A 144179-nucleotide genomic window follows, 5' to 3' on the forward strand; every position below is an offset into this window, starting at 1 on the left:
AAGATGCGGCTCTAGTTTACTTGGGGATATCTTTGTTTAGTCTTTTTGATTATATGACCTTCAAAAGTAAATTACTTAAAACAGTATTCTTTTACTTTTGTCATAATTTAGAATGTAAGACTGTCAACAATCCATTTACCTCTCAGATAACTGCTGACAATTACTTTGGACTATCCATGCTAAATTCTACACATATGTTAATAGTTACTTCCAAACTGATATTATTAACCCAGAAGAGTCTAAGATGGGGGGGGGGGGGTACAATTAAGCTATATGGAATTGTTTTAAGAAGGTCATACCAACGATCATTTTGCTATTTGAGTTAGAATTTTAAGACCCCTTGAAGTACAACAAAAATATATGCAAAAATGATTTGCTAACATTTTATTTGGCCTATTAGCCCATACGAACGCATTGAATAACATTAACTATATGGAACAACAGATAGTCCCCAAAAAAGTATCTAAACAAGTGTAGTGTCTATCATATCTGAGAGATATGTGACTCGTTTCAGGAAACTAGGCGTATGTCGCGGGTCACTACTTCACAGGAGAGCCATTTGAACGTAAACCTTTTTTAAATCAAAATGCGTTTTTTAGCAGAAATGCCTTCTGAAACATGTGAACTTTCATGTGCCTTAACAACAAACTTGTATGCCATCTGTAAATACAATTGTTAAATTATGAGCCTAGTTGGTTAAGCCACAGAAAAAAACAGCAATCTTCCTGCTAGCCATGATTGGCTGAGATAATGAGTGGGCTGGACATGCTGAGAGAGGAGTTCAGATTGGTCTGCCATATAGAGGGCTTCTGTCTATTCGAGCTGGTCAGTCTGTGTTGGTAATCCTGTCGAACTCAGCTTTTTAAAAAACTGTATTGTGTAGTGGAGCTGCATAAGTGTTCATCTCCACTTTCTGGAGGATTGAGTTTTGAAATCAGTGGAATTAGAGTATGATAGCTAAAGAGATGGAGAAAACACCTGTCTCCGGATTACATCTTCAAAATAAGGGCAACCGTGGAATGGCATCCGTGACAGGGAGATGTGTCCATCATGCCTGATGATGTATATGGGTAAGATAGTCTAGCGAGCTATATTTTCAGATATTACACATTTCAAATTTTGACAGAAAGTGGTTTAATTTCAAGCTAAAATGTACTGTTAGCTAGCTGGCTGGCTCCCTAGCTAATGTTACGTGTATGATGTTATTATTCGTATCCCAGAGCTGTTTGCATGGCTAGTTAGAGCCTAATGTTAGCTAGCCTACATTGAACCTGGTTGGTTAGTTACCACTACCAGCAGAGTCATGTAAGGGGTAGTAACCTCATGAGCTGGCACTATGTTCACTGTTGTTTAACTAGCTAACGTTAGCTGGCTGGCTCACTAGCTAACGTCACGTGACGTGTATGATCTTACACGTTGTTTACCTAGCTAGGTTCATTGTTTACCTAGCTAGCTAACTACATGTCTTAAGCTAAAGTGTACTGTTAGCTAGCTAGCTAACTTTAGCTGGCTGGCTCCCTAGCTAACGTTACATGTACGATATTATTCGTATCCCAGAGTTTGCTTGGCTAGTTAGAGCCTAATGTTAGCTAGCTAACATTGAACCTGGTTGGTTAGGTCCCAGCTGATTCATGCAGGGTAGTCACGACATGATTTGGCACTATGTTCATTGTTGTTTAACTAGCAAACGTTAGATGGATGGCTTGCTAGCTAACGTTCTGTGACGTGTATGGTCTTACACGTTGTTTATCTAGGTTCATTGTTTACCAACTAGCTAGCTACATGTCTTAACAAAAGTATAAATTTCAGGTGTGTTCGTAAATTCAGTCTGAGTACGCCAGAGCGCTGAGTAAGTGAATTTACAAACGCACAACACCAGTTGATTATGGCCGGTGTCAGTAAACGTCAGCAAAAACGCGTAATGAAATTATTGCCAGCAGGGCTGGTTAGGCTGTTTTCATGTTATCCAGAGGTAAACAAATCATCGGCCAGAGCGTCAAGTGTGCGCTCTGAACGCTCCGAGAGTGAAACGAGATGGGTGGGGCTAAAGCTTAAGAGGGTGTGAATGATGCTGAATGGGTGTAGACAAAGAATAGCTCTTCACTAGGTACCAAAACATTCAAAAGGCCATTTTCTCAAAAGTGAGTTTACAAGTTTATCAACTTTCAAAGCATAATTACTTTCCCATTGTTCCTCAAAAATGCAGTGCATTATATACCATGTTGTAGTCTTTACTCTTCTCCAATGTAAAATGTCAAATTTTGCTACTTAAGACTGATTTGAGCCAGTTGGTCACATATAAGAAAGATCAGGAAACTTTAAAAAACATTTTTTTTTTTACATGTATTTAACCCCTTATTTTTGTCACTAAACAGTCTCCATATATACTTCCATTCATTTTTTCAACTGGTTCTGGAGGACCTTTCAGACGAGTCTTGTGAGGCCTGTGGGCGTCCTAGAGCAAAACAACCAACATGTTCGTGCGAGTCTCACCATTACACAGAGGGGTCCTATTAGTGTGTAGCCCAAACTGTGCGGACGCTACAGACAGAAGTTGGCAGATCAGCTGTACCGACTTCAGACAAGTCCTAATCCGCTTGTGGGGGCCGTAGAGCAAAACGGAGAACACCATCATGTTCGTGAGAGTCTCTTCTTTCCATAGAGTGGTCATAATAGTTTGGACGCTAGAGACGATTTTGTGAGAAGACTGATTTTCTGGATGTCTCGTGGTCTGACAAACACTGCTCTAGCTCTGTCACCTTTCACCACAAATGCGGAAGTGTTACATAGATATCTCTAGCTCAAACTGACAGATTTCTATGGGGATTTTTTAAATGCTAATTAGATTTCCGGAGGGGCGCAGACATCGACCTTAGGGCGTTAAAGGGCTACAGCCAGCAGAACAGGATTTAAACCAGCAGCCCTTGCAGTTATGCAAGCACATCACCTGTGGCATTAAGGCTGATCTTTTGGCAGAGGCCAAATTAAAGGTTACAATAGCACTGCCAATATTTTAAGTTGAATGTGGTACAAATCACCTTATAGTGGGAGCACCAATTCTAAGACTATGAATTACAGTAGGCTGTTTGAGAATGTTTGAATCCTAAGCAACCTGCATACACATTGTTTGAAGTACCAACATAGCTACTGTAGTAGGTCAAAGCTGTTTGCTGAAAAACCTTGGTAGAGCATGGGTAGAGTAGGCATTGTGGTGCTCATGTGAATTTCCTTTCTCTTTCGGCGTCAGACCAATGTCCTACTTCTCACTTAAAACATTGTTTAAAATTAACAATTATTTTAATTTTGTATTTATGTCTTTAATCCAATCAATTCAATCTGTATTGTAAAATATAAACATGTAGATAGATAAACCTTTGATTCTAACATTTGGCAAGTCTTAAAGACTTTGTGTGTATGCTGTATGTCTGGTTGAGAAGATGTCATACAACCAGATAAAGCCATTTTGTTTCATTCCAATACATTTTTGTTATCTGGTCAGATTACACTTCTCTGGTTGTTAAAAAGACGTTAGCAAAACTCCCTCAGACTAGGGCGTCATAAAAGACAGCATAATGATGTAATTGCAAACAGTTTTTCCCACTGGATTGACATCTACAAAGAAACTACATTTTCCCTTTTAAACCAAAAAGAAAATAAACCATTTTGGAAAAACACTAAAAACTTCAATGTTACATTTGTGAGGGTGACATTTTTTCCCACTTTTGTTCATATTTCTTCAAGTGATTCACATCACAGTGATTTATTTGCCAATCTGCTCTCAGTAATAAAATAAGACATTACACAATTTTTTCACTTATCGTTAAAGTTGACCTACATCATGCTACACTTGTCATTACATTCTGTGAAAATGTCATGATATTGTCACGGTTTTCTCATTTTACATACTATGTAGATTATATATTTATGGCATAGACGTATATGTCATATTATGGTATTATTCTAGCTGTTTTAAGATATTGTACTATTTATATAGTGTTTTGTCATAAGTCTAAGTACATACAATATTATGTATTTTTTAAATTATGGAATCAGAATTTATGATGCAATCTTGCTAGATAACCGTTTATTCTAATCTAGACGTGGCATGTGCAAATTCACTTTAAGCCTATCTGCCAAATGATCTGTAACTTATCATGCAAGAATTGGTTCTTACCATGCCTCATCACAGAACTTACTTGAGTTGTCCTGAATGTGTCATTACAAGTTTTTTTAAGATGCAAAAACCTCTGTATGCCAAATAAATCTGTGGTGTGTCAAAGAGGAAGAGTTGTCTCTCATTTAAGGATAATAGTGAATTAATGACTATGATTTTATGTTTGAATGTATTTCTGATAGGAACTAAAACAACCTTTCAATAACCGCACAGCACGAAAGAAGAAGGGGCATCCCTATATTGTCTATTGACAAAAAGGAAGCAGAAGTTGTCTTTTCTCTCTGGCTTGTCATTCTTTTCCCAACTCACACATACATTAGTAAGCAACACGTGTACTGTACTAAAGAATGAGACAGGAGACTTTTGTTAAAAATATCCAGGTCAACCGTCAGTAAATGGTGCATCATCATGCAAACCATGCAAAAGAAAAATCAATGCATTTATATAAAAAAATAAGTATTACAAAAAATGGCAGTATTTATAAGTACCATTCAAAATTGTTTTCTTTTTCCTGAAACCTGAACATTGCAGGGTCTACGACATAAAACTGCATGCGGTACATGCAGTGCGGTTTGCTTTGCAGCGATAAAGGTTTGGGCGTATATATATAAATGCTATATTTTTTTTTCTTCATCTTAGCGTTATGTATGTTGTGATGAGTGCGCTGTACTGTACAAAGTCTGTTAACTATTTTGAACGGTGCCTTTTCTTTTCGTGTGTGTACGCAGTCTTGAGACCTTGGCTTTCTCTGGGCCATCGGGTCACACAATGAGTGTAGGGTGTAAACCAAATTGAGTCAGGTTTCAGAGTCAATTAAATCCGGATCGAATTGGGGTCTATGGGGATGAAGTCTATCCAAACTGACTTGGGTGTAGAGACATGGATTTCACCCAAAATAATTGACGTGTGCCGATTGAACTCGCACATGGCGTTGAGTTCAGTGATGTCCGTTTAAGCCAAAGACAACTGGCTTTTAGAGGCATGGGTTTAGGGGCTTAAGGTTGTCAATTTGACTCAAACTAAATAAGGTTGGTGAGGAGGTGTAAGATAAAGGAATAAAAATGAGGTGCGACTCAGGGTGGTGTGTTCCATACAGAATCAGGGAAGCCCTCTCCTGTGGATGACATGGGGAGTTGCCCCCCACCCCCGCTGGGCGTGAAGGGTTCCGTGTCTGTGTCCGTCTCCCCCTCCGCCAGGTAACGGCTGTCCCGCAACCTTCCCGACCCCCCTGCTGTCCCCAGCGTGGGGTCGTCCCGATCCTCGCGCTCCCCCGATATACTGAATCCGCTGGGTGAGCGATCCAGCTCCTCGTGGTTCACAGAGAGCATGGATAGCGGCGAAGTGTCCGTCACCGCTCTCTGCCCCATGGTCCTGCCCAGCCCCAGCGTGAGGTGCTCCGTGTAGGGACTTTGTGGCCCATGCCCTCCATCCCGTCCAGCCACCTGGGTGTCCAGGAGTGAGCTGATGGGGAGTACGTTGGGCCGCTCTGTGTAGGTAGGGATCGGGGCTAGGTGGTGGCCAGGTGGGGCTTGATGGTCAGAGGGGATGTAGCCACCCCCAGGCAGCCCCAGTCCCCCAACTCCTTCCGCTCCTCCAGCTGCAGCACTGGGCTCCCTGCGGTAGCTGTAGTAAGGTGTCACTTTGCTCACAGGCACCTGGTAGGACATTTTGGGGCATGTCTCGGTGTAGTTGAAGAAGACCCGGCGGATCTCAGTGTAGCCACAGCCCTCCTTGTCGTCAGAGCCTGTGTTGCCTGTCACATGGTCAAGGGGCTCCGTGGTCATGTGGGCGGCGCCGGCCGAGTCCACCTGAAGGTGCTCAGTGTGCTGGATGTGCATGTCCACCAGAAAGTCCAGCTTCTTCTCCATGTCCTCCACCTGAGACCACACAACAGTTACTCACCTACATACTGGAACTACTACAATCCTACACTCTAAAGAAAAAAGGGTTCCAAAAGGGTTCTACTGAGGGATAGGGTTCTACAAAGGTCCATTTTCATCTGAAGACCCCTTTCTTGGAAACGAGGGTTCCTTGTAAGGCAAAGGGTTCTACCTCGAATCTTTTTCATTCTAAGAACTATTTTTGGAAGAAGGGGTTCTTTGATGATTCTTAGGAAGGATAGAAGGGTTCTACATATACATCTTTTTTTTCTCTTTTAAATAGTGCCTGAGCATCAGGAGGTTGAGTAATCTGATATGTTTACAAAGATAGGTGTGAGAATGTTTTAAAAACTATACCTATATGGGACTTTTTGTGCATGCTTCTAGTGTTCCCTTAATCATTTTACCTATACAGTACTGACATAGTTGATATCTTTGCCATGATTTATGTCTTTCAAATTAGTATTTTATTGTGCAGAGAGTAGAGGAATTGAAGGGAGTATGAGTCAACCAGCAGTGTATTGTATGGTACACAGCAAATTGGCCAATTTGACATTGTGCTGATTTTTCCATCTAACATTTCTAGTGTTGATTCAGAAGTTAAAATAATTTAACACAGTGGTGTAAAATATTCCCAGTGTTGGTGTTAGAGATTCTCTGGTACTTTTGTATACTCTTTAGCCAGTAGTTTTGAAAGTAGCGCTCACGAGCCAAAAGTGGCCCCCAAAAATTGCATACATCACATATGTGCCATTGCCTTCTCTTTCGCTCTGCTGTCTGTGCATCTTGCTAGCTGTCACTCAAATGGCAAGTGGCTGAACCTCATTGGCTGGAACTCTAATTGCTATGAGGCTGGCCCACGTGGGGGGGGGGGGGGGGGGATTTAAGGGAAAATGGTGCTGTACAGCTTCTAGTAAACAGTCACTTTTAAACTAGTTCCTCTTTGCAGAGTAAAACTCTCAAACAATCACCCATCACTATCGTATTGCTCTATTGTAGGTTGATTTTCAGAATTGTTTGTTTCAAAATCTGTGTTTTTGCATGTACATTGAGTGGTTGATTAATCTTATGCTACAATAAATAAATAAATACTCTAAACTAATCGAATCTCTTAATAGTTGGACTTACTGCACCCCGCTACTGAGATGGTTGTTCCAGTTTAGATGAGTTAGGTAGTCTCATTACTCAAGCCTCTCTACCCCGGCAGTTATTCTGAATGCAGGTTGCGGGTGATTAAAAGTTCCAATTGTTGGATATCCTCACTCAGGCTGGATTCTAATAGGAATAACATATCACTTCGCAAGCCAGCATAATGTGACTTGCAGGTCTGATATGGCCTGTAAACCAGGAGTTTCCTCACACAACTGTGTTAGGGTACAACAAGGCCATCAAAGAAAGGCCTTATGATATGTTATAGATTGTCATAATGAGTTGAATTTTAAAGGCTAATAAGGCTGTTGGAACCCTACATGGAGGGTTCAAGGAAGAACCCTTCAAAGATGAAAGGGTTCTCGGGAAGGACCCTTCATAGGGTTCGAGGAAAAACCTCTAGATGATAAAAGGGTTATTGGTAGAACCCTCTGCAAAGGGTTCTAAATAGCACCAAAAAGGGTGTGGATGTGGAAAACCAAAATGATGTGGAACACCAAAATGATGTGGAACACCAAAATGATGTGGAACACCAAAATGGAACACCAAAATGATGTGGAACACCAAAATGGAACACCAAAATGATGTGGAACACCAAAATGATGTGGAACACCAAAATGGAACACCAAAATGATGTGGAACACCAAAATGATGTGGAACACCAAAATGATGTGGAACACCAAAATGGAACACCAAAATGATGTGGAACACCGAAATGGAACACCAAAATGTTCCATATGCACAAAAAGCTTATTTCTCTCATTGTGTGCACAAATTTGTTTACATCCCTGTTAATTAGCATTTATCTTTTGTCAAGATAATCCATCCACCTAACAGGTGTGGCATATCAAGAACCTTGTGCTGGGGACAAAAGGCCACTAAAATGTGCAGTTTTGTCACATGCCACAGATGTCTCAAGTTTTGAGAAAGCGTACATTTGGCACGCCGACTGCAGGAATGTCCACCAGAGCTGTTGCCAGAGAATTTAATATTATTTTCTCTATTTCTCTACCATCAGTTTCATCAGCTGTCCGGATGGCTAAGATCAGCCACCCGGACAGCTGATGAAACTGAGGAGTATTTCGGTCTGCAATAAAGCCCTTTTGTGGGGTAAAACTCATTTTGATTGGCTGGGCCTGGCTCCCCAGTGGATGGGCCTACTCCCTCCCAGGTCCACCCATGGCTGCGCCCCTGCCAATCATGTAAAATACATAGATTAGGGCCTAATGAATTTATTTCAATTGTTATTTTATTGTATTCATTTTTTTATCTTTACATGTTTTATTTAATTTCAAAACATTTGTATTATATTTATTTCATTTTAAATATATTTTTTTACTTTAGTTATTTCAGTAAATCTTTTCTTAACACTGCATTGTTTTTGTAAGTAAACATTTCACGGTAAGGTTGTATTCGGTGCATGTGACAAATAACATTTGATTTGATTTCCTTATATGAACTATAACTATAATTTTTGCATGTTGTGTTTAGATTTTTGTTCCGTATAAATGGATTATTGTCTACCTGCCTCTCAATTTCCCTACCTATCTGCAATCCAATGTCCCCAAAATCTACATTTCCTAACCTTCTCCTTCCATTAATTTGGAATTGTGTTACATGAGACCACTTTTGAAGTCTGAAAACATCTGACAAACTTTGATTTGAGTGTATTGTCCCCTTACATGTTGTTTTAAAATTCTTGCAAGAATGTTTCAGATGAATCTCCAATTGAAAGTGTTCCCGCATATAAATAATTAGGCATTTGGATTGATATGGATTTGACGTTTAGAAGACATATAGATGAGCTGGTTAAGAAGCTAAGATTTAAAGTTGGCTTTTTCTACAGAAACAGATCCTTTCTCTCAGCAGTAGGAAGCAGATTATTCAGTCAACTTTTTTATCTGTTCCTGATTACGATGATATTATTTATCAAAGTGCAGCTGCTACTACTCTTAAACCCTTGGATGCCATCTCCCATAATGCCCTTTGTTTTGTTACAGGCGACAGTTTTGATACTCATCACTGCATCCTGTATCAAAAGGTTGGCTGGACTTCTCTAAAGACCCGGAGATTTCTACATTACCCCCTTTTGTATTTACAAGGTCCTACTTCATAAACTTCCGTCTTACCTAACTGTGCTGTTGAAGTACAGACACCAGAGTAGGCCGAACCTGTTCACAGGATTGGTTAACTCTTGAGGTTCCTAGGGTCTCCACCGAGCTAGGTAAATCTGCTTTTAGTTTAAAGCCCCCTATTGCTAGAACAATATTCTAAATACATTTAATCAACGTTCTGGTGCCGTTCGGGCAGTTTAGAGTATTAATCGGGGACTTATTTGTGGAGGAATGTAACTGTTTTTGCAGGTGATTTATGATGTTTTACTTGTGTTTCCCATGACAGTGTTTAAAAAATAAATAAAAATGCGTATGCATATTTTGGGTATAATATGTATATGTGTATAGGGCACTGAAAGAGAGACATGGGTCTCAGGAGCACAACTGGAGAAAAAGGATTGAACATGGACTGATAAGGCATTTCCTGTACCTGTCTCTCCACTCTGACAAATCTACCCATCATGCTTTGGTCTTGGTCAGCATCTGGAATGGATGCTTTGGCTAGATAGGACTCGTGCCTGCAACACATTTAGGGATTAACACAGTTTGATCAGAGCAATGCAGTACAAGACGCCAGCGCCACACATTAGTATAAGTAATGCAAGATTGTATGACGGTGGGGCAATGTTTTGACAGGAAATGACTTTTGCAGTCAGACCTTGGTGACTGTTGAGTTGGAAAGGCAAATGGGTTCTGTTTGTTCTGGCTCTTCTTGTGTTTCGGGGTCAAAGGGGCACCAGGGGCGAGGATCATGTCTATTCTGAAAAGGGAAAAAAACAAGAAAAGATAACAGTAGTATGAACAGATATTGTGATATGGTTTCAACACAAAGAATCATGGGCTCAAATGTTCTCCGCATAAATAGCACAAATGCTAAGTGCAACGAAAGGATTAGTTAAACTTCCACACAGAAGTTCATGGCGGAAAGTCAGTTTAGATGTATATGCTTGAGGTTGAGAGGCCTCGCCTTTGGGATACAGGTCAGAGAATTAATTGAAATGCAGTTCTTGAATTAGAAATAATGTCTATTCATTTTGGTGAGGAATTGTGAATTGATTTTGTCAGGATTAAAATGAAATTGAAGAAAAACATACCACAGCATCTCACAATTACACAGCATTCACTGAATTGGTGCCCAACATGTACATGTTTACTTAAAACATGTACATTTTCACCACCTTGGAACTCATGAACATCATAAACATCAAATTGTATTTGTCAAATGCGCCGTACACAACGGGTGTAGACCTTACTGTGAAATGCTTAGTTACAAGCCCTTAACCAACAACGCAGTTCAAGAAATAGAGTTATGGAAATAGTTACTAAATAAACTAAAGTTTAAAAAAATAACAACAACAATAACGAGGCTATGTACAGGGGGTACCGGTACCGAGTCAATGTGCGGGGGTACAGGTTAGTCGAGGTAATTTGTACATGCAGGTAGGGGTAAAGTGACTATGCAAAGATATTAAACAGCAAGTACCAGGAAACTGCAGTAGCAGGAAAAAACAAAGGGGGGGCCATCAATGTAAATAGTCCGGGTGGCCATTTGATTAATTGTTCAGCAGTCTTTTGGTCGAAGACGTGGCGATCCGGTACCGCTTGCCGTGAGGTAGCAGAGAGAACAGTCTATGACTTGGGTGACTGGAGTCTTTGACAATTTTTGGGGGCTTCCTGTAATGTAGACGCTGGGAGTCGAGAAGCAGATGCAGGGGGTAAGTTTAATATAACAAGTAACAAACTGCCCTTTTTCAGGACCCTGTCTTTCAAAGATAATTCGTAAAAATCCAAAATAACATCACAGATCTTCATTGTAAAGGGTTTAAACTCTGTTTCCCATGCTTGTTCAATGAACTATAAACAATTAATGAACATGCCCCTGTGGAACGGTCGTTAAGACACTAACAGCTTACAGACGGTAGGCAATTCACAGTTATGAAAACTTAAGACACTAAAGAGGCCTTTCTACTGACTCTGAAAAACACCAAAAGAAAGATGCCCAGGGTCCCTGCTTATCTGCGTGAACGTGCCTTAGGCATGCTGCAAGGAGGCATGAGGACTGCAGATGTGGCCAGTGCACTAAATTGCAATGTCCGTACTGTGAGAGGCCTAAGACAGCACTACAGGAAGACAGGACAGACAGCTGTTCGTCCTCGCAGTGGCAGACCACATGTAACAAGACCTGCACAGGATCGGTACATCTGAACATCACACCTGCGGGACAGGTACAGGATGGCAACAACAACTGCCCGAGTTACACCAGGAATGCACAATCCCTCCATCAGTACTCAGACTGTCCGCAATAGGCTGAGAGAGGCTGGACTGAGGCCTTGTAGGCCTGTTGTAAGGCAGGTCCTCACCAGACATCACCGGCAACAACGTCGCCTATGGGCACAAACCCACCGTCGCTGGACCAGACAGGACTGGTAAAAATTGCTCTTCACTGACGAGTCACGATTTTGTCTCACCAGGGGTGATGGTCGGATTTGCATTTATCGTTGAAGGAATGAGCGTTACACCAAGGCCTGTACTCTGGATCGGGATCGATTTGGAGGTGAAGGGTCCTTCATGGTCTGTGGCGGTGTGTCACAGCATCATCGGACTGAGCTTGTTGTCATTGCAGGCAATGTCAACGCTGTGCGTTACAGGGAACATCCTCCTCCCTCATGTGGTACCCTTCATGCAGGCTCATCCTGACATGACCCTCCAGCATGACAATGCCACCAGCCATACTGCTCGTTCTGTGCGTGATTTCCTGCAAGACAGGAATGTCAGTGTTCTGCCATGGCCAGCGAAGAGCCCGGATCTCAATCCCATTGAGCACGTCTGGGACCTGTTGGATCGGAGGGTGAGGGCTAGGTCCATTCCCCCAAAAAATGTCCGGGAACTTGCAGGTGCCTTGGTGGAAGAGTGGGGTAACATCTCACAGCAAGAACTGGCAAATCTGGTGCAGTCCATGAGGAGGAGATGCACTGCAGTACTTAATGCAGCTGGTGGCCACACCAGATACTGACTGTTACTTTTGATTTTGACCCCCCCTTTGTTCAGGGACACATAGTCACATGTCTGTGGAACATGTTCAGTTTATGTCTCAGTTGTTGAATCGTGTTATGTTCATACATTTACACATGTTAAGTTTGCTGAAAATAAATACAGTTGACAGTGAGAGGACGTTTCTTTTTTTGCTGAGTTTAGAACGATACAAAGTAGACGTAGCGTCTAGTCATCAACAACAGAAACAATACTGCTTGGGGAAAGAACATAAGGGAGTTCCAAATAAATGGGAGGTAATGAGTGAGGTAATGGACTCCAGGTGTGCCAAATGATGAAGCGCAGGTGCGAGTAATGATGAATGCCAGGTGCATGTAATGATGGTTCCCAAGACCGGTTGTTAGTAAACCGGTGACGTCGAACACCAGAGGGGAGGAGCGGGAGTAGACGTGACAGTACCCCCCCCCCCCCCCCCCCAATGCGCACCTCCAGCCGCAGGACGACGCCGGCCAGAGGGACAGCCCGAAGACGAGGAGCGGGCCGGTCCGGGCAGCGAAGATGGAAATCACGGATAATTTTGGGATCCAGAATGTCCTCAGCCAGAACCCCACAACGCTCCTCTGGACCATACCCCTACCAGTCCACCAGGTACTGTCACGTCTACAATTTTTTAAGGATCTGGGGACCCATGCCAAATCTTTTCAGTTTCCTGAGGGGGAAAAGGTGTTGTCGTGCCCTCTTCACGACTGTCTTGGTGTGTTTGGACCATGATCGTTTGTTGGTGATGTGGACACCAAGGAACTTAACTCTCGACCCGCTCCACTACAGCCCGTCAATGTTAAATGGGGGCCTGTTTGGCCCGCCTTTTCCAATAATCCACGATCAGCTTCTTTGTCTTGCTCACATTGCGGGAGAGGTTGTTGTCCTTGCACCACACTGCCAAGTCTCTGACCTCCTCCCTACATGCTGTTTCATCGTTGTCTGTGATCAGGCCACTGTTGTGTCGTCAGAAAACTTAATGACGGTGTTGGAGTCGTGTTTGGCAATGCAGTCGTGGGTTAACAGGGAGTACAGGAGGGGTCTAGGGTTTTCGGGATGATGGTGTTGATGTGAGTGATGACCAGCCTTCAAAGCACTTCATGGCTACCGACGTGAGTGGTAACCATTTAGGCAATTTACCTTCGCTTTCTTGGGCACCACAGGGACTATGGTGGTCTGCTTGAAACATGTAGGTATTACAGACTCGATCAGGGAGAGTTTGAAAATATCAATGAAGACACTAGCCAGTTGGTCCGCGCATGCTTTGAGTACACGCCCTGGTAATCCGACCGGATTAGTTTTTTATGTTTTATTTATTTGTATTTTTTTTACCCCCTTTTTCTCCCCATTTTGTGGTATCCAATTGGTAGTTACAGTCTTGTCTCATCGCTGCAGCTCCTGTAAGGACTCGGGAGAGGCGAAGGTCGAGAGCCATGTGTCCTCCGAAACACGACCCAACCAAGCCGCACTGCTTCTTGACACAATGCCCACGTAACCCGGAAGCCAGCCGCACCAATGTGTCGGAGGAAACACCGCACACCTGGCGACCGTGTCAGCGTGCACTGCGCCTGGCCCGCCACAGGAGTCGCTAGTGCGCGATGTGACAAGGACATCCTTGCCGGCCAAACCCTCTCCTAACCCGGACGACGCTGGGCCAATTGTGCACCGCCCCATGGGTCTCCCGGTCGCGGCCGGCTGCGACAGAGTCTGGACTCGAACCCAGAATCTCTAGTGGTGTCCCCAAGGCTTTTTGAAAGTTCAGTGGTGTAAAGTAAAAATACTTTAAAGTACTACTTAAGTAGGTAATTTGTCTGTATTTTACTTTACTATTTATATTTTTGTGTGCCCCTAGCGATCCCTCAAAAAATATGAAATGGTTTATACTTTTCCTTTTGATACGTAAGTACATTTTAGCAATTCCATTTACTTTTAATACTTAAGTATATTTCAAACTGATTACAAGTAGGATTTTACTTGGTGACTTTCACTTTTACTTGAGTCATTTTATTTTAAGGTATCTTTACTTTTACTCAAGTATGACAATTGAGTACTTTTTCAACCACTGTGAATGTTGACCTGTTAAAAGGTCTTGCTCACATCGGCTACGGAGAGTGTGATCACACAGTCATCCGGAACAGCTGGTGCTCTCAAGCATGCTTCAGTGTTGCTTGCCTCAAAGCGAGCATAAAAGGTGTTTAGCTTGTCTGGTAGGCTCGCGTCACTGGGCAGCTCGCGGCTGGGTTTCCCTTTGTAGTCTGTAATAGTTTGCAAGCCCTGCCACACCCGACGAGAAACAGAGTAGGTGTAGTAGGTGTCGTGCCTGGACTATCATTAAATGTGAATACTTGTTTATATCAAATCAGTTCTCTAGGTTTAATTATTACGTGATTAAACAAATAATGTAAACAATAATTAACTAGGAAGTCGGGGCACCACGGAAAATGTTGAGATTTAAAAAGTTAGAATTTTCAAAATATAACTTCAGATATTTTGATATCTGATCAATTAGTCTTCTATTAATGAATTATTACCTCATCAGTTCTCATTCCATGCGTTGTAAAATTCTTGGTTATCTGCACGAACCGTAGTTTCCATAATGAATCAGCAATATACAAATTGGCTTAATTATTTATTTACTAACTAACTAAATAATCACAGAAATACATTAACAAACAAACAGTAGATATTGGTTACTAACAATGATAGAAAAGTCCCTAGCCGGTATGACGGCTTGGTAGACAAAGGAAAGGGGTGGGGACTGAGAAAGCGGGAATGACTAAATGGATTCACTACACACAGTGGATAATTATAACCATTGAAATGCTAATCCTTTGCACATGAACGGCCACTCATTCGAGAATAATTGCAATGTATATATATATGAATATATTTACACCCGTATGTCGTTGTCTTCTCTGTGGAATCCTCGATCGTCCTGTAGAGTTCATCAGAGTCTCTGGTTAACTTTCCCAGAAATCACAATGTATTTCGTGGTTGTGTTAGGAAGGATACTTTCGGCGGTTGTCGGTATACTCGTTCTAGACTTACGTAACTTCTAGCTGCAGACTAGTAATTATACTTCTAAGATTTGCTCTTATTCTGTAGTCATTAATAGTCTCAAAGTTTAACATCACATCTTTTCACAAATTTAATCACATACGTTTCACAAAATTTAGATGTAAACCTGACAGCTGGGAAATGTACACTAAGAGATACAGTTCTGTTGTTCTCCTGTGCTTCCCTGATGTCACAGAATAAAACAACTTTGACAGGATTGTTCTTTAATTAACAACGGACTATTCCCACATTCTCAAAAGTAGAAATATTGTTTAGTTCTCCCATTTCGGGGATTAGGAGTTTTGAACTAAGAGAAGCTCTTTGTTCTGGTAGACTCTCCCTCAATACTGCATGGCAGTTTCTACCAGGTATTTATGACCTGTCGTAAAGTCATAAAACTGTGGAGAGAGAGAGAGGGGGGGCTATGTTCCTCACCCCATGGCACGTCATGACATAGGATTCAATCTTAGTGCTGTATTGACCCATTGCCTGTTTGATGGTTCGCCTGAGGGCGTAGCAGGATTTCTTATAAGCGTCCGGATTAGTGTCCCGCTCCTTGAAAGCGGCAGCTCTAGCCTTTAGCTTGGTGAGTATGTTGCCTGTAATCCCTGGCTTCTGGTTGGGGTATGTACGGTCACTGTGGGGATGTCAATGCACTTATTGATGAAGCCGGTGACTGAGGTCGTATACTCCACAATGCCATTGAATCAATCCAGGAACATATTCCAGTCTGTGCAAACAAAACAGTCCTTTAGCGTAGCATCCACGCCATCTGACCACTTCCGTATTGAGCGAGTCACTGGTACTTCCTGCTTTAGTTTTTGCTTGTAAGCAAGAATCAGGGGGATAGAATTACGGTCAGATTTGCCAAAATGAGGGCGAGGGAGAGCTTTGTATGCATCTCTGTGTGTGGAGTAAAGGTGGTCTAGAGTATTTTCCCCTCTGGTTACACGTGACATGCTGGTAGAAATGAGGTGAAATGGATTTAAGTTTGCCTACATTAAAGTCCCCGGCCACTAGGAGCACCACTTCTGGATGAGCATTTTCTTGTTTGCTTATGGCCTTTATAGAGTTGGTTGAGTCCGGTCTTAGTGCCAGCATCTGTCTGCGGTGGTAAATAGACGGCTACGAACAATATAGACCAACTCTTTTGGTAGATAGTGCAGTCTACAGCTTATCATAAGGTACTCTACCTCAGGCGAGCAAATACCTCGAGACTTCTTTAATATTAGACATTGCGCACTAGCTGTTATTGACAAATAGACACACACCCCGCCCCTCGTCTTACCAGACGTAGCTGCTCTGTCCTGCCGATGCACGGAAAACCCAGCCAGCTCTATATTATCCATGTCGTCATTCAGCCATGACATGGTGAAACGTAAGATATATAATGTCCCGTTGGTAAGATAGTCTTAATCGTAGATTGTCCAGTTGATTTCCCAACGACTGCATTAGTACGGACGGTAGTAGAGGTTTATTCTCTCGCCGACTAAATTTTACAAGGCACCCTGACCTCCGACCCCTTTTTCTCCGTCTTTTCTTCACGCGAATGGCGAGAATTTGGGTCTGGTCTGAAGAAAGTAGTATATCCTTCGCGTCGAACTCGATAAAGAAAAATCTTCGTCCAGTTCAAGGTGAGTAATCGTTCTATTGATATCCACAGCAGCTCTTTTCGGTCATAAGAGACGGTAGTAGCAGCATTATGATCACAACAAAATGGCGCCGACAGAGAGGGCTGCCGTGCTTCTAGCTCTACTATGCAGTATGTTGTTTTTTCATGTATTATTTCTTACATTATTAGCCCAGAACTTTTTGGGTGTTATTACGTACAACCGGGAAAAACTATTGGATATCAGAGTGGCGGTAACTCACCAGCACTACGACCAGGAATACAACTTTCCCGAAGCGGATCATTTGTTCTCACCCCCCCAGGGAGCTTTAACTGATTCCAGAGGCCGACCCAAAACACTGTCAGCGGAGGAGAGGAACTCGGAGTGGACTACTAGTCCGACTTAGGAGGAGTGCACACCACCCACCGCTTCCAAGTATATTACTCGCTAATGTTCAGTCTCTGGATAATAAAGTTGATGAGCTCAGGGTGAGGGTTTCTTTCCATAGAGACATCAGGGATTGAAACATACTCTGTTTCACGGAAACATGGCTCTCTTGGGATATACTGTCTGAGTCGGTCCAGCCAGTTGGGTTCTCAGTTCATCGCACAGACAGGACTAAATATCTCTCCGGGAAGAAGGGCAGGGGCGTATGTTTTATGATTAACGACTCATGGTGTAATTGTGATAATATACAGGAACTCAAGTCCTTTAGTTCAAACGACCTAGAATACCTCAATCAAATACCGACCGTATTATCGCCCAAGAGACTTCTCTTCGGTTATAGTCACAGCCGTGTATATCTCCCCTCAAGCCGATACCACGACAGCCCTCAAAGAACTTCACTGTACTTTATGCAAACTGGAAACCACATATCCTGAGGCCGCAAATTTGAGAAAAAGGCTGTCGAAGTTCTATCAACACACCGACTGTAGTCGCATTTGATTGTAGTACTCGCGCTGCTAAAATACTAGACCACTACTACTTCAACTTCCGGGATGCCTACAAGGCCCTCCCCAGACCTCCTTTTGCCAAATCTGACTAAAACTCAATTTCCTATAGGCAGAAACTCAAAAAGAACCCGTGCTAAGGACTATTCAATGCTGGTCTGACAAATTGGAGTCCACGCTTCAAGATTGTTTTGATCACGCAGATTGGGAAATGTTCTGGGTAGCTTCCAAGAATAATTTTGACTAATATACTGTTACAGTGACTGAGTTTATCAGGAAATGTATAGGAGATGTTGTACCCACTGTGACTATTAAAACCTACCCTAGAAACCGTGGATAGATGGCAGTATTCTCGCAAAACGCGAATCACCACATTTCACTATGGCAAGGTGACTGGGGATATGGCAGAATACTAACAGTGTATTCCCTCTGCAAGGCAATCAAACAGGCAAAACGTCAGTATAGAGACAAAGTGGAGTCGCAATTCAAAGGCTCAGAAACGAGACGTATGTGGCAGGGTCTACAGACAATCACGGACTACAAAAGGAACACCAGCCACGTCGCGGACACCGACTTCTTGCTTCCAGGCAAGCTAAGCACCTTCTTTGCCCGCTTTGAGGATAACACAGTGCCGCCGACGCGGCCAAGGACTGTGGGCTCTCCTTCTCTGTGGCCGACGTGAGTAAGACATTTAAGTGTGTTAACCCTAGCCGCGTTCTCAGAGCATGCGCAGACCAGCTGGCTGGTGTGTTTACGGCGATGTTCAATCTCTCCCTATCCCAGTCTGCTGTACCAACATGCTTCAAGATGGCCACGATTGTTCCTGTACCCAAGAAAGCAAAGGTAACTGAACTAAATGACTATCTGTCACTACTGTCATCATGAAGTGCTTTGAGAGACTAGTCAAGGATCATATCACCTCTACCTTAGCGGTCACCCTAGACCCACTTCAATTTGCTTACCACCCCAATAGATCCACAGACGATGCAATCGCCATCGCACTGCAGACTGCCCTATCCCATCTGGACAAGAGAAATACCTATGTTCATTGACTATAGCTCAGCATTCAGCACCATAGTAGCCTCCAAGCTCATCATTAAGCTTGAGGCTCTGGGTCTGAATCCCGCCCTGTGCAACTGGATTTTGGACTTCCTGATGGGCCGCCACCAGGTGGTGAAGGTAGGAAACAACGCGTCCACTTCGCTGATCCTCAACACTGGGGCCCCTCAAGGGTGCGTGTTCTGCCCCCTCCTGTACTCCCCGTTCACCCATGACTGCGTGGCCAAGCATCCCTCCAACTAAATCATCAAGTTTGCAGATGACACAACAGTATTAGGCTTGATTACGGACAATAACGAGACAGGGTACAGGGAGGATGTGAGGGCTCTGGGAGTGTGGTGCCAGGAAAATAACCTCTCACTCAATGTCAACAAAACAAAGGAGATGATTGTGGACTTCAGGAAACAGCAGAGGAAGCACCCCCCTATCCACATCGATGGGACCGCAGTGGAGAAGCGAGAAAGCTTCAAGTTCCTCGGTGTACACATCACTGACAAACTGAAATGGTCCACCCACACAGACAGTGTAGTGAAGAAGTTGCAACAGCACCTCTTCAACCTCAGGAGGCTGAAGAAATTTGGCTTGGCACCCAAAACCCCCACAAACCTTTACAGATGCACAATTGAGAGCATCCTGTCGGGCTGTATCCCCGCCTGGTACGGAACCTGCACCGCCCGCAATCGCAGGGCTCTCCAGAGTTTGCCCAACGCATTACCGGGGGCAAACTACCTGCCCTGCAGGACACCTACAGCACCCGATGTCACAGGAAGGCCAAAAAGATTATCAAGGACAACAACCACCCGAGCCACTGCCTGTTCACCCCGCTATCATCCAGAATGCGAGGTCAGTACAGGTCCATCAAAGCTGGGAAACAAGAGACTGAAAAACAGCTTCTATCTCAAGGTCATCAGACTGTTAAACAGCCATCACCAGCACATTAGAGGCTGCTGCCTATATACATAGACTTGAAATCACTGGCCACTTGAATAAATGAAACACTAGTCTCTTTGATAATGTTTACATATTTTGCATTACTCATTTCATACGTATATACTGTATTCTATTCTATTGTATCTTAGTCTATGCTGCTCTGACATTGCTCCTCCATATATTTATATATTCTTAATTCCATTACTTTACTTAGATTTGTGTGTATGTTGTGAAACTTTTAGATATTACTTGTTAGATATTACTGCACTGTCAGAGCTAGAAACACAAGCATTTCGCTACACCCGCGATAACATCTACTAAACACGTGCATGTGACCAATAACATTTGATATGTACAAAATAAGTTACAAACCATACGAAAAAACAAAGAAAATAGCACAGTTGGTTAGGAGCCCGTAAAACGGCAGCCATCCCCTGCGGCGTCATTATATCACTTTGAATAAGATTCTAACTTTGAACAACTCTCATATACCCATTGTTTTTGTCAAAATTGCTCCAGCTCAGTACATTTGGTTGGGAGTCATTGATGGACAGCAATATTCAAACCTTGTTTCTCATTTTAAAGCAGATTTAAGTCAGGACTGAGACTGGACCATTCAGGAACACTCAACACCTTTTGGAAAGCCATTCTGGTGTGTCTTTGGGATTAACATTTGATGACATCAAATGTAATCGCTCTTTAGATTTCAATTTAAAACAGCACACTGTGAAGAATGTGCAAGGGGTGTGTAGACATTCACTAGGCACGGTAAATCAAATGCTTTGGGTAATACAATTTACGGTGCTGTTCAATGTCGACCCGGTTCATTTCAGTCAACTCAAAATGTAACCCCAACTCTGCTTACCTTGTCTGGAGGTATTTGATTCTACAGAGCATGTCTAGGTGGCCGGCAGAGTACTGCTCGATCACATCCTTGACATCATAAGGTCTCAAAGTCTCCTTAAACTTCTTCTTGTTCAAGAGGAACTTCATAATCCTGTAGAATAGAGTATAACTGAATTACTTAATTTTTCCAGAGGGAACTTCATTCATCCTGTGAGACAGCGTCCAAATTGGGTTAGGTGCAGCTTGCCTTTTGACAAATCAGAACAAGTAAAAAAGTACCATAAATACCATACAAATTGGTGGAAGTGAATTACCTCCTCAAATGTTTTAAGGCAATTAGAACCAGAAATTGTGAGGAAAGCAAATCATTAATAATTAACTAAGTCCAATCAGAACATGTGAAATGGTTAACAATATTTTATAAGGACACCTGTAAATCAAAATCAAAGGCAGGCCTCAAAAACCACAATACAGAACAAAAAAACTAATTCTAACCTGCTTTGTAATAGAGAGCCGGGACAAAAATAACATGGGGTGAAAGTAACGGCCATTTTCTCAGATAAAACAGAAGCTAAAATGACATAGTGAAGTCAGCACGTTCCTAACGTGGAGGACGACCTCCTTGCAAAAAGACAGCCCAATCAGACCATGTTTTGCTGAGTTATCAACAAAAAGTGATTGAGAGATTTTTCATTTTTTTAAATGAACCCGGAAGTGTTTTTCGGTTGTAGAGTTGTGTTTAGTTGTTTAAGATTCCTAACATGTCAACTAGTGACTAAATGACAGCATAGGTTTCAAGTATCATGCTATTTGGATGTTAGCCTAGGAGAAGTTACAGGAGAGATGGGTGGGACGAAAGTAACACACGATAACCTGGAATAAAATAAAATAAACGTTTACGCACAGGTCATTGTCTCCTCTAGTTCATATTCCTTTTATAAATGTTAGCAAAAATATCAACAAGTGACTGAATGTTTGAAAATTATATATGACATTCGAATTATGCCTTAATCAATTGACTTGATGGATCACCTTCTCACAAGCTTTTATCGAGAGGTTAGTGGCTAGAAATATGATTCTGGGGGTCAATTACCTTATGCTAAGACATGGAAATGTGATAAGCATGATGAGTTTTCTGTTCGTGAAGAGAATTAAGATGTTTATTCTTTCAAGACACGAGCAGCGCGCATGACAAGGACAGCTGGAGCACAGCTGATTGGTTGGGCTAAGCATTAATAGTCACTGAAAATGGTGCACTTCTCACCTGCTGTTATTTCAGTCCCAAGGCTGTGTTAATCCCGCCCCACCGGCGGGTACAAAAGTATTGCTGCGGTAGTTATGTTCTCGTTCAATTTAATTTAAACTCAATGACCCTAGAAATTAAATTACAGTTGCTAATGTTAGTGGACACACAGTTGAAGTCGGAAGTTTACATACACTTAGGTTGGAGTCATTAAAACTCGTTTTTCAACCACTCCACAAATGTCTTGTTAACAAACTATAGTTTTTGCAAGTCGGTTAGGACATCTACTTTGTGCATGACACAAGTAATTTTTCCAACAATTGTTTACAGACAGATTATTTCACTTATAATTCACTGTATCACAATTCCAGTGGGTCAGAAGAATACATATACTAAGTTGACTGCGCCTTTAATCAGCTTGGAAAATTCCTGAAAATGAAGTCATGGCTTTAGAAGCTTCTGATAGGCTAATTGACATAATTTGAGTCAATTGGAGTTGTACCTGTGGATGTATTTCAAGGGCTACAGTCATGGCCAAAAGTTTTGAGAATGACACAAATATTAATTTTCCACATAGTTTGCTGCCTCAGTTTGTATGATGGCAATTTGCATATACTCCAGAATGTTATGAAGAGTGATCAGATGAATTGCAATTAATTGCACAAGCCCTCTTTGCCATGCAAATGAACTGAATCCCCAAAAAACATTTCCACTGCATTTCAGCCCTGCCACAAAAGGACCAGCTGACATCATGTCAGTGATTCTCTCATTAACACAGTTGTGAGTGTTGACGAGGACAAGGCTGGAGATCACTCTGTCATGCTGACTGAGTTCGAATAACAGACTGGAAGCTTCAAAAGGAGGGTGATGCTTTGAATCATTGTTCTTCCTCTGTCAACATGGTTACCTGCAAGGAACCACGTGCAGTCATCATTTCTTTGCACACAAAGGGCTTCACAGGCAAGAATATTGCTGCCAATAAGATTGCATCTAAATCAACCATTTATCGGATCATCAAGAACTTCAAGGAGAGCGGTTCAAATGTTGTGAAGAAGGCTTCAGGGCGCCCAAGAAAGTCCAGCAAGCGCCAGGACCGTCTCCTAAAGTTGATTCAGCTGCGGGATCGGGGCACCACCAGTACAGAGCTTGCTCAGGAATGGCAGCAGGCAGGTGTGAGTGCATCTGCACGCACAGTGAGGCGAAGACTTTTGGAGGATGGCCTGGTGTCAAGAAGGGCAGCAAAGAAGTGACTTCTCTCCAGGAAAAACATCAGGGACAGACTAATATTCTGCAAAAGGTACAGGGATTAGACTGCTGAGGACTGGGGTAAAGTCATTTTCTCTGATGAATCCCCTTTCCGATTGTTTGGGGCATCCGGAAAAAAGCTTGTCCGGAGAAGACAAGGTGAGCGCTATCATCAGTCCTGTGTCATGCCAACTGTAAAGCATCCTGAGACCATTCATGTGTGGGGTTGCTTCTCAGCCAAGGGAGTGGGTTCACTCACAATTAGACCTAAGAACACAGCCATGAATAAAGAATGGTGCCAACACATCCTCCGAGAGCAACTTCTCCCAACCATCCAGGAACAGTTTGGTGACGAGCAATGCCTTTTCCAGCATGATGGAGCACCTTGCCATAAGGCTAACGTGATAACTAAGTGGCTCGAGGAACAAAACATCGATATTTTGGGTCCATGGCCAGGAAACTCCCCAGACAGTAATCCTATTGAGAACTTGTGGTCAATCCTCAAGAGGCGGGTGGACAAACAAAACCCCACAAATTCTGACAAACTCCAAGCATTGATTATGCAAGAATGGGCTGCCATCAGTCAGGATGTGGCCCAGAAGTTAATTGACAGCAGGCCAGGGCGGATTGCAGAGGTCTTGAAAAAGAAAGGTCAACACTGCAAATATTGACTCTTTGCATCAACTTCATGTAATTGCCAATAAAAGCCTTTGACACTCATGAAGTGCTTGTAATTATACTTCAGTATTCCATCGTAACACCTGCCAAAAATATCTAAAGACACTGAAGCAGCAAACTTTGTGAAAATATATATTTGTGTCATTCTCAAAATGTTTGGCCATGACTGTACCTTCAAACTCCGTGCCTCTTTGCTTGACATCATGGGAAAATCAAAAGAAATCAGCCAAGACCTCAGAAAAACATTGTAGACCTCCACAAGTCTGGTTCTACATTGGGAGCAATTTCCAAATGGCTGAAGGTACCACGTTCATCTGTACAAACAATAGTATGCAAGTATAAACACCATGGGACCACACAGCCATCATACCACTCAGGAAGGAGACGCGTTCTGTCTCCTAGAGATGAACGTACTTTGGTGTGAAAAGTGCAAATCAATCCCAGAACAACTGCAAAGGACCTTGTGAAGATGCTGGAGGAAACAGGTACAAAAGTTTCTATATCCACAGTAAAACAAGTCCTATATCGAAATAACCTGAAACGCCGCTCAGCAAGGACGAAGCCACTGCTCCAAAACCATTATAAAAAAGCCAGACTACGGTTTGCAACTGCACATGGGGACAAAGATTGTACTTTTTTTGAGAAATGTCCTCTGGTCTGATGAAACAAAAATACGACTGTTTGGCCATAATGACCATCGTTATGTTTAGAGGAAAAAGGAGGAGGCTTGCAAGCCGAAGAACACCATCCCAACCGTGAAGCACGGGGGTGGCAGCATCATGTTGTGGGGGTGCTTTGCTGCAGGAGGGCCTGATGCACTTCACAAAATAGATCGCTTCATGAGGATGGACAATTATGTGGATATATTGAAGCAACATCTCAAGACATCAGTCAGGAAGTTTAAGCTTGGTTGCAAATGGCTCTTCCAAATGGACAATGACCTCAAGCATATTCAAAAGTGGTGGCAAAATGGCTTAAGGACAACAAAGTCAAGGTATTGGAGTGGCCATCACAAAGCCATGACCTCAATCCCATAGAAAATTTGTGGGCAGAACTGAAAAAGCATGTGCGAGCAAGGAGGCCTCCAAACCTGACTCAGTTACACCAGCTCTGTCAGGAGGAATGGGCCAAAATTCACCCAACTTATTGTGGGAAGCTTGTGGAAGGCTGCCCGAAATGTTTGACCCAAGTTAAACAATTTAAAGGCAATGCTACCAAATATTAATTGAGTGTATGTAAACTTCTGACCCACTGTGAATGTGATGAAAGAAATAAAAGCTGAAATAAATCATTCTATCTACTATTATTCTGACATTTCACATTCTTAAAATAAAGTGGTGATCCTAACTGACCTAAGACGGGGATTTTTTACTCTGATTAAATGTCAAGAATTGTGAAAAACTGAGTTTAAATGTATTTGGCTAAATTGTATGTAAACTTCCAACTTCAACTGTATATACGTTGTTGGTCATAAAATATGGTCTCTCTAGCTCTATCGATCTCCGAGTAATTTGGAAAGCAATCCAGTTTCTGGAGCAATTCAGTTTCTAGTGACTTGAATTCAACACCTTTCCCATAGTTTTATGGTGCACACGCTCACTTTAAAAAAAAATGAAACCCAACAGAACTTGCCATCCCATTAAAAACCCTATTCACCCACAGATAATGGTGTGGAAGGAAACAGACCAGTGGTGGCATGTCCATTAGGACATCCGGGGCACTTAAGCTCTTGTGATTGGTATTTTTTTTTTTAATAAAGTGAATAATTTGACACTTTACTATACAAGCACATGTCACTGTCATGTTTGTTATGGGGAAGGGATGTAACATTAAAACTAAAGAGAAACAGGTTATGATGCACTTTCCAGCACGGATGCAGAGTTATTACAGACACAATACAGTCACTGTTACCAGGTAACAAACATATGCTGGCTGGGGTGTCAGGAAAGGATTGGGGAAGAAACAACATGGTAACTACTAATGGTAATAACTAACTAATTACCTAGTGAATACATAGTTATTACCATCTGATTACCCGGTTATTACCGAGCTGGAATGTAGAGGCAAAACGATAAGGCCAGGATTAAAACAAACTCATGATGATCTCATGAATTCAGTCCTTGTATCCATAGCTCTGTCTATGAATATAATAGAGGTTACACTTCTCAGGTCCCATCCCTCAGTTCATAGAGAGCCAAGTGGTTGGATCTAAAGTATGTAATATGTACATGGAGGTTCTATCTCTTCCATAGATTTTTAGCTAGCTGTGGCTAAATTTAGCTCAAGTTGTAGTGGCTGTTAATCATCATGGATTACAGTTTCTCCTGGCCATAGATTACTTTCAGGGTGTCGAACCATCTAACATTAAATTGTTGAATACGGAACTTCCCCTTTAAACTTCTATTACCTGACTGCCCTGATGACCAGCTTTAGCGTGGGGATCATCTCCTCCAGGAGGATGTCTGCAGGAAAGCCCCTCTCCTCAGGGTCCTGCAGGGCTCCAGCATCTGTGGGAACAACGACTGTCCCTACTTACAAACTACATGTTATAAAGGCTTTATATAGAATATATCAAGTCTTCATGAGACCTACATAGATGTTTCACTAATCTTCTATAAGCCTATGTTACACCGTACCCAGTTCCTTGGGTAAAACAAAATAGGTCATAACTCCCAGATTACCATATACGGCAACGACAGATTATTTTACTGAATTATTTCAGATGGTCACAGTTGTGTTGATAGACAGCAGGGTTGGTGTCATTTTAATGTCAATTCAGGAAGTAAACTTAAATTACAGTTGAGGAAATGTGGATTGGAATTGGCTGAATTTGACAGTGTTGTTATACCATCAGAGCTCTGACGCATGGTGTAGGCCTTCATCCGGAAGGCTGTGCGAAACCGTTCCCGGTTACTGAAGCCGCCGGGTTTGGGGTCCTTGGAAGGACTCTCTTCAATGTCCGGGTTCCCCGGCATCAGCACCCTGCCCCTCACTACTGTCGACTGTCGCGCATTAGGCATGCGACAACGCTCCAGCAAACTCAGCTTTTGACTGAGACGAGAGAGAGGGGAGAGGAAAGTATTTTTCCTATGAGTGACTTGAATTTATTCAATTACACAGATGATAATAACAGTAATGACAATATGGTAATAAATACTTAAACAAGGCAGACAATCGGCTCCTGTGAATCAATTTCTCCAAAATAGAGGTCAATTCAGGATCTTCTCTGTGGACACGCATGATGATACCACTGCCTCGACAGAAAACCCGATAATTTGGTTTCTATTTTGTTTGGGCTGTCTGCCTTGGACTGGGGACGGATTCAACGTAACAGTGCTTCAGTACTGAGGTATAAACGAAGACTCAAAGACCGCAGTAGGAGAAACACATTGAATGGGCCAGTAAGAAACAAGAGATCACCTCTCCTTTTTGCTTATTGACCGTTAGTTGTGGATCAGGGCACTTTTGTTTCTCATATGACCGAAAACTGATTTGATATCCACCTGATCTTTTAAATTACATGGAAACACTATCTTTCCTCCATCTCACTCTTCCCCTCACTCTCTTGTCTGTCTCTCTCCCCCTCCCTGTCTCAGACTTGGCAGAGGTGCCTGGGCTGGCCTTTGGGGTGGCTGCCAGGGAGCATTTAGGGGCAGTAATTCAATCCTGAGTGGTGAACATGGATTAGCAGCGCGGGGGGCGGCAAGCCAGGAGCAGAACGCATCCTCTTCTAGTCTTGTAATGAGTGCCTATCGAGACAAAAAAAATAATCTAAAAGCATTGGATTGGTGGAGGCCTGGGATACAGTGAATTTCTACCATATAATTTCCTTTTGAAGTGAACAAGTGCACAATTTGGGAGGAAGCAGAGGTAATTGGGATATAGCCAATGTTTAGAAAAGTGGTTGTTGTCAAAATAACATCCCATTAAATGTAGGGTAATGAATATCCATGAATGAAAAGGACTACTGAAAGGTGGTAGTACAGCAGGAACATAAGAGGGCCTTGGGCCTTCTTGTCTTTCCAAGGACAGTGTATTTCAAATCTCCTCCTCAAGTAGCCCCACACAGCACAAGTAAACCGGATTCAACTTCTCAACTAATCATCAAGGCCTTGATTGATGATTATGTGGGGCTAAAACACTCAAGGAGTTGAGAAACACTGGCATAGGACATGCAACAGTGAACGTCAACCTGGGACCGATTATACCTGGTTCTAACACGCACCTTTGAACTGATCTTGACCACATTCTGATTGTGTTCACATTTTTAAGCCCTGTTTATAACTGGTGCTAACATGCACCCTTTGTCCTGATCTTGTCTACATTCAGAACATTTTTACAAGTTAGACAATTCTTATTTTTTTTATTCTTCTTATTTTTTTAAACCCTTATTTAACTAGGCAAGTCAGTTAAGAACAAATTCTTATTTACAATGACGGCCTACCCCGGCCAAACCCGGACTACGCTGGGCCAATTGTGCGCCGCCCTACGGGACTCCCAATCACGGCCGATCTCCCGGACCACCTCCAAAGGTAGGCATTGTGTCTGGATATGAATCAAGTTTAAACAGATCTGGATGGTCAAACCACTTAAATAATCCTTATAACAGCTTCTAAAATCATTGACAGGTAGCACCATTGACTTATGCCATCATTCATTGTCTTAAAATAAATACATCATATTATTTTGAAAGAAAATCAGTCTAATGATTTTCACATTTTAATACAATGTGTCGACCCGAAAACCTTTAAAAGACACATTGTAATCAGATCTTCCTGACCACCTCCGTAGGTATTCAGGCACGCATTGTCTTGATATCTTACAGGTGTAGACGGATCTGTACAGTGCAACCATTTAAATCATAATTATCTTGTCCTCCAAAATCATTGACAGGGGACACTACTGACTTATGGCTAGGGCTGTTGCGGTGACCATATTACCGCCACACCGGCGGTCACGAGTCATGAAGGCAGTCAAATTCCATGTGAGTAATGACGGTTTAGTCACGGTAATCAGGCTTCTCTAAGCTCTGATGCTGCTGATGGTTTTAGTAGCATTCCAAACTTGCTAACTGCCTGGTACTCAGCACTTTTGTCCCTCTAATCACTCTGACGTCAATGCAAATGTAATCGAAAATCTAATCAAACACTTCATGAGAGACCATGAGCTCATGTTGCACAACATTTCTATAGGCTATGCAATTCCGCGAGAAAACAGTGATGGCCTCTATTAAAAAGAAGAGGTTCCCATCAGCTTTCTATAGGCTTGGCCTACCTGATTTATTCTTATATATATATCATATATATAGATATATCATTCTTAAGTGATAAGCTAATATTGTCACCCATCAGACTATTCTTGATTTAATCTTGTCTTTACATATACTAAATAATATATGTGTGAAATTTGTTTTGATTTAGAATGGACCATTATCATGCATCGGTCTTGAAACAGGGGCAGGGGGAAAAATACATGTCATGTATGCACTTAAATAGTGAATGGAGGATGCTTTTCCCATGGTACATTTTCATGCCAGCCAGGTAGGCTATACTCCTGTTGTAAAGAGAAGCAATGTACTTAACTTCTCTAGGGTAGGGGGCAGCATTCTGAATTTTGGATGAAATGCATGCCCAAATTAAACTGCCTGCTTCTCGGGCCCAGAATATATGATATGCATATAACTGGTAGATTTGGATAGAAAACACTCTAAAGTTTCCAAAACTGTTAAAATAGTGTCTGTGAGTATAACAGAACTGATTTGGCAGGCGAAAACCTGAGAAAATCCATTCAGGAAGTCATTTTTTTTGGTAGGTTTTGTAAACAAGGCAGGCACTCTCTCGGTCTTGCGCATGAAAAAGCTATGTGACACTTTAGGGTCCACTCATTCAGACTGCTCTTACTTCCTCATTTTTCAGAATACAAGCCTGAAACAATTTCTAAAGACTGTTGACATCTAGTGGAAGGCATAGGAACTGCAATTTGAGTCCTAAGTCAATGGATACTGTAATGGCATTGAATAGAAAACTACAAAACCAAAAGGTTTTCGCCTGCCAAATCAGTTCTGTTATACTCACAGACACTATTGTAACAGTTTTGGAAACTTTAGAGTGTTTTCTATCCAAATCTACCAGTTCTATGCATATCATATCTTCTGGGCCCGAGATACAGGCAGTTTAATTTGGGCATGCTTTTTATCCAAAATTCCAAATGCTGCCCCCTACCCTAGAGAAGTTAAAGAAGAAGACGTGTGTGAAAGAAAGTCATAGAACACATATTTATAATGGCCATTAGCCACTACTCTAGTTGGCAGATTCATATGAGTTGTGAATTAATTGAGGAAGTTATTTGAAGAAGGGGTATTCTGGGACCCTCGTTAGTCTTATGAGCTAATGAAAATGCCATGAGAGATTGTTATACTAGTGACTTTCCATGTTCGTGACTATACATGATCTATCAGTAGAAGAGATCAGTCATTGGTGACCTACCTTGCTATGCCCTCCAAATTATCCTTCCTTTGGACACAGAAAGAAAATACAGTAAATGAACGCAGTTTTAAGAACTTAAAATGCATGCCACCACTCAATATAACATGACATGGACACAACCTTCAACATCTCAATCTCTATCTTCGTCCCGTACCAGAGAATACCAGTGAAAAACAGGACTAGGCCTATAGATCAATAAGTAAAACTGTATGAAAAAATTTTGACACTATGTTTACATTTCAGATCATGTAGGATCACGTTACAAGAGGAAGCTAAGGTAGAGTCTTAGCAATAAAACTATATTAATAATGCTGTTAGGCTCTATGAGGCAGTAAACACGAGATTAGGTGCTTATTCAGTCATCAACTAGCTATTATGACAACTGTTATTTCTAATGACAATATTATTTAAGTCCTATAACACATTTCACTTCATGTATATTTTGACCAAGAAAACAAAATCAGTGAGGAAACAGACAGACAGACAGACAGTTAAAAAAGGACCAAATGACATCTGTGTTACCTCACAGATTGTTATCCTGTTTGGTTGCAGGAATCCAGTTTTCCATGGAAACCAATGTCTCCAACTCAGGGTAATGTAAATCATGCAAACTAAAAAACAAAACAAATAAAGTTGAACAAATCATATGGTGAGGATACAAATGCACAAATTAATTGATAAATCATTAAGAAACTCACACTGTACATGTTGGATTGACAACATGAATGCAACACTTGATCAAACAAAAACACATTGTAGCCTGCCATAGAAAAAATGGTTGAGAGTTTCACATACATATGTAGGATCTTAATTTGATCACCCTGTTACAGGAGAACTTTCCTGTATGCAGGAAATGTAAAACTTGTCGTGTATTTGAGGTTTAAAAAGGTTTGTTTGTAATTTCCACTTTGAAATGCCAGACTTGATTTTCTAAATATATCAACCCCTACAAAAATTCACATAAAAATGCAAATGTCCTGTTGCTGCAGGATTATTTTCCTGCTCTAGCAAACTGGCTCAATTTAAGACCCTACATATGTATCAGAAATGTACGCAAGTACTTGCCTGAAACAGGGTAAAGAGATGACCGTTTCGTAGAATCTCCATGTGGAAATAAGGTCCTCTCTGATTGGATTGGTGGCATAGTATCGCCAGGCAGACTGCACACGAAAGAAAACAATACACATTTTGTAAGGAAAGTCACCTTACAGTTTTTACAGTTTGTGTGTGTACCAGTTGCCAATTAAACCCCCATGCAGTTTTTTTATTGTATTTATAAATCATCACTGTATGTCTAATATACAGTACCAGTCAAAAGTTGACACACACCTACACATTCCAGAGTTTTTCTGTATTTTTATTATTTTCTACATTGTAGTACTCGCATATGGAATCATGTAGGAACCAAAAAAGTGTAAAACAAAGAAAAATATATTTAAAATGTTAGATTCTTCAAAGTAGCCACCCTTTGCCTTGTTAAGAAAAACCCTCGAATGAGTAGGTGTCCAAACTTTTGACTCTACTGTATATATATATATATCTTTTTAAATTTAACCCAACTAGGGCCTCCCGGGTGGCGCAGTGGTCTAGGGCACTGCATCGCAGTGCTAACTGCGCCACCAGAGTCTCTGGGTTCGCGCCCAGGCTCTGTCGCAGCCGGCCGCGACCGGGAGGTCCGTGGGGCGACGCACAATTGGGCTAGCGTCGTCCGGGTCAGGGTGGGTTTGGCCGGTAGGGATATCCTTGTCTCATCGCGCTCCAGCGACTCCTGTGGCGGGCCGGGCGCAGTGCGTGCTAACCAAGGGGGCCAGGTGCACGGTGTTTCCTCCGACACATTGGTGCGGCTGGCTTCCGGGTTGGAGGCGCGCTGTGTTAAAGAAGCAGTGCGGCTTGGTTGGGTTGTGCTTCGGAGGACGCATGGCTTTCGACCTTCGTCTCTCCCGAGCCCGTACGGGAGTTGTAGCGATGAGACAAGATAGTAATTACTAGCGATTGGATACCACGAAAATTGGGGAGAAAAGGGGATAAAAAAAAAATAAAAAAAAATAAATAATAATAATAATAATAATTTTTAACCCAACTAGGAAAGTCAGTTAAATACTAATTCTTATTTACAATGACAGCCTACTGTGGACAAACTCTCCCCTAACCCGGACGACACTGGGCCAATTGTGCGCCGCCCTATGGGACTCCCGATCACGGCCGGTTGTGATACAGTCCAGGATCGAACCCGGGATCTGTAGTGATGCTTCTAGCACTGCAATGAAGTGCCTTAGAATGCTGTGCCACTCGGTTCACTATTTGTGTTTATTTCTTGAATATAACTCCAAATATATTTTTATAATTTATTTCCCTGAGCCTCCTTCTGCCATTGAAATGCTCAAGCTGATTGTGTGGGCGTGTTAATAAAATACTTACATAGACAGCCCTGATTGTGTAAATGAGTGGTCACCAACCTTTTCTGAGTCAAGATCCCTTTCTGAGTCAAAATGTAAGCCGAGATCTACCGCTCAGATGTTTTTTTAAACATGACATATAAAACGTAAGCCTATGCAACATTAACCAATTAAAAACAGTTCTGGAGCAATGAGGTTTGTGCAGTAGGCTATAGGCCTAATACATTATCACTGCATATTGTCTATGCTTGAATTGCCATGCCAATGTTATTCGTCTCAGACCATTCTGAAATTATTTTAAACAATTTTAGGTATATGACCACACTGGTCATAGATAATTTGTTGTATTACTTGTGGGGCACAGCTAAGTGACCATAATAATTTGCTTATTTATTTTACTGGACTGACGGTCTGCATCTGATGGTCAGTCTGAGTGGAGCGAGGGAGCAGCGGTGAGGCTGCCTCTCACCCGACTCACCGTCCCTCCGCTCTCCCTCCCTTCGCTGAGAAGAAGGGACAGTTTTCCATCTGATGGCGAAACTCAAGTCGCACTGCATTATTTCTGCCTCATGCACAAATTCATGTTGCTCCTCCGATGACCAGAGGAAGTGAACTATTCCTCGATATTAATAAAGGCACGCGCCACAAATAATAACGCAAGCTGATCGAAACACTTACTCATTCATTGCAGCTGCAGTGCTGGTTGTAGCGTGAGTGGAAGTAGGTAGAATGCGCATTTTATGGCTTATAAAACTGTTGAACAAAGTGTTGACAGTGCTGAACAACAACTTAAACATGAACTTACTCGTAATGAAGGCGCCGAATAACATGGCTGACGTTCTAAATTCTCCCAACCAATTGTGCTATTTAGTTGTTTTTTTGCGTGACTTTTTATTTTTTTTAACTTATTGTGTACAAAATGTTGCTGCTACCGTCTCTTATGACCAAAAATAACTTCTGGACATCAGAAAAGTGATTACTCACTGCGGACTGGAAGAAACTGGTAAGACTATCTTTTACCAAGGGGACATTAAATATCTTATGTTTCACCGTGTTGTGGCTGACCGACGACACGGATAATATAGAGCTGGCTGGGTTTTCCGTGCATTGGCAGGACAGAGCAGCTACGTCTGAGAAGACGAGGGGCGGGGGTGTGTGTCTATTTGTCAATAACAGCTGGTGCGCGATGTCTAATATTAAAGACGTCTCGAGGTATTGCTCGCCTGAGGTAGTGCGGTCTACAGCTTATCATGAGGTACTCTATCTACCAAGAGAGTTCGCATCTGTATTATTCGTAGCCGTCTATTTATCACCACAAAACGAAGATGGCACTAAGACCGCTCAAACAACTCTATAAGGCCAAAAGCAAAGAAGAAAATGCTCACCCAGAAGCGGTGCTCCTAGTGGCCGGGGACTTTAATGCAGGCAAACTTAAATCCGTTTCACCTCATTTCTACCAGCATGTCACGTGTAACCAGAGGGATAAAAAATTCTAGACCAACTTTACTCCACACACAGAGACGCATACAAAGCTCTCCATTTGGCAAATCTGACAATAATTCTATCCTCCTGATTCCTGCTTACAAGCAAAAACTAAAGACTAAACCAGAGACTAAACCAGTGACTTGCTCAATACGGAAGTGGTCAGATGACGCGGATGCTACACTACAGGACTGTTTTGCTAGCACAGACTGGAATATGTTCTGGGACTCATCAAATGGCATTGAGGAATACACTACCTCAGTCATCGGCTTCATCAATAAGTGCATTGATGACGTCGTCCCCACAGTGACAGTACGTACATATCCCAACCAGAAGCCATGGATTACAGGCAACATCCACACCGAGCTAAAGGCTAGAGCTGTCGCTTTCAAGGAGCGGGAGACTAATCCGGACGCTTATAAGAAATCCCGCTATGCCCTCAGACGAACCATCAAACAGGCAAAGCGTCATTACAGGATTAAGATTGAATCCTACTACACCGGCCCTGACACTCGTCGGATGTGGCAGGGCTTGAAAACTATTTCTAAACTATTACTACAAAGGGAAAACCAGACGTGAGATGCCCAGTGACGCGAGCCTACCAGATGAGCTAAATGCCTTGCTTGCCTCGAAGCGAGCATACAACAATTAAGCATGCACTAGAGCACCAGCTATTCTGGATGACTGTGTGATAACGCTCTTGGTAGCCGATGTGAACAAAACCTTTAAACAGGTCCATATTCACAAAGCCGCTGGGCCAGACTGATTACCAGGACGTGTACTCAAAGCATGCGCGGACCAAATGTCAAGTGTCTTCACTGACATTTTCAACCTCTCCCTGACCGAGTCTGTAATACCTACATGTTTCAAGCAGAGCACCATAGTCCCTTGTGCCCAAGGAAGTGAAGGTAACCTGCCTAAATGATTACCGCCCCGTGGCACTCACGTCGGTAGTCCTGAAGTGCTTTGAAAGGCTGGTCATGGCTCGCATCAACAGCATCCTCCCGGACACCGTAGACCCACTCCAATTCGCATACCATCCCAACAGATCCACAGATGACGCAATCTCAATCGCACTCCACACTGCCCTTTCCCACCTGGACAAAAGGAACACCGAAGTGAGAATGCTGTTCATTGACTACAGCTCAGCGTTCAACACCATAGTGCCCACGAAGCTCATCACTAAGCTAAGGACCCTGGGACTAAACACCTCCCTCTGCAACTGGATCCTGGACTTCCTGACGGGCCGCCCCCAGATGGTAAGAGTGGGCAACAAACACGTCTGCCACGCTGATCCTTAACACTGGGGCCTCTCAAGGGTGTGTGCTTAGTCCCCATCCCGTATTCTCTGTTCACACACGACTGCGTGGCCAAACACGACTCCAACACCATCATTACGTTTTCTGACGACACAACAGGGGTAGGCCTGATCACCGACAACGATGCGACGGCCTATAGGGAGGTGGTCAGAGAACTGGCAGTGTGGTGCCAGGACAACAACCTCTCCCTCAATGTGAGCAAGACAAAGGAGCTGATCGTGGACTACAGGAACAGGCAGGCCGAACAGGCCCGCATTAACATTGACGGGGCTGTAGTGGAGCGGGTCGAGAGTTTTAAGTTCCTTGGGGTCCAAACAAACTATCATGGTCCAAACATACCAAGACAGTGGTGAAGAGGGCACAACAAAACCTTTTCCCGCTCAGGAGACTGAAAAGATTTGGCATGGATCCCCAGATCCTCAAAAGGTTCTACAGCTGCACCATCGAGAGCATCCTGACCGGTTGCATCACCGCCTGGTATGGCAACTGTGCGGGCATCTGACCGTAAGCCGCTACAGAGTGTAGTGCGAACCAAGCTTCCTGCCATCCAGGACCTATATAATAGTATCAGAGGAAAGCCCATAAAATTGTCAGAGACTCCATTCACCCAAGTTATAGACTGTTTTCTCTGCTACCAAACAGCAAGAGGTACCGGAGCGCCAAGTCTAGGACCAAAAGGATCCTCAACAGCTTCTATCCCCAAACCATAAGACTGCTTAACAATTCATAAAATCGCCACCGGACAATTTACATTGACACCACCCCCCTCCCTTTTGTACACTCGCTGTTTGTTTGTTAGCTATGCATAGTCACTTCGACCCCACCTACATGTACAGATTACCTCAACTAGCTTGTACCCCTGCACACTGACTCGGTACCGGTGGCCCCTGTATACAGCCTCATTATTGTTATTCTTATTGTGTTACTTTTATTATAACTTTTTATTTTAGTCTACTTGGTCAATACTTTCTTCTACTTGAACTGCACTGTTGGGTAAGGGCTTGTAAGTAAGCATTTCACTGTAACGTCTACTCTTGTTGTATTCGGCACGTGACAAATAACATTTGATTTGAAAAACAGCAGCTCTTTGCTGTATTCATTGAGTCTCTCTAGTCATGTATTTTTTATTGTACTTCTACTTGATACACTGCTCGCTTATCCCAGAAGCCAGCCGCAACAATGTGTCAGAGGAAACTGCCAAAAGGAGTCGCTAGAACGCGATGGGACAAGAAAATCTCGGCCAGCCAAACCCTCCCCTAACGCGGACGATGCTGGGCCAATTGTGTGCCGCCTCATGGGTCTCCCGGTGACACAGCCTGGGATCAAACCCGGGCTGCAGTGACGCCTCAAGCACTGCGATGCAATGCCTTAGACCATTGCGCCTCTCAGGAGGCCATCTATGATTTTAAAAGTTTCGAAATCTCACAGTATCAACTTTGCTGTGTGTTCGAGGCTTCTTTTAACAGTCTATGGCTCGAGGAAACTGTGCCGACAAGGTGATCTGAGCTATCTGATTGGCGAGCCGTAGGCCTATGGATGCACTTGATTTGCTCTCTGGGCCTGCCGGGTAGGCGGAGTTCTACCTTTAGACACATTCAATGGTTCAAAATGGGAACACTTTGCCTTCCCGGCGCTAGGGCTGCTGAATCAAGCGCACCTACTATCAAAAGCACAAAACTATTATTATTAATTTTTTTTTTAAATAGGGACGCAAGGCTTTACCATTGTTTTTTTTTACAGAAATGTTTGATGATCGACTAGGAATGCCTTGGAGATCGACCAGTAAATCACGATCGACCGGTTGGTGACCACTGGTCTAGACTCTCGAGCTTACCCCGCTTAAGGCTTCAGCATGTTTCGGTTCGGCTGGTCAACCGAACGAGTGTGCTTGCATACTCCCTTAAAAGACTTTGGCTTGAAAAACTTGAAAAAGCAGCAATAGTAGTGTTTGTCCATCTTGAGACGCTGTAGCCAGTATTCACTACTTCAAAGTAGTCTGAATTAATCTAAGATAACTCAAGAAATCTGTCATTCAATTTGCCCGAGGAGATGTTAGTTGTGCAATTTTACATCTAACCAAGATGTGTGGTGCAGTATTTCTCAAGTAAAATTTTTTTCATGAAAACTAGTCATTTTATTGAAGAATCCCTATAGTTGACCAATGACTGACGAAGGGGCGTAGACTTTGGCTCCGAACTTCGGCTTGCCTCAAGAACTTTTTTGGTTTGCACGAACAGCCGAAAAAAACTTGCAGAAGACCAAAACGAACAAAAAAGTCACAAAATGTTGTCATGATATATGCACAAACTGTTCTGTACTGTTTTAGATGGGAAGCATGTGGACGCCTTTATGCATCCTCCTTTTTGAAGGGGTATTCAAATAAAAGATGACTGGCCATTGGTCAGGATAATCAGATAAGATTTTTTTTTAAATTACAAACAGCTTTTACACAAAAAGAGCGTTATCATTTTCACAATTTCAGAGTTTTCTTTTGACCTCGTAGTGTGGAAATATAATTAAAATCACATTTTTGACTGCATCTTTAAGGAGATCACTAGTCAGTACTTTTGTCTATATAATACCACCACTATGCCTATGCAGTGGGAATAAATGTCAGAGGCCCCACAGGGTTCAGTCCTTGATCCGCTGTCATTTTCCTTCAATGCGATATGCCAGATCTATCCTGTTTTCTCAAGTCTTCCAAGCAAGCACCTTTTGGTACCTTAGAATTTGTGGAAACAGGTGTTTTTGGTTTCAGATTGGTTCTGTGAACAAAACCCTCAGGAAAACTGAAAGCTTTTGTTCTTAGAATGTATTTTAAAAAAAACATTCCACAGTTTTGTGAACATTTGTTTTTAGGTTGAAGGTGGGTTCTGTGAACATTTAATTAACGAATGTATAGGTCTGAGAATGGAAATTATAGGTGATTAAATAACATTCTGAGAACATTCTTTAAATGTTGTGAAAGTTGTATTATTGTTATTATTAAACGTTTTCTTAGCACTCCGAGAACGAAATTTAAAGGTCATTTGGAGATTTTTTGAATAACAATTTGTTTGAACTTTCGCTGAATGTTGCATTAAGGTTTTTAATAACACTGCTGGCTTATTTTGGATAATTGCTTTTAACTCCAAGCACAGATTGACATAGACATACAGAGTAGGGCCGGTAGGTGGCAGGATTTGTAACTACACAGGCAGGATAATAATGTATGTGCCTAGGGAGGCAACCACAAGTGCACACTCAGAATGTGCCCCAGTTTGACCTATACTGTCATCCAGTGGTTTTAGGGGTGGTAATCTCTTTACTTAATCAAAGTTATAGGGATTTAGGTTGTGCCAGTAAAATATACCCCTTGATAATAAAACATTTCCCTTTTCTCTCATGGAGTTTCATTCAGATATTGTATGCCATTACCATTAAGGGATTTTTGTATGTGAGAGGCATTCCACCCTTACTATTACTGCAGTCTCACCTGAATAAGCCCAGCGGCTGGATGCCTACGCTTCTCAAAGTGCTTCTGTCTGTGCTGCTCCTGGACCTTCAAAGCCAAGCCTGAGCCCAAGATGCCCTAGGGGGGAGACAGGCAGCATTCATCAATTATCGTTCCCATTGTGGAAAAGACATCAAAAGGTCCAATGCAACCGTTTTTATCTCAATATATCATATCATTTCTGGGTAACAATTAAGTACCTTACTGTGAATGTCTTCAACAAAAATTGCTTCTTAGTAAAGAGCAATTTCTCAAGCAAGAATTGAAACTGAAATAACTAGCTGTTATTGGCAGAGAGGTTTATAACTCATTTTCTTATTGGTCTGTTAACTAATTAGCCGCCTGGTGATGTCACCAAGCAAGCCAAAATTCCATTCCTCCACACCAGGCAAAAATGTAATGCAGTCTTTTCAAACTGCTATTACACAAAAAGGTATTATCATCATTTTCACAATTTCACAGTATTATTCCAATTTCAGCGTGAAAATATATATCATACACGGGAAATCATATTTTTGACTGCACTGGGCCTTTAATCAACTAGTGATCGCCTTTGCGAAGCCACTGAGTTTACCAAGTTTACACATCGCCTAAGGAACATACACTTTATATCAAATACTGTATGTATCCATTAAGGAAACAGACCTTATTCATCAATAAAATATTACTTCTTAATGTTGATGATTCAGTCACCTAATCCTTGACGAATAAGTGGTCTTACTATACAGTACATAACTAATAATTAATTTAACATTTGAGCAAATTGACACTAGCGTGGTATAGAATTTGCATCTTCATGTACAATTGCAAAACAAATGCATGTGTAAAGTATGTGATAATTCATACATTTCACAATAATGCAATCATGGACTAAACCCTATCCAAGAGTTTTTACTTACTGCAGGCAAAGCGAAGAAGGACACTCCAATGAGAGCAAAAGTGCCAGCTAACAGCCTCCCAGCCCACGTCTTTGGGGTTTTGTCTCCATAACCAATGGTGGTCAATGTGATCTACGTACAGGGGAGAGAGACGTGATCTTCATACACGGCGCCATGGAAACTGAAGAAATGTACAACATGGTTGGTAATGTGAATGTTGCCGTATTTGTAAAGATGCAGGTAGGATCTGACATTGCCAGCTGGTATTATAGCTATCCATATGTACTGCAGATGCTTCCAGCTCTCAGACATTAAAGATAAATGGGGCAATAGTGTACAAAAACATTACATAAACATTGCTACGGCATGATTGATTGAGTTTGGCTCAACTTATGTCTCTACATCCCACCTTGCACATAACCTTCTAAGAGCTTGTGAGAGAGTGGTTGTCCTATGGTGATTTTGCATACAACCTTCCGACAACTTTATGGGAATGTTGAAGGATAGTTGCTTGGCTTTGCAACTTTCTCAGCATCTTTAATGAACTTTCTTCGTATTTTATTACTGAAATGTAACGTTTCCTCAAAATGGTGTGGCATTGGGAATGTTCTGAAACTGTTCAGAGATCATTCCCAATATCACGTTTTAGAACACTCCCAGAATATAATCAAAAATGTTTTTAAACAGAACCTTGTGGGAACCTCCAGGAAGCGTTATGTTGAAGTACTGAAATTCTCCCAAAATAATGTTTTTTCCCGAAAGTTCTCTCAACTATTTGAGAACATTCCTAACACCGCACCATTTTTGAGAATGTTCCCAGAATAACGCCCCAAAAATGACATTAACTAGAACCATTAGGGAACCTGGAGGAAACGTTATGCTGAAGTAATGAAATTCTCCCAAAATGGAGGCTGTTTCCTAAAGTTCTCTGAACTATTTGAGAACATTCCCAATATCACACCATTTTGAGATTGTTCTTAGAATATTACCTACAATTAAATGAAATGTAACCACGTGGGAACTTATAGGAAGCATTCTGTTAAAGTAATGAAATGTAACAAGAAAATCATGTTTTTTTTTTCAAGTTCCTTAAATGTGCTGAGAATGTTCCAAAGCCAAGCAACTATCCTGCAACATTGTATGAAAATAATAACCGTAGTAGTGGTGCGTGGGTCAGCTGTTCGTTCACAAGCACCCGCCCACAATTGCTAATAACCCATCCGCAACCGCCCGACTATATGTGTGGGATAAAGCGAAAATCTGAGGCCTGCACCAGACCCTAACTCGCTAACATAGAAAATGCGCTGTAGGCTACAGTCAGAGACAGCAGAATAATTTTTTGACAGGGTTGCAGGATTTTTTTTTGCCTGGCTTATATGTTTCTGCTTATAATTTCCAACTATTTGTTAGTCAACTTCTCTACAATTAAATACATGCAACTTCTCTTCTGTCATTATACACTGAGTGTACAAAACATTAGGAACACCTGGTATTCCATGATATAAACTGGCCAGGTAAATCCAGGTGATAACTATGATTGATGTCACCTGGTAAATCCACTTGAATCAGTGTAGATGAAGGGGACGAGACAGGTTAAAGAAGGATTTTAAGCCTTGAGACAATTGAGACATGGATTGTGTATGTGTGCCATTCAGAGAGTGAATGGGAAAGACAAAGTATTTAATTGCCTTTGAACAGGGTATGGTAGTAGGTGACAGGCGCACCGGTTTGAGTTTATCAAGAACTGCAACGCTGCTGGGTTTTTCACGCTCAACAGTTTCCTCTGTGTATCAAGAATGGTCCACCACCCAAAGGACATCCAGCCAACTTGACAACTGTGGGAAGCATTGGAGTCAACATGGGCTAGCGTCCATGTGTAAGGCTGTTCTGAGGTCAAAAGGGGGTGCGACTCAACATAAGGAAGGTGTTCCTAATGTTTTGTACACTCAGTTTCCCAAACTTGGTCCTGCCCCCCACATTCTCTCAAGATGCTGAAAGAAATACATCATATTTCTCCACTCCTGTGCCCATGTCAAAATGTACATTTGGTGTATCATTTTACTGTAAGAAATGCTTCATTCTGCAGGAGTTAATATTAAGGCTATGTGAGCTGTTATAGACCTACAGTCAGTGTCCAGATTCTATTTAACCCATCTGAACAGCAGGCTACAGCTCCCTTGATGTGCCATAAGCCTTTTTGAAGTCCCCGTCTTGTGACTGTGGAATTTGTATAGCACCTCACAATCATCACACATAATATAGCCGGCACTGCTATCGTCCTCTTTTACCATTTCACCAAATCTTTCCCAAAATTTATTTTCTGACCCTCTCTTTCCTTTATTTTCACCTCTCCATTTCACAGCTTTTCTCTAATTTAATTAAATTCTGACATTGTCCTTTTCGCCTCTGTGAATAACGTTCACTTTTTAATGCCGTTCCCAAAAGCATTTGGCGATTGGCGTGTAGGCCTTTTTGGAAGGGTGTACGGTTAGGCCCTAAAACTTAGGCTTACGCACTAATGCCAGGTAGTCTAAAATAATGAAAGAAAAACGTAAATGTAGACTATACTGTAGATATAAATTGCACAAGAATGAAACGTTTATAGATTTTTTTAAGGTATTGTTTTCTCTTTATCCCACCTGCCCTTCATCCACACAATATTTCATGATCCTAAACCCGCCCGGCCCGCAGTTATCCGCGGGGACTGCGGGTTATGAGTCAACCCGCGCATCACTAAACATAGGGCAACCGCGCTCTCTAGGAAACATATAGTTCTTAGAACTTTTTGTGCAAACTGGGAATATACCAGTTGGCTGAGATTCTCTTTTAAAACATAGACCTGGGAAGGTACCAACTACAGGTTTTTCTATAAATACATACCAGGCCCCACCACAGTCTCTTTTAAAACAAAGACCTGGGCAGGTACCAACTACGGGTCTTTCTACAAATACATACCAGGCCCCACCACAGAGCGTCGGCATACGTGTCAAAGTCCTGGGGTTCGGGCTTAATGGTGGGGCTATCAGTATCCGACACCTCCATGGTGACATCATCTTTCTCCACCAGGTACACCAGGAAGGAGGCCAGAATGAGAGACAGGAAGCCAATGTACCAAGCGGTGATCAGCTCCTAAAAGCCAGTCACACAGAAACATACAGTAAGGGTTCTGATGTGTATTTAGGGACGTGAAACACTCTGAACCTTGCAGATTGAAATACAGTACCAGTCAAAAGTTTGGACGAACCTACTCATTCAAGGGTTTTTCTTTATTTGTACTATTTTCTAAATTGTAGAATAATAGTGAAGACATCAAAACTATGAAATAACACATATGGAATTATGTAGTAACCCCCCAAAATAATCCTTAGCAATCTACACACAATACCCCATGAAGACAAAGCAAAAACAGGTTGACATTTTTGCAAATGTATTAAAAATAAAAAAACGAAAACCGAATATACTTAGATAAGTATTCTTTGCTATGAGACTCAGAAATTTTTGCTCAGGTGCATCCTGTTTCCATTGAGATGTTTCTACAACTTGATTGGAGTCCACCTGTGGTAAATTCAATTGATTGGACATGATTTGGAAAAGCACACACCGGTCTATATAAAATGTCCCACAGTTGACAGTGCATGTCAGAGCAAAAACCAAGCCATGAGGTTGAAGGAATTGTCCGTAGAGCTCCGAGACAGGATTGAGTCGAGGCACAGATCTGGGGAAGGGTACCAAAATATTTCTGCAGCATTGAAGGTCCCTAAGAACACAGTGGCCTACATCATTCTTAAATGAGCAATCAGGGGAGAAGGGCCTTGGTCAGGGAGGTGACCAAGAAACCGATGGTCATTCGGACAGAGCTCTAGAGTTACTTTGTGGAGATGGGAGAACCTTCCAGAAGGACAACCATCTCTGCAGCAGTCCAACAATCAGACCTTTGTGGTAGTGTGGCCAGACGGAAGCCTCTGCTCAGTAAAAGGCACTTGACAGCCCGCTTAGCATTTGCCAAAAGTCACCTAAAGATTCTCAGACTATAAGAAACACGATTCTCTGGTCTGATGAAACCAAGATTGAACTCCTTGGCCTGAATGCCAGCATCACGTCTGGAGGAAACCTGGCACCATCCCTACGGTGAAGCATGGTGGTGGCAGCATCATGCTGTGGGGATGTTTTTCAGCAGCAGGGACTGGGAGACTAGTCAGGGTCGAGGGAAAGATGAACGGAGCAAAGTACAGAGATATCCTTGATGAAAACCTGCTCCAGAGCGCTCAGGACCTCAGACCGAGGCGAAGGTTCACCTTCCAACAGGACAACGACACTAAGCACATAGCCAAGACAACGCAGGAGTGGCTTCGGGACAAGTCTCAATGTCCTTGAGTGGCAAGGCCAGAGCCCGGACTTAAACCTGATCAAACATCTCTGGAGAAACCTGAAAATAGCTGTGCAGCAACGCTCCCCATCCAACCTGACAGAGCATGAGAGGATCTGCAGAGAAGAATGTGAGAAACTCCCCAAATACAGGTGTTCCAAGCTTGTAGCGTCATACCCAAGAAGACAAAGGCTGTGATCACTGCCAAAGGTGCTTCAACAAAGTCCTAAGTAAAGGGTCTGAATACTTTTGTAAATGTAATATTTCAGTTTTTTTATTAGTAATAAATTAGCAAACATAAAAATAAAAATAAACTATTTTGCTTTGTCATTATGGGGTATTGTGTGTAGATTGATGAGGGGAAAAAACTATTGAGGCAATTTTAGAATAAGGCTGTAACCTAACAAATAGTGGAAAAAGTCAAGAGGTCTGAATACTTTCTGAAAGCACTGTAGATGGAGTTGGATCAGGGCACTTTGTGTGATGGAATTATGAGGACTCTGTACATTACATCTCCAACTCCGGTACTGGAGAGCTACTGGGTGTGCAGGCTTTTGTTCAGCTTTTTTCTGCTTTTAAGTAATGAGAACTCCATCTGACATAAGTTCAAATACTATTTCAAATGATTAAAAATACTTGATCTGCACTTCATTGAGCTTGCCTGTTGCAATGGAACCAATACAAAAGTCCCAAAAGTGGAAACCCCACCCCATCTGACCGTCAAAGCAAGCTAGGGCCAACACTCAATAAAGTATTTGAAAGATTTCAAACAGTATTTGAACCCAGGTGTGAACTTTATACATCAGTAGCTGGAGTAAGGGTATATAAGGACACTGTACCTTACTGTGTGTGTAGATGGATTATTTTGAAAACATAATTGTTTGAAACCTGAACATTTTAATACATATTATGAGGCATGTCTTACCTTGCTTGAAAGTAACCTATTCGATCTCCTCTCTTTCTAAATTCCTAAAGGATATTTTCATCTCCGTCACATGAAACCGCACGCATTTGCAATGCACTTTTGACAATGGTGTTTTCCCACTAATTGCATTATGGGACATACGTAGCCTACTGCCTTGTGCACATGCTGCGCTCATAATGTGACGAAATAATAGTTTAGAAACATTTTAAGCTCAACGTTCTGATCGTTTGCATCAGACTCAATGCTTTAAAAAAGGATGTTGCCTCGGCCTACCAGTTCTATTCATTTGGGATCGTCCCACAACTGTCCCAGAGTCTGTTTGGAATAGGCCATTTATTTCTTCACAAGCTGACCAATAGAATAGGTAGCCTAAACTTTTCTACTATAGTAGATTGACATAGTTTAGTGATTTCGCTGTTCGTTACTCGTCTTGTTGGCTGAGGAAAAGTACACGTGGACAGTTATTCTAACATGTTCAAAGTGCACGTCAGCATTCCATAAAAGGACCGCACATTTTTGCATCCTGGACTTGCACGTTCTGTTATTATCAATTACCATATTCTAAATGTGATTTCCATCATTCTGAGCACCGTGGGTGGATGCCCTAACCAGGTTACACACCCAATGCATATGGGTCTGGTATATTTAAAAGCTGCCTGTCAAATATCCGGCGCCACATTTTCCTAAAGGAAACCCTGCTCTGTGGGAGTAGATGGAGTAAGTGTTTATGGACACCATACCTTACTGTGGGAGTAGATGGAGTAAGTGTTGATGGACACCATACCTTACAGTGGGAGTAGATGGAGTAAGTGTTTATGGACACCATACCTTACTGTGGGAGTAATGGAGTAAGTGTTTATGGACACCATACCTTACTGTGTGCGTAGATGGAGTAAGTGTTTATGGACACCATACCTTACTGTGTGCGTAGATGGCGGAGCCCAGTAGTTTCCAGGTGCCTCCACGGCGGTCCATGCGGAGCATGCGCAGAATCTGCAGGAAGCGCAGACTGCGCAGGGACGTGGCAAGCACGTTGCCTTGGTTACGCACAGCAACCACCGGCACCGAGGCAATCAGCACAAAAATATCTACCAGAGAGAAAATGAAAAGACAAAACATCCAAAATTAGATTAAATTCATAAACCAATTGTCAATTTGTATAACACAGGGACGGTTTCCCAGACACAGATTAAGCCTAGTGGAGAATCTCTATTGAACATGCTTTTTAGTCTAGAACGCTTAATCTGTGTCCGGGAAACCAGCCCATAGTTGTATAGTTAACTGATAAGTCTACAATATCAACCAGATATAAAGAATTCTGTGTGAGAGGATGATTGTGTTCTGAAAGGTTCTGGGTCGTATTCATTAGGGTTCATTAGGGAAACCAGCCCGTAGATGTATATTTAGCTGATAAGTCTACAATATCACATAGATATAAAGAATGCTGTGTGAGTGGATGATTGTGTTTGGAAAAGCCATGGGTCATGTTCAATAGGGCACGCAACAGCAGAAAATGTTGTAAAACCTTTGCATTTGAGCATTGGTTATTGGACAAGTCCAGGTAGTCCCAGCCAGGTAGTCCCTGTTGCAGTCCATTTTTCTTCCCTTTGGTGCCTAATGAACACAACTCTGGATGTAGTGCCGACAGGTTGCTCTGGGTTAGTCCTTACTTGACAGGGAATATATGTATTTACTATTTGAAGACGTGGCTGTGTAGTAGTATATTTTAGTAATTAGCTAAAGGGCTTACTGCACTATACGTTGGGTTCAGTCTTGTACGATTATGACCAAATAGAAATCTTGATATCAAACCTGGCCAGATTGTACAATTTGCTAGTCAACTTCAGCAGTGTATTTGATCTGCGTATGTGCCTCCCTCTAATCTTACAGTATATGCGAGTAAAGTGAGTTTGTCAAAACTGAAAGCATGCATCTTAGAAACCGTTTTTAAATCCAAACTTTATACGTCCGAACTTGGCTTATTCGCTGTGGTAGAATGTTTATTGATTGGCGATTTTGTGCACGTATCTAAATCCCATCAGGTAGCCTGATTTCAGATGTGTCATGTAAATGAGATTATTAGGGAAATTGTTATTTTTGCAAGGCATGTAAACGTTGAAATCAAACTATAATATTCATCTGACTGTGCATACTCAGTGCCGGCCGTGTTCCTACTAGTCAGTCACAGGGATCGGTTCGTAACACCAGCCACACTACATGATAATGGCTCAATATTTCTGACACTGTCAGAACTTTGTCGGAGCCTACAACTGCACGTAGTGGTGCTTAATTGGCAGACCCAAACCCTGTCACACTGAACGAGCCAAGATATCCGACAATCGTTCACGACCTAAGAATTTGCCCACGAGGAAATGTTTTTGTCTGTGACGGCAAAATCGTAGCATAAGACGGCTAAAATTGTACAGTCCATGAAGGCCTTAAGGGATTTTGTAACAGTATTTGAAATTCGATTGAGTGTATATGCATTTTGTACTGTACTTTTGTACTACATTTTCAGATATGGCCCTGACTAATAATGAATAATAAATAATAGTAGTAAATAGTCATTATAATTACGTGCACTGCAAATAATCAAAGACTAAAAATGAAACATGCTAAATCTGTTTCTTTGGCTGAAGAGACTTCTGCGCTCTTAATATGACTGTGTACTGGTGAAACCAAAAGTATTCTGTACTTCCTCCATCTTACCTAAAATACATAATGGCTTGCGGGCGAATTTGAGCCGCCCCCTCCATCCTTTGTATCTGGAGCAACAGCCTGCCGACCATATTCTCAACCCAAACTCTGTTCCGAAGACAAATATGGTGGATGTTTCCTGAGAAAGTCAAACAAGACAAATAGAATACCTTCAGTAAAGATTTCACATCAAATGTTGCTATTATTATGCATTAAATTCATTAGTACATATTGTTGCAATTGGACCCAATATTAATATGTGATGTATTTATGATGTATGCATTTCAATATTGAACTTTTGTGCATTTATTTACAAGATAAATCTTCAAACTTACCAATATAACAAGCCAATGGCCGGAGGCCTTTTCGTGTTCTTTGAAAGTTGTTAGTATGGCCAATATCAAACATCCCAGCACAATCAAAAATCTGCAAAGACAGAAAACTAGAACAGTTCACAATAGATTCAGGAGATTGTATGGCCAGCAATTTGACACAAAAGGTAGCCCATATGCTGTAATAACAAAGTATGCTTCATTAGTGAATGGAATTGTATTTTTGTTTAACAATAATTGTCTACAGTGAACTCAATTTGAGACTGTATTTCGTCCGACCTTTTTGCCATTTTGTAATCACAAAGCCATGCCACTAGGGGGACTTAAGTACTTTCTAATGTGTGGGTTTATAGAAATCTCTGCTTTATATATCCCCTAAATAAACAAAATTCATAGAGTGGAGAGGTTCCTGGAACCTCAAAAACACCACATTTGACAACAAAATGTTTTAAACAATTGTAAACAGACTTAGCATCTCATTAACTGGTCTTTAGAGAACTGGAGCACATGTTCAAATTATATACACAACTGAGGTTCACACAGAAGATACTCATCAACATTCCCTTACAAACATTTGTAGATATTAATTAGTCGGTCCTGTAGGTATGCTGACATGAAACCGGATTGGTCCATTTCACTTCTCTCTCTTTTTTTGTTGAAATCGTAAAGTGAAACAATACAATTCAGTTTGGATCTAACCTCTCACTGATGGCTCAGTGAGGGGTTAGAAGTTGTCACTCCCGGATGCCTGCTAACAGGATACGGTCTATAGAATACAGGACATGTGCCAAACAGAGCCATCAATCAGGCAAGTGTCTGAGCCCCTAATGGCACCCTATTGCCTATGTAGTGCACTACTTTTGGCCAGGGCTCCACAAGCAAATAGGGTGCCATTTGGGACGCAGACACTGTGTGCAGTTCTAGCTACCTACAGTCAGGAAGTGTTGCTACGGTAGCCCCCAGTGTTTCTCTATCAATTACCATGGGAACCAATTTAGGAGGTGCACATTCAAGCCCAGCACTAAAACACTTGTTTCAACTGATCAACTGGTTCTAGCCCAGTTCTAACAAGCCCAGTAAGAACACACCTGTTACAACTGATCAACTGGTTCTAGCCCAGTACTAACAAGCCCAGTACGAACACACCTGTTACAACTGATCAACTGGTTCTAGCCCAGAACTAACAAGCCCAGTACGAACACACCTGTTACAACTGATCAACTAGTTCTAGCCCAGTACTAACAAACCCAGTACAAACAAGCCCAGTACAAACACACCTGTTTCAACTAGTTCTAGCCCAGTACTAACAAGCCCAGTACAAACACACCTGATCAACTAGTTCTAGCCCAGTACTAACAAGCCCAGTACAAACACACCTGTTACAACTGATCAACTAGTTCTAGCCCAGTAGTAACAAGCCAAGTACTAACACACCTGTTTCAACTGATCAACTAGTTCTAGCCCAGTACTAACAAGCCAAGTACTAACACACCTGTTTCAACTGATCAACTAGTTCTAGCCCAGTACTAACACACCTGTTTCAACTGATCAACTAGTTCTAGCCCAGTACTAACAAGCCAAGTACTAACACACCTGTTTCAACTGATCAACTAGTTCTAGCCCAGTACTAACACACCTGTTTCAACTGATCAACTAGTTCTAGCCCAGTACTAACACACCTGTTTCAACTGATCAACTAGTTCTAGCCCAGTACTAACACACCTGTTTCAACTGATCGTGTTCTAGCCCAGTACTAACACACCTGTTTCAACTGATCAACTAGTTCTAACAAGCCCAGTACTAACACACCTGTTACAACTGATCGAGTTCTAGCCCAGTACTTACACACCTCGATTCAACTAAATTAATAATCACCAAACCCAAGGTTAGTTAAATCAGTTGTGAGATAGTGCTGGGGAGGGGCCAGCTGAGTATAAGCCTGTATCATCTGCATATAAATGGATGAGAGAGCTTCCTACTGCCTGAGCTATGTTGTTGATGTAAATTGAGACGAGCGCGTGGCCTAGGATCGAGCCTTGGGGTACACCCTTGGTGACAGGCAGTGGCTAAGACAGCCAATGTTCTGACTTTATACACTGCACTCTACGAGAAAAGTAGTTAGCAAACCAGGCCAAAGACCTCTCAGAGACACCAATACTCCTTAGCCGGCCCACAAGACTGCCCTATCCCATCTGGACAAGAGGAATACCTATGTAAGAATACTGTTCATTGACTATAGCTCAGCATTCAACACCATAGTTACCTCCAAGCTCATCATTAAGCTAGAGGCCCTGGGTCTCAACCCCACCCTGTGCAATTGGGTCCTGGACTTCCTGGCGGGCCTCCCCCAGGTGATGAAGGTAGGAAACAAAATCTCCACTTCGCTGATCCTCAACACTGGGGCCCCACAAGGGTGCATGCTAAGTCCCCACCTGTACTCCCATGACTGCGTGGCCATGTACACCTCTAACTCATCATCAAGTTTGCAGACGACAACAGTAGTAGGCTTGATTACCAACAACGACGAGACAGCCTACAGGGAGGAGTTGAGGGCACTCGGAGTGTGGTGTCAGGTTGGCAAAACAAAGGAGATGATCATGGACTGCAGGAAACAGCAGAGGGAGCACTCCCCTATCCACATCGACTGGACAGCAGTGGAGAAGGATGAAAGTTTTAAAGTTCCTCGGCGTACACATCACGGACAAACTGAAATGGTCCACCCACACAGACAGTGTGGTGAAGGCGGCGCAACAGCGCCTCTTCAACCTCAAGAGGCTGAAGAAATTTGGCTTGTCACCTAAAACCCTCAAACTTTTACAGATGCACAATGCATCACCGGGGGCAAATTACCCGCCCTCCGGGACACCTACAGCACCCGATGTCACAGGAAGGCCAAAAAGATCATCAAGGACAACAACCACCCAAGCCACTGCCTGTTCACCCGCTACCATCCAAAAGGCGAGGTCAGTACAGGTGCGTAAAAGCTGGGACCGAGAGACTGAAAAACAGCTTCTATCTCAAGGCCATCAGACTGTTAAACATCCATCATTAACATTCCATTCCTTTACTTAGACTTGTGTGTATTAGGTAGTTGTTGTGGAATTGTTAGATATTGCTGCACTGTCGGAACTAGAAGCACAAGCATTTCGCTACATTCGCAATAACATCTGCTAACCATGTGTATGTGACCAATACAATTTCATTTGATTTGACAAGCCAGGGCAGACAGTGAACAGATTGCCAGGTGGAATCCAAGCAGCAGTGCAGCAGGCAACGGGAGTAGGTGTCACACCCTAAATGACCTAACGTAAAGTCCACTTGAGTGACAGAAGACTTAGCCAATCACTGCGCAACGCTCCATATTTTCTGCTGGCTTTCCCCACCACCACAGAAAGCACTGAGCTAGACTTAAACACCTGGATTTTGGAGCTGCCTTACACAAGAAACCAAAAAAAGAGACCATGTTTGTATGCGGCTTTATTAATTCAATGATATATATTAATTTGACATTGTTTGCAAACTGATATGTGACACATATTAATTGCAAAATAACATGCAAGCCCACCTGCCCTAAATGACAGGTCGCCATTGTGCAGAACATTGTCCCAAAACAGCCCTTGCAGGTCTGAAAGGACTGGATAGATATGAGCAATATAACAATAGCTCATCCAAGACTATTTTAGGTTGTTTATTTATATGTAGTGTACTGTACCGGCAAGAACCAGCATGACGGCTCCCTTCCTGGCATTAGACAGAAGTAAAAACATTTTTTTTCACTTATTCTTATTATATTCCGCCGTCTGCACTAGAATTTCCTAGACGGCTCTGAGTCATGCGTGACCTTAGTTCACCAGACTATACTCATTTTGATTTAATTCACTGTGCAGTTAACAAGCTGTAAAATGGCTGTGATATCATCCTTGTTTCAGCTATTGCTTTACTGCAAAGCATATTTTCTCTTTCAATTAACTCAGTCATTTAATTTAAGATAACAATGCAACAAAATGGTACATGTAAATGGGAGTTGGGAGAGTAAGACTTGATAATGTACAGCGTCAAAAGTTTGGACACACCTAATGATTCAAGTGTTTTTCATTATTTTTACTGTTTTCTACATTGTAGAATAATATTGAAGACATCAATATTAAGAAATAACACATATGGAATCATGTAGTAACCAAAAAAGTGTTAAACAAATCAAAATATATTTTTGATTATTCAAAGTAGCCATCCCTTGAAGACACCTTTGCACACTCTTGGCATTCTCTCAACCAGCTTCACCTGGAATGCTTTTCCAACAGTCTTGAGTTCCCGCATATGCTGAGCACTTGTTGGCTGATTTTCCTTCAACTCATCCCAAACCATCTCAATTGGGTTTAGGTTGGGTGATTGTGGGGGCCAGGTCATATGATGCAGCAATCCGTCACTCTCCTTATTGGTCAAATTGACCATACACTACCTGGAGGTGTGTTGGGTCATTGTCCCGTTGAAAAACAAATGATAGTCTCACTAAGCACAAACCAGATGGGATGGCGTATCGCTGTGGTAGCCATGCTGGTTAAGTGTGTCTTGAATTCTAAATAAATCAATCACCAGCAAATAACGCCCACACCATCACACCTCCTCCTCCATGCTTCAGGGTGGGAAACACACATGCAGAGATTCCCGTTCACCTATTCTGCATCTCACAAAGAATCAGTGGTTGAAGTCCATTGCTCGTGTTTCTTGGCCCAAGCAAGTCTCTTCTTATTATTGGTGTCCTTTAGTAGTGGTTTCTTTGCAGGAATTCAATCATGAAGGCCTGAATCACAAAGTCTCCTCTGAACAAATCAAATCAAACTTTGTCACATGCGCCAAGAACAACTAGTGCAGACCTTACCGTGAAATGCTTACTGACAAGCCCTTAATAACCAGTTGAAGCTAGGGGTCAGATTTATTTTTTTAAATAACGTTCCCAAGGTAAACGGACTATTTCTCAGGTCCAGATCGTAGAATATGCATATAATTTACAGATTAGGATAGAAAACACTCCAAAGTTTCCAAAACTGTCAAAATATTGTCTGTGAGTATAACAAAACTGATTATGCAGGCGAAAACCTGAGAAAATCTAACCCGGAAGTGTTTAAAAAAATAATATATATTTTATTTTTTTATTTTTTTATCTGTGTTTCCTGGCCCGTCTTTCTTCCATTTAAAGGGGTATCAACCAGATTCCTTTTCCAATGGCTTTCTCAGGCTGTGACCAGGCTTTAGACATAGTTTCAGGCTTTTATTTTGAAAAATTAGCGAGATTCTTCAAAACTAGTCAGGTGTCCTCTGATTAGTTCCTGCGCGCGAGAGGGGTAGCTCTCCATTTTCTTTTTCTCTCTTATTGAATAGGTTACGGTCGAAAATATTATCGATTATGTTTGTTAAAAACAACCTGAGGATTGATTATAAAAAACATTTGACATGTTTCTACGAACATTACGGATACTTTTTGGAATTTTCGGCGAACGGAACGAGGCTTTGGTTTTCTGAACATAACGCGCAACCCAAATGGCATTTTTTTGTTATAAAAGTAATATTTATCGAACAAAAAGAACATTTGTTGTGTAACTGGGAGTCTCGTGAGTGCAAATATCCGAAGATTATCAAAGGTAAGCGATTAATTTTATTGCTTTTCTGACTTTCGTGATCATGCTAATTTGGGGCTAGCTGTTGTAGCATTGATTGATACACTCACAAAAGCTTGGATTGCTTTCGCTGCAAAGCATATTTTCAAAATCTGACACGATAGGTGGATTAACAACAAGCTAAACTGTGTTTTGGTATATTTCACTTGTGATTGCATGATTATAAATACTTTTAGTAATATTTTAGTTTAGGAAAATGATCCCGCTAAAGGGATTCGTAGGGCAGAGAAGTTAACCAACAGTGCAGTTAATGAACAATTAAGAAAATATTTACCAAATAAACTACAGTAAAAAACAATAAAAAGTAACAATAAAATAACAATAACGAGGTTTTATGCAGGGGGTACCGGTACCGAGTCAGTGTGTGGAGGTACAGGTTAGTTGAGGTAATTCAGTCTTATGGCTTGGGGGTAGAAGCTGTTGAGGAGCCTTTTGGTCCTAGACTTGGCGCTCCGGTACTGGTTGCCGTGCGGTAGCAGACAAAAACTGTCTATGACTTGGGTGACTGGAGTCTCTGATGATTTTATGGGCTTTCAGCTGACACCGCCTATTATATATGTCCTAGATGGCAGGAAGCTTGGCCCCAGTACGCACTACCCTCTGTAGTGCCTTACGGTCAGATGCCGAACAGTTTCCATACCAGGCGGTAATGCAACCGGTCAGGATGATCTCGATGGTGCAGCTGTAGAACTTTTTGAGGATCTGGGGACCCATGCCAAATCCTTTCAGTCTCCCGAGGGAGAAAAGGTTTTGTTGTGCCCTCTTTACGACTGTCTTGGTGTGTTTGGACCATGATAGTTCCTTGGTGATGTGGACACCAACGAACTTGAAACTCTCGACCTGCTCCACAACAGCCCTGTCGATGTTAAGGGGGGCCTGTTTGGCCCGCCTTTTCCTGTAGTCCACGATCAGCTCATCTCCCTCAGCACCACACTGCCAGTTCTCTGACCTCCTCCCTATAGGCTGTCTCATCGTTGTCGGTGAGCAGGCCTACCACTGTTGTGTCGTCAGCAAACGTAATGATGGTGTTGGAGTCGTGTTTGCCCAACCAGTCGTGGGTGAACAGGGAGTACAGGAGGGGACTAAGTTCACACCCCTGAGGGGCACCAGTGCTAAGGATCAAGATGGCAGGTGTGTTGTTGCCTACTCTTACCACCTGGGGGCGGCCCGTCAGGAAGTCCAAGATCCATTTGCAGAAGGAGGTGTTTAGTCCCAGGGTCCTTAGCATCGCGGGCACTACGGTGTTCAACGCTGAGCTGTAGTCAATGAATAGCATTCTCACATAGGTGTTCCTTTTGTTCAGGTGAGAAAAGGGCAGTGTGGAGTGCGATTGAGATTACGTCATCTGTGGATCTGTTGGGGCGGTATGCGAATTGGAGTGGGTCTAGGGTATCCGGGAGGATGCTTATGATGTGAGCCATGACCAGCCTTTCAAAGCACTTCATGGCTACCAATGTGAGTGCTACGGGGCGGTAATCATTTAGGCAGGTTACCTTTGCTTTCTTGGGCACAGGAACTACGGTGGTCTGCTTGAAACATGTAGGTATTACAGACTCGGTCAGGGAGAGATTGAAAATGTCAGTGAAGACACTTGCCAGTTGGTCCGCGCATGCTTTGCGTACATGTCCTGTACTGGCCCAGCGGATTTGTGAATGTTGACCTGTTTAAAGGTCTTGCTCACATCGGCTACCGAGAGCGTTATCACCCAGTCACCCAGAACAGCTGGTGCTCTTATGCATGCGTCAGTGTTGCTTGCCTCGAGCATAAAAGACATTTAGCTCATCTGGTAGGCTCGCATTAAATGAGCAGCTCGCCTCTGGGTTTCCCTTTGTAGTCTGTAATATTTTTCAAGCCCTGCCACATCCGACGTGCGTCAGAGCCGGTGTAGTAGGATTCAATCTTAATCCTGTATTGACGCTTTGCTTGTTTGATGGTTCGTCTGAGGGCACAGCGCGATTTCTTATGAGCGTCCGGATTAGTGTCCCGCTCCTTGAAAGCGGCAGCTCTAGCCTTTAGCTCGATGTAGATTTTGCCTGTAATCCATGGCTTCTGGTAGGGATATGTACGTACAATCACTGTGGGGACAACGTAGTCAATGCACTTATTAATGAAGCCGATGACTGAGATGGTATACTCATCAATGGCATCCTATGAAACACATTCCAGTCTCTGCTAGCAAAACAGTCCTGAAGCGTAGCATCCGCGTCATCTAAACACTTCCGTATTGCACGAGTCACTGGTACTTCCTGCTTTAGTTTTTACTTGTAAGCAGGAATCATGAGGATAGAATTATGGTCAGATTTGCCAAATGGAGGGCGGGGGAGAGCTTTGTATGCATCTCTGTGTGTGGAGTAAAGGTAGTCTAGAGTATTTTTTCCTCTGGTTGCACATGTGACATGCTGGTAGAAATTAGGTAAAACTGATTTAAGTTTGCCTACATTAAAAGTCCCCGGCCAGTAGGATCACCGCTTCTGGATGAGCATTTTCTTGTTTGCTTATGGCCTAATACAGCTCGTTGAGTGAGGTCTTTGCCAGCATCAGTTTGTGGTGGTAAATAGACGGCTATGAATAATATAGATGAGAACTCTCTTGATAGATAGTGCGGTCTACAGCTTATCATAAGGTGCTCTACCTCAAGACTTCTTCTAGACATCGCGCAACAGGTGTTGTTGACAAAAAGACACACACCCCCACCCCTTGTCTTACCAGACATAGCTTCTTCTCTGTTCTGCCGGTGCATGGGAAATCCCACCAGCTCTAAATTATCCGTGTCATCCTTCAGCCACTACTCATGAAACACAAGATATTACAGTTTTTAATGTCCCGTTGGTAGGGTTATCGTAGGTCATAAATGTTATTTTCCAATGAATGCATGTTAGCCAGTAGAACGGGTGGCAGTGGGAGTTTAATCGATCACCTACGAATTCTCAGAAGGCAGCCCAACCTGGGCCCCAATTTTCCTGTTCCCGGGAAAGCAGTATATCCTTCTCGGCGGACTCGTTAAAGGTAAAAGCTTCTTCCAGTTCGTGGTAAGTAATCGCTGTTCTGATGTCCAGAAGATATTTTCGGTCAAAAGAGACAGTATCAGCAACATTATGTACAAAATAAGTATAAATATAAGTTACAAACAACGCAAAAAAACTAACAAAATAGCACAGTTGGTTAGGAGCATGTAAAATGTCAGCCATCCTCTTCGGCGCCATCTTAACAGTTGATGTTGAGATGTGTCGTTACTTGAACTCTGTGAAGCATTTATTTGGGCTGCAATTTCTGAGGCTGGTAACTAATGAACTTATCCTCTGCAGCAGAGTAAACTCTGGGTTTTCCTTTTCTGTGGCGGTCCTCATGAGAGCCAGTTTCGTCATAGCGCTTGGTGGTTTTTGCGACTGCACTTGAAGAAACGTTCAAAGTTCTTGACATTTTCCAGTGACTGACCTTCATGTCTTAAAGTAATGATGGATTGTCGTTTCTTTTTGCTTGTTTGAGCTGTTCTTGCCATAATATGGACTTGGTCTTTTACCAGATAGGGCTATCTTCTGTATACCACCCCTACCTTGTCACAACACAACTGATTGGCTCAAACGCATTAAGAAGGAAAGAAATTCCACAAATGAACTTTTAACACGGCACACCTGTTAATTTAAATGCATTCCAGGTGACTACCTCATGAAGCTGGTTGAGAGAATGCCAAGAGTGTGCAAAGTTGTCTTCAAAGTAGCAAAGGGTGGCTACTTTGAAGAATCTCACATATAAAATCTATTTTGATTTGCTTAACAGTTTTTTGGTTACTACATGTTTCCATATGTGTTATTTCATAGTTTTTGATGTCTTCACTACTTTTCTACAATGTAGAACATTTTTTAAATAAAGAAAAACCCTTCAATGAGTAGGTGTTTCCAAACTTTTGACTGGTACTGTATATTCATATGTATAAATGCAATTATTTTAAAACACAATCTCAATGTTTAATCAACGGTTTGTTCATTTATAATAAGTAGGTTTATCTTAGGCTTAAAATTAATAACGTGATATGACCAGTGATACTGTTCTATTATATGACCAGTGCATCTATATTTCTATCCACACAATACAGTGTTTCCCCTAAATTCTTAATTGTTTTGTAAATTTCTGCCTAGACACGGTTTTAAGATCAGAGTGACAAGTTACAACAAGTTACATATCTTCCTCAGATTCTCATCAGATCATCCGAGAAACCGCCAAGGTAACTAGCTTGCTGGCTTGTAAATCCTGGAAGTGTAGTCAACCCTATTCATATATACAGTGCATTCGGGAAAGTATTCAGACCCCTTGACTTTTTCCACATTTTGTTACATTACAGCCTTCTTCTACAATGGATTAAATAGTTTTCCCCCCTCATCAATCTACACACAATACCCCATAATGACAAAGCAAAAACAGGTTTTTATAAGTGTTTGCACAAATATTACATTTACATAAGTATTCAGACCCTTTGCTATGAGACTCGAAATTGTGCTCAGGTGCATCCTGTTTCCATTGATCACTCTTGAGATGTAGATTGAAGAGAAAAAAATAAATATTGAATACATTTTAGAATAAGGCTGTAACGTAACAAAATGTGGAAAAAGGGAAAGGGTCTGAATACTTTCCGAATGCACAGTATATGTAATAATTGTTAGCCAAGATACAGTAACGGTATGCTATCTAAATCATTTGTTGGGTTAATATAGAATTGGCTGGTGATGTCACTGAGATCAAGAGATCAAATTAAACTGTCCTCGATTTTCAGATGAGTTTCAAAGGAATAACATTTTCATGCATTTTGGAGTAGAATGTCCTTTAAAAAAAGTCACCAGAAGTGACCTTTTCACAATTGTTCAACAAAAAACTAAAAATTCCATGAGGGGCATGCCCCTGGACCCGCCCAGGAAGACCCCACCTCTGACTCCACTGCTCAAAGAAATCCTAGGGGAAACACTGCTCAATGCAATACCCTGAATCTAAAAAAGAACAATCATGGTCCAAATAAGCATTGAATCACCAACTGCATGAGCATACCGACTGTCAATTAACATTTACCTAATGCCACTGTCCAATATTATCGAGTAGTGTTTTTGCAAAGTTATTTTATGGACCATATTCCCTGGGCGTACCCCATTCATCCCAATAGAGCCTGGAGAGTGCACATGCAATGCAGATTCAATATGACTTTAAGAGGGTCCTGAAATAAGACAGCATGTACAGGCTCATCGGAAGCATGGTCCCATATTGGCAATTAGCTCAGGGTAGGGCAGAGTTTATGAAGGGTGAAATGGTGGAAGGTTTACAGGAAACTCAGAGTAAAGTGCTAACCTAACTATGAGGGCTGTGAAGGGGAAGAGAGCAGGGGCTGTGTATTTATCAAGTGTCTCAGAGTAGAGGAGTGCCGATTCAGGATCGGTTGAGCTTTTTAGACAACAATGACAGGGCTGTGAGTTTTGCTTTGTGAACTTCATTGCCCCTTGGCACAACCCCTGTTATAAAGCAAATATCCTGTAATTCTACATATTATGACATGGCTTAGGCATATGACCAAGGTGGAAAACTTAAAAAATTCAGGATGCTTTGCACATTAAATGAACAATTCGACGACTTTGTTACTTTGAGATTATTTGGGGATTACATTTAAAAGTAAATTTTTTATATTAATGCTCGATGGCAGTGGGTAACCAAATAATAGATTGTGGTCTCCTTGTCCATAGACTGTTTCAAGGTAAGGACACAAACAGTTTGTAATTTGGTTGAACTCTCTCTTTAAAATAGGGCTGGAAGAAACTCCTGCTTGCTCTCCAGGAGGGTTGGCCTCTCCTGCAGTGCTGGGTGTTGGAAAATGCTCCTGTTACAACAATTAATTTCTCAAAATCACATAACCTTCAAGAAAAACCGAATGAATATCAATATTTAGGTGGTTTATGCCTACTGGTTGAAGATCCTTGCCATCATCTTAGTCTACATAGACCAAATAGCTCTACTCTGCGAAGTGCAAGAGGTGTGAATGCACTGACTTCAGCAGAGGCTGTATCACTGGAAACGCTGTAGCGCCAATGCAGACATCAGATTGACCATGCAGCTACAGTCATACTTCTTGCGCTTCACGGAGCAGCGTAGAGCTTTTGTGACGGAAGTGAGTTTGGGTTTATAAAAGGCCTCCCGCCCTCACCTACCGTCAAACAATCACGTCAATGGGGACCTATACGGAGCCCTCCGTACTGTTACAGAATGTGAGAGATGCACGGCGATGCAGTTCAGAGCTCAATTTGGCCTCTGGAGGCTCTGCAATTGCTTCATAATCATCCATACAGCGCCTCTGACCACAATTTCAGATCAAGCATAATTTGTCTCTTATGCTAAGCTAACTGTTAAGCGCTGCAGGGCTGGGAAGTGTAAGTGTAGCCTTATATGCTAAGCTATGTATGGGGCAAACTCAATCAAAGCCACAGTGTCTGTCTGTGCACTACAAAAGAGAATGGTTTAATTTAACTTGAAAGTAGTTGTTTTTCTCACCCACTTAGCATAATCCACTTATTTGGTTTTTGAGACTTGATGGAATGGTTAAAACTAGGGATGTGACAAATGGACAATTTCGCTTAACGTTTAAAAAAGCCATTTTGTATATGTCAATTACAGTTTACAATGCAGAATAATGGTCCTATTTCTTCTGCTTGACCGCTAGGGCTGGGCAATGAAGTTATATGTACCGCAACCCTTTACAGACAGGACGCAGCTACAGTAACATGTCAACAATTGATAACTTTTCAGACAATTAAAGTGCCGCATCAGGTCTGTACCTGTAAAATGTTCTGTATTTTTTCCCTGACAACAATAAATGTAGCTGATTGATGTGCTTCTGTGTTGTGTTTTATGGTATGCTAGATGTGTTATATTTCTACTAAATGTCTTGGTAAGTCATGGTATTGAACACACTTTAAAGTACTTTTAAAAAAACACTTTAAAGTAAAGCCCCCTCGGCCAAACCCTCCCCTACCCGGACGACGCTGGGCCAATTGCCCCCCCCCCCCCCCCCCCCCTATAGAACTCCCGATCACAGCCGGCTGTAATACAGACTGGGATCGAAACCGGGTCTGTAGTGACGCCTCTAGCACTGCAATGCAGTGCCTTAGATTACTGCGCCACTCGGGAGGCCCCTTAAAGTACTTTTTTTAGGAGAGAGTGGTCTGTGCGCAGGCAAGCAGGCTACACGCATCACAAAAGCTAACTTTGAGGGTTGTGAAACAGGACATGAAAACAGATGCTAAGCTAACAAGGAGAGCGACTTACAGTAGGATACACACTGAGCCTGCTAAATAATACATTTTGCCTTCACAAGACTTTGTAGAAGTAATAAATCTGCAAAAGTAAAAAATAAAAAAAACGTCTGTTAACTGCGATGTGGGAACTTCAGTCTGCAGTTTTCAGTATATTGTTGACATGCCTTTTATGATACTTGAGCAGTGCACTTTAGACAGCTCTGATCCAAAATGGAGTCCTCACAAAGGGATGCCTTTGAGAGTTTCCTCCTGCCTAATTCTCTAATGCTCAGCACTTTCCCCCAGTTTCCAGAAACTAAATCATTCATGGGCCTGTTGTGTTGCCATTAGGCTGCGTCGACACCTCTGATAAGTTCTGAAGCACAAAACCATAACAGCATTTCAATGGCAGCCCAAACAGAGCGTGAGTAATTTGCTTGACTGACTCAGAGTGGTTATGTGTTCGGAGTCATACACAATGCAAACTTTTTGCACCCAGAACCAAAATCTTGATTGCAGCTACTTGATTGGATTCTGAAGGCTGAGGTGTTCAAATCTGAACTGGGGGAAGTGGACGGAAACAGCAAAACATCCTCCAATCACCAACTTCCCCTTCTGAAAAGTCCACCTGTGTTTACAATCTTTTGCAGTGAAAATCCCCACCTCCACTTCAAAACACCACCCCCACAAATGAATAATTTGTCAAAAGAATCAGAAATGCTATACCAGAACATGCAGTGTGCAGATTCCCCTTTTCACCTTTTATGTATCCCCAAACCAAGCTAACGGGAACCTGTAAGGACAAGTCAGGCAAAGGACAGTGTTTATTCATTGCAGACCTGGTTATGTCAATGTTAGGTCAATAGAGTACAGTAAATACGGATCTATCAAGTAAAGATGAATGGGGTTTAACCACAAGCAGGGTTTTAGACTTGATGTGGTCGCACCAATTTTTGCACACATCATTTAAATGTTATCTTTAATTTGCGGTCTGAGCAAGTAGCCAATAGCCTATAATGACCTACCCTCCGTATACAAAAAATAAAATGTCAACTTGACAATATCATATTTGCATTGATTGATTGTTTGGAGAGAAAAAAATCAATCCAATGCTCAATCGCAAAAAGGGTGTTATTGTTAGCGATTTTGAACTGTCGCTTTACAGTTGTAGGTCCCTATAAAATGTGTTTTATCTTTAGGTAAATTCCGGTATTTTCCTGGTTTTATTTTTCCTTTTTTTTCTTTCAGGTTTTCACTCTCAAAATCACACTTTGTTATAGAGAAATTACAAAAGTTGGATGTTCTAAGTCCACAACAATGCTTAAACCACATCAGAACACTAAATAAAAAGATTGCCCTTAGCTAGTGACTGTTGTGTTTGGCTAGTGGTGTTTTTGCAATGTATAATGTACAGTGTAGGAAACGTGTTCTGGCAGAGTTTGCAAAACAAATGGCCCGTGATTGACACAAATCATTGTGATATCATTCTGCCAGGTAGGCCTACTTTGCAGCCAACATTTAATTGGGAAGGTTTTTTGGGAAAGCCATTAGAAATGTTTATTCAAACAGCACGTGACGACTGAATTGCAAAGACCAGCAACAACAAAACAATTCACTGGCACCCCAGCAACCGATAAAAATTGGTGCCACACTGCAGTTAAGCCCTCTATTAGTATTTTTTTGCTTCAAACAGTTTGTTCAATAAGGCACAACCAGCAGTGTCAATGTCTTATGGGATTGCCTCATAAATATAGAGTGAAATCAAAGAGTTGACCACTAAAACGATATAAAATGGCACCCTCATCAAATGCAGTATACTTTGGATTCACAGATGTTCAGTTCAATGCGCTTGTCATTGAACTGAACATGTAAAAAGGGTTTCACTTTAACCTTGTCATTTTCGCATCATGTATGCAAATAGCATGATATGCCACACTGGGCTCAACTGTTGATTGGACTCAAATGTCAAAGAAGGAAGACTGTAGTTGTACTTCCAAATTTGACATAATACCTTGGTCTTGACTTAACTCGAGTTTTGACACAAACCCCTCAATTCACAATTTACACAAGACCCTGAGCAACGCTCGCAAGGGAAGAAGCACAAAGGCACTAGACCTAAAATGAACTCTGTTTTTCACATGTTCTGCTATGGGTGGGATTATTGCCTGACTGGAAGTCGAGTTAGACACATACTTCACAGTGGATGCCTCCATTGGAATGCTCCATTACCACCATGTTAGCTAAATAAATGAGGTGTGATGCCTAGTACCATTGTAACTAACATGAACTTTTCTAATATCAACTCAACCCGATGAAGTTGACATGACATACATACACTATATAAACAAAAGTATGTGGACACCCCTTCAAATTAGTGGATTCGGCTATTTCAGCCACACCTGTTCCTGACAGGTATATACAATCGAGCACACCGCCATGCAATCTCCATAGACAAACATTGACAGTAGAATGGCCTTACTGAAGAGCTCCGTGACTTTCAACGTGGCACCTTCATAGGATGCCAGTTCGTCAAATTTCCGCCCTGCTAGAGCTGCCCCGGGAAACTGTAAGTGCTGTTATTGTGAAGTGGAAACTTCTATGAGCAACAACGGCTCAGATGCAATGTCGTCGGCCACACAAGCTCACCGAATGGGACCGGCGAGTGCTGAAGCGTGTAGCACGTAATAATAGTCTGTCCTCGGTTGCAACACTTACTACCAAGTTGCAAACTGCTTCTGGAAGCAACATCAGCACATTAACTGTTCGTCGGGAGCTTCATGAAATGGGTTTCCATGGCCCGAACAGCCACACGCAAACCTAAGATTACCATGTTCAATGTCAAGCGTTGGCTGGAGTGGTGTAAAGCTCGCCACCATTGGACTCTGGAGCAGTGGAAACGTGTTCTCTGGAGTGATGAATCACACTTCACCATCTGGCAGTCCAACTGACAAATATGAGTTTAGCGGATGCCAGGAGAACTTTACCTGCCCCAATGCATAGTGCCAACTGTAAAGTCTGGTGGAGGACGAATAATGGTCAGGGGCTGTTTTTATGGTTTGGGCTAGACCCCTTAGATCCAGTGAAGGGAAATCTTAATGCTACAGCATACAATGACATTCTAGATGATTCTGTGTTTCCAACTTTGTGGCAACATTTTTGGGAAGTTCCTTTCCTGTTTCAGCATGACAATGCCCCTGTACACAATGCGAGGTCCATACAGAAATGGTCTGTCGAGATCGGTGTGGAAGAACTTGACTGGCCTGCACAGAGCCCTGACCTCAACCCATCAAACACCTTTGGGATGAATTGGAACGCCGACTGTGAGCCAGGCGTAATCGCCAAACATCAGTGCCCGACCTCACTAATGCTCGTGGCTGAATGGAAGCAAGTCCCCGCAGCAATGTTCCAACATCTAGTGGAAAGCCTTCCCAGAAAAGTGGAGGCTGTTATAGCAGTAAAGGAGGGGACCAACTCCATATTATTGCCCATGATTTTGGAATGAGGGGGTGGGCTGGGTACAATAGAGATAAGACAGCATTCCTGAGTGGAGATCCTTGTATGCAGTGTCATCAGAGTTCAATCTGTACAGATACAAGTAACCATATGTATGGCATCAGAGTTATCCTCAGTGAACAAATTTCAAATAGAATAATACTATAGCATGTTTGGTATCTATCACACATTCACTCGGGCTCCCGAGCATAGTGATCGTTACAAACTGTGGACTTCAACACAAAAGCAATAGCTTTTTAAATATCCATTATGTGGAGGAAAAAAAGGGCAAATGATATCATTATTGATTAGAGAAATGTGGCTATAAGACTGATTATCATGTGATAAGCTGTTGATGACCTACAGTAGCACTCATACTCACAGTGTAAGGTTGCTATAACACACACACAACACACAGTTAATTACACACAGTTTCTAAACTGATCAACTCAGGTTAACTGACTATCAATGTACATTTCTGGAGGATGACAGCAGAGTTAGCTACGTCAACTTTGCATCCTGTGCTAATCTGTTGCTCTCACTTTGGTGAGGCATTTACATATCACTGCAATGTGGAAGCACCTTTTTCTGCCAGTCTCCCTTGCGGTGATCATGCCTCTGGGTATTCTTAACCAATTTACGGGGAAGAATCAATAAAAGGCTGCCGAATATGCAGTCCTGACAGTTCATTTGCTCTGTATTACCCACATAAAAAATACTATAGTACTGTATACTATGGTATAAATACTACATTATTTCAATGTATAGTTTTTGCGGCCTTTACTGTAGTATTCACTGTAATGTTTTAGCTTAGTCCGCTAAAACATAAGTGAATACTTTAGTATTTACTGTAGTATAATGTAGTATTTACAGCATAAATACTGTAGTAAAATAAAACTGTAGTATATACTATAGTAATTAATGTAGTGTTTTTGCTGATACTGAAGTATTTCCTGTAGTTTTTTTTGTAGAATGTACTATACTGTAGTATTTCCTGTAGTGTTTTTGCAGACTGTACAATACTGTAGTATTTACTATAGTGTTTTTGTTTTATTATCATTGACATAGAAGTGGAGGCTTTCTAAATACACTAAATACAAAAAATACTAAATTTTCCATAACCTGTAGGTAGGTCGCTAGGTAGGACTGGGGTCTGAACACATAGTTCAGAGCTTCTATTCTTTTCTATAACTTGTAGGTAACACAATATACTGTATGGTCTATACATTTAGGTTTCTCATCTATGGGGGAGGGGAATAGGCAGGGTATATGCACATTAAATGTTTTACTGTAGTGAACTGTTTTTGCGGACATTCAACAGTATATTACAACATTCATTAGTAAGTACTACACATGATCGATGGATACTACAGTGTGTATTATAGCATTCTACAGTTTACTACAGTTTACTATAGAATTCTATAATAAGTACTGCAGTATTCTATAGTAAACTATAGTATGCAAACATCAAGAGGACACCGCGGTTGCTGTAGTCAATTCTTGAATAGCTTTTCTTACTTTGAGATGAAAAGGAGTAGTCTTGTGTAGTTGGGAATAGTAATCTCCAGGTGTCTAGTAAATTATTTGTAGAGATGAAACTATCTTCTGGTGACCTATTGAAAACAGTACAACAACGTAACCGAAAAAAGTGTTAAGCAAATCAAAATATGGTCTTGTGGTCTTGTCTTCTATCGTGTGGTTTCCTGATGGTCCCGTCTTCTATCGTGTGGTTTCCTGACGGTCCCGTCTTCTATCGTGTGGTTTCCTGACGGTCCCGTCTTCTATCGTGTGGTTTCCTGACGGTCCCGTCTTCTATTGTGTGGTTTCCTGATGGTCCCGTCTTCTATCGTGTGGTTTCCTGATGGTCCCGTCTTCTATCGTGTGGTTTCCTGATGGTCCCGTCTTCTATCGTGTGGTTTCCTGATGGTCCCGTCTTCTATCGTGTGGTTTCCTGATGGTCCCGTCTTCTATCGTGTGGTTTCCTGATGGTCCCGTCTTCTATCGTGTGGTTTCCTGATGGTCCCGTCTTCTATCGTGTGGTTTCCTGATGGTCCCGTCTTCTATCGTGTGGTTTCCTGATGGTCCCGTTTTCTATCGTGTGGTTTCCTGATGGTCCCGTTTTCTATTGTGTGGTTTCCTGATGGTCCCGTTTTCTATTGTGTGGTTTCCTGATGGTGCCGTTTTCTATTGTGTGGTTTCCTGATGTTCCTGTTTTCTATTGTGTGGTTTCCTGATGGTCCTGTTTTCTAGTGTGTGGTTTCCTGATGGTCCTGTTTTCTAGTGTGTGGTTTCCTGATGGTCCTGTTTTCTAGTGTGTGGTTTCCTGATGGTCCTGTTTTCTAGTGTGTGGTTTCCTGATGGTCCTGTTTTCTAGTGTGTGGTTTCCTGATGGTCCTGTTTTCTATTGTGTGGTTTCCTGATGTTCCTGTTTTCTATTGTGTGGTTTCCTGATGGTGCCGTTTTCTATTGTGTGGTTTCCTGATGTTCCTGTTTTCTAGTGTGTGGTTTCCTGATGGTCCCGTCTTCTATTGTGTGGTTTCCTGATGGTGCCGTTTTCTATTGTGTGGTTTCCTGATGGTGCCGTTTTCTATTGTGTAGTTTCCTGATGGTCCCGTTTTCTATTGTGTGGTTTCCTGATGGTGCCGTTTTCTATTGTGTGGTTTCCTGATGGTGCCGTTTTCTATTGTGTAGTTTCCTGATGGTCCCGTTTTCTAGTGTGTGGTTTCCTGATGGTCCTGTTTTCTATTGTGTGGTTTCCTGATGGTCCTGTTTTCTAGTGTGTGGTTTCCTGATGGTCCTGTTTTCTAGTGTGTGGTTTCCTGATGGTCCTGTTTTCTAGTGTGTGGTTTCCTGATGGTCCTGTTTTCTATTGTGTGGTTTCCTGATGGTCCTGTTTTCTAGTGTGTGGTTTCCTGATGGTCCTGTTTTCTAGTGTGTGGTTTCCTGATGGTCCTGTTTTCTAGTGTGTGGTTTCCTGATGGTCCCGTTTTCTATTGTGTGGTTTCCTGATGGTCCTGTTTTCTATTGTGTAGTTTCCTGATGGTCCCGTTTTCTAGTGCGTGGTTTCCTGATGGTCCCGTCTTCTATTGTGTGGTTTCCTGATGGTCCCGTCTTCTATTGTGTGGTTTCCTGATGGTCCCGTCTTCTATTGTGTGGTTTCCTGATGGTCTTGTCTTCTATTGTGTGGTTTCCTGATGGTCCTGTCTTCTATTGTGTGGTTTCCTGATGGTCCCGTTTTCTATTGTGTGGTTTCCTGATGGTCCCGTCTTCTATTGTGTGGTTTCCTTATGGTCCCGTCTTCTATTGTGTGGTTTCCTGATGGTCCCGTTTTCTATTGTGTGGTTTCCTGATGGTCCCGTCTTCTATTGTGTGGTTTCCTGATGGTCCCGTTTTCTATTGTGTGGTTTCCTGATGGTCCCGTCTTCTATTGTGTGGTTTCCTGATGGTCCCGTTTTCTATTGTGTGGTTTCCTGATGGTCCTGTTTTCTATTGTGTAGTTTCCTGATGGTCCCGTTTTCTAGTGCGTGGTTTCCTGATGGTCCCGTCTTCTATTGTGTGGTTTCCTGATGGTTCCGTCTTCTATTGTGTGGTTTCCTGATGGTCCCGTCTTCTATTGTGTGGTTTCCTGATGGTCCCGTTTTCTTGCGACAACAATTTCAAGCAGTGTTTATTCTACTCTCCTTTTGATCTAATTTGCTTCTCTAATTAGCTATTTTAAGTTGTCATTTCTCCAGTAGAGAACAGTAGACTACATAACCACCTCAGTAAAATGTTTCATCAACAATTAATTTTCTTTAAATACAGTCTTGAAACAAATCCATTATAGCATACTCTGGAGATGATGGGCATCTGCAAGTAATTAAGTTCTGAATTAATTACATTTCCAATGCTACTTTTATGAACTTATTCATGCTTCTTAGAAAAAGGATAATATCAAAGTGGTGAAACTTTCATATTCACTCCTTGTTAGTACAGGTGATAAGACTGCCATGATGCAGCATGATGATGAGAGCAAATATATGCTGGGATTCAATGAAAGACATGCACACAAACACACTGCACTTTTAAAGGCAATTCCCCTGGCGTTCCCGAGATCTCATTAATGGTACATGTGGCAGATGTAGGCTCAACGCAGTCAAATGAATGGCTAACTCTTGAAATTATTTCTGTCACTACAGATTTAGGTAAAACAGCTTTTAGTTTCTTCGCACCTTACTTATGGAACAATCTTCAGAAGATCCTACAGTTGGATGCATTAGTCCATTTCGGGCAATTCAGATTGTTAGTCGAGGACCTCTTCAATGAGGAATGTGGTTGTGTTTTATTATTGTGTTTTTTGTATTCTTCTTTGTGTGTTTCCTATGCTCCTGCCTTGATTGTGTAATTGCTATGTCTTGCCATGCAGGGCTCCCTTGGAAAAGAGACCTTGGTCTCAATGGGCCAAGAAATGGCTAGGATAAGTAAAGTGATACGATTAAAAGGTAGACTCTGCGAAATGACGTTGCCACGAGCAGCACCACAGATATTGAGATGAGCGAGATGCAAGTCTTCGCTCTCATACAGTATCAGCGCATGGGTTCGCTTCCCGCTGTTCACAGCGTGGTAGTCAGGGCACCAAAACAGCTGAGAAGTTAAGTCTCGTGCTTCAGCGCTCTTAGTTGTTGCGGAAATTGACCCACTATGCTGTATACTTTCTGCATATAATCGCTGTCTACCGAAATTAAATAAATACAGCTAATCTTCAAACATAAAATCGTAATTTTAGATGCCAATTAACCTGTGTGACATAACAATCTGAAGTAATAAAGTTATGACTGACAAAAGCAGAGGTATGTGGAAAGTGAACTTTAAAAGCACTTGTGGTATAGGAACTTCTAATCAACCAAAAGAATTAACCCCAATCTCTCAAACTCAGAGACACAAATACATTTGACGAGAGGAAAACACTCCTGGCATATATAATACATTTAAAAGAGATGAAGCTAGGAAATGGAGATCTGCCCTACGGACAACAACATGAATTCTGTCTACCCTGCAGACTGGAGTTTTACAAATGGGGAGATAAACTTCAGCATTTTCAGTGTTTCAAGACCACTAAAACATAAACCAAAACTGTAAGGGATGCCAATGTAACAGCATAGCGTCTGTCTCTTTCTGCCCTAAGGTGGGAGAAAATCAGGGACCCTCTGCAACCTCTCACCACCCAAAAAAGTCCATGCAGTATCACTGACCCAGAAACGCCTTGGCGACAGGCAATGCCCTCACTTGGCCTCTACTAGCGCTAAGTAGCTAGTGATTTACTAAGGAAAATAAGATAAGGAGTCAACAACAAGACATTGTTTATTATAATCACAAAAGTAAAACTACGCTATGTAGTTCCCGAAATGTAACTTTTCTATTCAGTCAATGACAAGAGGATTAACTGATCATGTTGTTTTAAATCATGGAATTTAAATTAGCCTACATTGGTTCCCAAAGTGCATCAAAGAACTGTCAATCATATCAATGGATGGAATCAGTGAATTAATAGTTGCAGCAACCATTACATTGTCTGACAAGCTGCATAACAAATGAGTCCTAATTAGACAAAATAACAATTCTGGTTCGAACGACTTAGTATCTTGTTTAAATGACTTACTAAGTTGTTCAAACTCGATACTAAGTCGTTCAAACTTGATACTAAGTCATTCAGATGAGATAATTCAAATCATCAAATGTCCTATAATTTTTTGAGCCTTCAGGGCTTCCGTATTAACAAAAATATATTTTTTAAATAGGCATTTTTGCTTGGACTGGAACGAGCTGCAACAAACACTCAAACTGGACAGTTCTATCTCTCTCTCTCTCTCTGATGTTCATAAATACCTAAAACTCTTTACCCCACTCGGCCAAAATCAAGGTTGAGAATCTCTGTTACCACAGAGAAAGACTTTGCAGTACGGTAACATCAAAAGGTGGAATAACTGAACAGTATTTCTGTATTCCAAGCAGTCGGAGTGGTCCACGGACACTTAAGGAACAGTCATGTCGAGTTTGTTTCATTTGGTGACCTCATGAAGGACAGGAGACACACATTACCGTTTCTTCGTTCGTATACATTTCTCAATTATTGGGTTTTGCCTCTGAATGTTGTATAAAATAAATGATTGAGAATAGGAACACTTCTGAAAAGAAGAAACGTGACGTTAGCCTTCTAAATGAGAGTATGGGTTTTCATATAAAGTTTGAAACTAGTCAGTGGCCACACCCCCGTGAGCACAGACATTATAGCCAAACGTGATGGAACCGCCCTCCTAGGCGAGTGCTTATTAACGACTCCCGACAAAATGCATATTAGAGCAGAAAACATGGAGCCGTCGCTACATGTTGGAATGGTTGGCAACTCTACCAAAGGACAAGACCAGAGAACGTGGAGATCATTCCTATGTTGAAATGGTGAAGAAATCGACAACTAAGGACCAATTATTCAGGCTGCAGCTGTTTAAATACTTTAGTCTGTCAAACGCATCCATCCGAAGAACATTTCCTTATGGTACTCTGAAGTATCCATTATAACAAGCTACAACATGCCTTGGTCTCTGGTGGACAAACCAGAGGCTTTCTGTCGACTGACTATCCAGCAGACGGACAAGCGATCACAGAGAGGGACAGCAAAGGCATACACTCGTAAATATGTACATTTAAATTTATTTTCGAATGAGCGGTTGTTCATGTTGAAAGTATTAGCAATTTCTATGAGCATAGTTATCAGCTCTGAGCTTCCCGCTCTTGAGCTGTCCCCCACCCCTTTCCTTTGTCTACCAAGCCGTCATATCGGTTTCATCCACTAGGGACTTATTTGTATCATGTTAGTAACCAATGTATGACCTATTGTGTGTGTGTTTGTCATTATGTGATTGATTGAGATAGTTAGTAAATAAATAAATAAATAAGCCTATTTGTATATCGCTGATTCATGATCTATGCTAGGGTTCGTGCAGATATCCAAGGGTTTGCTACATTCAGAATATGACTGATGAGGTAATAATATATTAATAAGTGACTAATCGATAAGATATGAAATATCTCAGGAGTTAATTTGGGAAATAGACTCTATAAACATTTTCCCGTGGTGCTCTGACTTCCTAGTTAACTAAAGTTACATGACTAGTTGAATCACGTAAGGAATAATTACACAGAGAATTGATTTGATAAATATAAGTCTTCACATTTAATGATAGTCAGCAGTGTTGCTGCCTTGCTATGTTGTTGTCTTAGGTCTCTCTTTATGTAGTGTTGTGTTGACTCTCTTGTCGTGATGTGTGTTTTGTCCTATTTATCCCAGCCCCCATAGGAGGCCTTTTGCCTTTTGGTAGGCCGCCATTGTAAATAAGAATTTGTTTTTAACTGACTTACCTAGTTAAATAAAAGTTCAATAAATAAATAAAATAAAAGATTTATCAACTTATTCATTGAATACCATCTCAGTAGTCTATTACACTTCTTAATAAAGCATTGTGACTCAAGATTATGACTCAAATGTATTCTATTGTATATCGCTGCACTTTCTTTGGGGGGGGTGTCACCGAATCATGAGCTGGTGCCGCCAACTGGAAAAGTTAGTGGCATCAGTGCCACCAGTGGAAAATATTAGTCTGGAGCCCTGTTTTGTAAACAAACAACAGTGATATACTCTGTGCAGTTAACACAATTCTGGTTGTTGCTCAGTGCAGTCGCACCTTGGGGTGTTGTTGCTCAGTGCAGTCGCACCTTGGGGTGTTGTTCATTTTGTATCTCTGTGGGCTTTCCCCGAGAGCCAGACCACTAATTTCAAAACAGTAAAACTTCATGGGCACAAAAAACAAGGAATACTAAGGACTGGATCGCAAGGATTGCAATAATTAATCAATTATTACATTTGTTCTGTTAATCGAATATTCTTATTCTGGATGTTGCTAATTTACATGTATTCTCTAAGAAACAAATCTATGAGTAACTCTGATGAGACGCAGAAAATACAACAACTAAAAAGTCCTTTACTTAGACTATTTAGCAGCTAATGGAAACACGATTTCCTTAGCAATGCAAATGCTAACCTGATGTTTATTTCAGTACCGCAGGTTACAACTTCCTGAGAGATGCTAATGCTAAAGTTTGTTTATTTCAGTAGCGCCGGGTCTTGGCTTGACTTCAGAGTGGTACAGCAGGCGAGTACTTGTGAGATGACAGTCAGATCTGACACAACATCTGTTTCATAGACAAGTTCCCCTTGCCTGCCCCTCAACACTTGTTCACTGTTTACATAAGCGGATCAAGTTGCAAGCTTCTGTATCTAAAAACAGACCAACAAGGTCTGTATAATGCAGAGAAGCTAAGTGAACTATATACAAAGCTATATTATTGTGGTAGGAACAGATCAAGCAACTGTATGTACCCAAGCTTATGATTGGCTCAATGATCACTCACACATTTTAGACATGTTATGCTGATTATGGCATGTGTCTTTATTCATAGTCTAAACTAACAACCAAGGTACTTTTTGAGGGGACCAGGAATGGAAAAGGCTTCATGTGTTTCTCTCCACCTACTGTATGTGTTTCTGCAACACACATCCTCGAGATGGTAAGTTATTTGTTTGGGGTGTTGATACTGAATTTAGGAGCGGCATGACTTTCATGGCAGAGACGTAACACTCTCATGAAACAATCACATGTCAACATTCACAAGGCCGCAGGGCCAGACGGACTACCAGGACGTGTACTGCGAGCACGCGCTTACTAACTGGCAAGTGTCTTCACAGACATTTTCAACCTCTCCCTGTCCGAGTCTGTAATACCAACATGTTTCAAGCAGACCACCATAGTCCCTGTGCCCAAGAACACTAAGGTAACCTGCCGAAACGTAGTACTCACGTCTGTAGTCATGAAGAGCCTTGAAAGGCTGGTCATGGCTCACATCAACACCATCATCCCAGAAACCCTAGACCCACCTCAATTTGCATACCGCCCCAACAGATCCACAGATGATGCAATCTCCATTGCACTCCACACTGCCCTTTCCCACCTGGACAAAAGGAACACCGATGTGAGAATGCTATTCATTGACTACAGCTCAGCGTTCAACACCATAATGCCCTCAAAGCTCATCAATAAGCTAAGGACTCCGGGACTAAACACCTCCCTTTGCGACTGGATCCTGGACTTCCTGACGGGCCGTCCCCAGGTGGTAAGGGTAGGTAACAACACATCCCCCACAATGATCCTCAACACAGGGACCCGTCAGGCGTTCTCAGTCCCCTCCTGTACTCACTATTCACTCATGACTGCACGGCCAGGCATGACTCCAACACCATCATTAAGTTTGCCGATGACACAACAGTGGTAGGCCTGATCACCAACAACGACGAGACAGCCTATATATAGGGAGAAGGTCAGAGACCTGGCTGTGTGGTGCCAGTACAACAACCTCTCCCTCAACGTGATCAAGACAAAAGGACATGATTGTGGACTACAGGAAAAAGAGGACTGAGCATGCCCCCATTCTCATCGAAGGGGCTGCAGTGGAGCAGGTTGAGAGATTCAAGTTCTTTGGTGTCCATATCACCAACAAACTAACATGGTCCAAGCACACCAAGACAGTCGTGTCTGACACCGCCTGGTATGGCAACTGCTCGGCCTCCGACCGCAAGGCACTACAGAGGGTAGTGCGAATGGCCCAGTACATCACTGGGGCCAAGATTCCTGCCATCCAGGATCTCTATACCAGGCGGTGTCAGAGGAAAGGCTTAAAAATTGTGAAAGACTCCAGTCCCCCTAGACATAGATTGTTCTCTCTGCTTCCGCATGGCAAGCAGTACCGGAGCGCCAAGTCTAGGTCCAAGAGGCTTCTAAACAGCTTCTACAACAAGTCATAAGACTCCTGAACATCTAGTCAAATGGATACCCAGACTATTTGCAGTGCCCCCCCACACACACACCACTGCAACTCTCTGTTGTCATCTATGCATAGTCACGTTAATAACTCTACCTCAAATAACCGGTGCCCCCGCACATTGTACCGGTACACCCCTGTATATAGTCTCGCTATTGTTATTTTACTGCTGCTCTTTAATTACTTGTTACTTTTATCTCTTATTCTTACCTGTTTGTTTTTTTTAAACTGCGTTGTTGGTTAGGGGCTCGTAAGTAAGCATTTCACTGTAAGGTGTATTCGGCACGTGACTAATAACATGTGATTTGATAAATCAGATTCGATACGTAATTATATGGCTTCCACACTCCGTGGATCTCCAAGACCAAGACTGTCACAACATGGCGGTGGGACCTGAGCAGTGCTACTCCAGTGCCCCTGAACTAAGTGGCGTATCTCCTGACTCACTTCTAACTGAAATGCTGTGACGCATCTGTAGCTCAGAGACGCCCACACATGCTGCTGTCACATATCTCTTCATTGAGAACAATGCGTTACACGTAAACACAGGGGTGGGCTGTTGTTTTTTTGACTGATGTGCAGCATTCTTTGGGAACAAGGCACCACCACGCTTGGCATTTCAGTTTCTATGGAAACGGGAACACTGCAGGCTAAAATAGCTTTAGCCCATTATCGCTTTCCCAGCACTGTAAAATTGAAGCGCGAACCTGCTTGGTAAGCGGGTAGTAACATAATAATTCTTAACATTCCGGAACATGGAGCCTGATCTGGGTTACATGTTATTGTATGGTCCGTTATTTACTTGGTGTTTACTTAGAAATAAGGTTTAAAGGGTACCACAGTACATTATAATGCCACTATTGGTGTGATTTGGTACAAGGTAGTCTTTTTTCCCCACTTAAAAAACAACAACATTTTAGTCATTTAGCAAACACTCCTATACAGAGCAACTTACAGGAGCAATTACTGTTAAGTGCCCTGCTCAAGGGCACAGGCAGATTTTTCACCTAGTCGGCTCAAGGATTCGAACCAGTGACCCTTTGGTTACTGGCCCAGAGCGAGTGTGTCGGAGATAGTGTACATGTGTGTGTGAAGAGGTGGGGCTTTAGGAGGGACTGAAGGATGATGGTGATGGACTCAAGAGTCACAAATAGCTGGAGGGAGGGAGTTCCGGAGCCTTGGAACAACCCTGGAGAAGTCCCTGTTGCCAACGCTGTCGACCTTGGACTTGGGAACGGCAAGGTGGCCTGCTGTGAATGAAAGGGGTGAGCGTGTGGGTTGGAAGGGTAGAAGAATGTTTTGAGATAGTACTATGTTCAGGGCTCTAAATACATTTTTTACATTGGTAGCACTGGTCGTCCCAACTTAAAAAAGTTAGGAACACGACCTTAAATTTAGGAGCACCAAAAATTACGTTATTTATTTTTTCTTGATTGAGATACAGCCTATATTGCGCCTATATGAATTCTAGCTACAAACACGCAACACTGTAAAGACATATATTTATTATAAAACCTACATAAAATGTTGATATGAATACCTGTCATTGAAATAACATTGTGTAAAAGCCCTATTTTCATATTAAGATCAGTTACATTGAAAATTGTACACTGTCTCTTTAAAAATGTCAGGTTTGTGATGACAACATGCAACATATCTGTCATTCGTTCACTGCTAAGATCATTGATCTCCTGAAGAAGCTATCCCTTTTCCTTTCTTTATGTACTCCCAAATGTTTAGATCTACTGGTTGAGTTAACAGGTTGTTCGCTAGCTAGCCAATAAGGTAACATGACTGAACAAAATGTAAACAAATGGTTAACAAAGCAGGAGTCGCTTTAGAACGTCCCACAACATAGTTTATGAATATAAGATTCGTCCCAGCGTTCCGAGTTTGGGAAACCCTGTTTGGGAAACCCTGAGATATAGGAAGATAAGTGTTGTGCCGGTAATATGAGGCACATCTTTTGACATGGTTGGGCAAGACGTTTTCGTTGCGGTAATGGTGCTATCGAATCTGCACTCACTTTTTTCTGCAGGGCACTTGGAAAGAAACGGAACAGCGCAGCCTTTTCATGACAACCATTATTATCTGGGAGATAATCAAATCAAATTGTATTGGTTCACATTCACATATTTAGCAGATGTTCTTGCGGGTGTAGCGAAATGCTTATGTTCCTAGTTCCAAAAGTGCAGTAGTATCTAACAATTCACAACAATACACACACATCTAAAAGTAAAACAATGGAATTAATACATATACACTGCTCAAAAAAATAAAGGGAACACTTAAACAACACAATGTAACTCCAAGTCAATCACACTTCTGTGAAATCAAACTGTCCACTTAGGAAGCAACACTGATTGACAATAAATTGCACATGCTGTTGTGCAAATGGAATAGACAACAGGTAGAAATTATAGGCAATTAGCAAGACACCCCCAATAAAGGAGTGGTTCTGCAGGTGGTGACCACAGACCACTTCTCAGTTCCTATGCTTCCTGGCTGATGTTTTGGTCACTTTTGAATGCTGGCGGTGCTTTCACTCTAGTGGTAGCATGAGACGGAGTCTACAACCCACACAAGTGGCTCAGGTAGTGCAGCTCATCCAGGATGGCACATCAATGCGAGCTGTGGCAAGAAGGTTTGCTGTGTCTGTCAGCGTAGTGTCCAGAGCATGGAGGCGCTACCAGGAGACAGGCCAGTACATCAGGAGACGTGGAGGAGGCCGTAGGAGGGCAACAACCCAGCAGCAGGACCGCTACCTCTGCCTTTGTGCAAGGAGGAGCAGGAGGACCACTGCCAGAGCCCTGCAAAATGACCTCCAGCAGGCCACAAATGTGCATGTGTCTGCTCAAACGGTCAGAAACAGACTCCATGAGGGTGGTATGAGGGCCCGACGTCCACAGGTGGGGGTTGTGCTTACAGCCCAACACCGTGCAGGACGTTTGGCATTTGCCAGAGAACACCAAGATTGGCAAATTCGCCACTGGCGCCCTGTGCTCTTCACAGATGAAAGCAGGTTCACACTGAGCACATGAGCACGTGACAGACGTGACAAAGTCTGGAGACGCCGTGGAGAACATTCTGCTGCCTGCAACATCCTCCAGCATGACCGGTTTGGCGGTGGGTCAGTCATGGTGTGGGGTGGCATTTCTTTGGGGGGCCGCACAGCCCTCCATGTGCTCGCCAGAGGTAGACTGACTGCCATTAGGTACCGAGATGAGATCCTCAGACCCCTTGTGAGACCATATGCTGGTGCGGTTGGCCCTGGGTTCCTCCTAATGCAAGACAATGCTAGACCTCATGTGGCTGGAGTGTGTCAGCAGTTCCTGCAAGAGGAAGGCATTGATGCTATGGACTGGCCCGCCCGTTCCCCAGACCTAAATCCAATTGAGCACATATGGGACATCATGTCTCGCTCCATCCACCAACGCCACGTTGCACCACAGACTGTCCAGGAGTTGGCGGATGCTTTAGTCCAGGCCTGGGAGGAGATCCCTCAGGAGACCATCCGGCACCTCATCAGGAGCATGCCCAGGCGTTGTAGGGAGGTCATACAGGCACGTGGAGGCCACACACACTACTGAGCCTCATTTTGACTTGTTTTAAGGACATTACATCAAAGTTGGATCAGCCTGTAGTGTGGTTTTCCACTTTAATTTTGAGTGTGACTCCAAATCCAGACCTCCATGGGTTGATAAATTTGATTTACATTGATCATTTTGGTGTGATTTTGTTGTCAGCACATTCAACTATGTAAAGAAAAAAGTATTTAATAAGAATATTTCATTCATTCAGATCTAGGATGTGTTATTTTAGTGTTCCCTTTATTTTTTTGAGCAGTGTATAAATGTTAGGACGAGCAATGTCGGAGTCCGGAGTGTGTGTGTATATACAGCGCCTTCGGGAAGTATTCAGACCCCTTGAATTTTTCCACATTTTGTTACGTTACAGCCGTATTCTAAAACTGATTAAAGAAAACAATGTCCTCATCAATCTACACACAATACCCCATAATGACAAATCAAAAACAGGTTTTTAGAAATGTTTGCCTTTTTCTTTTAATATACTGAAATACCTTATTCACATAAGTATTCAGACCATTTGCTATGAGACTCGAATTTGAGCTCAGGTGCATCCTGTTTCCATTGATCATCCTTGAGATGTTTCTACAATTTGACCAGAGTCCACCTGTGGTAAATTCAATTGATTGGACATGATTTGGAAAGGCACACACCGGTCTATATAAGGTCCCACAGTTGACAGTGGATGTCAGAGCAAAAACCAAGCCATGAGGTCGAAGGAACTGTCCATAGAGCTCCGAGACAGGTAAGTGTCGAGGCACATATCTGGGGAAGGGTACCAAAAAATGTCTGCAGCATTGAAGGTCCCTAAGAACACAGTGGCCTCCATCATTCTAAAGTGGGATTAGTTTGTAACCACCAAGACTCTTCCTAGAGCTGGACGCCCAGCCAAACTGAGCAATCGGGGGAGAAGGGACAAGAACCCAATGGTCACTCTGACAGAGCTCCAGAGTTCCTCTGTGGAGATGGGAGAACCTTCCAGAAGGACAACCATCTCTGCAGCACTCCACCAATCAGGCCTTTACGGTAGAGAGGCCAGACGGAAGACACTCCTCAGTAAAAAGCACTTAAACAGCCAGCTTGGAGTTTGCCAAGAGGCACCTAAAGTACTCTGACCATGAGAAACAAGATTGTCTGGTCTGATGAAACCAAGATTGAACTCTTTGGCCTGAATGCCAAGCGTCACGCCTGGAGGAAACCTGGCGCCATCCCTACAGTGAAGCACTGTGGTGGCAGCATCATGCTGTGGGGATGTTATTCAGCGACAGGGACTAGGAGACTAGTCAGGATCGAGGGAAAGATTAACAGAGCAAAGTACAGAGAGATCCGTGATGAAAACCTGCTCCAGAGCACTCAGGACCTCAGACTGATGCGAATGTTCACCTTCCAAACAGACAACGACCCTAAGCACACAGCCAAGACAACACAGGGGTCGTTTCGGGACAAGTCTCTGAATGTCCTTAAGTGACCCAGCCAGAGCCCGGACTTAAACCTGATCGAACATTTCTGGAGAGACTGTGTAGCGACGCTCCCCATCCAACCTGACAGAGCATGAGAGGATCTGCAGAGAAGAAGGGGAGAAACTCCCCAAATACAGGTGTGCCAAGCTTGTAGCGTTATACCCAAGAAGACTCAAGGCTGTAATCGCTGCCAAAGGTGCTTGAACAAAGTACTGAGTAAAGGGTGTGAATACTTATGTAAACGTGATATTTGCGGGGGGGTTTTTCCTAATCAATTTGCACTGTTTTTGCTTTGTCATTATGGGATAGTGTGTAGATTGATGAGGGGCAAAAAATAAAAATAATTGAATCAATTTTAGAATAAGGCTGTAACGTAACAAAATGTGGATGAAGTCAAGAGGTCTGAAAACTTTCCGAATGCACTGTACATCTTGTCTGAGCCGTTGAATTCTGACTCCACCTTGTCTCTGTACTGACATTTTGCCTGTTTGATTGCCTTACGGAAGGCATAACTGCAATGTTTGTATTCAACCATAGTCCCAGTCACCTTTACCCATTCACTGTCTTCTTGGTAAGCAACTCCACTGTAGATTTGGCCTTGTGTTTTCGGTTATTGTCCTGCTGAAAGGTGAATTCCATTAAACACCAACTGGTGAAATCCCTAACCTACCTCTCCAGCAACTGAGTTAGAAAGGACGCCTGTATCTTTGTAGTGACTGGGTGTATTGATACACCATCCAAAGGGTAATTAATAACTTCACCATGCTCAAAGGGTTTTACCCAAACCTCCCAGGTCTTTGTGGTTGAATCTGTGTTTGAAATTCACTGCTCGACTGATGCTTAGATATAATTGTACGTGTGGGGTACAGAGATGAGGTAGTCATTCAAAAATCATGTTAAACACTATCATTGCACACAGAGTGAGTACATGCAACTTATGTGACTTGTTAAGGCATAACAACTCACATAACAAAGGTGTTGAAAACTCGAGACATTTCAGCTTTTCAATTTTCCTTAACTCCACTTTGAAAAAAAATACAAATGGGAAAAATGTGTGCCTATAGCTATGGAAATAAATTCCTCTATAAAAAGAGAAAAAAATATGCTCTATTTGGGTGTGATGCCTGGCCTTTGCCTATACTATTCAGGCTAACTATAATTATGTGGTGCTAACATTCCAGAAGAAAACAAATGTGTTATGATTGATTTTGAGCCAGACTTGGTTTCATACTCTGTCACATCCACAATGGAGAGTAAAAATGGAAATGACAAGCTTTTCAAAATGATACTTTTTGTGTTCAGCCTTTCCTTTGAAATGACTATTCGTGTTTTAATTTAATATCCAGAAGCTCTTTTCGGGTCATAAGAGACGGTGGCAAAAACATGATGTACAAAGTAAGTTTACAAATAACGCGCGAAAAATGCGGCTACAGAGCCAGTACTCTTCTTTCTTCAGACAAGCACAGGGCAGATAGCATGTAGGGTGTTGTGTGGGTAAGCGGTTTCCTGATGTCAACATTGTGAACAGAGTGCCCCATAGTGGAGGTGGGGTTATAGTATGGGCAGGCATAAGCTACGGACAACAAACACAATTGCATTTTATCAATGGCAATTTAAATGCACAGAGATACCGTGACGAGATCCTGAGGCCCATTGTCGTGCCATTCATCCGCCGCCATCACCTCATGTTTCAGCACGATAAAGCACGGCCCCACGTCGGAAGGATCTGTACACAATTCATGGAAGCTGAAAATGTCCCAGTTCTTCCATGGCCTGCTTACTCAGACATGTCACCCATTGAGCATGTTTGGGATGCTCTAGATCAACGTGTACGACAGAGTGCTCCAGTTCCTGTCAATATCCAGCAACTTCTCACAGCCATTGAGGAGGAGTGGGACAACATTCCATAGGCCACAATCAACAGCCTGATCAACTCTATGCGAAGGAGATTTGTAGCTCCGCATGAGTCAAATGATCACACCAGATAGGGGAGTAAATCAGAAAACCAGTCACTACCTTTAAGGTATCTGTGACCAACAGATGTATATCTGTTTTCCAAGTCATGTGAAATCCATAGATGAGGGCCTAATGAATTGATTTCAATTGACTTATTTCCTTATATAAACTGTAACTCACAAACATCATTGGAATTGTTTCATGTTGTGTTTATATTTTTGTTCGCTGTATATACAGTGCCTTCCAAAAGTAGTCATACCCCTTGACTTATTCCACATTGTGTTGCGTTAGACAAATTAAAAAATGTATTACATTTTTTTTCTTAATCTACACACAATGCCCCATAATGAAAAGGTGAATACAAGTTTTTTGACATTTTTGCAAATATATTGAAATGTATATACATGTTCACATACCTGAATCAATACTTTTTAGAAGCACCTTTGGCAGCGATTACAGCTGTGAGTCTTTCTGGGTAAGTTTCTAAGAGCTTTGCACCCCTGGATTGTGCAACAATTGCTAATTAGTATTTTCAGAATTCTTCAAGCTCTGTCAAATTGTTTGTTGATCATTGCTAGACAACCATTTTCAGGTCTTGCCATATATTTTCAAGTAGATTGAGGTCAAAACTAACTCCCCCACTCAGGAACATTCACTGTCTTCCTGGTAAGCAACTCCAGTGTAAATTTGGCCTTGTGTTTTAGGTTAATGTCCTGCTGAAAGGTGAATTCATATCCCAGTGCTTAGTGGAAAGCAGACTGAACAAGGTTCTCCTCCTAGATTTTGCCTGTGCTAAGCTCCATTCCGCAGTTTTTTTGTTTGTTTTTTTATTCTGAAAAACACTCCAGTCCTTAACAATTACAAGCATTCCCATAAAATGATGCAGCCACCACTATGCTTGGAAATATGGATAGTGGTACTCATGTATGTGTTATATTGGATTTGCCCCAAACATTGTACACTTTGTATTCAGGACCAAAAGTTAATAGCTTTGCCACATTTTTTGTAGTATTACTTTAATACCTTGCTGCAAACAAGATGCATGTTTTTGAAAATGTTTATTCTGTATTGTGGAGTAACTACTGTACAATGTTGCTGATTCTGCCTTAGTTTTATCCTATCACAGCCATTAAACACTAACTGTTTTAAAGTCCCCTTTGGCCTCATGGTGAAACTCCTGAGCGGTTTCCTTTCTCTCAGAGTTAGGAAGGACACCTGTATTTTTGTATTGACTGGGAGTATTGATACACCATCCAAATATTAATTCATAACTTCACCATGCTCAAAGGGATATTCAATATCTGCTTTTTTTGCCATCTACCAATACATGCCCTTTTTGTGAGGCAGTTGAAAACCTCCCAGGTCTTTGTGGTTCAATCTGTGTTTTAAATTCACTGCTCAACTGAGGGACTTAACAGATAATTGTATGTGTGGGGTAGAGAGATGAGGTAGTCATTAAAAAATCATGTTAAACACTTATTGGAAACAGAGCGAGTCCATACAACTCATTATGTGACCTGGGATCGGTGTCCCTCCATCGGGACAGTTGAGCTAACGTGCACTAATATGATTAGCATGAGGTTGTAAGTAACAAGAAAATGTCCCAGGACACAGAAATGTCTTATATGGGCAGAAAGCTTAAATTCTTGTTAATCTAATTTAAATGCTATTACATTGAATAAATACCATGCTATTGTTTGAGGAGAGTGCACAACAACAAACATATTTTATTCATGGCAACTAGTTTGATACATTCACCTCGAGGTAAATAATGTACTTACATTCAGCAAATCTTGCTCTGATTTGTCATCCAGAGGGTCCCAGAGATAAAATGTGGCATCGTTTTGTTTGATTATAAAGTTCTAAATATTTAACCCCTGCTGTTTCTGGGTATGACATTTTTGGCGAAAATTGAAAAGAAGGGTCCGATCCTGAAGAGGTTTTAAGCACATTTTTTACTCCCGATCTTATTTCAGCTTGCCATAACAAAGGGGTTGAATACTTGACTCAAGACATTTCAGATATTCATTTTTTATTAATTTGTAAAACTTTCTAAAAACATAATTCCACTTTGACATTATTGGGTATTGTGTGTACCCAACCCTACTTTATACTTTTATCTCTCTCTCTCTCAGTCCCGCAACCTCTTCATCCTCTAATCTAAACCTTCTCTCTAAATGGCTCTCTTTACCCTCTCTTCCACTTTTTTTTCCACCCTGTGCTTCTGTCTCTGACCTTGCCACTCTGTTCTGGTTCCTACCTAGCTCTCCTTTATTCCATAACTTCTAACCCAGTGCCTCTGTGTTCATCTCTACTCCCAATGGCTCTGCCCCTGCCAACTCTGCAGTCAGAATGTGCCTACCGGTTCACTCTTTGCGCTCCCCTTCCTGTATCAAGGTACTGCTCTCGCATTTTCCCCAAGTATTGTCCCTGTAAAGAGCTTTCCGTCCTTGAGGTTGCATACAAATGGGTTGTATATTTGTTCATCCAACTTTGTCTTGTGCTACTATTTGCCAAATTGACAATACAGTATTCATGTCTGTGTGTGTGCGCATGTGTGGGGGGTCAGAGACATGGGTCTTAAAAGTATTGATTTTCCTTGAAAAACATAGATGCATGTGTGTGGATACAAAACTACCACCCTAACAATACGACATTCGATGACTCTTCACCGGCAACAGATCACCAAAAAGTATATGTGCAACCTAATCAATATTCGCTTCATGGAAATTGGATAGGAAAAAACCTACAACAAAAAAACCTGAACGTCCCACATCAAAATTCTACCAAAAACTTTTTGAACCAAAAGGCACCCTCTTCTGGGGCCAAATCAGCATATTGGAACATCAGAGACCACTGCTGTTCTGAGATCTGTAATTACCCCAAGGTCATCCAACTCAGTCTCATTATCCACTTGGCACAAACTGCAGTGTGAGGGCGATTGGAATGCTTCCGGGAGAGCCTTGAACTGCTGCCATTGAGGTCGTTGGTGAGGCTACAAACTCACACACCCATATAAAGTGTACACATGACGGCAGGAGGTTAGAGAGGAGGGCCAGTAATCGGAAAGTTGCAGGTTCAAAACCCAGGGGTGGCTGCTGGCCTGCCTGCTGCGGACCCCTGACCTGATTCTCTCTCTCTGACCTGCTGTTTCGACCTCAAATCTCAGAATGCCTGGTTATGAAAAGCCAACTGACATTGACTCCTGAGGTGTTGAACCCTCAATAGCCAGCACGAATATTCTTTTTTGACCCTGGTCCTCGATGAACGTTTGAACGTCTGGAATTACGATCTGGCCTCAATGCCATATGTATTCCTAACCCTTTAACTGACACACCAAGAAATAAATATCCCAACAAATAGTTTTTACAACTCTATGTGCATTTAGCCATAAATGAATCCTTTTCATTTATATGACTTAAAATTTGATAGATAACATCTCAACCAGCCGGTTAAACTCATTTTCTGTTGGAATTTGCACAGACTTTAAAGTTCAAAAATATGATTCATTAATTAACATTGTCTAGTTTTTTTTTTTTTTTTTTTTTCACCTTTATTTAACCAGGTAGGCCAGTTGAGAACAAGTTCTCATTTGCAACTGCGACCTGGCCAAGATAAAGCAAAGCAATTCGACACAATACAACAACAGAGTTACACATTAAATAAACAAACATACAGTCAATAATACAGTAGAACCAGGAAAACAAAAAGTCTATATACAGTGAGTGCAAATGAGGTAAGATAAGGGAGTTATGGCAATAAATAGGCCATGGTGGCGAAGTAATTACAATATTCCAATTAAACACTGGAATGGTAGATGTGCAGAAGATGAATGTGCAAGTAGAGATACTGGGGTACAAAGGAGCAAGATAAATAAATAAATACAGTATGGGGATGAGGTAGGTAGATAGATGGGCTGTTTACAGATGGGCTATGTACAGGTGCAGTGATCTGTGAGCTGCTCTGATAGCTTTAGCTTAAAGCTAGTGAGGGAGATATGAGTCTCCAGCTTCAGAGATTTTTGAAATTCGTTCCAGTCATTGGCAGCAGAGAACTGGAAGGAAAGATGACGAAAGGAAGAATTGGCTTTGGGGGTGACCAGTGAGATATACCTGCTGGAGCGCGTGCTATGAGTGGGTGCTGCTATGGTGACCAGTGAGCTGAGATAAGTCAGGGCTTTACCTAGCAGAGACTTGTAGATAACCTGTAAGCAACGAGTATGAAGCGAGGGCCAACCAACGAGAGCGTACAGGTCGCAATGGTGGGTAGTATATGGGGCTTTAGTGACAAAACAGATGGCACTGTGATAGACTTCATCCAATTTATTGAGTAGAGTGTTTGAGGCTATTTTGTAAATGACGTCGCCGAAGTCAAAGATCGGTAGGATGGTCAGTTTTACGAGGGTATGTTTGGCAGCATGAGTGAAGGATGCTTTGTTGCGATATAGGAAGCCGATTCTAGATTTAGTTTTGGATTGGAGATGCTTAATGTGAGTCTGGAAGGAGAGTTTACATTCTAGTCAGACACCTAGGTATTTGTAGTTGCCCACGTATTCTAAGTCAGAGCCGTCCAGAGTAGTGATGCTTGACGGGCGAGCAGGTGCGGGCAGTGATCGGTTGAAGAGCATGCATTTAGTTTTACTTGCGTTTAAGAGCAGTTGGAGGCCACGGAAGGAGAGTTGTATGGCATTGAAGCTCGTCTGGAGGTTAGTTAACACAGTGTCCAAAGAGGGGCCAGAAGTATACAGAATGGTGTCGTCTGCGTAGAAGTGGATCAGAGAATCACCAGCAGCAAGAGCGACATCATTGATGTATACAGAGAAGAGAGTCGGCCCGAGGATTGAACACGGTGGCACCCCCATAGAGACTGCCAGAGGTCCAGACAACAGGCCCGCCGATTTGACACACTGAACTCTATTAGAGAAGTAGTTGGTAAACCAGGCGAGGCAATCATTTGAGAAACCAAGGCTGTCGAGTCTGCCAATAAGAATATGGTGATTGACAGAGTTCAAAGCCTTGGCCAGGTCGATGAATACGGCTGCACAGTAATGTCTCTTATCGATGGCGGTTATGATGTCGTTTAGGACCTTGAGCATGGCTGAGGTGCACCCATGACCAGCTCTGAAACCAGATTGCATAGTGGAGAAGGTACGGTGGGATTCGAAATGGTCGGTAATCTGTTTGTTAACTTGGCTTTCGAAGACCTTAGAAAGACAGGGTAGGATAGATATAGGTCTGTAGCAGTTTGGGTCTAGAGTGTCACCCCCTTTGAAGAGGGGGATGACCGCGGTAGCTTTCCAATCTTTGGGAATCTCAGACGATACGAAAGAGAGGTTGAACAGGCTAGTAATAGTGTTGCAACAATTTCAGCTGACAATTTTTGAAAGAGAGGGTCCAGCTGATTTGTAGGGGTCCAGATTTTGCAGCTCTTTCAGAAATCAGCTATCTGGATTTGGGTGAAGGAGAAATGGTGGGGGCTTTGGCGGGTTGCTGTGGAGGGTGCTGGGCAGTTGACCGGGGTAGGGGTAGCCAGGTGGAAAGCATGGCCAGCCGTAGAGAAATGCTTATTGAAATTCTTGATTATAGTAGATTTATCGGTAGTGACAGTGTTTCCTAGCCTCAGAGCAGTGGGCAGCTGGGAGGAGGTGCTCTTATTCTCCATGGACTTTACAGTGTCCCAGAACTTTTTTGAGTTAGTACTACAGGATGCAAATTTCTGTTTGAAAAAACTAGCCTTAGCTTTCCTAACTGCCTGTGTATATTTGTTCCTAACTTCCCTGAAAAGTTGCATATCACGGGGGCTATTCGATGCTAATGCAGAATGCCACAGGATGCTTTTGTGCTGGTCATGGGCAGACAGGTCTGGAGTGAACCAAGGACTATATCTATTCCTAGTTCTACATTTTTTGAATGGGGCATGCTTATTTAAGATGGTGAGGAAGGCATTTTTAAAGAATAGCCAGGCATCATCTACTGACGGGATGAGGTCAATGTCATTCCAGGATACCCCGGCCAGGTCGATTAGAAAGGCTAAGTTTAATGAGGGCTGATATCATATGAATAATATATGATACATTTCTGTGTCAAATATATGTAAATTCATGTGTTAACTGTTTATCTGCTCATAATATAGTTTAACATATTGAAGATAACCTGTAGACAGGAAATAATGATATGAACATGAAAATATGTTTCTATTTGCACAGACAAAAAAATCCCTGTTTTTTCACCAATAACTAGTTTAAAAGGGTAGGGCATCACTAAATTGATCACTAACATTTTGGAGATGAACCATTTGCTCATGTTCTACTGCACAGTACAGTCATATCTGACTCAGATAATAACATGGTGTCAGAAGTGCTTAAACCTCGTCAAATATAAAAGACAGGAGAGATTTCCAAAAAAGTATGATGTTCCTTGAGTTTTGTCAGAGTTTAGAGTAACCAAAAGTTGCTAACAGCTAACTGCTCTCTCATGTCTCTTCAATCGTAGAGCAGAGCCAGATAGTTTTTTTGATCTGGGAAACTCCATTGGAATCGTATTAACGCCAATTGTGTAGGTTGCTCATGCTATGTCAAAATGGGTCACACAGTGCATTCTGGGCGATTCTGGGACAAGGAGAGCTCTCCTATAAGGAGTGAATGGGAGTCAATTTGGCGCTAGCTCAAAAACCCAATATTAGCATGAATGTTGTGAACAACAAGTACAACATTACAAATCTTTTCAGAGATGTGAGCTAATTAATTTTTCCATCTGTAATAATTGGAATTGTGACATTACATACTTGAGGAAAATAGGCACGTTTCGACTCATACCCTGACTTTAAGAAGGGATTTAGTGACGATTATCTTAGCAACCGCGTGAAGCAGCATGAGAACGTGAACGCGATTGGTCGACAGTCTGCTGGGTGGGGCATTATACGCTCCTCTATTCATTGCCCAATAGGATTCCTATCTCCTCTTTTCGCTAATATCTCTGGCAGAGCAGCCAAAACCGGGCCATTGCTATGGATACACAGACTCAGAGCTGCCATGAGCAGAGTGCATGCAGAGCACACTAGCGCAGGGAGCGATCAAGTGACAGAGAGCTAATGGATTTACTAACGGAGGAAGTTGTTTCTGATTTTAGGCCATAAATTTGGCAGAAGCAATCGGGCCTGGGTAGTGTAGGGCCTGAACGTTATGGGCATGGATAGAGCTCGGGCTTAAAATTAAGGCCCGCATGGGGCTCTACTTTGACTAAATAGCATTCCTTTAAAATGGGCAACTCAACGGCCTGGTAGAGCATATTTTATAAGAATTCCTAAAATTATAAAACATTTTTATAATTATTTCATAATTCCAAAATAACGTTTCAAAGGTCAACAACATTTTACAGTCTTGCAATTTCCAATTTTATAATTAGTACTGAAAATGTGTGATTAATGAGTTTTTGTTTTGCTAACGTTCACTTCCCGGTTTTCAACCATCTTTGAATGTGTGTTTAAAAAAAAATACACGAGTCCGATAATGAAAACCACATGATCATTTTACTAAATAGCATTGGTTAAGATGATCAAATATGCCAAACAACGTTAATGTTTAATTTAATTTAAAATTGGTTGTCAAAATTACCTCAACCGCCTTTCCTTCTAACGGGTTAAATATCCACCCGGCATAGCCAGAAGAGAATCTGGCCACCCCTCTAAGCCTGGTTCCACTCCATTTCTTCCTATGTTCCTGCCATTGTACTTCTGCATCTGCATTGCTTGCTCTCTGGGGTTTTAGGCTGTAAAGGATTTGTGACAACTGCTGATGTAAAAAGGCCAATGTGAAATACATTTGATTCATTGGCTGACGGCTGGCGTCAGAAGCTCAGGTGACACCTGCTGCCATTGTGCACTTGAGCAAGGCACTGAATCCCTAACCTGCTCCAGTGATGCTGCTCTGCAGGTGGTCCTGTGCTGCTTCCAACCTTTTGGAGTGCAAGTAAAACAGCGTGACACACGCACTCAAATTAATTCGGAGGTGTGATATTCAGAGCTCCGGCCTATTTGGAATGTTATGGTTAGTTTGCCTACAGCGCGTGTGTCATTGTGGGAGGAAAATGTCACTCATATTCTTCAAAATAAAATGGGTATATCTAATTATCTAAAATGACTGAACATTTGTCCTAATGGCAATTCCTCGATAGGAAACCTCAAACGGGCTTGTATAGTGTCAAGTCAATTGCAGTGGTGGCTTATCTGTGTGTTTGAGTTGTCGTCTAGGTGTTATTACTCTACCAGCAGAGGCTGGATGCTTTGTGCTTTCACTCTATTTTGGTTATTGAGCGTTTTTAGGTGCGGTTGCCTAGCAACTGAGATTTTCTGTTGCACATGGCTGTGTCATGGTACTGTAACAAACAATCACACACACTGTACACACTCAGTCTAGCTCATAATGCGGACATACACAGATATTTTTTCTAAATATAGGTGCTCGACAGTGCTCTTTTATGGAGTCTTGGTCCTAGAGGAAACATCATTTTATAGTAATGCCACTATGCGTATAGTGTCCACTCTAAAGACATCGGCCCCAGTATATTTTTACTATCCTATTCTACAATATGAGCCTATCCCTCTTACACAAATACAGATAAATATATATTGATTTAGTTCTGGCATGACCCAGCAAGCACATAACATTCCGAGAACCATATGTTTCTTAGAGCTTGGTGAGGGCGTGGTTGTCCTATGGTTATTTTGCATACAACCTTCCCACAATGTTCTGGGAATGGTGCAGGATAGTTGCTTGGCTTCTGAACATTCTCAGTACATTTAACAAGTGCTTGTTTCCTTTGAAATGGGGTCTGTTTGAATAGACTAAAATGAACAACTTAGAATGAGTAAAAACTATTTCCATGGATAGAGAACAGATGCCATGCCACAATACATGTGTTTTCATGATTAATGCCTAAGAAAATGGATTTCCATGTGTCCTAGCTGTGCTTGGAGTTGAAAACAGTGAACCCAAACTAAGCTAGCAGTGTTATTAAGTCTTATTGAAACATTTAGTGAAAGTTAAGGAAGTTATTCAAAAACCTCAAAATAACCTTTACATTCCTTTCAAAACATTCACAACATTTAGAGAATGTTCTCAGAACGTTATTTAATTACCTTCAAATAACCTATCATTTCCGTTCTCAGAACGTTAATAAAACCTCAGAGGAAAACGTTCAGGGAACCACAGTAAAAATGTTCTCAGGACCTCCCTGCAACCTAAAAATGTACGTTCCCTGAATTATGGAAATTTTCACTTCCATTCTCAGAATGTTACATTTTTTTCCGTTTTATCGGTCAGGATCGGTTTTGTTCCCAGAACCAATAGGAAACCAAAAAATGTACGTTCCCACAACTTCCAAAGAACCGAATGTGCTAGCTGGGGAATACTGTACTGGCAATTTGCAGCCGAATACAAAGTAGGCCGCATACACACACAGAGCATTTGGGTTCAACACACCTAGTGCATATAAAAGAAAATACACTTCAAACACAGAGAGAGCACACCAAGTGTTACTCCCAGCACCCCCATGTGTGGGAGAGAGGGGAAGCAAGAGAAGCGGGACTCTCTGCATGGAGGCGTTACCATGGCAACACACCACGGTCCAGATGCCGGTGGGAGCTCAGGGGAGGCGTGCTTTCAAGCGGTGAAAGGGGTTAAAGGGTAAACTACAGTGCGAGTGGAACTTGAGAGGTATCGGAGACAAATACTTTTTCCTACACTCTCACTGTCTCCTTTGTAGGCAACTGTCTCTACTTTGTTAATTTTCCATAAGAAGATTCAATGTGTCTGGTCTATTTGTTGTGATATTTTATTCAAAGAGACCGACTGCTAACCAAAAGAGAAGAAGACCGCCTGCTAACCAACTTACACTCTCACTGTCTCTACTTTGACAGTGTATTTTCCATTTCCATCTTAATTTTCCATTTACAGATACACTGTCACAGCTTCAGTCTCTAGACCATCTTTGGTCCCGCTTTAAATGACGTGCCGCGCTTATAAAGGCTTCATAAAGCCTTCATAAACACTACATACATGTTACAAATCATCTATAACTGTATGTCATGCTTTATAAAGGGTTCATAAATGTGGCATAACTGTGACATAACCCACTATGTCAAATATGACAAACCTGTGCTTCATAAAAGGGTGGCATAAGCACTGCTTAATAAAAAGCATTAAAATCATATCAAATTGAGGCTTTACAAAGCATTTATATCCAATGTTCCCTCTAAGCTGCGCATCAATATCAGCCCGCACAGAGAAGCACAAGATTTAACTTCACTCAACTTTCTAGAGTTTTCCGTGATAGTTAACACTATCAATGTTTCCCTTTACCGTTGGAATTGTGATCGAATCAATGCAATATTAGCCGCTTTCAATGCAACATACCGAAACAAAACGAAGTATGCAAGAGATTTTGTTCTAGGCAGAACGCATCGGAGAATTGACAGGCACGACTCGGGCCCATACTCTACACAGAGCGGTGCGTTATAACCAATCAGAGCTCCGGTGGCCTATATGCAAATCGACCATTGCCATAAATGGATCTGTTCTATTCAATTTGAACTGGACTGTGTTTACAGCATGAGCAGTCATGAGTAGATGCGCTTGTTTTGAGATCAAAGCGAGAGCTACATGTAGCAACGTGTGCACATTTGTTCATATTCTTTTCTAGTTAGTGAGTTACTAGCCCAGTTCTAGATCATTTGTAGTCAGCAATGGGGGAGTGATTGCTTCCTACAAGAGCACAAAAGGTGTGCATTTCTAGCCATCTTTGAAAAGTGAGACAGGTAAAGAGCTTTTTTTTTAATCTTAAAGGGCCAGTGTTTGAATAAGCTAAGTAGACAATAGGCAGAGGGTAGCATGATTAGTCTGATTCTCTGTAACAATGCTATGGGAATAATTATACATTTCATGTTGTGAAGTGGTATCTTGCATCAAACAACAACATTCTCCGTCACCTCCTTGTCTGAAGGACAAGTGGATTAACAAGTTAATGTCAAGGAGTGCATGTTTTCTTCAAAAGTCTCATGGAATGTAGGTCTACATCGATCACCACACATTGGCTGCTGCTGTAGGCTGAATGATAGAACAATTGAACTATTGTTTTTGATGGTAGGCCACCCTGGTAGGCCTACATTATGATCAAAAAGCCACAGTAGCCTACTTGACCACTGTTAAAACTGTAACTTAAAGTGGATTTTCAGAGTAAATGTGCACTGGAAGTTGCACAGAATTTTCACGTTTTCAGACCAGAAATTTGCTCAGTGCCCAATTTCTTTTGAGGGAACATTGTGTATAACCCTGTCATGCATCTTGGTAGAGCATTGCAACACCAGGATAGTGGGTTCCATTCCCGGGACCACCCATACGTAAAAATGTACTCACACATGACTAAGTCGCTTTCGATAAAAGTGTTTGCTAAATTTGATATATTATATTACTCTAAAACATTTCTAGAACCATACTCTAAAACATTCCCTCTTGGGTGTATTGTCAATATTGGACCTGACCTCAACTTTCCACAAAATACTGTTCTGCAGGATGACACACTCTAAAGTGCATTCATGCACTGTAAAAATCACTGGTGAGGCCTTTAAAAAAAATGAATTTTTTACCTACTTTCGTTTTTCCCCCTAAATTCCATTTTCTCAGTTTTGTTTTTCCAGGTTTCGGATTTCTTTAATGTTTCCACACTTTCTTAATAGAAAAACATTTGATTTTCTGTGTTCACAACCATGCATAAACCACATCAGGGGATGACTTTTGAAGTCTGTGAAAAATCGAAGAAACTTCTATTGATTTTGTGTATTTGTTCTTTAATTCAGTGCTCATGCCCTGCACAGTTGTTTGGTTAGAGGGTTTTCTGTAGCGCAGTTATCGCACATGTGATGATTATGTATTCCATATACAGTGGGAACCACACATGCGGAGATCATCCGTTCACCTACTCTGCGTCTCAGAGCCACGGCAGTTGGAACCAAAAATCTCACATTTGTACTCATCAGACCAAAGGACAGATATCCACTGGTCTAATGTCCAATGCGCGTGTTTCTTGGCCCAAGCAAGTCTCTTCTTCTGATTGGTGTCCTTTAGTAGTGGATTCATTGCTGGTATCAAAAGTTGCGTTCTCAGGACCTAACCACGAGATAATTATTCCCATAGGGCAGCGTCAGTGAAACCAACGTTTTTGGCTTCCGATGAAGAGTCGTTGAAAACGCAAATGGATTGGTTGATGCGAGTACCTAAGATTTCCTACGTTATGCACTGACTCTTTGAAGATATGGGGAAAATTAGAAATTGTATGTGCGTATAATCGATTACTAGAGATTTGATAAAGTAATACTGGGAATATTTATATGCAACTTAAACAACCCATACGTAGACGTACGTTGGTTCAGAGTGGATTTTGTATTCTTTATGGATCATTAGCATTATATGACTGTCTAAACGCTTATGTGATTTTTCCGTCAGGGTAATACATATAGAGAAAACTGCCCCCAACGCTTGAAAATGTATTTCTCGCAGTAAGAGATGCTATATTTATTGAATACATCCTTTTTCCATGAAGCTACTAAAAGAAGCGCACGAGCATTCTACCAATTCGGCTCATAATTGAAAAAAATCCAAATCATGGATAACATTCGGCAGAATTTCCCTGCTGCCAGGAAAATTCCAATCTAATAGAGAATTCAGGGTTGCAATTATGACTTGGCACAATGATATAAAAGAAGAATCATTAGCTCAATACACCAGCATATTAATGTTAGCGTTCTATCAGTGTAATCGCACTAACCGTACTATTTGTGAAGTAACTTGAGTATGTAGTATGCTTATTGGTCTTAAGATGCAAATTCCTTGTTTTAACTAATTAAGACAAATGTGTTGGTTGCACTATCCTTATGAACCGCGTAGCATATCATTTTATCGAAATTGCTAGTATATTAACTACTCACGTCTTTCTTAGCTTACACCATACCCAAACCAGCCACGCGTGTGCGCCATCGTGCGCAAATTGAGTTTGTCCCCCCGACACTAAACGCGATCAAGACACGCAGGTTAAAATATCAAAACAAACTCTGAACCAATTATAAATGTATTAATTTGGGGACAGGTCGATTAGCATTAAACATTTATGGCAATTTAGCTAGCTAGCTTGCAGTTGCTAGCTAATTTGTCCTATTTAGCTAGCTTGCTGTTGATAGCTAATTTGTTCTGGGATATTGGGTTGTTATTTTACCTGAAATGCACGGTCGTCTAAGGTCGTCTACTCCTTTAACTTCTCTAGGATAGGGGGCAGCATTTTCACGTTTGGATGAAAAGCATATCCAAATTAAACTGCCAGCTACTCATTCCCAGAAGATAAGCTATGCATATTATTAGTAGATTTGGATAGAAAACACTCTGAAGTTTCTAAAACTGTTTGAATCATGTCTGTGAGTATAACATAACTTATTTAGCAGGCGAAACCCCGAGGACAAACAGTTCAGATTATTTATTTTTTGAGGTCACTCTTTTCAATGAGTTTTTATTGGGAATCCAGAATTCTAAGGGACCTTCTTGCAGTTCCTTCCGCTTCCACTGGATGTCAACAGTCTTTAGAAATTGGTTGAGGGTTTTTCCTTTGTGTAATGAAGAAGTAGCCCTGTTCAGAACGAGAGTCGAGTGAAGTGTACTGTTTGTTTGAGGCGCGTAACCAGAAAGCATGCTACAGTTTGTTTTAATCCTGTATTGAACACAGATCATCCGGTCTTCAATTTTATCGATTATTTACGTTAAGAAATACCTAAGGTTGTATTACAAAAGTAGTTTGAAATGTTTTGGCAAAGTTTACAGGTAACCTTTGAGATATTTTGTAGCCACGTTGAGCAAGTTGGAACCGGTGTTTTTCTGGATCAAACGCGCCAAATAAATTGACATTTTGGATATATATCGACGGAATTAATCGAACAAAAGGACCATTTGTGATGTTTATGGGACATATTGGAGTGCCAACAACAGAAGCTCGTCAAAGGTAAGGCATGAATTATATTTTTATATCTGCGTTTTGTGTCGCGCCTGCAGGGTTGAAATATGCTTCTCTCGCTTGTTTTCGAAACGTTTTGTTTTCGAAATGATAGTTTTCGGATTTGACCATATTAATGACCAAAGGCTCGTATTTCTGCATTTGCCAGCAGCTCTTAGGAATGCTTGACCCACAGCGCGGTTAGCGTTAGCTTTTTTACATGGCACATATTGCACTTTTTCTTTCTTCTCCAACACTGTGTTTTTGCATTATTTAAACCAAATTGAGCATGTTTCATTATTTATTTGAGACTAAATTGATTTTATTCATGTATTAAGTTAAATTAAAAGCGTTCATTGTTCATTCAGCATTGTTGTAATCGTCATTATTACAAAATAAAAAAATAATATACAAAATATATATATTTTTAATATTTAAAAAAAAATTTTTTTTAAAGACCGATTAATCGGTATCGGCTTTTTTTGGTCCTCCAATAAATCGGTATTGTTATCGGCGTTGAAAAATCATAAATCGGTCGACCTCTATACAGGACACTACATAGTGTCAATAAAATATGTTATTAACGTTCTGCTGACTTATGAAGGTTCTCATGATCCACAGGTTACTGTAGGGTGTGAGAGATATTTAGATGGGTTGATGGACCGCCAAGATGATTTGGAGTAGTCCTGAGACTACCTGAGACTACCTCAACAGGTATTTCTCTTCTGTTCCCATGTTGGAGACATGGGATTACAGTCTGTTACAATAGGGCCAACCTTTTGTGGCTGATCTTTCAACGGTTGAATGTGTGTGTTTGTGTAATGAGGAACATGTAACTTGGTTCCAGAAGGAAGTCCATTTCAATTAACTTTCATCAAGGTAAGTGTTTCTGGGTGTAACGTCGTCCCCAGGTTATTGCATACACAGCACATACAATATAAGCCTGGGATATCAACCATTCCAAATTGGCCTTAACTTCTCTAGGGTAGGGGGCAGCATTCGGAATTTTGGATGAAAAGCATGCCCAAATTAAAACTGCCTGCTACTCGGGCCCAGAAGATATAATATGCATATAACTGGTAGATTTGGATAGAAAACACTCTGAAGTTTCCAAAACTGTTAAAATAGTGTCTGAGTATAACAGAACTGATTTGGCCTTTTGGTTTTGTAGTTTTCTATTCAATGCCATTACAGTATCCATTGACTTAGGACTCAAATTGCAGTTTCTATGCCTTCCACTAGATGTCAACAGTCTTTAGAAATTGTTTCAGGCTTGTATTCTGAAAAATGAGGAAGTAAGAGCAGTCTGAATGAGTGGACCCTCCCGTGTCACAGAGCTTTTTCATGTGCACAACCGAGAGAGTGCCTTTCTTGTTTACCTTATAAATTGACGACGTTATTGTCCGGTTGAAATATTATCGATTATTTAGGCTAAAAACAACCTGAGGATTGAATATAAACATTGTTTGACATGTTTCTATGAACTTTACAGATACAATTTGGATTTTTTTGTCTTCCTGTTTTGACTGCGTTTAAGCCTATGGATTACTGAAGAAAACGCGCGAACAAAACGGAGGTTTTCGGATATTGTCACGTTCCTGACCTGTTTTCTGTTGTTTTTGTATGTGTTTGACGGTCAGGGCGTGAGTTTGGGTGGGTAGTCTATGTTATGTGTTTCTATGTTGGTTTAAGGGTGACCTGATATGGCTCTCAATTAGAGGCAGGTGGTTTTCATTTCCTCTGATTGAGAGCCATATTAAGGTAGGTGTTTTCACATTGATTGTTGTGGGTGGTTGTCTCCTGTGTCAGTGTATGTTACGCCACGCGGGACTGTTTCGGTTTTGTTTGTTCGTTCGTTTTATGTAGTCAGTTTTCCTGTTCTTGCGTTCTTCGTGTTTCATGTAAGTTCGTCGTCCAGGTCTGTCTACGTCGTTTGTTGTTTTGTAATTATTCAAGTGTTCGTCGTGTTTTCTGTTTTGTTGATTAAAAATCATGTCTTATCACAACGCTGCATTTTGGTCTAATCCTTGCTACTCCTCTTCGGATGAGGAGAAGGAGGAAGCCCGTTACAGATATAAAGAGACTTTATCGAACAAAAGGAACATTAATTGAGTAAATGAATGTCTGCTGAGTGCAACCGTATGAAGATCATCAAAGGTAAGGGATTAATTTTATCTCTATTTCTGACTTGTGTAACTGTTCTGCTTGGCTGGTTACTGTTTGTAATGATTTGTCTAGTGGGCTATGTTCTCAAATAAATCTTAAGGTATGCTTCGCCGTAAAGCATTTTTTAAATCTGACACCGGGGTTGGATTCACAAGAAGTTAATCTTTAAACCTATGTCAAATATGTTTTGTTTTCTGAATTTTTATAATGAGCATTTCTGTATTTGAATTTGGCGCCCAGCAGTTTCACTGGCTGTTGAAGAGGTGGGACGCTAACGTCTCACGTACCCAAGAGAGGTTAATGGGAGTGACCATAGAATTGTGTGTGTGACCTTACTGAGTAAAATGTGTGTCAGGGTCACTAGATAACAGTAAAAAAGGCTAAACCCTGCCCATTTCTACAATTTATCTTCTTAAAATTGTATTTTAAACCTAACCCTAACTAATGAAGGCCAAGTTTGATGCGTTGGTCCACATTTGGGCATAAGTGTCTGGGAACAAGATTAGGTGTAATATAACTCACTTTTCACTTCAGAGCGTATTGCAATCCTTCGACCCAACATGTCACCCTTTATAAAGCACGTTTATATCATATTCAACATAGTGGGTTGTCACATTTGACATTGGTGATTATGCCACATTTATGAACCCTTTATAAAGCATGACATACGGTTATAGAAACGTTACAACATGTATTTACTGCTTATGAAAGCATTATGAAGGCTTTACGAAGCCTTTATAAGCTAAAAGTCATTTAAAAGAGGGACCCTATTGCGTTGTGATATTTGCAGAGTCATGCCTGCGTTATACAACGAAAGAGACCAACTGTTGTGAGTGTCTGGGTTCATAATACACCACGATTAATCTGTTCAAAAGAGCTCGTTTCCTCGCCAATTAGTTTTGATGATTCAAGCATTCCTTATATAAGACACCATGATGCTGCCAGTTACCACTGCTAACGTTGTAACAATAAATAAAAAGAGCTATAGTCACAGCAAAGTTTGCAAAAAAGAGGGAGTAACCTTGCCGACGCTTGGTAGAAGCGGTTGCACAGTTTCAATGAGAGTTTGAAAGGGGGGGGGGGTGTTCTCAAGCGGAAGGACTGCAGTGTGAGATGCTTCGCTGCTCGCTCAGCATGCTAGTTCGAGTTATACGAACATTCAGCTCAGAGCCAAAGATGCTCCTACAACAAAAATGTGTGTGCGCGCGTCGAGGTGGGTTCATCTCTCAGCTAATTTACAGCCTGTCACATTGTATCGGGTGTAAATGCGCAACGAGAAAACACTTGCTTAGGCCACGATGCTGAAGACACAAGGCAACAACAAAAACATCTGTCTGAATAACTGCAGTCCTTACCATCTGCACATGGTAATGTGAGAAGACCAGTGGCAATGGGGGGGGGGGGGGGGGGGGGGGGAGGAGAGAATAATAATGACAGTAGAGTGGGGGTCAAAATGATGCACTAGGAGTGCTGGTGTCAGGACCAGTTGAAGAGAGGACGGGGTGAGAGAAAGGTAGGGGGAGCAAACGAGCTGGTGACAGAAAAAGGGGATAGGAGGGAGTAGGAGAGGACAGAAAGAGAAATTTGACTGCTGGTGGCAGAACAAAGAGAAAAAGAAGCAGATACAGAAAGAATGTGGCTCTTAAGAGTGGTGGTATAAACCATTGGAGGGAATGAGAGAGAGAGGCAGATATACAGAAACATTATACAAAGCTGCTGTAAGAAAAAGAGACTCAGAGGGATACAGAGGCCCACGTTGAAGAGCTGGAGGCCGACACTGAACAAGTCGCATGAAAAGACAATAAGACAGGATGAAAAAAGAGAGATGGGAAAAATGGCAGTTTCGAGTGCAGGGAATGAGACGAGAGAGAGAGCGAGAGGAGAAAGAGCAAAAAAAAAATACAAACAATGAGAAATGTGCAGATGAATAGAGTCAGAGAGAAGGGATGAATAGAGCGACAGAGAGAATGAGAGAAAGAGATGGAGGGAGTGAGTGTTGCTCATACAGTAGAGACAGACTCAGAGGTGAAGGCTCTCTGCTCAATTACTCACCAACCTGTTTGCTGGGAAATGTCAGAAATTCTGCACATGCTCAGATCACCACAGCCCCACACTCTCAATGCCACTGAAGCGAGGCAAGCGTGGCTACCTAATGTCTGTGAAGGCAAATCGTCTCCACCCCCCTCCAGGTGTCGGCCATCTTCCCCATTATCCCGTGTATTTATACCGGTGTTCTCTGTCTGTTGCCAGTTCGTTTTGTTCGTGAAACCTACCAGCGTTTGTTACCCTGCTCGTCTGTTTGTTGCTCCTGTTTTCTAGTCCTTCCCGGTTTTGACCGTTCTGCCTGCCCTGAGCCTGCCTGCCGTTCTATACCTTGCCCCACCTCACTGGATTATTGACCCCTGCCTGCCCTGACCCAGAGACTGCCTGCCGTTCTATACCTTGCCCCACCTCACTGGATTATTGACCCCTGCCTGCCCTGACCCAGAGACTGCCTGCCGTTCTGGACCCTTGGCTCCCTCTCTGGATTATTGACCCCTGCCTGCCTTTGACCTGTCATTTGCCTGCCCCTGTATTAGAAATAAACTTTGTTTCTTCAACACTGTCTACATCTGGGTCACACCTGAAACGTGATACTTGTTCAGTCAAAGGCTCTTTCTCCATTCATCCTTCAGCTTCTTCTAAAAAGACACTGGAAAAGAATGTCCTTAGCAAGGACCTTGGACCATCTCCTCCAATACGGTTGAAAAGGAGGCGAGTAGATAGGATGCGAGGAATCATGGTAATATGAATTGAGATGACTGAAGACAGCTCGGTTGCTCTTTCAGTGTGTCTATCGACAATCAGAAGTGGCTTCTCTTCCTCGTCTCCTTTCCACCATCTGTGCCCTGGGGTGTTTGTTTCAGCTTTCCTTCCCCCCCAAATCCTATCCTTAACCATTACTGTGGACATTCTAAACTAACCCAAAATCAGCGTCTAGGGGCAACTTCCCCCTACTCCTCCATCTGCACTGATGTGAAAGAACTGGACATTTATCTGCACGACTCACAACTTTGTTGGTTTGGGGTTGTTTTCCCCCCCACCTTGTCTGCAGTTTGTCTCGTTGCCACAGAGGACAGAGAGAACTTTGCACCTTAAGGCCCACATAGCTAAAATCCTACAGTCTATCTTAAGCCACGATTTTCCCGTCCCAGACAAAATATCCACGTCGTGGGCCAATTCTTAGGTCGTAAACGATTGTCGGACGTCATAGAACATGCAGTGTGACATGGTTTAGGTCCACTATGTAGGGTCGTTAGGCTTCGGGGGAAAAAATCTGTCAGTGTCACAATTGTTTTGCCTTTATTGTGTAGTGTGGCAGAAGTTACGAACCGATCCCAGTGACTAACCAATAGGAACACGGCTGTCAGTGACGCAATGCATTTTTTACGCCCATGCTTGATACACCCAGTTGACCTAGCCTACGTCGCAGTTGACAGCCTACGTTGGCTGACGTAGCCTTGCGAGCCAATCGCAGAATGGGACGACAAAAATGAAGCAAAATTGTACAATCTGGCAAGGTTGATCAAGATTTTAAATTTGGTCACATCGCACAGTGGGACATGTAATAATCGTAAAAGACTGAATCCAACATACAACGTGGGAGGACCTTTAAAGGGATAGTTCACAAACCCAAATCAGATTTGTCCAATGTTTTCAGATCTCCAAGGCAACTTAGCACCTAGATTACGATCTTGGGTCAGTTCAGCATTTTCCCCAGTAATGGTTAAAGTTAGGATTGGTGAGGGTGAACTGATCCTAGATACAGTTGAAGTCGGAAGTTTACATACACATTAGCCAAATACATTTAAATGCAGTTTTTCACAATTCCTGACATTTAATCCAAGTAAAAATTCCCTGTTTTAGGATCACCACTTTATTTTAAGAATGTGAAATGTCAGAATAATAGTAGAGAGAATGATTTATTTCAGCTTTTATTTCTTTCATCACATTCCCAGTGGGTCAGAAATTTACATACACTCAATTAGTATTTGGTAGCATTGCCTTTAAATTGTTTAACTTGGGTCAAATGTCTTGGGTAGCCTTCCACAAGCTTCCCACAATAAATTGGTTTAATTTTTCCCCATTCCTCCTGACAGAGCTGGTGTAACGGAGTCAGGTTTGTAGGCCTCCTTGCTCGCACACGCTTTTTCAGTTCTGCCCATTATAGGATGAGGTCAGGGCTTTAACATCTGCCAAATATGTGTACACGACCAATAGAATTTGATTTGGATAGATGGATAGGATTTCCCAGGACAGTACCATTAGGCCTACACCATGAACGAGGACGTGACGGGCCAAGACTGAAATCCCATCACTTGTTAAGTGCATGTGCAATGTTAAAAATCCACACTGTTGCTTGTAGTATCATAAGACTTTAGTAAGCTAGCATCACATCTACCACAACTGAAATGTCCTCTGAAAAAGTGTGTATTGTAACTGTTCTTTTCAGAGACAGTGACAGTACTTATCCTTTGAAACCGTGCATGTAAACTGCCCCTTAGATTTTTATGCTTTCATTGTTTCAAACTGTCGAGTCAGCAATCCCCTCTTCCCTCGCTCTCTCTCTGGTCTCAAGCTGTGTCCTCTCTCGCCCTTCAACCGCTATACGTGGACACGCATCTTTCAGAGCGATTTGGCCTTAATATGTGTTAAATCTTACCAGATATAGCTCCCTGCCACTGCTGATCCAGTTACAATCCCTATTTCAATTCTAATATGACACCTTCTGTGTCACAAAGCTGGTGTCAGCACAAGGTATTTCCCTATGATCCATTACCTCAACTCTCTTCAAGGGAGCCCATGGTTGAACAAAAAAGTAAAAGTAAAATAAGGTGGTTTGGGGGGATTGAGTGAATCTCAGGAGGAACATCTGAACATGTAACATATTTTTTACTAAATGTCCTGCAAGGTAATTATAGTAAAAACAAAAAGGAATAGTGAAAAAACTATTTCGTAAACTGAAATAAAATAATTAACAAAACTGTTTGAAAAAACTAAAACTATACTGAAACTTTTACCTTTGACACCAAAACAAACTAAAAAAAAAAAATGATCATGAGTTATATTCATAAAAAATAGATATCTAAACTTTGGGCAAAAATCAAATAGGGTTTAAGCTTTTTCCTTTCTTTAAATAGAGTTTTCGAGTTTCAGAATCTGGCTGGTAAATGCTGCCAGTTGATGATGTTTTAAATAGCCCTAGCTTGTGCATCGCTATCACTAGCTACACTATATATACAAAAGTATGTGGACACTCAGTTACTTTCAATGTGGCACCGTCACAGGATGCCACCTTTCCAACAAGTCAGTTCGTCAAATTTCTGACGAACTAGAGCTGCCTCAGTCAACTTTAAGTGCTGTTATTGTGAAGTGGAAACATCTAGGAGCAACAACGGCTCAGCCGCAAAGTGGTAGGCCACACAAGCTCACAGAACGGGACTGCCGAGCACTGAAGCGTGTAAAAATAGTCTGTCCTCGGTTGCAACACTCACTACCGTGTTGCAACCTGCATCTGGAAGCAATGTCAGCAAATTAACTGTTAGTCGGGAGCATCATGAAATGGGTTTCCATGGCCGAGCAGCCGCACACAAGCCTAAGATCACCATACACAATGCCAAGTGTCGGCTGGTGTAAAGCTTGCCACCAGTGGACTCTGGTGCAGTGGAAACACGTTCTCTGGAGTGATGAATTCCACTTCACCGTCTGGCAGTCCAACAGAGAAATCTTGGTCTGGCGGTTGCCAGGAGAACGCTACCTCCCCGAATGCATAGTGCCAACTGTAAAGTTTGGTGGAGGAGGAATAATGGTCTGGGGCTGTTTTTCATGGTTTGGGCTAGGCCTCTTAGTTCCAGTGTAGGGAAATCTTAAAGCTACAGCATACAATGACATTCTAGACGATTCTGGGCTTCAAATGTTGTGGCAACAGTTTGAGGAAGGCCTTTTCCTGTTTCAGCATGACAATGCCCCCGTGCACAAAGCGAGGTCCATATAGAAATGGTTTGTTGATATCGATGTGGAAAAACTTGACTGGCATGCACAGAGCCCTGACCTCAACTCCATTGGATGTCGATTAAGGCAGTCAGAGGGGTTGGCTTAAATGCGGAAGACACATTTCTGTTGAAGGCATTCAGTTGTACAACTGACCAGGTATCCCCCCTTTCCCATTTAACACCTTTGGGATGAATTGGAACACCGACTGCGAGCTACAGTAGGCCTAATCGACCAACCTCACTCACTGCTCGTGGCTAAATGGAAGCTAATCCCCTGCTGCAATGTTCCAACAACTAGCGGAAAGCCTTCCTGGAAGAGTGGAGGCTGTAATAGCAGCAAAGTGGAGACCAACTCCATATTATTACCCATGATTATGGAATACTTTTGGTCATGTAGTGTATCAGTTGCGAACAGTGAAGAATTCTGCTAGGTAGCTAGCTAAAAGGGGAAGGTAAACCACCAGTGGTCGGTTGAGAGAGTCTCCTTCCACCATATTTCTTGCACCAGTCTAGGCGCTAATCATCAAGGCAAAGTGTGGCTATTTGAAGAAGCTCAAACAGAAAATATATTTTGATTTGTTTAACACTTTTTTGGTGACTACATGATTCCATGTGTTATTTAATAGTTCTGATGTCTTCACTATTATTCTACAATGTAGAAAATAGTAAAAGAAAATAAAAAACATTGAATGAGTAGGTGTTCTAAAATGTTTGAACAGTAGCATGTTTTTATAAAACTACAACTAAATAAAAACTAGTACATGTTTAATGTATTTTTTTAGCAGCAGAGGTCAGAACAAATGGAGAAGTTTGGAGAACAATAGACATCTACCCATATGTGACCGACCGCCTCGATTCGGTCTTATGTAGCAAAATCTGAAAGTGTTTTTGACATTGGATAAAAGTAGAGACTCAGAGCAAGAAATGTGGATATCATTCACTGCAGTTAAGGAACAAACGGGAAAGTAATTCTGCTTTGAAAGTTGATAAACTTGTAGCCCCACTTTTGAGAAAATGGTCCATGAATGTTTTTCACCTACCTACTGGAGCTCTTCATCTTAAGCTTTAGCCCCACCCATCTCTTTAAGGATTCACGTGAGGCCATATGGTAAAAACGCCATGTCAAATAAAATCTCTTTATTTGTCACATGCGCATGATACAGAAGGTGTAAATGATACAGTGAAATGGTTACTTGCATAGTAGCAATATCAAAAACAGAAAGTGTCTTGATACAAATATTTGATCATTATTAGATGACACTTACCCGACACACTCATATAAATTGATGGATCATCTGAAGGAAATGCTATAACCATCCCCCAGCCACATCTAGCTAAGTGGATGGGCCACTATTGTCTAGACATTATTGTCTAGACACATTGTCTAGACAAACAACCACAGACACACCTGGCTAATTTGACCTCCAGGCGAAGTGGAGTCTATTGTTTACACATGTAGCTAGCTAGGTAGCTAAACAATGAACCGGCATAATCCCATCTCATACGGTGGTGGTGTATGTTTCATGATTAATTATTCATGGTGTGATTGTGATAATGTACAGAAACTCAAGACCTTTTGTTCACCCAACCTAGAATACCTCACAATCAATTGCCGACTGTATTACCTCCCAAGAGAATTATCTTCGGTTATAGTCACAACCGTGTATATTCCCACTCAAGCCGATACCACTACTGCCCTCAAGGAACTACACTGGACTTTGTGCAAACTAGAAACCACATATTCTGAGGCCACATTTATTGTAGCTGGGGATTTTAACAAAGCAAATTTGACTGAAGTACTCTCACTGGAAATACACTGGAAATCACTGGAAATTAACTGAAGTACTCTCACTGGAAATACACTCGACCACTGCTCCTACCCCTTCCGGGATGCCTACAAGGTGCCCTCCCTCCCACCCTCCCTTCGGCAAATCAGATCACAACTCCATTTTGCTCCTCCCTTCCTATAAGCAGAAACTCAAACAGGAAGTACCCGTGCTAAGGTCTATTCAACGCTGGCCAATCGGAATCCATGCTTCAAGACTGTTTTGATTACGCGGACTGGGAAATGCTCCGGGTAGCCTCTGAGAATAACATTGACGTATACACGGGCACGGTGACTGAGTTCATCAGGAAGTCTATAGGGGATGATGTTCCCAATGTGAATATTGAAACCTACCCAAACCAGAAACCGTATATACACTAATGTTCAAAAGTTCGGGGTGACTTAGAAATGTCCTTGTATTTTAAAGAAAAGCACATTTTTTGTCTATTAAAATAACATCAAATTGATCAGAAATACAGTGCAGATATTGTTAATGTTGTAAATGACTATTGTAGCAGGAAACGGCAGATTTTTTATGAAGTATCTACATAGGCATACATAGGCCCATTATCAGCAACCATCACTCCTGTGTTCCAACGGCACGTTGTGTTAGCTAATCCAAGTTTATCATTTTAAAAAGGCTAATTGATCATTAGAAAACCCTTCTGCAATTATGTTAGCAGAACTGAAAACGGTTGTGCTTATTAAAGAAGCAATAAAACTGTCCTTCTTTAGACTAGTTGAGTATCTGGAGCATCAGCATTTGTGGGTTCGATTACAGGCTCAAAATGGCCAGAAACAATATTTTTTTTTTTACAACTAATTAAAGAGCAGCAGTAAATAAATAACAGTATCAAGGCTATTTACAGGGGGTACCGGTACAGTCAATGTGCCATCTCCAAAGCATACTAGAAATTGTCCTGTTTTGCCAATGGTTTATGAAATGAAAACTTTCCAACACCAGCCATATCATGATAATTCATGAACGTTTATACGCCTTTATGACAGCTTTATGTCGCCTTTTTATATAGGAGGAGTCAAGTCAAGTGTTATCTAATCATACAGAGAAGCAGCAAAATTCATATGATTTATATGTTTAAGGTAATGTTAAGATAATGACTAAACATATTCCACTCTGAAAACATATAATTGTATGAAATTTCTTAGAATCATAAAACTATAACCTGATGATGTGTGTAGTTTTAGTCAGAATTAGAACAAGGACCTTTTAAGTCTGTAAGCAGGTTGCAAGTGGGAAACAAATGATAAGAGGAGCTATCGACAGACGAGTTGTACTACTGTGTTCCTTACAGGACATTCTGTCTCCACCCGTGGAGGGGAGAAACTGTTAGGCTTGCAGAAAATTATGAAACATGTTGCAGATTAAACAATGTATCTGTGTAGTGGAAAAAGACCGACTGTCTGAGCATGGCATAGCTTAAGATTTGAACATGTATGTGTGTGCCTAAGAAAATACCGAGAACAATTAAACTGTGTTTGACTCGACCCGGCTACAACTCTGAGAAATGTATGATAGGACAGGGAGTACTTCTCAAGGTTTCTCTAATCTCGGTGGAGCGGAACTGTCGGCTGGGTAGTGATACACAGGGGTGAGAACTCTGGAGAAGGATACAACTCACCTACTGTTCGTGTGTATGTATGTGCGTAGGATGTCTACTGTTTGTGTGAAAGTATGTGCGTAAGTAAGGAGCAAGGTATAAAATGGATGTCTTTGTATAATGGACTTCAGAGTGCTCTCGTGAATAAACGTTTTGACTATTGTAAGCTGGGAAATCGGTCCGTTTCATTTCAACCAGAACCTTACAAACTCTGGGTTGCAGACTGAGTAGAATAATTGAAGTTTATGAACATTGATAACCAAATTCTCATAACATTTTACGACCACGGAAATCCCTCTGTGATTAAATTGAAGTGTTGACATAAGTAATGGCTTGGTGAAGCGATTCATTGCTCCAGCCCAATTTTAAAGCCATGGAAGGGTATGGTGGATACTTGTGTCTGCCAACAGAAAAAGTATAGTCAGAGTGCCAAGAGGATGGGACAAAGATCCCTACATATGCAAGACAAAACTGCTGATGCATAACGGAACTGCTCTCTCTGTCTCGCTCTCTTTCGCTGTCAATCTCTAGCTCTTTCTCTGCCTCTCCCTCTGTCTTTCTCTCTGACAGTCAATTTTCTATTGGTGATTGTTAGTTCTCAAAGATTATCTTATTTTTTAAAACAATCTACATATTTTATATCTGGTTTTAGTCATTTAAGTTTACACTGACAATGTTTTACCATTATAAATAAATATCATTTTTCTTGGCGTGGCAGCAATGATTTAGCAGCCCACTGCTAAATGAATATAGGGGAAACACTGTAGCACATTGAGTCAGTTTAAAGGGATACTACAAGAAAAAAAGCATCTGCCAGACGTTATGTCAAGTGTCACCCAATTCTCCTTTGTGTCTACATCCTCCACGACCCTGACAATATGAGTTACATTAGTAGAGCACAGCCACTGACCTATCAGTTTTGAATGTGTTGCTGTGCCCAAGGCCATGGAGAGGGGTTTCCACTTACACTGGCCAGATCTCCTTTCCTCTCTCTGGGTGTAAGAGAATCCTCCTCAGGGTGCTTCCCCCTCAAGCCTGCTACTATATTGATCTGTCTCCTTTAAGAGGGCTGCGGGAGACAAGATTGGAGGAGGAAGGAGAATACCAAACTGCACCCATACATAGCCCACCTGTAATTAGCCCATCCAACTACCTCATCCCCATACTGTTATCCATTTTATTTATTTTGCTCCTTTGCACCCCAGTATCTCTACTTGTACACTCAACTTCTGCACATCTATCACTCCAGTGTTTAATTGCTATATTGTAATTATTTCGCCACTATGGCCTATTTATTGCCTCACCTCCGTTATCCTACCTCATTTGCACACACTGTACATAGACTTTTTCTATTGTATTATTGACTGTATGTTTGTTTATTCCATGTGTAACTCTGTGTTGTTGTTTGTGTTGCACTGCTTTGCTTTATCTTGGCCAGGTCGCAGTTGTAAATGAGAACTTGTTCTCAACTAGCTTACCTGGTTAAATAAAAAAGGCGACATTTTTTATTTATTTTAAATACACTTAGAAATGGCGAGACCAGAGGAAGGCCTCAAGCTAGAGGTGTGTGTGGCAGGAGATGGGTTGGGGGATGTGGTGTGTGTGTGACTGATCTGGTGAGAGTGTGTTTGTTCTAAATATGAAATTAAGTCCATCTAGGGCTGTTACGGTGACTGCATTACCGCCACAACGGCGGTCACGAGTCATGACGGCAGTCAAATTCCATGTGACCGTTTAGACACCGTAAATAGGATTCTCCAAGCTCTGATACTGCTGCTGGTCATTAGTAGCCTACCCAACTTGCTAACTGCCTGGTACTCAGCACTCTATTGTCCCTCTAATCACTGACATCAATGCAAATGTACTCAAAAATCTAATCAAACACTTCATGAGAGACCATGAGCTCATGTTGCACAACATTTCTGAAGGCTATGTAATTGCGTGAGAAAACAGTGTTTGGATGGCATCTATTAAAAAGAGCAGGATCGCATCAGCTTTCTATAGGCTAGGCCTACTATATGTATTTCTTAAGTTTCCTAATATTAAGCACATTGCTTCTCGTTACAAACAGGAGTTTAACTTCTTATGGCTGGGGGCAGTATTGAGTAGCTTGGATGAATAAGGTGCCCAGAGGTGCACAGAGTAAACAGCCTGCTACTCAGTCCCAGTTGCTAATATATGCATAGTATTAGTAGATCTGGATAGAAAACACTCTGAAGTTTCTAAAACTGTTTGAATGATGTCTGTGAGTATAACAGAACTCATTTGGCAGGAAAAAACCTGATAACAAATCCAACCAGGAAGTGGGAAATCTGAGGTTGGTCGTTTTTCAACTCATTCCCTATTGAAGATACAGTGGGATATTGGTCATGTTGCACTTCCTAAGGCTTCCACTAGATGTCAACAGTCTTCAGAAACTTGTTTGAGGCTTCTACTGTGAAGTGGGGCCGAATGAGAGGGGATTGAGTAAGGTCTACCATGACCAGAACATGCGCATTCATGTGAGAGCGAGCTCTGTTCCATCGCACTTCTGAAGACAAAGGAATTCTCCGGTTGGAAGATTATTGAAGATTACGTTAAAAACATCCTAAAGAGGCCTCCCGGGTGGCGCAGTGGTCTAGAGCACTGCATCGCAGTGCTAGCTGCGCCACCAGAGTCTCTGGGTTCGCGCCCAGGCTCTGTCGCAGCCGGCCGCGACCGGGAGGTCCGTGGGGCGACGCACAATTGGCTTAGCGTCGTCCGGGTTAGGGAGGGTTTGGCCGGTAGGGATATCCTTGTCTCATCGCGCTCCAGCGACTCCTGTGGCGGGCCGGGTGCAGTGCGCGCTAACCGAGGGGGGCGGGTGCACGGTGTTTCCTCCGACACATTGGTGCGGCTGGCTTCCGGGTTGGAGGCGCGCTGTGTTAAGAAGCAGTGCGGCTTGGTTGGGTTGTGCTTCGGAGGACGCATGGCTTTCGACCTTCGTCTCTCCCGAGCCCGTACGGGAGTTGTAGCGATGAGACAAGATAGTAATTACTAGCGATTGGATACCACAAAAATTGGGGAGAAAAGGGAAAAAAAAATTAAAAAAATAAAAAATAAATTCTAAAATTAAAACATTAAAACATTAAAAAAACATCCTAAAGATTGATTCAATACTTTGTTTGTCATGTTTTTACGGACTGTAAAATAACTTAAACTTTTCGTCCGTACTTTCGCTGGACTTGCGTCGTGAGTTTGGAAAGTGTACTGAACGCTAGAACAAAAAGGAGGAATTTGGACATAAATGATGGACATTATCGAACAAAACATTTATTGTGGAACTGGGATTCCTGGGAGTGCATTCTGATGATCAACAAAGGTAAGTGAATGTTTATAATGTTATTTCTGACTTCTGTTGACTGCACAATATGGCGGAGAAATGTTGTTTATATCTGAGCGCAGCCTCAGATTATTGCATGGTGTGCTTTTTCCGTAAAGTTTTTTTGAAATCTGACACAGCGGTTGCATTAAGAACAAGTGTATCTTTAATTCTATGTAAAACATGTATCTTTCATCAAAGTTTATGATGAGTATTCCGGTTATTTGATGTGGCTCTCTGCAATTTCTCCGGATATTTTGGAAACATTTCTGAACATGGCGCCAATGTAAACTGAGTTTTTTTTTATATAAATATGCACATTATCGAACAAAACATACATGTATTGTGTAACATGATGTCCTATGAGTGTCATCTGATGAAGATCATCAAAGGTTAGTGATTAATTTTATCTCTATTTCTGCGACTCCTATCTTTGGCTGGGAAAATGGCTGTGTGTTTCTTGCACTTGGCGGTGATCTAACATAATCATATGTTGTTTTTTCGCTGTAAAACATTATTTATTTATTTATTTTTTATTTATTTTTAATCGGACACGATGGGTAGAATAACAAGATGTTTCTTTCATTTGCTGTATTGGACTTGTTAATGTGTGAAAGTTACATATTTCAAAAAAATATTTTTGAATTTCCTTGAGACAATTGTATGTGCCATTCAGATGGTTAACTTCTTGACGCACAGATCCCGTTAACGGGATCATTTATCAACAACAACCGCTAAACTGCAGAGCGCCAAATTCAAAAATACTACTAAAAATATTTATAATCATGAAATCACAAGTGAAATATATCAAAACACAGCTTAGCTTGTTGTTAATCCACCTATCGTGTCAGATTTTGAAAATATGCTTTACAGCGAAAGCAATCCAAGCGTTTGTGAGTTTATCAATCACTAGACAAAAAAGTAAGAACAGCTAGCCGCAAATTAGCTTGGTCACGAAAGTCAGAAAAGCAATAAAATTAATCGCTTACCTTTGATAATCTTCGGATGTTTGTACTCACGTGACTCCCAGTTACACAATAAATGTTATTTTTGTTCGATAAAGATAAATTTTATAACCAAAAACCGCCATTTGGTTTGCGCGTTATGTTCAGAAAACCGAAACGGTACTGAAGGGCAGACGAAAATTCCAAAAAGTATCCGTAATGTTCGTAGAAACATGTCAAAGGTTTTTTTATAATCAATCCTCGGGTTGTTTTTAACATACATAATCGATCGTATTTCAACCGGGCGGTAAACTGTTCAATATTACAGAGAAAGAAAATCTCGAGCCACATCTCTCCTGCGCAGGAACTAATCAAAGGACACCTGATGCGTTTTGATAAATCTCGCTCATTTTTCAAAATAAAAGCTTGAAACTATGTCTAAAGCCTGGTCACAGCCTGAGGAAGCCATTGTAAAAGGAATCTGGTTGATACCCCTTTAAATGGAGGGGCAAGCAATGGAACAGTTTTTTTTTTTTTTTAATGCACTTCCGGGTTGGAGTTCCTCAGGTTTTCGCCTGCAAAATCAGTTCTGTTATACTCACAGACAATATTTTGACAGTTTTGGAAACTTTAGAGTGTTTTCTATCCTAATCTGTCAACTATATGCATATTCTAATATCTGAGCCTGAGAAATAGTCCGTTTACCTTGGGAATGTTATTTTTCAAACATAAAAATTCTGCCCCCTAGCTGAAAGAAGTTAAAATGAGCAAGACCAAATATTTAAGTGCCTTAGAACTGGGTATGATTGTGGGTGCCAGGTACACTGGTTTGTGTCAAGAACTGAAACGCTGCTGGGTTTTTCATGCTCAACAGTTTCCTGTTGGAGGAGACTCACTTCTTTTTTGTTTCTTTTTTCCTCTTTTAAATACTATATTTATTGTTACTTTTTGGCTCTGTCGCTTTGTCATTTTTGGGGTAGTGTGTGTAGATTGATTAGGGGGAAAAAACGATTTTAATCAATTTTAAAATAACTCTGTAATGTAACAAATTGTGGGAAAAGTCAAGGGGTCTGAATATTTGCCGAATGCACTGTACGTATTGAATCGCCTTGAAAGGGAAAGATGCACATCCCTAATATTTAGGCAAGTTAGCTTGCTAATTCCTTGATCCTGCTTTATAGTACACCCCTCTGTCCTGCACTGAAGTCAAGCCTCTGAACACCTCAACTCATGCCTCAAACCATCACTGCTGTGATCCCTTCCCAGCACTAAGTAGCCCTCTCATTCCCATTCCCAATAATATGTCACTATAAATGTCTTTATATTCAAATGTTTTGGTTAAAAATGACTTGTCTTTGGTGGTTTTTTAACACGCTTTGACGGCTGCGTCCTTTACCGTGGGTCTCCCGCCCTCCTATATTTTTCAAGTCACCAGCCTCCACTGGTATAGGTAATTCCATGTGAAGAAAGCATGTAGCTCAAACGTTTACTCTAACTTGCTCTAGCGCACACTTTTTGAGCTCTGTGCACCTTCGCACTCTCACTGTTGTAAAAAATAATAATAGTTTTGAGTCTGAATAATTTTTTGGGCCAGTATGCGTCCAGCATCCCCCTTTAAAAAAATAAAATAAACATCTGTTATATGCCATGATGAAAACCAAGTAAGGAAATGCCCTGCTTGGTAATTGCAGTCTTTCCTTTTCCAGTAAAAGGAAATACTTCCATATTAGCAAGGCATTATACAGTCATCTCTACTCTGAGAGCATAGGCATTGGGAGCTGTCTGCCAATGAGTGCACCAGTTTGTCTGCATGCCAAGGATCACTATACTGATCCAGGATAGAACTGCTGATGCACAACCTCTCTCACACACACACACACACACACACACACACACACACACATCTATCTGTATTTGTCCATCCTGTTCCTCTAACTCTCTCGTTTAAGTGTATGCACCTCTTATCTCTCGTAACACGAGTCTGTGGAGCAAGAGTGGGTTTCAAATCAAATACAATTGTGTTTGTCACATGCTTCTTAAACAACAGAGAAATGCTTACTTCACGGGCCCTCCCCAACAACGCCGAGAGAAAAATTGAAAAATAATAGAAAAATATTAATGAGGAATAAATACACAATGAGTAGAGAACGATAACTTTGCTATATACACGAAGTACCAGTACTGAGCCGATATGCAGTGCTGTGAGTTTATTAAGGTAGGTATGTACATATAGCTAGTAGGGGTAAAGTGACTAGGAAACAGAATAGATAATAAAACAGTAGCAGCAGTGTTGGCGATGAGTCAAAAGAGTTGATGCAAAAAGGGTCAATGCAGATATTAACGGAAGCAGAGAGACCCGTCTATGACTTGGGTGGCTGGAATCTGACCATTTTTAGGGCCTTCCTCTGACACCCTCCTGGTATAGAGGTCCTGGATGGCAGGGAGCTTGGCGCCAGTGACATACTGGGCCGTACGCACTACCCTCTGTAGCGCTTTACATGGCACAAAAAAAATAAACCAAGCATCACACAGTTCTGCTCCCTAAATTCCCTTTCCCGTCTCACTCACTCAATTGCGTTCTGTCTGTCTGTCTGCTCGCTCCACACGCACGTGCGCGCTGTGTGCGCCTAAAGAAATGAATGCTTAGAAAAAGGTATCTAACTGATGGGATAGTGTAAGGCAAAAGGTTAACAGTGTGGCTAGGGTTAAGAGTAAGGTTTCAAATCTGATTTTAAGAAGCAAAATTGTAGAAACAAGCATGGTTTATGACTTTGTGGTGGTGGTAACTAACGTTAGTGACAACCCGACTTTGCGAACTGCTGGTGGCACTTAGCCTAGGCTAACCAATTCTATTAGCCCTCTAAAAATAGACAGTTCGACACTGAAAATATGCAAAAACATTAGTTTGATAAAGACAAAGTGCCTATTTTCATCAGAGTCATTAAGCCTAGGCCTACTCACCAGACAGATGTCCTGGCCATAATTCATCCCATGCAGTGTTCAATGTAGAATTGTTCATCCATGTAGAAAATTCCAAGGAACAAGCATAATAAACTCAATCGAACATCTGTATATCGAAAAGAAGACAGATTTTGGTTTGTAACCCTACAAAATGGTGTCTTTCAACTTGCCAAATTGAGCCCCGTTTCAAATAATTACTGAAAACAACTGTTCCAGCCACAGTACTTTGTTCTATTTTATTCTGTTATATTACATCATGTTTTATACTATAAAATAGGTGTTCACTGTGGTAAGGGCTCGGGAAATAAGATCGTCTTGTCTGCTAAACTAACAAAACAAGTCTATGCCATTGCACAGCCATAGGCTTCATCAAGCAATCACCACACCTGCCCAAAGCGTTCTGGCATCCGCCAAACCCAGATTCGTCAGTCGGACTGCCAGATGGTGAAGCGTGATTCATCACTCCAGAGAATGGGTTTCCACTGCTCCAGAGTCCAATGGCGGCAAGGTTTACACCACTTCATGGTCGAATTGCTGCAAAGAATCCACTACTAAAGGACACCAATCAGAAGAAGAAACTTGCTTGGGCCTAGAAACACGAGCAATGGACATTCGACCGATGGAAATCTGTCATTTGGTCTGATGAGTCCAAATTTGAGATTTTTGGTTCCAACCGCAGTGTCTTTGTGAGACGCAGAGTAGGTGAACAGATGATCTCCGCATATGTGGTTCCCACTGTGAAGCATGGAGGAGGAGGTGTGATGGTGCTTTGCTGGTGACAGTCTGTGATTTATTTAGGTCAAGGCACACTTAACCAGCATGGCTACCACAGCATTCTGCAGCGATATGCCATCCCATCTGGTTTGCGCTTAGTGTGACTATCATTTGTTTTTCAACAGGACAATGACCCAACACACATCCAGGCTGTGTAAGTGCTATTTGTCCAAGAAGGAAAGTGATGGAGTGCTGCATCAGATGACATGGCCTCCACATTCACCCGACCTCAACCAAATTGAAGAAACTCAAATATATTTTGATTGGTTTAATACTTTTTTGGTTACTACATGATTCCATGTGTTATTTCATAGTTTTATTCAACAACGTAGAAAATAGTAAAAATAAAGAAAAACCCTTAAATGAGTAGGTATGTCCAATTTAGCAATTAGGATTCGTCATCTGTAAAGGTTGTGATAAATTAGCCATTGTTTCTCACTTTTAGCATATAGATAAATGCGCACATATTTTTTTTCAGTGCCGCCTTTGTTCTAAAAAATAAGGGTACTCAGAAAAAAAAAATCAGGCGAGTACTTGAACAGTCAAAAAAGGTCACATGCCTGTCCAGTCTCAGCATTGACTCCTGTCAAAATAAAAGTTTAATCAAATTTTAAAAACACACGTGCGCGAACACACACATACACACTCCTACCACAATTGCGAAGTGCAAAGACTTCAGCCAATGACCACAAACACACGCTAAACGGACCATGGAGCGCACACACAAATTCCTCTTGACCCTACCACACACACACTCCTGATGCTACCACATAGGACCCTAACAGATGCAGTCCTGAGCCTAACACACATATATAAATGTGACCCTGCAATGGACCACACATATAGTTCTCACCTAGGCACAAACGAGCAGTGCTTGACTTGCACTGGAATAGGTGCAGGTACTGTTTATACTGAGGTGCAGGAGCTCCACAATACTTTTGAGCTAATATTCTATAAGAGGAACAGGAGCACAAGCAGTAGAACATTTGAAGTGCTGGTACTCCGCTCCGGTGAGCTCCTGCCCAAGTCAAGCACTGCAAATGATCTCCCTCGCCCTCCATTTGGCAAATCTGACCATAATTCTATCCTCCTGATTCCAGATTACAAGCAAAAATTTAAGCAGGAAGCACCAGTGACTAGATCAATAAAGTGGTCAGATGAAGCAGATGCTCAGCTACAGGACTGTTTTGCTAGCATAGACTGGAATATGTTCCGGGATTCTTCCGATGGCATTGAGGAGTACCTCAGTCATCTCAGTCATCGGCTTCATCAATAAGTGCATAGACGAAATCGCACCCACAGTGACCTTACGTACATATCCCAACCAGAAGCCATGGATTTCAGGAAACATCTGCACTGAGCTAAAGGCTAGAGCTGCCGCTTTCAAGGAGCGGGATACTAATCCGGACGCTTATAAAAAAATCCTGCTGTGTCCTCAGACGAACCATCAAACAAGCAAAGCGTCAATACAGGATTAAGATTGGATCCTACTAAACTGTCTGACGCTCGTCGGATGTGGCAGAGCTTGAAAACTATTACGGACTACAAAGGGAAACCCAGCCGTGAGCTGCCCAGTGACGCGAGCCAACCAGATGAACTAAATGCCTTTTATGCTCGCTTCGAGGCAAGCAACACTGAAGCATGCATGAGAGCACCAGCTGTTCTGGACGACTGTATGATAACACTCTCAGTAGACGATGTGAGCAAGACCTTTACACAGGTCAACATTCACAAAGCCGCAGGGCCAGATGGATTACCAGGTCGTGTACTCAAAGCATGCGCGGACCAACTGGCAAGTGTCTTTACTGACATTTTCAACCTCTCCCTGACTGAGTCTGTAATACCTATATGTTTCAAGCAGAACACCATAGTCCCTGTGCCCAAGGAAGCGAAGATAACCTGCCTAAATGATTACCGCCCCGTAGCACTCACGTCGGTAGCCATGAAGTGCTTTGATCAGCTGGTCAAGGCTCACATCAATAAGATCCTCTCAGATACCCTAGACCCACTCCAATTTGCACACCACCCCAACAGATCACGCAATCTCAATCGCACTCCACACTGCCCTTTCCCACCTGGACAAAAGGAACACCTATGTGAGAATGCTGTTCATTGACTACAGCTCAGCATTCAACACCATAGTGCCCTCAAAGCTCATCAATAAGCTAAGGACCCTGGGACTAAACACCTCCCTCTGCAACTGGATCCTGGACTTTCTGACGGGCCACCCCCAGGTGGTAAGGGTAGGCAACAACACGTCTGCTACGCTGATCCTCAATGCCAGGTATGGTAACTGCTCAGCATCTGACCGTAAGGCGCTACAGAGGGTAGTGCGTTCGGCCCAGTACATCACTGGGGCCAAGCTTCCTGGCATCCAGGACCTCTATAAAAGGTGGTGTCAGAGGAAAGCCCCCAAAAATTGGCAAAGACTCCATTCACCCAAGTCATAGATTGTTTTCTCTGCTACCGCACGGCAAGCGGTACCAGAGCGCCAAGTCTAGGACCAAAAGGCTCCTTAACAGCTTCTACCCCCAAGCCATAAGACTGCTGAACAATTAATCGAATGGCCACCATACTAATTACAATGACACCTCCCCCCCCCCATTTGTTTTTTATACTGCTGCTACTCGCTGTTTATTATCTATGCATAGCCACTTCACCCCTACATACATGTACAAATTACCTAAACTAACCTGTACCCCCGCACACCGACTCGGTGTATAGCCTTGTTATTGTTATTTTATTGTGTTACTTTTTATTATCCTTTACTTTATTTGGTAAATATTTTCTTAACTCTTCTTGAACTGCACTGTTGGTTAAGGGCTTGTAAGTACGCATTTCACAGTAAGGTTGCATTCGGCAGAGGTGACAAATAAAGTTTGATTTGACAGACAGGTGAGACAGACAGACGTGTGCAATCCGTTACTGAGCTACAGCATTAAGCTAAGATCAAGAATGGTCATGAGAGTCAATTCCCTAGACCAGGGATGGGCAACTGGTGGAACCCGGACCCCCTTTTGGACCAATTTCACACAAATTGGGTACTCAGTCTGGGTCTCAACTTACTGTTGAAAGTTAGAATAATAAAATACACAAGGTGCAATTTCCAAAATGTGGTTGTGCATCAGCAGTCACTCAGTTAGCCGATGTCAACTAAATGTTTAGCAGCCAGCTATCTAAAATTGTAGTAAGCATGGTCGAATTACCGACCAGGGTGGAGCCCATTGAGCATCTGTAAGCATTTGACTCCATTTTAGTGCAAAATGTGTAGAATTGCATGAAATTAGCTGTAAAACTGCTAATGTTTCTCTCCGCTCCATAGCAAAATGTTTAGAATCGCAGCAAACTTGCTTTAAAACAGAAAAATGTTCACTATGCCCCATGGCAAAATGTGCAGAAATGCAGGAAATTAACTTTAAAACGTTTTTTTTAAGTATCTTCGCTTTCACGAGGGGGTCCACTAAAATGTTTTGCTCACAAGGTGGGGGCATGGACTGATGTGGATACGCAGACTCATGATGAGTTCCAATTCTTTGTGGCCCCCAACCCATCAAAGTTGCCCATCCCTGCCCTAGACTATTGGTCATCATTTCATTTGAGATTCATTTGCTTTTGGGTTTGGGGCATCCATCCCCTTTAGGTGGTATTTTGTTGTCCTCTGGTGTAACAAATGTCTTTCATTGCCTTAAAAACTACCACTTCTCCAATTCATCTAAATTAAAGGATTACCAGACTTACATACACACAGTTACTCATGTGAAGAGATTTGTGACATGGAAAAACACATGAAAGCAAGACCATACATTTTGCTCAATTACAAAAGGACTGGCTTAAAAAAAAAAAAAAAGGTATTAAATTGTGAGCGCTAAGTCTTGGAAATGGTGGACTACTTATACTCAAATTACTTGGGCGAGACTGATAAGTGAGACACTTGAGATGTGTGCTCTGAGCATATAATGCTGTCTACCTCAATTTTTTATCTTAGGGCAATCATTTTGACATAAACGGTTTGGATATTACAATTAATCAAATTTACTTGACATTGGATTAGTTTCCAAGGTGTGAACCAGGTGTGATTTTTTTCTTTCTATCCACTTTTCTGCCAGACTTTTCTCAACAAATGTTTCAAATTGAAATACTGTAGAACAAAGGGAACAAGTTATGTATGTGCTTGAGAAAAACAGACTTCACATAGATCTTTTGGTTACTTACACAAACGCGTGGTACAGTAGCGCCCATCCTCTCGGTCTTTCCAGGGCATCATAAATAAGGGTTTGAATTCTCCGCTTCCTGATGTTATTCCGCTTAACGGGTCGCGTGTACCCCAGGGGCGTCTTGGCCAACAGTCCGAAACCCTGTGTGCTCCTTTTGAAATCTTCCCGACCCGGAGCCACCAGCAAGAGAGCTCCATCTTTGTCCACCCCAGCCTCTTGGTCCAAGTCCACGGGCAGGGCTGATGTCTTTTTGTCCCTCTGCTCCTCTGAACCGTTAGCAACATTTCTGGACCTGATCCCCATGTTCACTCGTGATCCTTGGCGCCGGGCTTATGGAGATCTGGTATGAGCCGCATGTCATGATCTGAAGGGATAAATCAAGATGACTTCAGCAGAGGGTCATTTAAGGATCTGGTCCCTTTCATAAAGGGGGGTGCTCCTCAGTCTGACTGGAGAGAACATAAAGGGTGTGTGTGTATATATATATATATATATGTGCGTGTGTGTGGGGGGGGGGCTATATAGCTACTTTGCACACTTGACAATGCATGAGTGAATACTCTTTGCAATAGCTTATTCAATTGGGTGTTGTATTTGCAGACAACGCTATCAATTAGGAAGCGTGCCAGCGTAGGTTATTAATGCCTAGGGATAAAACAATAATGTAGCTATGAATGGAAACATTCGACCACATTAAGAAGATTCGAGCAACAATTGCATGGCATGTTATTTCATAACCCTTAACAGACTGTCAACAGTAAATAGCCTACTACACCTTGAATTTCCATCGCTAAAATGTGAAAATAACTGATAGAAAAACATAGGCTAGGCGAGCTCGCAACACTGGCTAAATTATCCATGAGGGACGAGACGTCCACAGGGAGTTGACCCGTAGCCTACCCGTGCTCCAAAGCCGACTGCTCCCGACAAAGCATGATTTATGTCGAGGCTTCCTCCTTCCAGCCTACACCTGCCGCTCCCGATAAAACCAACGCTGTGATGAGAGGTGGGGTATGGATGAGATGTCTTGCGTGATGGAGGAGAAAGGAGTCGATACGGAAATTGAAGCCCAACGATACCAGGGAAAGATTCCTTTTTCTTACAGTGGCGAGAACAAGTTGCCTGGCTACCCAGACTACATGCTACGCCACGCCCACGGACGTGAGTTTCTTCAAGTATAGAGAACGACAGAGCAGCGGTAGAATTTAGTGTGAGACGTCAGGCTAGCCAGAACCTACGTCGAAAATGTACGTCTTCAACCTAGGCTACAGCACAGGAGACTTCTGGAGCAGGTGATGCATTGCTGACATCGCATCTCCGAACGCTTTTGCACGTCCGCACAATTATGTAAATATTACATGATTATCAAATTAGATTCGGCTCTGCCTATTTATTACTTTTATATTCTGTTAATTGTTCGTGATAAGCAAAGCAAATTGTAATTAGGAATTTGATAGGCTCTTGAAGAAATACCCAAAAATATATGGACGTCAGTGGGCGCAAATAAGATTTGCAACACCCACTGGGCATACATTGGTTTTCAAGGCAATCACTGTAGGTGTAATCAACGTGGAAAATACATTGGATTTGAAAAAAGTACTGTTTCCTTCTCATTTCAACCAGCATTGTAAAAATTGCAATTAGGGTAAATGTTCCATTTAAATACATTGACTACATCTGACTAACAGGTTGTTACATCAATCTAATTTCAACATAATCATCATAACTATGTACATATTGAAATTGCGTTGAGAATTCCACATAGAAACATTGAAGATATTTTGAATCCTATTCATGTATTGGGTGATTGAAATGAAGTGGAATTCTATATTTGATTAGACATTTTAGTAGAGGTAGTCTATGCAAATGACTATGGAAGCTGATCAATATAGCTTATTTTTAAAGCTAAGCAGGGCACATAGTCTTACATGCTGACCAGACCGCACCGACGTGCGCACGTTGATTTTGCCCACCCACACCAGACACGATCAGGGCATGTAGGTTGAAATATTAGTTTCTAGTCACCTCTCCTCCTTCTTTAAGGCTTATTATTATTATTTTGGACTTTATATGGTGGTTGGCAACCAACTTTAGGTGTATTGCCACAACCGACGAGTGTGGACCTAAGTTCATCGTTCAATCACCCACGTGGTTAAATGCTCCTAAAAACCAATGAGGAGATGGGAGAGGCCAAACTTGCAGCGCGTTGAGCGTCACAAATAGAACCAATTTCTATTTTAGCGCCTGGCCACACAGATGCTCGTGAGCAGTGTGGGTGCAATGATTGAATAACATGTGTACATTTATTTTGCAATGCGCAAGCGACGTGTCCGGTCTTGGCAGCATGTAACATGGTAGGCTGGTTATTACTGAAGTACATTACCAGTCATATACCAGTAGGTGTCACTGTTCAGTTAGAAAGTGTTGGACTGGGGCTTCACATTGTATTTAAATTTGTCACATGCTTTGTAAACAAAAGGTATAGACTAACAGTGAAATGCTTACTTAATAGAACAATTACAACACAAGGAATAAATACATAATGAGTGAAGATAACTTGGCTATATACACAGGGTACCAGTACTGAGTCGATGTGCAGGGGTATGAGGTAATTGAGGTAGATATATAGTGTATGTGGACACCCTTTTCAAATTAGTGGATTCAACTATTTCAGCCACACCTGTTGCTGACAGGTGTATAAAATCGAGCACTCAGCCATGCAATCTCAATAGACAAACATTGGCAGTAGAATGGCCTTACCGAAGAGCTCAGTGACTTTCAACGTGGCACCGTCATAGGATGCCACCTTTCCAACAAGTCAGTTAGTCAAATTTATACCCTGCTAGAGCTGCCCCAGTCAGCTTTAAGAACTGTTATTGTGAAGCAGAAATGTATCGGATCAACAATGTCTCAGCCGCAAAGTGGTAGGCTACACAAGCTCACAGAACGGGACCGGCGAGCGCTGAAGCCGTAAAGATCATCTGTCCTCGGTTGTAACACTCACTACCAAGTTCCAAACTGCCTCTGTTCGTTGGGAGCTTCATGAAATGGGTTTCCATGGCCGAGTAGCCGCACACAAGCCTAAAATCACCATACGCACCAAGCATCGGCTCGACTGGTGTAAAGCTCGCTGCCATTGGACTCTTGAGCAGTGGAAACGCATTATTTTTTGTATTCTTTTTTATTTAACCTTTATTTAACCAGGCAAGTCAGTTAAGAACTAATTCTTATTTACAATGACGGTCTACCCCGGCTAAACCCTCCCCTAACCCGGACGACGCTGGGCCAATTGTGCGCCGCCCTATGGGACTCCGGATCAAGGTCGGTTGTGATACAGCCCGGGATCGAACACGGGTCTGTAGTTGGCACTTAGGCCGCTGCACTTAGACTGCAGCGCTACTCCGTCCCCCCAAAACGCGTTCTCTGGAGTGAACCATCTGATGGACGAATCTCGGTTTGGCGGTAGCCAGGAGAACGCTACCTGCCCCAATGCATAGTACCAACTGTAAAGTTTGGTGGAGGAGGAATAATGGTCTGGAGCTGTTTTTCATGGTTTGGGTTAGGCACCTTAGGTCCAGTGAAGGGAAATCGTAACGCTACAGCATACAATGACATTCTATACAATTTTGTGCTTCCAACTTTGTGGCAACAGTTTGGGGAAGGCCCTTTCTTCTTTCAGCATGACAATGCCCCCATGCACAAAGCGATATTCATACAGAAATGGTTTGTCGAGATTGGCGTGGAATAACTTGACTGGCCTGCAGAGAACCCTGACCTCAACCCCATCGAACACCTTTAGAATGAATTGGAACGCCGACTGCGAGCCAGGCCTAATTGCCCAAAATCAGTGCCCGACCTCACTAATGCTCTTGTGGCTGAATGGATGCAAGTCCCCTCAGCAATGTTCCAACATCTATTGGAAAGCCTTCCCAGAATAGTAGAGTCTGTTAAAGCAACAAAGGGGGGACCAACTCCATATTAATGCCAATGATTTTGGAATGATGTGTTCGACAAGCAGGTGTCCACATACTTTCGGCCATGTAGTGTATGTACATATAGGTAGGGGTAAAATAACTAGGCAAAAGTATAAATAATAAACAGTAAGGGAGGGAACTTTATTTATAATAAGGGTTACATGGAGAAAATCAGACCGCTCTAAAATGAAAATGGATAGCACTCCGTTCACCAAAATATATTTTTACCTAAACCCTTCCTAAATGCTTGAAAAAAAACAACTAACCCTCCCCTAAACCCAAAATAATAATTAAAACAAAGTGGATAGCAGAGAACATGACTACTGTTTAAACTCACTTCTTGAACAGACCAGAGCCTTAGATATGCAGTTTTAGAAACTGGTCTTTGGTCTGTTAGCATTACATGGCAATGCAGGAATTTTGACAGAGCACAGGGCTGTGGGCCAGAAGGTTGTGGGTTCATGGACATGAGTAGGGGTGGAAAGATCTCCTTTATTGTAAAACCATTATATGAGTCTATCATTTTATAAAAATGTCATACAATTCTACATTATTTTGCATATTAGCAGAGTATTTTATAATACTACACAAATTACCAAAATTCCAGGCTAAGAAAGGACAGAGAGATAGGCCAATGTGTTCATCTTATCATATTTCTCCAATGCCAAATCAGTCTGTCTTGTTTGCAACAAAACTGTCCCTGTTTGCAAATAATTAAATCTAAGATGTCATTAGGAATCTGAGCATGGTACTTTCAAAAGTTAGGCCCTACCTTTCCACCCCAGACAGAGTAGGCCTACAGACACAGAAAAATGTAAGCTTTAACTGCTGGCTACTCTTCTGTTAACCCAACGAGAGAAGGTCACATGTGTTTCCCTAAAAGCTGTCTGGTTTTAAACATATGATATTGTACAGAAAGTTAATAGCTTAATCAAGTGATAGTGACAGAATTAGATTACTTCCCAAGCGAAGTCATTTTTTTGTCTACTAAACAATGATATTCCCATAGATATCGGAGTCACATCTTTCTCTGGTATTTTACAGCTCGTTTCTAGCCTGAAGCATCGCCGACCAAAGCACTGTTATAGATCGCTTTATATAGTCAGATCTGTTTTATTTTCTTCAAAATCTTAAGCTAAGAAGCAACAGGCCTGTGCTTTTTGCCATTATCTTTAATAAAAAGTAGGCCTTCACTCTTTAAAGAGTAGCCCTTCACTATTTAAAGAGTGCATGGTGGGTGGAGGAATGGACAGACAAGTCTATGGAGAGCAGTCTACGCTATTAGAATTAGTGGCGACTCAAGAAACCCTGGAGATCCTCAAAGAACCCCTGGAGTTCCTCAAAGAACCCCTGGAGTTCCTCAAAGAAACCCTGGAGATCCTCAAAGAACCCCTGGAGTTCCTCAAAGAAACCCTGCAGTTCCTCAGGGAACCCCTGGAGTTCCTCAAAGAACCCTTGGAGTTCCTCAAAGAACCCCTGGAGTTCCTCAAAGAACCCCTGGAGTTCCTCAAAGAACCCCTGGAGTTCCTCAAAGAACCCCTGGAGTTCCTCAAAGAAACCCTGGAGATCCTCAAAGAACCCCTGGAGTTCCTCAGGGAACCATTGCTAGTCAATGGTTCATGTTTGCACCTTCAGTTACTTGAGGGGTTCTTGGAGGAACCTTTAATGGTTCAATGTAGCAGCAGGTTCCTGGAAGAACCCTGGAGTGGAGGTGCGCTTTGTAGGGGCTTGACTTTAAAGCTCAATCTTTTTTGGGCCACTCGTTAGAGTAAATGTCATTCCTGTTAATCTGTTCTGTTGTATTGTCATCACATGTTAAAGTTGAACACTGACAGTTTTCTAGCTACAATGAGGCTAATAGAGGTGTCTTAGCTCCTCAAGAGCCTATGCATATCCCACATTTGGAATAGTTACTACTTTATATACCCAGAAATGTTAATGTTATTAATATTATATTAGAATGATGCAATCTGGATAAATATTCAAGGAAACAAACAAAATTGCAACGTACAAACCTTTCATGATGAACAGGAATTACATTTACGCTGACATGTGGCCAAAAAAACTGGTGATGTCTTGTGAGGACCTGCCTTACAACAGGCCTACAAGCCCTCAGTCCAGCCTCTCTCAGCCTATTGCGGACAGTTGAGCACTGATGGAGGGATTGTGCGTTCCTGGTGTAACTCGGGCAGTTGTTGTTGCTGCCATCCTGTACCTGTCCCGCAGGCGTGATGTTCGGATGTACAGATCCTGTGCAGGTGTTGTTACACGTGGTCTGCCACTGCGAGGATGATCAGCTGCCCGTCCTGTCTCCCGGTAGCGCTGTCTTAGGCATCTCACAGTATGGACATTGTATTTTTTTGCCCTGGCCACATCTGCAGTCCTCATGCCTCCTTGCAGCATGCCTAAGGCACGTTCACGCAGATGAGCAGGGACCCTGGGCGTCTTTCTTTTGGTGTTTTTCAGGGTCAGTAGAAAGGCTTCTTTAGTGTCCTAAGTTTTCGTAACTGTGACCTTAATTGCCTACCGTCTGTAAGCTGTAGGCAGTGGGGATTTGGGTGCAGAGTTCAACACAGGTTCTGCTTGTCGAAAGCCGCAATAGCCCCGTGTGACACTTCCTCAATCAAGACATTTGACACCTCTTGTTCTGTCTTCGTGCAAGGAAAGAGTTTACTTTTTATTTTACTCACCACTCAGCTTCTAAAACTGTAGAAACAGAATGGGTTCAACTGGAGTTCAGACTGAGAAGGCACATGATTAGAGGCATTTATTCTTAGAGACATTGATTCAGCCATAGCCTATATAGACATTCAGTATTTCTATTAACACCAATATTTGAATGCTCTAATCCAGCATATTTCATGTGGTAGGAGATACACTCTCTCCAGCTGCGTAGAGAATGTGAAAAATTGGTCGATGTGCCCTTGAGCAAGGCACTTAACCATACTTTTCTCCAGGGGCGCCGTACTACTATGGCTGACCCTGTAAATCAACACATTTCACTGCCCCTAGGTGCATTGAAAAAATGTATAAGTTTAAGTCCACCTGAGCGAGTCTGACCACAAGTCAGAGACCACTATGACACATCAAATGTGTTTGATTGATCCTTTTTTGTGTAAAGCGACATGTTAGCAGGCGATGCAGCTTCATGGAAGAGACTGTCTATATGCAAAGCAAATGCAGATGAACTGAAAATGCACAGTAAGTCCATAATAATTTAGCATAACGCGTATTCAATCATAAATCAAAAACAGATCATGGCCATTGTAGGCTATATTGGCTCTACAATAACAGCACACATTTCTTTTCTGGCGTGTGGGCTACAATGTTGCACATTTGTGCTGCAACAGTTGGCTACACGCAAAAAAAATATGGGTTCAACAAGGATTCTTCTAAGATCCTCATAGTTCTTCGAAGAACATTAGAGTTCTTGGCACTGAAAAATGTCCCCAAAAGGTTCTTCCAAGAGCTCCATAAGAGGTTGAGTTTATCGAGGAACCTCCTTAGGTTCCTGCAAGAACCCCCAAGAACTAACTGCCCAACTGAAAAATGTGGATTTGAATTTGAGAAAACAGCAGGTGCAGGCACTTAATGGATTTTTTTTAAGATCTCCTCAATTTAAGGTAAGGTTTCTCCCTTGTATAATCTAAATTGATATTGTTTTATGATGAAACCACCTATCTTTTCATATTTGTGCAAATTACTGTTCTTTCTAAAATATAAAATGGACACAATTCAATGGATGTCCATCAACAAAGAGGTAAGAATATGTAGAAGGCAATTGCTGCATTGGGCGCAGATGACTGAACTGCCCACCTATTTTTGTGTTTCTGTGTCTGCAGGTGTTCTTTTTTTTTTACCCCCTTTTTCTCGTGGTATCCAATTGTTAGTAGTTTCTCGTGGTATCCAATTGTTAGTAGTTACTGTCTTGTCTCATCGCTGCAACTCCCGTACGGACTCGGGAGAGGTGAAGGTCGAGAGCCACGCGTCCTCCGAAACACAACCCAACCAAGCCACACTGCTTCTTAACACAACGCGCATCCAACCCGGAAGCCAGCCACACCGATATGTCAGAGGAAATACTGTACACCTAGCGACCTGCTCAGCGTGCACTGCGCCCGGCCCACCACAGGAGTCGCTAGTGCACGATGAGACAAGGATATCCCTTTGTCTCTAGTATTATCTGAGATTTTCTGTGCAACTGTTTTGTCGAATTTGCCTATGACTTGTAAAAGTTCAAGGAAGTTTCCCTGGTTGATAGCCATATCGTTTTCTATATCTCCTCTCTGTGAAAGTCCCTGGTATGCAGTGTAACGCAATGACTCCACAACTGCTCTCATACACTCTCTGTTCTCTCTGACTATTTTCAAATGTTCATCACTTAGAGCACTGCATATTGTTGAGCCAGACTCTTTCTGAATAGTCCACTCATTCCACGATGTCATTGCATATTTATGCTCCAAACTAGCATTGTGTATCTTGAGCAAACTTGTCGCCTTCTTCCAGTTCTGGTAGCCATCGTGGGTAAATGCCGCCTTCTCTACACCATGGTTTCCTGGACGTTGAAAGTGGTGGCATGCAAAGCAGAAACCACGGTACTTTGAAATAGAATATTCCAGCCATTTGTAATCCTCATACCATCTACGATTGAAGTAATGATCCTGCTGTCCAACTTTTGTGGCTAGATAGTGCCGAAGAAGAGGGCGCCTTGGTTCTTCAACAGGTGACTGGCTTAAATTAGAGGGAGCGGTGGCTGTGCTAACATTGCAGCTAACGGTGGCTGTGGAGCAGCTAGCAGCGATGAACTGCTCTGGTGCTCCCTCACGTCATGGCTCTCGAGTTTCTCTCTCCGACTCATTTTTCTTATCTTTTTTCTTAAGGTAGAAAGTTTTAAATTCCTCAGCGTACACATCACGGACAAACGGAAATGGTCCACCCACACAGACAGTGTGATGAAGAAGGCGCAACAGCACCTCTTCAACCTCAGGAGGCTTAAGAAATTTGGCTTGTCACCTAAAACACTCACAAACTTTTACAGATGCACAATTGAGAGCATCCTGTCGGGCTGTATCACCGCCTGGTATGGCAACTGCTCTGCCCACAAGCACAAGGCTCTCCAGAGGGTGGTGCGGTCTGCACAATGCATCAGCGTGGGCAAACTACCTGCCCTCCATGACACCTACAGCACCCGATGTCACAGGAAGGCCAAAAAGATCATCAAGGACAACAACCACCCGAGCCACTGCCTGTTCACCCCGCTATCATCCAGAAGGCGAGGTCAGTACAGGTGCATCAAAGCGGAGACCGAGAGACTGAAAAACAGCTTCTATCTCAAGGCCATACAGCCACTAACACAGAGAGGCTGCTGCCTTCCATATAGACTTCAAATCATTGGCCACTTTAATAAATGGATCAGCAGTCACTTTAATAATGCCACTTTAATAATGTTTACATACCCTGCATTACTCATCTCATCTTGCCTATGCCGCTCTGCCGTTCTTATTCCATTGCTTTACTTAGATTTGTGTGTATGAGGTAGTTGCTGTGGAATTGTTAGATTACATGTTAGATATTGTTGCACTGTCGGAACTAGAAGCACAAGCATTTCGCTACACTCGCAATAACATCTTCTAACCATGTGTATGTGGCCAATACAATTTGATTTGATTTGATTCCCAGAAGGCATGGATTATTGAGCCATTGTTAGTTTTACAATTAAGACATGACTCTGCCGTTTGTGCTGTAGAATTTGTGAATTTTGTCTCTTGTGTAATACAATTCTATACATCAGTTTATAGTGGATTAAGCGTACATTTTCATTAACTGTAATTTTGTTAGTTAAGTTCCAACATTCCTTCCATTTTGTGCCAATATCAGTTCATAAGTCTTGGTTCCAATAGTTTATATTTTTCTAAAATAATCTCAGTTGGATAGGCTCTCTGCAAGGTTTTGTATATCTTACCTATCATTGAATGTATTTTTCTGACTCAAATAGGATTCCCTCAAGATTGCTCTGATATCCAAAAGATTTCAAATCGAAAATTCTTGACAAGAAACTTTTACGTTGCATATATTGAAAAATATCTACATTGGTCAGTCCAAAATTTCTATTTCATTCGGTCATGGAAATAAATGTATTGACTATTACCATGTAATTTACGGTTTCTATATCTTTAGTTTTCCATTTGGACCAATTAATCGGTGAATTCTGAAAAGCTATCCAAGGATCGTTTAATACGGTTGTGTCACAACTTCCGCCGAAGTCGGCTCCTCTCCTTGTTCGGGCGGCATTCGGCGGTCGACGTCACCGGCTTTCTAGCCATCGCCGCTCCATTTTTCATGTATCCATTTGTTTTGTCTTTTTCCCTACACACCTGGTTTTCATTCCCCAATCAATCTACATGTATTTATTCCTCTGTTCCCCATCATGTCTTTGTGGAAGATTGTTTGTGTTACGTGTAAATTGTTGACGCACCAGACTGGCTTGTTTTTTCCGTGTTATTTTCACAAATGTTTATTGTTAAACATAATTATTGTGACTGTTTTGCGCGTTTTGCACTTCTGCCTAAATAAAGTGTACGCATGTTCACAAATCTCTGCTCTCCTGCACCTGACTTTTCTACCAGTACGCACACACCTGACAGAATCTTCCACCGACCATGGAGTCAGCAGGAGCATGTACCCCGGGCCAGAGGAGTCGAGGAGCGCGTCCAGGAACACGCGGCAATACTACATCATCTCGGTGCCATGATGGACCGCGTTGTCCAGACCATGGACCACTGGAAGAGACAGGAAGACTCTCCAGCGCCTCGACCAGCGCAACCAGGGTTACCTCTACCCGTCCCGTCCGGATCCAGCTCCAGTGGGATGCGTCTCTCCCTTCCCAGGGAGTATGATGGGACGGCCGCACAGTGCCAGGGGTTCCTTTTACAAGTGGACCTTTACCTGGCCACCGTTCACCCAGCTCCCTCAGGAAGGGAGAGAGTATCTGCCCTCGTCTCATGCCTTTCGTGGAGAGCTCTGGAGTGGGCAAACGCCGTGTGGGGAGAGGAAGATGCGGCGTTGGACCACTTCGAGGAGTTCCCCCGCCGCTTCCGAGCCGTCTTTGATCATCCGCCCGAAGGAAGAGCAGCGGGGGAACGACTCTTCCATTTGAGGCAGGGGACGAGGAGCGCACAGGATTTCGCGCTGGAGTTCCGGACCTTGGCTGCCGGAGCAGGATGGGATCACTATCGATGCAGCCTGCGTGAGGACGTCCGACTGGAGATGGCCTGCAGGGATGCCACCATCACCTGTACATCCGGTTGAATAACCTGCTGGTCATCCGTGGACGTCCTGAAGGGGCTCTGTCGGTTCCATCTCCCAGCACTCCCGCTCCGGTGTCCATGGAGTTGGGAGGGGCTGCGCGTAGGGAGGCTGGAGGAGGGGCTTTCACGTGCACCATCTGTGGCCGCAGAGGGCACACTGCCGGTCGGTGCCGGGTTGGTCCCTCTGGGAGTCGAGGCAGCAGGCAAGGCACTCTGGCGTCACCCCAGGTGAGTATGCACCACTCTCATCCAGAGTCCTCTGTTGTCCACCTGTTTGTACCTGTTTGTTTCCCTGAGTTCTCCCCGCATTCCTAGCATAAGGCGCTCGTCGATTCAGGCGCAGCTGGGAATTTTATCGACAGAGCATTAGCTCTTAGTTTAGGGATCCCCATTCTTCCTGTGGATAGACCTTTCCCGGTTCACGCTCTGAATAGTCGACCATTAGGGTCCGGGCTAATCAGGGAAGCTACCATCTCCCTGGCCATGGAGACGCAGGGGGGTCACAAGGAGAGAATCAGTTTCTTTCTCATTGGGTCTCCTGCGTTTCCCGTAGTACTAGGCCTTCCCTGGTTGGCTCGTCATAACCCCACCATTTCCTGGCAACAAAGGGCTCTCACGGGGTAATCGCGAGAGTGGAGAGGCCCTGTTTACTGTGGAGGCCCTGTTTACACACGTCTTCCGGCACTACGGGGTGCCTGAGGATATAGTGTCTGATCGAGGTCCCCAGTTCACTTCGAGAGTCTGGAGGGCGTTCATGGAACGTTTGGGGTCTCGATCAGCCTCACCTTGGGTTTCCACACATCAAAAAGTTCTACAGCTGCACAATCGAGAGCATCCTGACTGGTTGCATCACCGCTTGGTATGGCAACTGCTTGGCATCCAGGACCTCTATACCAGGTGGCGTCAGAGGAAGGCCATAAAAATAGTCAAAGACTCCAGCCTCCCAAGTCATAGACTGTTCTCTCTGCGACCACGTGGTAAGCTGTACCGGACCGCCTAGTCTGGGATCAAAAGGCTCCAACCTCTTCCAACCTCTACAAATCCTGTTATCGGGATCAAACTTGACAACATCCGGTGAAGCTGGAGCGCGTCAAATTCAAATGACAAAATCGTAATATTAAACATTCATGAACATACAAGTGTCCTACATCATTTAAAAGCTTAACTTCTTGTTAATACAGCCACTTTGTCAGATTTCAAAAAGGCTTTACAGCAAAAGCATACCATGCGATTATCTGAGGACAGTGCCCCACACACAAAAGCATTAAAAACATTTTCCAAACCAGCACAGGCGTCACAAAAGTCAGAAATAGCGATAAAATAAATCACTTACCTTTGAAGATCTTCCTCTGTTGCAATCCCAAGGGTCCCAGCTACACATAAAATTGTTGTTTTGTTCGATAAAGTCCTTCTTTATATCCCAAAAAAGTCAGTTTAGTTGGCGTGTTTGATTCAGTAATCCACCCATTCCACTAGTTCAACATGCATACAAAGGAATCCCAAAAGTTACCAATAAACTTTGTCCAAACAAGTCAAACAACGTTTCTAATCAATCCTCAGGTACCCTAATATGTAAATAAACTATAAAATTTAAGGCGGAGAATAGTGTGTTCATTACCGGAGATAAATAATGAAGTGCGCACCCTCATCCACGCGTGCCACAAGACTACAGTCCACTTTGAAAAACTACGAATTCCAGCTCATTTTTCAAAAAACAAGCCTGAAACCCTTTCTAAAGACTGTTGACATAGGAACTGCAATCTGGGAGGTATTCCTTTGAATCTCCCATAAACAAGGATTTCAATGGGTGGTCACCTCAAAAAGAAATCATTCTGGGTGGATTTTCCTCGGGTTTACGCCTGCCATATCAGTTCTGTTATACTCACAGACATTATTCTAGCAGTTTTAGAAACTTGAGAGTTTTTTCTATATGCATATCCTAGCTTCTGGGCTTAAGTAACAGGCAGTTTACTTTAGGCACGTCAGTCATCTGAATTTCCGAACACTGGCCCCAGCCCTTAAGAAGTTTTAACTGCTTCTACTCCCAAGCCATAAGACTGCTGAAAAGTTAATCAAATGGCGTCCCGGACTATTTGCATTGACCCCCCTATTATATTTTTTCTTATTTCTTGCACAGGCTCAATGTACACTCATCACACACTCACACATACTACAATGACACTCCAACACACACACACGCAGGCACGCATAAAAAACACATACATGCCTGTTGACACCACACTCAGAGATTCACATTCCTTCACACTCTTTGCTCTCTGTTTATTATCTATGCATAGTCACTTTACCCCTACCTACATGTACTGTACATATTACCTCAATTACCTTGACTAACCTGTAATCCTGCAAATTGACTCGGTACCTATACCCCTTGTATATAGCCTCGTTATTGTTATTTTATTGCGATACTATTTTTCCTTTCAGTTTATTTAGCGAAGTTCTTACTTACTTTTTTAAAACTACATTTTAGCAAATGTTTACTTTTTTAAAACTCCATTGTTGGTTAAAGACTTGTATTAAGCATTTCACAGTAAGGTCTACACCTGTATTCGGTGTATAAACAAATACAATTTGATTTGATTTGATTATCCTGCTGAAAGGTGAATTCATCTCCCAGTGTCTGGTGGAAAGCATACTGAATCAGGTTTTCCTCTAGGATTTTGCCTGTGATTAGCTCCATTCAGGTTATGTTTTATCCTAGAAAAACTCACCAGGCCTTAACGATTACAAGCATACCCATAACATGATGCAGCCACCACTATGCTTGGAAATATGGAGAATGGTACTCAGTAATGTGTTGTGTTAGACTTGAAATGTATTCAGGACAAAAAGTGAATTGCTTTGCCAAATTTTGTTGCAGTTGCAATATTTGTGAAGAGGCGAATCCGGGGTGCTGGCCAATGATCAGACTGGCCAATAAAAATAAAAGATTAAGATGGGCAAAAGAACACAGACACTGGGCAGAGGAACTTTGCCTAGAAGGCCAGCATCCCGGAGTCACCTCTTCACTGTTGACTTTGAGACTGGTGTTTTGCAGGTACTTTTTAATGAAGCTGCCAGTTGAGGACTTGTGAGGCGTCTGTTTCTCAAACTAGACACTCTAATGTACTTGTCCTCTTGCTCAGTTGTGCAACGGGGCCTCCCACTCCTCTTTCTATTCTGGTTAGAGACAGTTTGCGCTGTTCTGTGAAGGGAGTAATACACAGCATTGTACGAGATCTTCAGTTTTCTCACATGGAATAGCCTTAATTTCTCAGAACAAGAATAGACTGACGAGTTTCAGAAGAAAGTTCTTTATTTCTGGCCATTTTGAGCCTGTAATTGAACCCACAAATGCTGATGCTCCAGATACTCAACTAGTCTAAAGAAGGCTAGTTTTATTGCTTCTTTATTCAGAACCACAGTTTGCAGCTGTGCTAATGTAACGGATGTGAAATGGCTAGCTAGTTAGCGGGTACGCGCTAGTAGCGTTTCAATCAGTTACGTCACTTGCTCTGAAACCTATTAGTAGTGTTGCCCCTTGCTCTGCAAGGGCCGCGGCTTTTGTGGAGCGATGGGTAACGACGCTTCGTGGGTGTCAGTTGTTGATGTGTGCAGAGGGTCCCTGGTTCGCGCCCGTGTCGGGGCGAGGGGACGGTTTAAAGTTATACTGTTACATTGATGCTGTTGACCCGGATCACTGGTTGCTGCGGAAAAGGAGGAGGTTGAAAGGGGGGTGAGTGTAACGGATGTGAAATGGCTAGCTAGTTAGCGGGTACGCGCTAGTAGCGTTTCAATCAGTTACGTCACTTGCTCTGAAACCTATTAGTAGTGTTGCCCCTTGCTCTGCAAGGGCCGCGGCTTTTGTGGAGCGATGGGTAACGACGCTTCGTGGGTGTCAGTTGTTGATGTGTGCAGAGGGTCCCTGGTTCGCGCCCGTGTCGGGGCGAGGGGACGGTTTAAAGTTATACTGTTACACTAACATAATTGCAAAATGGTTTTCTAATGATCAATTAACCTTTTAAAATTATAAACTTGGATTAGCTAACACAACGTGCCATTGGAACACAGGAGTGATGGTTGCTGATAATGGACCTCTGCACGCCTATGTAGATATTCCATAAAAATCAGCCATTTCCAGCGACAATAGTAATTTACAACATTAACAATGTCTACACTGTATTTCTGATCAATTTGATGTTATTTTAATGAACAAAGGGAGTCGACTAAGGGACCTAACAGATAATTGTGTGTGGGGTACAGAGGTAGTGATTCAAAAATCATGTTAAACACAGAGTGAGTCCATGCAACTTATGATCTAACTTGTTAAGCACATTTTTACTGCTGAGCTTATTTAGGCTTGCCATAACAAAGGGGTTGAATACTTATTGATTCAAGACATTTCAGCTTTTCATTTTTAATACGTTTTCATAATTTACTTGGGAAAAACATAATTCTTTGACGTTATGGGGTATTGTGTGTTGGCGAGTGACGAAACATCTCAATTGAATCAATTTTAAATTCGGGCTGTAACAGGAAAATGTTTGTGAATACTTTCTGAAGGCATACAGGATGAACTTTTATATGTGGAATTTTCAATGCAATCTCCACGTATCCATAGTTCTGATGATTATGTTTCAATTAGATTGATGTATCATACTCTCAGGTTAACTCATTGTATTTAAGTTGAAGTTTTACCCTATTTTCAATGTTTATAATGAAAACAGTACTGGTTGATGACGTTTTCAAATTGAATGTATATTCCACGTTGATTCCACGTCACAATATGTTGACAAAATTACGTTGAAATAACGTTGATTCAACCAGCATGTGCCCAGTGGGCACTCTTTATCCAGTCGTGACTCGCGTGTGCCTATATCTCTGAATGAGTAGACAACATGGCCTATGACAACATTTCTCCTTTAGGCTCATTTACAAACTCTACATTCTTATATCATTCTTTCCTTTGCTTGTGTTATACAAACGATATGAAATATGTTTTAAAATGCTTGTAGCCAAATAAACCCCATGGAATTCCCAAGCCAGTCCAAGTCCATACTATGCCTCTCTTTGAGTGAACGATTGAACTCTGGAGAGGAGCGCTCTCACAGTTTGTCCACCTCACGTAAAATATAGTTCACTATGAGCACTTCATGGGTAGTCATTGAAGTCTGTTATGCAGGTGCACGACACAAACGGACTGGCCATAGTGCAGTACAGCTTTTCGGGCGAATGTCAGGTGGGCTGTTCCATCTTTAGCCCAGTGGATCAGGTTGCAAGACAGATGAGTGACAGAGGGACATGTTGCGATGGACCAGTGGTTTATATTTGAGTAATAGTGAGTACATTTTCTACTGCAGCTCTTATACAATAACATCTCTAACAGGCTTTTAAAGTAGAATTAAGATAAGTACCGGCACCTTTTTCATTCCACTTCATGCTATGGAGAAGGGTGTAACATGGCTCAGGTTTCTATGGACAGGGGTGTAACACAGGTCAGGTTGCTATGGATAATGGACTGATAAGGGACTGGTTGCTATGGAGTATACAGAATAAATGGGTCGGGATGGCAGGTTGCTATGACAGCCCAAGTCTCAGACAGTGCAGCAAAAGGGCCAGGGCAGAGCGGAGGAGTGGCAGAATGGGAAGGATAAGAATGGAAAATATATCTATGTATCCATTTGCACAGAATGTTCTATTTCTATTGCTACATATTTTACTAATAGTATACTGTATAGTAACATATATAATATTGCTACAGTTCCAGTTAAAAGTTTGGACACACTCAATAATTTTTCTTTATTTTACTATTTTCTACAATGTAGAAAATAGTAAAAATAAATAAAAACCCTTGGTGTCCAAACTTTTAACTGGAACTGTAGATACCAAACATGGATACTATAGTATTATTCTATCACATTCAATAGGCAGTCCTCTGAATACTGTAACAGTGTCAGAGGGGGGAAGGGCTGACTGGTCCTTTGGCATTGTCCTCTGTCTTCCAACTCCAGGTGTCAGACAGCACATAAACTAGGGCCGAGCCTACATGTGTGTGTGTATGGCATGTCAGGTTGGGTACCATATTCACTGAGGATAACTCTGATGCTATCTATAGGGATGTATTATCTCTGTGGTTACATTTATCTGTATAGGTTGAACTCCAAATTACTAAATACAACAATGTTTTATGGTCCTCTCAGGAATTAAGTCGTATTTACACTGGTCTCATCCCCCACACAAGCATTTAAATGCTGTGACACCCTGTTTAGATTGGGCCTTGTGGTCAGGTTACACTGTAAACTTGGTGTTGCTTGATTGGTCAAAGGGGGTATGTTTTGGGTTAAAAGGTTACACCTTCAGATGTTATAAATGGAATTAAATACCTATGTTCTCTCTCTTATCCTGCTTCAATCTATAGCTAAAGGACTCCTGGTATCTCCAGGAGTGATAAGTATACTTCTTTTGTCTTTATCTGTTGTTGTCTAGTACTGTCTTTTTGCTAGCTAGGGCCATCTACTTTAACTTCTTTGGGAAAGGGGGGCAGTATTGAGTAGCTTGGATGAATAAAGTGCCCAGAGTAAACTGGTTGTTAACCAGGCCCAGAAGCTATGATATGCATAAAAGTAGTAGAAAACACTCTAAAGTTTCCAAAACTGTTAAAATAATGTCTGTGAGTATAACAGAACTCATATGGCAGGCGAAAAACTGAGACAAATCCAACCAGGAAGTGAATTTGGCGCCCTGCAATTTCACTGGCTGTTGGCGAGGTGGGACGCTAGTGTTCCGAACGATCCCAGAGAGGTTAAGTGCCGCATGTCTTCCCAGGAGCCTACTTGGAGTGTGAACGGCTGACTGCTCGTAATTTGCAGATAGTTGTTGACACATGAACCAGGATCAAGGAGGAGAGCAACTTGTGACTTGTTTTGGTAATCAGTGGCTGTATTAGAGGGGGCGTGGTTTCACCTCTCCTAGGCAATCAGCAATTAGTATAGGGAGGTGTGCTCTCCACCTCTGTTAGGCAATTAGCAATTAGTGTTAGTTCTTCAATCTCCACTAATTTCTTAGTCGCAGCTGTAAGCGGTGGTCTTGTTAGTTGGCGGTTTTGTCGCAAAACTAAGACTGTCGCCGAAACAGACGGAGTTCTACGCAGTTGTTCGAGAAAGGCTCCACACCACTCTCTCACTTGAGTATCTTACCTAGTTATTTACAGATTCTCATTTTGCAGGTTTGTCAACTATGTCTGTGTTTTCTCTACCTGTTCGCACCTCTCCCTGTACACTTTACAGATGCTCCCCACCCCTTGGCTGCAACCCTTCCAATTTAGTGTACCCTGCGCGCACAACCCATGTGGAATTCCAGTTCTCTGGCAGCGTTTGAATCTGCCGACCTGCGGTCAAGAACGCCGACTTCATCTCAGCCTATGCTGTCCTTCAGTCCCTTGACTTTTTGGCCCTGGCGGAGACATGAATCACCCAAGAGAACACCGCTACTCCAGCTGCTCTTTCTTCATCTGACTGTTTTCTCTCATAGTCTCTCATCTGTTTGTCGTGGTGGCACAGGTCTTCTCAATCTCCATTTAGGAGAAATTTCTCTTCTCCCCCATTTGAATTCCATGCTGTCACTGTCATTTGTACACTCATGCTTAACATTGTCATCTATCGCCCACCAGGTGCCCCGGAGAGTTTCTCAATGAGCTCATTTCCTGATGATGGCTTTTTGTACTTGGCGACTTCAACCTCCAAACATCTGCCTTTGATTAATTTATTTCCAAATCTCTTAACCCCTCCTTGACTCTTAATCTCACCCTTTCCCAATCCCCTTCAAATCACAAGGGAGGCAATATGCTTGACATCTTTATCTCATCTCCAGGTCTCTGATCACTACTTCGTTTCCTTTCCTGTCTCCCTTTCCTCCAACCCTAACCACTCAGCCCCTACCCAGATGGTCATGTGCCGTCGCAATATTCTCTCCTTTTCTATCCTATCATATCTACCTTCTGCTAAATCCTTCTCTCTCCTGATTCTGCCTCTTCAACCCTACTCTCCTCCCTTTCCGCATCCTATTGGGACAGCAGGTAGCCTAGTGCTTAGAGTGTTGTGCCAGTAACCGAATCCCCGAGCTGGCAAGGTAAAAACATCTGTCGTTCTGCCCCTGAACAAGGCAGTTAACCCACTGTTCCCCGCTTGGCTGTAATTGTAAATAATAATTTGTTCTTAACAGACTTGCCTAGTTAAATAAAATAAATAAATAAAATCCTATGACTTGCACTGTCCCCTCTCCTCCCAGCCAGCTCAATCTTCCCCTCCTGCTCCGTGAATGAGTGACTCATTGCGAGCTTACAGAACGGGGCTGCAGGCAGCTGAGCAAAAATGGAGGAAAACTAAACGTATGGAGGACCTATCATCGTTTCACTCCCTCCTCTCTACCTTCTCTTTCTCTGTATCTGTTGCTAAATCCACTTTCTACCACCCTAAATTTCAAGCTTCTGCCTCTAACCCTAGGAAACTATTTTCCACCTTCTCCTCCATCTCTGTGGACAACTTTGTCAACCAATATGAAAAAAAGGTTGACGACATCAACTACTCATTCACTCAGCCTATTGAGTCCACTGGTCTCAGTCACACGGAACCTCCCTACGGCTTGACCTCTCTCTCCAGATGACATTCTGCAACTAGTGAGGTCTGGCCGCCCGGCAACCTGCCCTCTCGACCCCATTCCCTTCTCTAGACCATCTCTGGAGACCTTCTCACTTCCCTCATCAACTCATCCCTGACCAATGGCTGCGTGTCCTCTGACTTCAAAATGGCCAGACTTGCTACAATAAATGTGGTTTCCAGTGTAGTTCCTTGAGGGGGAATATACATGTCTGACTATAACCTAAAATAATTATCTTGGTAGGTAATACAGTCGGCATTTGATTGTGAGGTATTCTAGGTCGGGTGAAGAAAAGGACTTGATTTTCTGTTTATCACAATCACACCATGAGTAGTTAATCATGAAGCATACACCCCCACCTTATTCCCGGAGAGTTCTTTAGTCCTGTCTATGTCGTACTGAGAACGCAGATGGCTGTATGGACAGGGAAAGTATATCCCGAGAGAGCCTTATTTTCTGTGTCATGGAGGCTATCCACACTGCCAAGCAGACTCTTTCTACTATATTATCATCCTCCTAGATTTGCTGCTTTTGACACCGTGAACCATCATATCCTACTCTCCACCCTTTCAGGACTGGGCATCTCAGGCTATGCACACTCTTGGATTGCATCCTACCTAGCAGGCCGCTCCTACCAGATGACGTGGAGAGGATCTATGTCTGTTCCATGTACTCACACTACTGGTGTCCCCCAGGGCTCGGTTCAAGGCCCTCTTCTCACTATACACCAAGTCACTCGGCTTTGTCATATCCTCACATGATCTCTCCTATCATTGCAATGCAGATGACCCTCAACTAGTTTTCTTCTCCCCCCCCTTCTGACACCCAGGTGGTTACAAGTATCGCTGTGTGCCTGGCAGATATCTCAACTTGGATGTCGGCCCACCACCTCAAGCTCAACAAGTCGGAACTGCTCTTCCTCCTGGGGAAGGCCTGCCCGCTCAAAGATCTTTCCATCACTGTTGATGACTCCAGTGTCTCCCTCCCAGAGTGCAAATAACCTTGGCATGACCCTGGACAACCCCCTGTCGTTCTCTGCAAACATCAAAGCAGTGACCCACTCCTGCATGTTCATGCTCTACAACATCCGTAGAGTACGACCCTACCTCACAGAGGAAGTGGCACAGTTCCTAATCCGGGAACCTGTTCTCTTTTGTCTGGACTACTGCAACTCTCTGTTTGCTGGGCTCCCTGCTTGTGCCTTCAAACCCCTGCAACTTATCCAGAACGCCGCAGCAGCCGCCTGGTTTTCAACCTTCCCAAGCTTTCTCATGTCACCCGCTCCTCCGCACACTCCACTGGCTTCCAGTTTAAGCTCGCATCCACTTCAAGACCATGGTGCTTACCTACTGAACAGCAAGAGGAACTGCCCCTCCCTACCTTCAGGCTATGCTCAAACCCTACACCTCAACCCAAGCACTCTGTTATGTCACTTTAGGTCTCTTGGCACTACCACCTCTACGGGAGGGCAGATCCTGCTCAGGCCAGTCCAAGCTGAATACAAACAGTGTAGCTATACCACCCAAGGCAATCAAACGAGCTAAGAGTCAGTATAGAGACAAATTAGAGTCGCATTTCAAGGGCTCAAACACGAGACGTATGTGGCAGGGTCTACAGTCCATCACGGATTACAAAAAGAAAACTAGCCCCGTCGCAGACACCGACATCCTGCTTCCAGACAAACTAAACAACTTCTTTGCTCGCTTTGAGGACAATACAATGCCACTGACACGGCCCGCTACCAAAACCTGCTGGCTCTCCTTCACCCTGGCCAACGTGAGTAAAACATTTTAAATGTGTTAACCCTCGCAAGGCTGCTGACCCAGACGGCATTCCTAGCCGCGTCCTCAGAGCATGCGCAGACCAGCTGGCTGGTGTGTTTACGGACATAATCAATCCCTATCCAAGTCTGCTGTTCCCACATGCTTCAAGAGGGTCACCATTGTTCCTGTCCCAAGAAAGTAATTTAGCTCAGTTACCTTAGCTATCACCCCGTAGCACTCCTGTCATCATGAAGTGCTTTGAGAGACTAGTCAAAATTCATATCACCTCCACCCTACCTGATACCCTAGACCCACTCCAGTTTGCCTACCACCGCAATAGGTCCACAGACAACGCAATCACACTGCACACTGCCCTAACCCATCTGGACAAGAGGAATACCTATGTAAGAATGCTGTTCATTGACTACAGGTCAGCATTTAACACCATAGTTACCTCCGAACTCGTCATTACCCCGCCCTGTGCATCTGGGTCCTGGACTTTCTGATGGGCCCGCCCCCAGGCAGTGAGGGTAGGAAACAACATCTCCACCCCGCTGATCCTCAACACTGGGGCCACACAAGGGTGCATGCTCAGCCCCCTCCTGTACTCCCTGTTCACCCATGGAGGCGTGCCTGGCCACGCAGTCAACTCAATCATCAAGTTTGCAGACGACACTACAGTGGTAGGCTTGATTACCAACAACGACGAGACGGCCTACAGGGAGTAGGTGAGGGCCCTCGGAGTGTGGTGTCACGAAAACAACGTCAACTAAACAAAGGAGATCGTGGACTTCAGGAAACAGCAGAGGGAGCACCCCTCTATCCACATCAACGGGACAGCAGTGGAGAAGGTGGAAAGTTTTAAATTCCTCAGCGTACACATCACGGACAAACTGAAATGGTCCACCCACACAGACAGCGTGGTGAAGGCACAACAGCGAGTCTTCAACCTTAGGAGACTAAAGAAATTTGGCTTGTCACAAAACACTCACAAACTTTCACAGATGTACAATCGAGAGCATCCTGTCGGGCTGTATTACCGCCTGGTACGGCAATTGCTCCGCCTACAACCGTAAAGCTCTCCAGAGGGTAGTGCGGTCTGCACAACGCATCACCGGGGGCACTACCTGCCCTCCAGGACACCTACAGCACCCAATGTCACAGGAAGGCCAAAAAGATCATCAAGGACAACAGCCACCCAAGCCACTGCCTGTTCACCCCGCTATCATCAAGAAGGCGAGGTCAGTACAGGTGCATCAAAGCTGGGACCGAGAGACTGAAAAACAGCTTCTATCTCAAGGCCATCAGACTGTTAAACAGCCATCAATAACATTGAGTGGCTGCTGCCAACATACTGACTAAAATCTCTAGCCACTTTAATAGTTAATAATTGGATGTAATAAATGTATCACTAGTCACTTTAAACAATGCCACTTTATATAATGATTACATACCGTACAATACTCATCTCATATGTTTATACTGTACTATATACCATCTACTGCATCTTGCCTATGCCGCCCAGCCATCGCTTATCCATATATTTATATTATGTACATATTCTTATTCATCCCTTTACACGTGTGTGTGTGTATAAGATAATTGTTGTGAAATTGTTAGATATTACCTCACTGTCGGAACTAGAAGCACAAGCATTTTGCTAACCATGTGTATGTGACCATTAACATTTGATTTAAAGCTCTTCTCTGTCCTGGCACCCCAATGGTGGGGCTTCCCCCTGAAGCTAGGACAGCAGCCCTTGCTCATCTTCTGAAAACATCTGCAACCCTACCTCTTCAAACAGTATTTTAAATAACCCCCCCCCCCCCCCCCCCCCACTTGCACTACATTTGAACCAGCAAACCTACAGTTACTCGTCCACCTCTCTCTGAGGCTTCTGCCACCAAAATAGAAAAGACAGGGCAGGTGGCAGGCCCATACAACCTCAACCAAACATTTTCTGTAGTGGATCAGACCTGCACAACTGTCAGGAGGAAGTTTGGACCATTCCCCTTTGCAAAACTGTTTCAGTTCCACAATATTCTTGGGATGTCGAGGTTATGCAACAGCATCTCCATCGGGTTGAGGTCAGAAATGACTGGGCCACTTTAGAAGGCGTATTTTCTTCTGTTGAAGCCATTCTGTTGATTTACTTCTGTATTTTGGGTTGTTGTCCTGTTGCATCACTTAACTTCTGTTGAGCTTCAATTGGCGGACACAGCCTTACATTCTCCTGCAAATTGTCTTGACATTTTTTCTGTTGACGATAGCAAGCTGTCCAGGCCCTGAGGCAGCAAAGCAACCCCAAACCATGATGCTCCCTCAACCTGGCACGCCTGCTCCTGCTCTTCCCCCGATGGCGCTCGAGGGGGCCCTGCATTACGCACTCCTGCCACCATCATTTACGCACATCTGCCTTCCCTCGTCACGCGCTTCAGCGATATTGGACTCACCTGGACTCACTAAATCACCTGTTTACCTCCCCTATATTTGTCAGTTCCCCGCTGCTGCATTGTTTGTCGTCTGTCTTTGTGTTTCCCAGTTCTGACGCTGTTCCTGTCCTGTTGCATGTCCTTTCCTAATTAATGTCAACTCCTCGTACCTACTTCTCTTCTCCAGCGTCATTCCTTACACCACCATAGTTTACAGTTGGGATGCGGTTTTGATGTTGGTGTGCTGTGCCTTTTTTCTCTCCACACATAGTGTTGTGTGTTCCTTCCAAACAACAGAACTTTAGTTTCATCTGTCCACAGAATATCTTGCCAGAAGCGCTGTGGAACATCCAGATGCTCTTTTGCGAACTTCAGACATGCAGCAATGTTTTTTTTTTTGGACAGCAGTGGCTTCTTCCATGGTGACCTCCCATGAACACCATTCTTGTTTTGTGTTTTACGTATTG

General features: G+C 42.3%; 1 protein-coding gene across 1 annotated transcript; it reads right to left on the minus strand.

Annotated features, from left to right (window-relative positions):
* Positions 1 to 5247: 5247 nt before the first annotated feature.
* kcnq3 (potassium voltage-gated channel, KQT-like subfamily, member 3) lies at positions 5248 to 119887 on the minus strand. The gene is made up of 15 exons (XM_039004484.1): positions 119583 to 119887; positions 48342 to 48432; positions 48019 to 48145; positions 46225 to 46397; positions 42974 to 43147; positions 40040 to 40150; positions 39123 to 39218; positions 31512 to 31610; positions 30451 to 30473; positions 26814 to 27016; positions 26373 to 26472; positions 20819 to 20950; positions 9976 to 10077; positions 9748 to 9835; positions 5248 to 6051 (listed from the first exon to the last, which is right to left on the minus strand). The coding sequence occupies exons 1-15, from the start codon at positions 119885 to 119887 to the stop codon at positions 5248 to 5250; spliced, it is 2628 nt and encodes an 875-aa protein (XP_038860412.1).
* Between the last annotated feature and the right edge of the window lie 24292 nt (positions 119888 to 144179).

Source organism: Salvelinus namaycush, chromosome 11, assembly GCF_016432855.1.
Source record: "Salvelinus namaycush isolate Seneca chromosome 11, SaNama_1.0, whole genome shotgun sequence".
NCBI lineage: Eukaryota > Metazoa > Chordata > Actinopteri > Salmoniformes > Salmonidae > Salvelinus > Salvelinus namaycush.

What these genes read in the sequence shown, in the direction of transcription:
- kcnq3 (XM_039004484.1), bottom strand. Translation starts at nt 119,887, where the DNA reads ATGGGGATCAGGTCCAGAAATGTTGCTAACGGTTCAGAGGAGCAGAGG. An exon ending in CAAGCCATTATGTATTTTAG is followed by an intron (nt 46,398 to 48,018) that starts GTAAGATGGAGG and finishes TCTCTCTGGTAG; the next exon opens with ATATTTTTGTGCTGATTGCC. An exon ending in ACGCTCTGTGGTGGGGCCTG is followed by an intron (nt 40,151 to 42,973) that starts GTATGTATTTGT and finishes CCCTGTACGTAG; the next exon opens with ATCACATTGACCACCATTGG.